A 144,179-nucleotide genomic window follows, 5' to 3' on the forward strand; every position below is an offset into this window, starting at 1 on the left:
CTTAATAGTCTACTCTTGACCAGAAGCTTTACTGATAATAGAAACAGCAGATTAACACACATTTTCATATTATGTGCATTATATAATGTATTTTTACAATAAAGTAACTAGAGAAAAGAAAATGTTAAGAAAATCATATGGAAGAGAAAATACATTTACCAAACTGGACTGTATTTATTGGAAAAAATCCAATAGAAGAGTACCTGCTCGGTTCAAACCCATATCGTCAAGGGTCAGCTGTACTTACATTTCTAATTACACCACACTCAAACCTACACATAAAGGGAAATTAAGGCCAAATAAATAAGTTTATTCCTTAAACTTCACTTCAGTCCAGCTTTTCTCAATCACTTCTATTCAGGGACCCAATGGCACAGAATTTTGATAAGATTTTAGAAAGAGGAAAAGGATTTCTGAGAACTACCAGAGGAGTAAATCTGTTGTGTATTGTAAAAAGGAGAAACTCAAAGATGGGAACTTTGGGAGTACACACATCGGTGAAAGAGAGAGACACCATGCAGTTGGAGCGATTAACTGCTTAGTTAGGATGCTATGGGACCTCAAAAGAGGCATGTACCTCTTACATAAGGCAGGCAGAGAAGCTCTATTTGAGTAGAATCTTGGAGGAAGAGTGAGTGTGGCAATATGGGGAATGCCAAACATTTTAAAGTTTATCCAGGGACGCCTGGGTGGCTCAGTTGGTTAAGGGTCTGCCTTCAGCTCAGGTCATGGTTCCAGGGTCCTGGGAGCAAGCCCCACATCAGGCTCCCTACTCAGTAGGAAGTCTGCTTGTCCCTCTGCCTCTGCCCTTCCCCCTGCTTGTGCTCTCTCTCTCTCTCTCAAATAAATAAATAAAATTTTATAAATAAATAAATAATGTTTATCCAAAGGCAACAAGGGGGAAACAAGGTTGGAAGATAATATTGGAAAGGTAGGGAGGGGTTAGATCATGAAAGACCTTAGATTGTATCCCAGATATGGAGAAGACAAGCAAGGTTTTTTAAGAAACTATACAACATAATTAGATCAACCTTCAGATAAGTTAATTACTCATTCTAAATGCTGTAGAGCAATGGAATTGGAATAGATTAAAAATAGAGGCAGGAAAACCAGCTAGGAGTCATTTGCAATAATACAGGCAAGAAAAGATTTCAATTAAAGCAGAGAAAACAAATTAAGCAACAGATTTGACAAAAATTTAGAAGAGAGTTTGATGAATGCATGAGAAGTGGAATAAACAGTGAATAAAGTCATAGAAGGTCAGAAAACTGAACAGCCAAATAGTTTCAGCAACACTATTATTAAAATTCGAAGCTGACACAAAATACCATAAGCTTCTCTAGCATAAGCCTGTTGAACTCTACTTCTCCACAGTAAACATAAGGAACACCACTTTGCTCTTTGCTGTTAGTAGAATTTCATTAAAAAGATATAATTATCAAACTATTAATCAAAATCATCCCTCAACATGTTTTATTTTCTATTATAAAGGTAATGCCTTCATCATAGACTATTTGCAAATACAGGAAAGTGGAAAAATGGAAAAATACATCCATATTTCTTCCACCCAAAGAAAACTGCCATTGTTTGACCTAGGTTAAATATATTGCTGAAGATAAATATATGTCTTAAGAGTGCATTGTAATCTCATTAAGAATATTGTATTAAGAGTAGTGCTTATAGGGGTGCCTAGGTGGCTCAGTTAAGTGCCCAGCTCTCGATTATGACTATGTCATGGTCTCCATCCAGGTCCTGGGATGGAGGCCCTTGTTGGGCTCTACACTCAATGGGGAGTCTGCCCAAGGATTCTTTCTCTCCCTTTCCCTCTGCCCCTGCCTGCTACACTCTCTCTTTCTGGGATAAATAAATAAATCTTAAAAAAAAAAAAAAAAAAAAAGTAATGCTTATATTTCTAAGAGTTTTACAGAGAAAATAAACATGGAGAGGACATATATATTGACTAAGTATTTTTGTAATTAATGTTTTGCAAAAATAAGTCAATAACAGTCATCAAAACCTTGTGATTCAAAAGTAAAGGACAGTGGACTCTACAGAGAGCTTTCACACTGAGGCTTTATATTAACTAATCAATATAAATAAATTTCTGCATTTATTAAAATCAGAAGTTAAACATGAGATCTTAAATTGAGTGTATAGTTTTCAAATAAGTCTTTTCCCAAGTACCGCACAATGAAAAACAAACAGCTCAAGAAAACCATTTTTTAATTTAATTTTATTTTAAAAGATTTTATTTATTTGAGAGAGAGAGCACAGAGGGAGAGTAAGAGGGAGAAGCAGACTTCCCGCTAAGCAGGGAGCCCGATGTGGGGCTTGATTCCAGGACCCTGGAGTCATGACCTGAGCCGAAGGCAGACACCTAACCAACTGAGCCACCCAGGCACCCTTATTTATTTAAGTTTTATTTATTTAAGTAATCTCTACATTCAACATGGGGCTTAAACTCATGACCCCAAGATCATGAGTTGCCATCTCTTCTGACTGAGCCAGCCATGAGCGTGGAAAACCATTATGTTAGAATCATAATAAGCCTATACACTACACTGAAAAAGAAAAAAAAAAAAAGTTCCAACCGTTCCCAAGTAGTATTTTTTCTCTCACCACAGCTCTAAAAAGCTTATGCTAAAAGTACATCCGTGACATTGATCTCTAAAAAATTTTGTTGCATGTTCTAAGGGTCCATCCTTAAGATCACCAAAGGATTTCAAAAAACCAAAGATGGATAACTAAAAACAAAATGAAGCTAAGTTGAAAAGCATCTCTTGCTTATTTCACAAGAAAATTAATAAAGCTTGATTCTTACAGTGGCTTGGATTTTGTCACTTTAAAACAGAATAGTAAGATATTCTGTGAATTTTCAAGAAGCAACATGTTTAGGCTTGTTTTTATAATCTTGGCTTCCTTAAATGTATGTAGCAGCTGAATCAACCCTTATTGCACTGAAGCTTATGCCGAGCTGTGATCGTATCATTGATCCAAAAGCTAAAAGCATAAGCAGCTAGGAACGTGGAGTACCATCCACCCTTAAAGAAAAGGCTCATAAATAGCCTTACCTATAAATTTTAAAGAACTCATATTTCAGCTGGTTTCATTACACTGCCACTTAATGACATAAAACATAAATAGAACTGCTTTTAAATGCAGAGAGGCACACACACAAAAAACAATTACATTGCAAGATTCCACAGCATGTCAATTTTTCTAATACCTATAGGGATCTTGACTAACTATAAAGGAGAAAGCTGGCAATTTAGACTAGATAACATTTTGTACTTTAACTTGGTGACTTCCTTGGCTGATTGTGATCTGTGAGGACTCTGCTCTTTTCTTCTACCTTCAATGGAGTAAGTGTATATTCTCGTCAAATTCTTTACTAAAACATTGCAAAACATCTCTGTGAAGGAGCTATAATGATACTTAAAATTTTCTGCATGCAAAAACAAGGTAAAATATCCAGTTAAGGATGGACATTAAAACCATATAATACACCTGGAATCTTTTAGTTTGTCTCCTCAAGGTATTTTACAGTTTGTAATTCCTAAAAGGCAAACATGTTTTTTTATCAAGACTCTCACCCTCACCAAGACTGAAATAAAAAGGCCAAACAACCTCCCCAAATGCTAAATACATGATGAAAAAGTTTTTTTTCCTCAGTTGAGTTTGTTTTATTATTGAAAGTTATATGTTGTTTTGCCACAGTGATAAAATATACTAATAACACTTTACCCCATACCAGATCTTGTCTTGAAGTCTTTACGAGTATTTCTTATTTAATCCCCACAACATCTCTATGCGTAAGTAATATAAGAATTTCTACAAAAGAGGAATCCTGGCTCAGTACTCACTCAGTACTTACTCAAGTAGGCAGCAGCGCTGGGATCAACAGGTCAGGGAAATGCCAGAAACCGAAAAGCTACTAAGAAACTGTCAGGCTCCTTGAAGTTAGCTTCTCCTAAACATTTTTTTAAATCCTTTTTGTTTAAAAGTTTTGGTGAAAGATAGTATTAGAAGTTTCATGTTAATTCCTTGTAATCTCAAGGGTGATTTTCAGAGAATACTAACAATAAAAAGGCTTATTTTCCTAGAGAAGTATAACTTCCTCTACAGAGGGAAAGGCAGACCAGAAAAAGAGAAAAGCAGGTAGGCAAAAATGTTCCACAACAGTGATTTTTAATTATAAGTCAACATGGATTCTATGCCAGCATTTTGCAACCTGAACACAAAGCTAATCTGCTAGGAAATACGGGGCAGGTTCACAGAATCCAGCGTAAGAAATAACGATAATAACTGGAAAATGTCTTTATTAAAGAAAGAAGTGTTTACTTACGGGAATTACTGGATCAGTAATCATTGATTCAAACATTCAAAATAATGCAACAGCGGCCAATTACTAGCGAGACACAAGCACAAGGAAAGTGAAAACTGTCGACCTATAATAGACGCTTGTCCTATAAATTCTAATCTGTTTAGCTTAAAATGCACTCATGCGCACCCAGAACACCAGAAAACCAGGGAGTTGAAGTCAAAGCAAAGACAAGATTTCTATACGGCGCACATGACAGGGAACAAAAGAGGTGGTAGAAGGAAGACACCCACCTCTAGTTTCTCACATAAAAAGCTCAGGAATCAAAACCGTGAATCAACCGTTAAAGTTCTTGTGTGTGAAAGGCAAATGGTACAGTTTAATACCCGGGGGGAGGGAGGTTCCTTTTTAAAATTAGCTTTCGCCTCTTCTCCCACCCAGATCTTTGTGCCTCCGTGCTACCGCTGAAGTTAGGCGGCAACACAGAAAAACGCCGCTAGCTATTTCGCCAGGTCTCCCACCTTTCAAGCCCCGGCGTCCAAACACACCTGACGGCTTAAGAGGGCCGGGCCGGGGGCGGGTAAGGACGCGGCACTGGGCGCCGTCTCCTCCCCTAGGGTCGGGAGGGAGGTCAACGCCGGCGGAGGGAAGCGGAAGGTGGGAAGTGGGAAGAGGAGGACGCCGCCCCCTAGGGGAGCCGCGCCGCTAGGCGGGGGCCGGGGCGGGAGGAGGCGGCCGGTAGGGAGACCGCGCCGTCGGGCGGGGCCGTCGCTCCAGCTGGCTCGGACCGCGGCGGGGCGGGCTGTAGACGGCGCGGCGGAGCCTAGACGCCGGCCCGCGGCCAAGGAGAAAGGTGGCGGCGGCGGCGCGGACGGGGACGAGGCGGCGGCTCGCCGCCGTGACCCTCCTCTCCCCTGCCCGACCCCGGGAGCGAGTCGAAGGCGGCGGCAGCGAAGGAAGGAGCGAGAATGGCTGAGACCTCGCCGCCACCCACCGCCAGCGCGGAAAGTTGCAGCGAGGAGCCGGCGAGGGGCGGGGAGCAGCTGCTGGAGGAGCCGCGCCGCGCTCCAGCCGGGGGCGCGGACCGAGAGGGCGAGGCGGGGCCGCCGCTGGCCTCCGCCGCCGGGCAGTCGGAGCCCGGCTCGCCAGTGGCCGCCCCCTTCTTCCTGCTCTACCCGGGCGATGGAGGCGCCGGCTTCACAGCGCGCCCGCCGCCGCAGCAGCAACAGCGCGCCTGGAGGACCCCGCCGTCGCCGGGCTCCCCGCTGCCCTTCCTGCTGCTGAGCTACCCGAGCGGCGGCGGCGGCGGCAAGCACCGTGAGTGGCGGCGGGAAGGGGGGACTCGGCCGGGAAGGGGGGGAGGGGGAACTGCCGCGGTCCGGGCGCCGGACTGTTTACCTCCGAGTCTCCCCAGGCCGCGGGCTCCCGCTCGGCCTCCCCTCCCCTCCTGGGCCGGGCGCTCGTCCTCGCCAGCCTCCCACGTGCTCCCCGGTCCCAGCCCCGGGTCCCAGGCTGGGAGCCTTCCCGAGAGAGGCCGAGGAGGGGGCGGCGCCCAGAGACCCGGCCGCGCGGTTGGCCCGCCTTCTGCGGGCTCCCGGCGCCGCGGCCGCGGAGTAGGTGTGGCTGCGGCGCCGCCGCCGCCCGGGCTGCCTCAGTTGTACCACTAAAATTTTTACCAGCATTCACGCCACACCCGTAGATATCACAGATGTGTCCCCCGATTGAGAAGAGAAATGAGGAACAGTGCCCGAGACGACGAGAAGGGGATGTGTGGCTTTGGAAGGGCCCCTCGCGAGATTGTAGCGTTTGGCAGGGAGAGGCCTCCACCTTTTAATAGCACGGATGGGGGAGCCCTCTGATTGCAGCGGACCCCACTTTGTGCTTTATCAGTCAACAGATGTTTATTGCTACTGGCCATGAGCGGGGCCCTAGAGTAGGGCAATGTGTATAAAAAGACTTGGAGAGTGTTAAATCTGGTTTAACAAGACAGGGTCTTACAGTATGAAAATGTGGCTGAAGATACAAGGCGTGCGGGGCGCCTGGGTGGCTCAGTCATTAAGCGACTGCCTTCGGCTCAGGTCATGGTCCCAGGGTCCTGGGGCTCTCTGCTCCACGGGAAGTCAGCTTCTTCCTCCCCCACTCCCCCGCTTGTGTTCCCTCTCTCACTGTGTCTCTCTCTGTCAAATAAATAAATAAAATCTTAAAAAAAAAAAAAAAAAAAGATACAAGGCGTGCTATAAATGTCAAATACTTCCCTGTATGAGTTCTGAAAAGGGGGAGAAACTTGCTTAGGGGGATGAGGGAATCTCTCTTTCCTAGAGATAGAGCTAGAGATTTCTTTGATCACTGCAACAAACCTTTTAACTGCTCTACACAAACAAGAAATCCCGACTTTGCCTTTTCTACCCCCCCCATCCATTCCCTATGAGAAGATTAACATTAGTCGAATATTTTCTGTGTGCATGTGCTGTGAATATCAGAGTTAATCCTCACGTCTCTGTGAGACAGATGATACCACGTTTTCAGATAAAGCTAAGTATCAGTATTATTGAGTGATCTGTCCCAAGTAACAGCCTTAGAGAAGGAATGAAGTTGACCCAGATTCCTTGCCTACCAAGCCTGTCCTCTTTAAGGAAACCAGACTTTGGAAACTGGTGGCATGGTTCTCCTAGCTTAGGGGCCATTGGATTCAGCTGGAGGTAGTAGTCCAGTGTCACCTTTTCTGTATTACCTAGAAAGAGGGCCAGCACTGACCACTGCCTAACAGTCTTAGTGAAACCATAGTTTGTGTGTTGGGGTGGTCTGTGCTAATCTCCAGATGGGAGTGTCTAATCAAGATAGAAATTAGTCCTTTGATAAGCAGAGGAGGTAGAGATAAGAATATTCACATTTCTTTCTGTTTTCTAAGGAATCTGCTTTCTCGTTTGTTCTTTAAGCACAGCCTCTTTTTTCTCAAAATTTTATTTCTATGTAATCTGCCTATTAACCGCATCACTATAGAGTGAAAACACTTCTATCAGTTCTTTATAACTCTTAACAGTTGTGGTACAAAGTTTGACAGAAGAAATTTCAGTTGTTGGCCAGTGTCATTTGTGGGGATTATCTGAACTTAGGTTAATTTATTTGATTCTTCCTCCTATTAAGGGTTGGCTTTGTTTTTTTTTAAGTATTGTTAGAAAATTAGGGCCTAAGCATGATCAAGATCAGGAATGGAAGACTTAAAGCTGAAGTTTCATACCTGTGATCTCTTAGTCTCTACCTTACAACAGTAGTAGGTATATTAAAGTAGTTCTTGTTTTGAGTTTTTATTTTTACCTTGTTATTTTATATGTACTTCAGAACACACGCATACTTGGAAAAAGGAATACTCTGTATATTAATTACAACATTTCTTTGTGGTCAGTGCAAAATTACTTTCTGTGATGTACTTGGATATCAGAACTCTGGATCTCCTGGCCGTTGACTTGAGCAACCTTAGACAAAACAGTTTTTAAAAAGATTTCTCATTTCAGTTACCAGGACAGTACTTGGATTCAGCGTCAACACCCAGTGAATATTTGCCTCCTCAACACCCAGTTTTTAACTCTTGCTAATGTATTTGCCAAAAGTGCATAATATATAATAATTTTGAGGTATTGTCATCTTTTTATTTTAGAAATCTTAACTGTATTCAGAGATTTTAAAAATTAACCTTTACATTTGAGTTCAGAAGCTTTGTTCTGAATGACACTGATAAAGAATAGCAAAAATGTGTGCAGGGGAAGTAGCCTAAACTTTTCAGGGTTCATGATGTATACTGTTTCAGTGTAAAAGCCTGCTAGATATAATGTCTATAAAATATTCAGCATGCTCAAAGCAATATGAAAGAAGGCTTCTGATGTGCCTTGTTGGATCATGTCACTTCCTGAGTCTTGGAGTGCTAATCTGCTAAATTTTTATGCTTCTAGCTTTTAAATCTCCATGTTTTTAAAAAAATACTTGATTTATAAAAATTACAAGTAACATATAAATCTTCTCATTGTTTAAATCTTTACCATGAAAGAGTACATTGAGTACAAAGTGCACTTTCCTCTTGGGGGGTCACCCCCCACCCATTTCTTTTCAGAGGATATCACTTTTGAGTTTGGTGAGTTTTCTTCCGTAACTTTTGCATGCATTCACAGACATGTGTGTATTCATATTTCATGAGGCCTTTTCCCCCTTGTGTAGGACCTTCCACACCAATTTCTCATAAACTATATATGAAGGAGCCACTTTCATGCCATGGTGCAATCCTTTAATGCCTTCCTTTTTCACCCTAACTTTTGAAGTCTTCTCGTGGATGGACAGGATAAGTCAGAGGTGGCTTCTTGGTTGGAGGGAAGAGGCACCCCTGCTGTGTACATAGTTATCAGCTTCTATTGACCATTACTCATTTCTTCTTCCAACTCCCGGAGCTATAGCAAACACTGATGTTTATGACAGTGACATGCAAATAACCTACATCTCTGCCCTTGTCTTTTCTAATTGCAGCAGTGTTCCAAAAAAAAAAAAAAAAGGTTCCACTCAACAAAGAAGCAGCTTTCTTTCTGTATTTGTATGTGCTGTTTTGAGATGGTGAAAGGGGCTAAGAGAAGAATAGAAAGAAGAAAAAAGGTGGGAAGGCCTGAGAGCATTACTCTGACCACCCACTTTGAAGTTGAGTATACCTAACAGTGAATACCTTGGTTGGGCCCAGGAAAGTGCAGAGAATGAGGCTTCTGGAAACATTCACAGATGCACTTTCTCACAGATGCACTTTCTCACAGATGCACTTTAAGAATCCATGATTTGGGGAAGGAACTTTCTCATTTGTGTATAAACGCAGGAATGAGTAAGGGAAGAAAAATAGTTGTATGTCTAGTTTATACACATACAATATAAAAATACATATAGATGTACATGCGCATGTATATATATTGTGTGTATGTATATATTTATTCACTGATCTTAATTTATCCTCCATTGACATTTCTGTTTTTGTGTCTTCTTTTTTCATCAATTAATAGTCTTCCAGAAGGCATTATGCTTTTTTTATTATTTTATTTATTTGACAGAGAGAGAACGTGAGAGAGGGAACACAGCAGGGGGAGTGGGAGAGGGAGAAGCAGGCTTCCCGCCGAGCAGGGAGCCCGATGCGGGCCTCCATCCCAGGATCCTGGGATCATGACCCGAGCCGAAGGCATACGCTTAACAACTGAGCCACCCAGGCGCCCCCAGAAAGCATTATGCTTTAACATGGGTTAAGAATCACTATCTGATCCATTAAATGCTATTTTGTCAAAGGACAGATATAATCACCCCTAAAAAAAAAAAAAAAGAAAGAAAAAGCCTTCAGAAATGTAGCATCTTCAGACAGTATTTAATTGTAGGTTAGTGCCTACCAGAACTGGAGTTTAGAACTCCAGAGCATCTAATATCTAAGTGCAGGTGGGTCCCTTCTGCACAAGGCTGCAGTGGCCCGAGCTGGGTCCGGCCCCCATTTCCGGTGTGCTGTGGCTGCAGTAACCTGGCTGCTGCAGTAACCTGGCTGCTGCAGTAACCTGGCTGCTGCAGTAACCTGGCTGCTGCAGTAACCTGGCTGCTGCAGTAACCTGGCTGCAGGTTACAAGACGTTTTACTATAGTTCTATAACCCAAACAATTATAAATGAAGTGAGTAGTAAGATAATTGTAGTACTTGGTGGCTGCCATTTATGGAATATTTTTTATGTGCCACACAGAGAGCTAAAAAGTTCACATGTATCAGTACTTACCGATTGTTTATTTCTTAAAATTTCCAATAGAAGTGCCAATACATAAAACTACTCTCTTAACAATGAAAACTGAAAAGAAAAAAAATGGGCAGGAGGATTAGTCCATATAGAATTCACATAAGTAGATGGCTACAACATATTTTTCATCAGAATATTTGATTCAGTATCTCTAATTAACTTACCTAATTTATTATGAAATACAAAAATTCTGATAGGGGAACCTTGGATTTAGAACTTTACATTCCAGAGACACAGGTCCTGTAGTTTTAGGATAGTTCTTATCTCAAATTTTAGTACCAATCGGAATCACCTGGATGTCTTATTAGCACAGATTTCTGGCCTTCTCTCCAGAGATGTTTTGTTTGTTTATTTTTTGTGAGGTATAATTGACATATAACATTATATCAGTTTTGTATGTACCACATAATGATTCAATTTTTGTATATAATGCAGTTTTTTAAGTGAAGTACAGAGAATGAATTCATATTCCTGCATAGTATGATACTACAGTTCATGTTCTTAATCACTGTCTGCTCCCTCAAATCAGTTTAGGTAGAAGGCAGTAAAATGTGCTGAGAGAGAGCAGAGGAAAGGTGGCAAAGAAAGCAACTTTTTGGACTAAAAGACTAGTATTGTCCTCAAAACATATTCACCTGACTGATTCTATCTTGTATCTTTCTCCTTTTTGTTTGGCTTTTACAGAAATCTATGTTAAAGAGGTAGAATCTTACAAAGAAGCTGAGAGAACATATTTTTCTAGTGTAGGTTATAGATAGTAAAAAGTCTGGGAGGGGGCGCCTGGGTGGCTCAGTTGGTTAAGCGACTACCTTCGGCTCAGGTCATGATCCTGGAGTCCCTGGATCGAGTCCTGCGTCGGGCTCCCTGCTCGGCGGGGAGTCTGCTTCTCCCTCTGACCCTCTCCCCTCTCATGTGCTCTCTCTCTCTCATTCTCTCTCTCTCAAATAAATAAATAAATCTTTAAAAAAAAAAAAGTCTGGGAGGATGATGGTGAGAGTGTAGCAGAATTAACTGGATGGTATCTCCTTGTTATCTAATATTTTTGGAAATTCCTTAAATAATTAAGAGAGTTGCCTAAAAGACATACTGCCGCTTTATCATTGTACAAAAGGTAACATGTAGCCATCATAAATAAAAGAATCCCATTTTATTTATTTATTTATTTATTTTTTAAGTAAGCCCTACACCCAATGTGGGGCTTGAACTCACAACCCCAAGATCAAGAATCACATGTTCCCCACTGAGCAGGCAGGCGCCCCAAGGAATCCCATTTTAATGAATTTTGCAGGATATCGCAACTGTTATATTTCCACCTAAACCTTATTAAAATGGAAACTTCTTCCTATAGTGTAAAGTGGCTCAACTATGAGCTTTAACATTTATTTTGAGAAGTCAGCAGCATATCATAAGCACAGCTTGAAATTATGAGAAAGAAAATGCTTTTAGAGTTTTAAAAGCAGTTATACTTGAGAGAGTATCAATATGGTGTCCCCCCCCCCCATAGCTACATCCGAATAATTATGAAAGGTTCATGGTCTTCCTAAAACATCAGGCGAGGGCTGCTGGCCAAGGTGGTATCCCTGTTTGCAGGGCCTGTCTCTGTGACTGGCTGGTTCTACAGTTGCCCCATACCAAATAGACTGGACAGCAACAAGTGTCAGAGGGGGAGGCATGGAAGGTGGGGCAGAGCTGGGAAAGTTTGAAACGCTGTGAAACAGAGAAAAGAGACTTTCAGACTGACAGCAAGAGGCATGCAGAAAGCAGAAGTTGTTTGAGCATGCTGCCTTTTAGAGTGTGGTTCCTCTAACTTTAAATGTCTTTAGGGACTCTTGAGAGACATACACATCTGTTTCCTCTGCCTTGATGAACTTAAGAAATCTGGTCATCTGATACGAATGGTTGGTAAAACTCTGACCCATCGCTTCTTCCCTCCTCAAGGCCTGGGAGATACCCCAGTGTACCCTTTGCTCACATTTCCTTTTCACTTTCCTCTGCCTCAGTCCCGTGAGCTTTCATCCTTCCTGACTTAAATTTCATGTGGTGATAGCATGGGGTTTTATCCCCCCCTCAATTCTCAAGCACTAACAGTGATGATAATGGCTGGTATTTACTGACTGCTTACTTTGTGCAAAGTGCTATGCTGAGCATTTTATTTACATTACTTCCTTTAACTCTGAAGTAGTTAATATTGTATCCCCATTTGTCATTGAAGAAGCAGGCACAGAAACAAGTAATTTGCCAAGGTTACTGAGCTTCTAAGTGGTGGATCTAGTGTTCACTGTGGGCATTCTGGCTCTGGAGTCCACATGCTCGCAGCTTCCTTCATCACCTCCACCACTGGAATCCCATCCTAAACTGAAGTCTCCTTTTCAGACAGCAGCAACCCTCTAGTTTCTCATTCTACTCAGCAAAGCCCTGCTTGCTAAATGAATAAATGAATGTGAAATTCACAAGTCACTGATTTGATGGAGAAAATAGTTATGGATGTAAACAACACTGAATAGCCATCTGTGTGACAAGGACTTAGGAATTTCTTAAACACCTGTAATTGCCTGTTTCTTGTTTATTACTTTGTTTTTCATGTCTCTAGTGACTAACATATAGTAGGTGCCCTGTGCATATTAAATTAATGAATGTTATGTACAAATGAATAAAGCCTGTTAGAATGACTTGTTTGTTGGGGCATAAATACAGCTTGATTTTGTAGAAGTTGGGGGTTTTCATGGTTAAGGTGAAATAGGAGGGTGAAAATATACAATTGCAAGATATAGAGTGCTTTGGAGTTATATATCTATACCAAGTGTCTATTAAGACTCTGATATTTGGGGGCGCCTGGGTGGCTCAGTTGGTTAAGCGACTGCCTTCGGCTCAGGTCATGATCCTGGAGTCCCTGGATCGAGTCCCGCATCGGGCTCCCTGCTCGGCAGGGAGCCTGCTTCTCCCTCTGACCCTCCCCCCTCTCGTGTGCTCTCTCTCTCTCATTCTCTCTGTCTCAAATAAATAAATAAAATCTTTAAAAAAAAAAAAAAAAAGACTCTGATATTTGGTAGGTACTGTTTTAAGCAGATGTATAAAGGTGTGCAAAACAGGCAACATTCTCAACAAGCCCATGACTTTTGTGAAGCTAGTTATTTAGTTTTATAGCTGAGTAAATTAGGACAAGAGCAGGATAAATTTCCCAAGATCATCTAATAAGTTGCTGGTAGTTTTATATCTGTAAATCATTGCCTATGGTACTTAGCCATGCAGTCGATTTTTGTTATTAAGGTAGGAGTTAGCTCTAGTCTTATGCTGGTTATTTTTAATAAGTGAAAAGATTATGCATTATAATACTCCTGGCAGTGTTTGTTTCTAAACAAAATAATGATAACTCAGCTTCTCAGGTATAATCATTTTATAGTACTAATTATCATCCTCAGTTAATATCTGCAAAGTAGTACTGAGTCTTTCAAATGTTATAAACCTAAAACTGTAGAAATCTCAGCATTAGAGGTGGACATAATAGATTTTTGTCTGAGAGAGGGAAGGAAGTGAGTGGGAGGGAGGACTGGAGCATGTGAAAAAATCATGATCGTTCAACTGAATAATCTTATAATTTAGGGGCACCTGTGTGGCTCAGTTGGTTAAGCCTTGGACTCTTGATCTCGGCTCTGGTCATGATCTCAGTGTCATGAGATGGAGCTCTGTGTCGTCAGGCTCACGCTGGGCGTGGAGTCTGATTAAGACTCTTTCTCCCTCTGCCCCCCCCCCTGCCCCCCCCCCCCCCCGTACTCTCTCTTCTCTCAGAAAAAAAAAAATCTTATAATTTAGCAGAAACATCTGGCCCTTTCACCAATGTCATCATGATGATGATTTATCAGAGAAACCCTTCTGTGCTAATAACAACTAGTAAAATGTTGGGGCTATAGGGGTGAGATTTTTCTTAAATTGTAAAACTGTGTTCCAGGAATCCTTGGGAAGTAGAACTTGTGAGCTTTAAAACTGATTTAGTTGTACAAGTTGATACATTTTTTAAAAACACCATTATGTGCAGAATAGAAACCAGGCAATAGTAGGAGGCAACTACCTGTAAAAGAAATAAATGAAATGGTCACTTACCTTCCAACCTGTTAAGAATAGGCATACCTGGGGAGCCTGCATGACTCAGTTGGTCAAGTGGCTGCCTTCCACTCAGGCCATGATCTCAAGGGTCCTCGGATGGATGGAGCCCCATGTCGGGCTCACTGCTCATTGGGCCGGGGCGGGGGGGGCTGCTTCTCCCTCTGCCCCTCCCCCCATTTGTGCTCTGTCTCTCTCTCTCAAATAAATAAATAAAATCTTAAAAAAAAAAGCATTGGCATAACTATAAGAAATCTGTTTCTGAAAATCTATCTATATCTAAATAACATCATTTGAAACAAAAAAAAATTAGAAATAACCCATATATGTTCACCAGCATGAAAATGGATCAGAAAATTCTTTACACATACAATGGAATATTACCTCATAATACAGCAGCCAAAAGGATAAACTATAGCTGCACACTACAATGTGGATGAATCTTTAAAAATGGAATGTTAAGTGAAAGGCTTTCATACAGCATGAAACCCTTTCTATAAAGTGAAAAGAAGATGAAGCTAAATATATTGTTTAGGTATCCATATATTCATAATAATATTTTTAAAGTAAGGTAATGATTTACACAAAATTCAGAAGTAATTGCCTCAAAAATGGAGGCAGGAATTCAGAAGAAAGAAGGAGCACAAAATTTTAAGTTGTTGGCTCATTTCATCAGTTGGGCGATGGTTTCATGGATATTGGTTCTATTTTTTAAGAATTAAAATTATACATTGAGGGGCGCCTGTTTGGCTCAATCGTTAAGTGTCTGCCTTTGGCTCAGGTCATGGTCCCAGGGTCCTGGGATCGAGCCCCGCATTGGGGTCCCCGCTCAGCGGGAAGCCTGCTTCTCCCTCTCCCACTCCCCCTGCTTGTGTTCCCTCTCTCGCTGTGTCCCTCTCTGTCAAATAAATAAAACCTTAAAAAAAAAAAATCATACATTGAAGTTAACTATTTGAAGAAGTTCTGGAATAAGTCATTTTAGAAATTAATTCCCACCTTCATTTATCTTTTCACACTACTGAATGTATCCAGTGTTCTTATATATGCCCAACTAAGTTAATGGATGAGGAGGAAACTTGTTAAGATGGTTATTTCCAGCTCTTTTCCTCAGAGTGGAGGTATAGTAAGTAGTATATCCTTCACGGTGATCAGGAAGAATCTGATTGCAGCACACAGCAGGAAAGATCCGTGCTCGGTTCTCAGTTTCTCAGAAAATACTTATAAACCTAACTAGAATGTATAAGAGTAAGTGGAATATATGGTTTGTGAAGTGTGAAAGTTAATAAAAATTTCCTCTTCCTCGAATCTTAAATTGAAATTCATATTTGGGAAACTTTATAGGGATGTTGCCTGTGTTCTTTTGGTTTTGCTTTTCGTTTTGTTTTTATTTTCCCTAATTAAAATTTAATCCTTGGGTTGGCATGCTGACATTTCAAGGTATGAAAGAAAATGTGGACTTTGGTTTGGGGACATTAAGACAGATCTTGGGGAGCGCCTGGGGGGCACAGTTGGGTAAGCATCTGACTCTTAATTTTGGCTCAGGTCATGATCTTAGGGTTGTGAGATTGAGCCCGACATGACAGGCTCAGTCCGGAACGTACAGCCTGCGTGGGAATCTCTCGTTCCGCCCTCTCTCTACCCCCGCCCCCCCAAAGGCAGATCTTGAAATCCCAGATACGCTTCTTGCTAGTTGTGTGATCTTGGGCCAGTGACTTGGCTCGACTTTGGTTTTTTTGTATGTAAAGCGGAGATACCAATATCTGCTTTGCAAGATTCTTGTGAGGATTTGATACAGTATTTATAAAGCACCTAAAGGAAAATAAGAGAGTTAATAAATGATAGGTACCTTAAGTCATAATTTTTCCACATTGTATAAAAGGGACATTGATCATGACAAATCATTCTTTTTCTTATAATAGTAGCTGAGTAAATATTCTTAAAAGGAATGTGACTTCTGACTTTGACGTGTGAATCTCATTTGCTTTGGATCAATTTTAATGTGGAAAATTTGAGCTGTGTAAGCAGCTAGAACATAGTATTATTCAGATCATCACCTTGGATTTGAATTTCACCTAAGCCTGTTAGTTCTGTTTTAGGGCCACAGACTATACCTCAGTCCTCCTCACAACTGCCTTATAAATATGTGCCTTTATTCACAGGTAGGATCGAATGAGAAAAAAGTTCCAAGGTTTGTCTCACTGATGACTTAATGTTACCTTTACATTCTAAGCTAATATTTACCTAGTAAAGACCCAAATGTAAAAACAGTGCTAAACGATGTTTAGAATTATTTTTATTAGTTTACAAATAGTGCCTGTTTTCATAGTAAATTCATTGCTTGTGAACAATGAGTAACTGTTCAAGCTGAAGATTCAAGGGTGTTTACCTGCAAGCAGGTTTGCCTTAGAGGGTGGAAATACAGGTTTTCCTGCTCACTCACGGTTCTTATTTCTGAAATGACTGCTAATACCTCCTCAAACTGACAGATAAGGGAAACTCAAGGCTAGCTCCTGCAGGAGGGTTTTTCCCTCCCTTTGGGCTTCCCTCCTGGTGTCTTCTACTTGGAGAGAAGAACCTTTGGAAGGAGTATTATTAACCAGGTTTCTCTGCTTATTGATCTAGGTGTTCTTGTTATGCTGGTGTGTTTTAATCAATCCCTATCTGTTCAGGGTTAGTAAATGCTTCTTGATTGATTGGTAAAAAGATTGTCATGGTTTGTGACAGGCTCAATTCAGGTATTGGTGGACCCAGGAAATCTCAAAGCATTCAGATTTCTTTTTTGTTTTCACCATTCTGTATTTTAAGAATGTATCAGTGACTTACAGTCTTGGTGCCGATGTACAAATAGGCAGGGCTCTTTGGCATTGTGATTCCAGGAACTATTCAGTGTAAGTTTCATTTAAAGGTTTTAATGACTGCTTATAAGGTTTTGAAGTATTGCATAGCTTAAGGTTTTAATGTATAAGATGGAAATGTATATGGCTAGAAAGGAATCAACCTGTAATTAAATGTGAATGTGTTAAATGAAGGCTTGTGTTCAGTATTTGGATACATAAATTCTGCCTCTCGAAGAGGTGATCTTGTCTTACTGCTGCATGTCCAGTGCCTGGATTGCTGCCTGGCATGTGGAATACTCTTAGTGAATATTTACTGAATGAATAAATGAATGAATGAATAGCTCTGGGTCCAGATGTAGGAGAATGGTGGAAGAGATTTAAATAGAAATGAATAAACCTGGGATATTTTGTTTTCCTTAATAACTTGCTAATTTTCTTCCTAATTGTAAATAATCATATATGTATATGCATTTTGACATTGTACCAGCTTGCTTTCCCTCTGCCAGTTTGAGAAATGCCTGTTTATCTAGAGTCTGGTTCTTAGCATTTTTTTCTTTGAGCTCAATCTCAAATTAGGATGAATCATTTATGAAATTTTAATATTATATTTAAATGTTACATATAAAATTATATAAAATATAATTATAATACGGAGAATTTTTTTTTTAGTTCTCAGAAATCAAGGTATCCTTCTAACTAGGAAATCCCTAGAATGAGAGACTTTTAAAAATAAACATAGTTTTATCTTCTGATTAGAAACATAATACATACTTTATGCAGAAACTTGGTAAATACAGCAACATCAAAAGGGGGGGTTGCCATTAATTGGAAAGGATTTTGCTTTTTTACCGTCAAGTTTTTTTCTTGCACTTCTGTCCAGTCTAGAAAGTCAGGTTTTTGTGCCTTGGGGAAGGAAATTATAAATGCCTAAGAGTATGATATTTAACTTGAAAATCTGTTTTTGCTTTTTCTTAAAACACCACCTTTAGCAGAGTAAAGAATTTTAATAGCTAGGTATATGAGGGTAAAGATTAGAGGTGAATTATGTGCTTGTTAAATTCATCTGTCTCTTTTATCATCTCTCCTGTGGAGTATTACCCAGTGTTAATTGTCTTCCTATTATCCAGCCCTTTTATCCCAGAGTGAGGGAATTGATGAGGATATGTGCGTTGTGTTATGTCTGATCACAGTTTGACTAGCACAGTCTGGAAGTGGGTTGTACAGGATGAGAGCAGCAGCCTAATTGCTCTCCCTGCATCAGCAGCATCTATAAAGCATCCTGGGAATTGCTCGCCCCACGTTCAGAGCAGCTGGTCACATGAGCCTGGATTTTCAGTTCAGTTCATTAGTCAGCCATTTTGGTCAACACCCTGCTTACTGCGCACAACCAATCCTATTAGAACTCAGCATCCCGGCTCATCTGAGCAGATCCTGGAAGTGATTTCTGCAGTTCAGGATTTTTTTAAGCTAAATTGAAAATATTGGTTTATTTTTCAGGGTTGTTTTTTTTTTGTTTTTTTGTTTTGTTTTGTTTTGTTTTTTTCCTGCACAAAGGAGGATTTTTCACTTATTCATGCAGAGGCCAGTTTTTTAAAGCCAGCTAAGGTGGCATCGGCTGTGCAGGATTTAAAGCCGATAGCTCAGCTGAAAAAGGAGGGGGTAGGGAAGAGAAGATAAAAGGAGAGAAGCTAGGAGAAGACCAGGCATCATCTTATTTTGCTATGTGGTAGGAACTATCTATGAGAAAAGATAGTATTGAATTGTTTATCTTGAGCAATTGCTTCTTAAACCGTAGGCATTTTTCCTTGTGATTTGTTTTCATCTCCCCCACCCCTTTTCTTGAGAGCTTTGTTCCAGAGCTTTGGATTTGGGGTTTTTTGGTGAGGAGGTTTTATTTATTTTTGTTGGGGTGAGTGTGTGTGTGAGTGTGTGTGTGAGTGTGTGTTGTGGTCCCAGCTGAGTCATCATGTCTGCTCTGACGCCTCCAACCGATATGCCAACCCCCACCACTGACAAGATCACACAGGCTGCCATGGAGACCATCTACCTTTGCAAATTCCGAGTGTCTATGGACGGAGAATGGCTCTGCCTGCGAGAGCTGGATGACATCTCACTTACACCTGACCCAGAGCCTACCCATGAAGGTATGGTCAGACCCTATCCACTAGTATCTCACCAGCATCCTCATTGTTACAGTAGGCTGGGAGGGTCAGGGAGAGGTAGGAAGAACCCATACTCTAACCTGTTAGCAACCATGAAAACCTTTCATCCTTACCTACTACCCAGTTGCCCTTCTGTACTTTCGGGGGAAAAAATATTTTTTCTCTGCCCCCTGAGGTATCCTTTCAAAAGATGCTGGTGCCTATTTAGAGCTCTTTGTCTTTATGCCTTCTAAAAAGAACATTTGAGGTCACTTACCACATTTGGCCCTAATCGATAATGAAGAAGCTATTAGTATTGATTATATACTAAAATATTATGGAAATTGCAGTAATTCTTAATAGAGTAAGTTAAGACAGCATGACTGTAGGATTGTATATGACATAGTTGAAACATTCGGTGTTTTACCAAGGGGCATCAGAGTATAATGTTAAACAGGCTATGATATCTAGAAAATATTTGGTCAGACATTATCTTTTTTTAATAATGTGGACTATAGATGAGAAAGCAGTTTTACATTCAGTGCTTATTGAATGAATATGGACGCTTAAAAAAGGATAATGCCTTAAAAGGTTAAACATGATTAATAAGGTAATCCCTTCCCATGGAATCTATTGGCCATTGCTTTTTATAAGTTATTTGTGGTAACTGTGATGACCCATTTGAAATTTCCACAGTCAATACCTTTGAGACTTTTGTGGTCGCTTACTTAACTTGTGACTTTCTCCTAGAACCTTTTCTAAATTATCAGAGGTTTTCAGTTTATACCCCTTAATTCTCCTAACTCAATGCCATAAGGAAGAGAATTAATTTGAGTCCTAGATGCAAATATTTTTGTTTTTATGGAGTGGCCTCTTAGCTAGTGTTTATTCTCTAGCTTTAAAATAATGACAGAAATGCTCACAAATGAGAAATTCTTTATCAACATCTGCCTGGATATTTAGGCATATCTGCAGAATAGAGACCGTAAGGTGAGTTGCACATAGCAGATTGGGTTTGGGAAAAGTGATTCCTTGCCCTTGACCTTATATTGCAATCTTATCATGACTCAGATCTCACCCTTTATTCTGAAAAGGATTTTATTTTCCCAGTTGGGCTTAGCCTTGAGAAAGTTTTAGAGCGGATTAATATCACAGAACACAAAGTATTCATTTTGGTGTGTCTTTAAGTCGTTTTTAAAACCCTTTGCATCCTTTAACAATTGGTTTGTCAGTTGGGCAGCTTCCTGTGGCTCTAAGTCTCAGAATCAGAGCATGCACAAGGATTGGAAGACATCAGCTGGAATTCCATAGAATGCCAGCATTGTTTAAAACAGCCTCCAAAGGTTTAAGAATCTTGAGGGAAGAAAAACACATTTTTAGAAGGCTACCAAGAAGTCTTTTAGCAAATGCCTCAATTTGCATACTTTGTTTTCAAAAATATTCTCATCCATATTGAAAGTAATGCAATATGAAATACACCTTTAATTATAAAACCTAGTATATCAGTGTCTCAAAAATAATTTTTAACAAGTTTAGTACTTTGACTATGTATTTGTTTCTAGAACAAGATTCCTTTGAGTAAGCAAAAGTGAGCTGTTCGGTTCATGTAAGCATTTGTAGTGGTGCTGTATGAATCCTTCAAGGGGCAATCTGTGATGGAAAATGTACGTGGCCTGCAACCTAAGCTCTAGGTGGCACATCCTTTGATTAAGGAAAATAGACAAATAGGGAATTCCCAACACCTTAGAACCAACTATAGAGGGTGTGGAGGAAAATAGGGAAATGCTGTCATTGAATTTTAGAATTTTGCCTTAAATTGGGCAAGAGAAACAACAATTTCAAATGATTAGAAATGGAAATAATAAAAGAAAGTCCAGGCCCAGGAAGGCATCTGTAGGTTTAGTGATCTAGAAAACAAGGTGGTGCTTTACAGGGCTTTTATTTCCTTGCTCTACTAGCTAACTCAGAATGTCTGAACAGTCATTTGGACTCAGGAAATGTCTGCTTTAATATTAATACCAGTGATAATTATTTAGGTATAATTTAGCTATCACCAGGCCAGTGATAATGTGAATCTCACCTTGTTGACAAAATGGAGCACCTGGTGCCTGGACACACAGGAGTATTCATACTGTACTTCCCAGCTGACTCATAGAGGGAAAGATATCTGACCGCACAACTCCTGCAATGAGGCATCCTGACTCCCACAAGAGAAAATGGGCAAAAAGCATCATATACCCTTGTAAGACGATAATATAGATTGTGTGTGCCCTCAGCAATAGAAGCTTTGCAGTTTCCAACTTTTGTTTTCTAAAAACAGAGCTCCCACCTCTCACTCTGCAGCCTAAAGTATAGGCCTAGACCTAGAGTTTCTGCCTAGCTTGACCCTTAAATACATGGGAATAGAAGCATTCATTTCATTATTCCAGTGCTTATTGGTAGTTAAGGAGGTGATCTCTCGGTACACTTTTTTAATTTTTTTTTTAAGATTTTATTTATTATTTGTCAGAGAGAGAGAGAACACAAGCAGCAGGCAGAGGGAGAAGCAGGCTCCCCACTGAGCAGGGAGCCCAATGTAGGGCTCAACCCCAGAACCCTGGGATCATGACCTGAGCCGAAGGCAGACGCTTAACCAACTGAACCACCCAGGCGTCCCTCAGTACACTTTTTTTCCCCCAGTACACTTTTTTTAAAACCAGGAGGAAATCTACAAATCTATGATTGTAAGTAGATTTCCCCTAAAGACAAGAGCCTAGGATTGATTCCACAGGAGAGGAGAGGGTTCCGAAAAGGGCTTCGTTCAATGAGTGAAACTGGGCTGGACACTGTACATAACTAGGCGATCATCAGGCAGACGTGGAGTGAAGGGGGGACATTCCCAGCAGTACCTGGTGAGCTGGCTGAGCTGGAGAATAGCAAGTAGTTAGGGGCGGTAACTATCTCATTGTAGGTTAGGAGGATTAAGTGAGATGATTAATGAAAGACACCCTATAAACGTTAGTTATGTGTGTAATAGTTATTCATGGAGCCACAGTTTGAGCCGCACCACATTCTTAAATACATTACCAATTTAATGTATATTTCTGTTTTTTATAGCTAACTTTTTGGAGCAGTCTAAACTAGTTGTTTACCAGACAGACTAAAGTAATAGTAAGTAAGCTTAAATTCACGTTTTAGCATTGTCCTTTCTTGGACCTCCATAACCAAAAAAATAATTGGTTAAGAATATAAGTCAGTTATCAAGCAATACTTATTTTCCTAGTAACCTTTTAAAGAATGGGAATCTCACGTTGAGAGACAATGCACACAGATGATCAATTTAATACAATAAAATATACCATCTGGTTACAAAGACAGCTATAGGCTTTGAAATTACTTTTTTGACTTGGGAAACTTCCTTTTCAAATACAGATAATAAGAGACAAACTGTGGAAGAAGAGATCTGTTGGGCAGACAGGGTGATTTCCAGGTTACTGTAGAGAACTGTATGTGATGGTGGACTTCATACGTGCCATTACTGCATAACTCTGCAGTGTCCCTGGTACTTGCAGTTTGCTTTAGTACTAGTTCATTACAAGAGCTGGCATTTTACTGTAATGTATAAAGAGAGAGCTTATCTGAAACATCTGCAAGTGTAGTAATGATGCTGCTTTATATGCAAGGATGTGTTTTGGTCAGTCTGTTGGTAGAAAGGACATCCCTCCATGCAAAGTCCAGTTCTGGGGACTAAGAAATTGATAGCCCTTCACATTTCCTAGAGGACAGTCTGGGTACAAATTATGGGTGCAGATTTGTGATCAGGTTTTTCCATTCAATAGGAAATACTTTACGCTTAAGATATAATGAGGAATACTCTACTGATAAGATAAAAATAAGCAAGGAAAAAATAGATGTAATGGAAAGTGTTATTCAGTGATTATGGGAAGTGTCTGGTGCTGAGATAACCCCATTGACATTTACTAATGTACTTTTACTCATTAATATTACTGCACCCTAGTATAACCCTGTCCTGCTTGGGGAACTTTGTATGTTTTCATGTAAAAAGTGCATGTCCCAATGGGCATTTTGGCAGGGGAAGCCAAATGGCTACTTACCAAGAAACTTCATAGCATGAATTCACTATACTCTAGTGCAGGGCTGGGCGCCTGGGTAGCTCAGTTGGTTTAAGCTACTGCCTTCGGCTCAGGTCATGATCCCGGAGTCCCAGGATCGAGTCCCACATCAGGCTCCCTGCTCAGTGGGGAGTCGGCTTCTCCCCTCTGAGTCTCTCCACTCTCATTCTCTCTCTCTCTTTCTCTCTCTCAAATAAATAAATAAAATCTTTAAAAAAAAAAAAAAAAAAAGCCTAGTGTAGGGCTTCTAAACCTGGGATCCTTGATCCTAAAAATCATACATAAAATTTTATATCTGTATATTTTTTTTCTGGAAGAAAAATCCTTAGTGTCCATTAGAACCCCCCAAAGGACAAAAATAATAAGAAACTCAGTTTTTATCATACAAACTCTTGGTCCTTCATTCAGCATACATTTAAGTATCCTACTTACAATTCATGCCCCATACTACAGTAGGTCGTAAGGTACAGCACAGTGAACAAGTCCAGTCCTCTGTATTTTCTGGACTTATTGGCAAGTGGGGGGTGCGGAGTGGGGTACTTCAAGTAAAATAATAGTCATTGCAGTACAGTGGTACAAAGTAAAAAATCTTATTCCAGGGAAGATTCCCAATTGAAGTAGTGTTTGAGGTAAGACCTAAAATGTATACAGGAGTTATCTGGGCATAAAGTGGAGGCAACAAATATTGGGGGAGTGGGGGTGGTGAGGAGACAGTACTTTCAGAGACCCAAATGCCAGAACTGAAAGATTATCAGTATATATTTTTAGCCACTTTCCAAATTTCCTTTCCATGTAATTTTCACCTCTTTAACCAGAAATATTAATAAAGCCACATGCTCTACTAGTAACAGAATGTTAGAGGTAGTGATGAAATAGATTTTTTTTCTTTTCTGATTGTGCACAATGTTAATTTTTTAACCATAAAATCTTAAGTGTCTTAACAGTGAATAAGTTGTATTATGTGTGTGCATTTACTCCTATACTTTAATAAAATGAGCATATACTAGATTATATATGAATTTTAATAGCCCTCCTACATAAGATTTAATAATAGTCATTTCTCCAAATTAATAGAAAAACCAAACAACTATTACTCTTTTATTTTATAAAAAAGTATCAAATTTATTTTGTAGCTGGTTACATTTTTAAATTAGAGCTGTTGAGCACTTCTTGTAACAAAATTCTTTATCAGAAGTAGGGAAAACAGTAGTAAGCTATTAAATCCTGACAGTGCACAAAATTGTGGGGTCATGCATTTATAAAAGCCATTCTTAATGGTAAAAAGTTTAAGACAGCTATTACTCTTAATATTGAGCACCAGTAACATGCAAATTTGTGAACAGACTTCCTATTTTCACTTATTTATATGTGACCATTCCCTTATCTTTTTGATGATAAGCATGTATTTACTGAGAAAATTAGAAGCATACAATGCTTGATGCTTCTTATGTGAAATTAATTGAAGCTGATGAAAAATCAAGGCTGCAATTATTTTCATAAGTGAACATGTTAATCATATCAAAAGTACCACTTGATTGAACTGTATAAATGAACTTTTCTGCACTTAACCAACACCTGTGTGCACACACGGCATCTGGCTCTTACAGTTTCCTGTTACGATTAAACACACAGTGCTGTGTGTGTTAGGGCATAAAGGAAGGGTATCTGTGCTGTGTTCCACAGCAAAGTCTTAATTTTGTTTTTCATTTTCATTTCTAAAACTACCAGGAACTAATTATGTCACATCTAGATTCCTACACCTACTTTCACCTTTTCTCTAAACCCATTTTTCTTCCTATACTGATTCATTCTTTATAAAATTGCCGAAGAAGTCTTTATGAAAGGAAACTTTTCATTCTTGTACAAGAGCCCTGTTTTAGGCAGCCTACTCTATTACATGTAGAGTACTCCTGAAAAGGGGGTGATGGGGTTGTCGTGGAGGGGATGTTATCATTTATTGAGCAGTGATTTTGGTGCCAGGAACTGTTTCCTCTAAGTAATAGGTATGTAGTATCTCATTTAATCGTTACAACAACCTTTGGAGCCTAGGTATTATTATTACCCCCCTTTTACTAATTGACACTTGGGAATGTAGTAAGTGGTAGAGCTGGAATTCAAACGCAGGCAGCCACCGTTCAGCCTGCTTGGGACACTCCAATACCAAAACTCTGAATGTAAGTCCAACAGCAGACCTGCATGTAACAGAGGACATCTGCTCTGGTTACATCTTTCCAGCAGTTTTGTACACAGTTGATCACAGCATTGGCCAGCTTAAGTCTAGTGAATGTCAGAATGAGGCCAAAGCATGTCATTTGGGGTGTGCTTGGTGATTGCAATCAATTAAATTGGAGATCTTAGCTTTTATCCACTTGTTTTCATTTTCTTCTTTCCACTCATTTTTATGAAGTACATGAAAATATTTACATGATTGCACAGATACCACCAAACAGCAAAAAGGGCACATTGCTGAAACTGACCTGGCTGGCAGGCAGCAAGCACCTTTATGTGCTAAATTTAAAATGTTTCTCAAGTAGATGTACAAAATGATGGGAAAAGAGAATAGTGGTAAGAGGAGTATCCGTGATTATGGATTGTTTGAAATAGTCACTACATTGAATCCTTAGTCTTGAAAGGCCAAGTATTTCCATGCCCTTCTTTGGGTAATTTTACTTATCTGATGTTTTTTTTTTTTCAAACTCCCATTCAGTACCTAACGATTTCAGCCAGCTGGTTGATTCTCGCTTCACCAGGACCCTGATTATTCTGCTATTACACTACTCCCTCTTGAGATTCTGTATGCTGACATCAAATCCGGAAATGGAAGGCCCCTTGACTTCCTTCATCCACAAGGCCTTCTCTAGCATGCGCAACACTCTTCATTTCCTGAATCATTGGGTACTGTCTGTGCCACTTGATTGAATGCACTTGGAATCATTCTCCAGTGATTAATTTTAATCTGTGTGATTCCTCATTTATGAAATTATGTAGAAGGTTCTTTGGGGCAAAACTTTTCTTTTGCATCCTTCAGAAGGCCTCATGGTACCGTGTACTGTTTATGGTAGCTATCCAACACACTTTGGGTGATCTCAGTAATACCTCCTAACCCCACCAAATAATCAGTGGTGAAAGGAAAGATTATTGAAATACCTTCCCTCCATTACACACAATTTATGTTTTTTGAGTTTTTTTAATTTTTTAGTCACTTATTTCCTATTCCAGACTCACTATATCTTACTTAGAAAATTGAAGTTTAGTATAATGTAATAATTTGTTATTGTTGTTTTCTAATATATCCATGAATAATATTCATTGCTGATGAGAGTGCAGGAAGACTTACGCGTGGGCTCTGCTGGTAGGCGTATACATTGGTGCAGTCTTGTTGGAAATCACTTTATCACTGTGAATCAAGAACCTCAAAAAATTAAGTTTCAGTGATTATACCAGACATCCATCTTCGGGAAATAATCAGAGATACTGATTCAAGGCACAGTTTTATGATTTATAGTAGCAAAACCTTAAAAAGCAACTCAAGTAGCCGAACAGGAAAATGACTCAATAAATTCTAGAACATCTATACAACAGGCACTAAAAAAGGTGTTGGGGAAGAATATTTAATGGCATAGGGTATTGTTTAGAATATAATTTTTAAAAAGCTGTCTCCCAAACTACATACACTGTGGTCACAATTTGTGTTAAAGGAAGGGGGGGGTACACATTCATCACAAGTAAAACAAAATATACCAAAAATGTAAAAAGTATTCCCTCTGGATAGTGGAATGACAGGTGATTATTATGGTATCTTTATGCTTTTTTATGTCTTCCAAATATTCTACAAGAGGATATATTACTATAATCAGAAAAAATGCTATTTTTTAAAAAGCGGAAAGCTTTTTGAAAACTACAGGTGTGCAGTCATCCATCTGACTCATATTTATTAAGTACTTCCCATAACAGTTTCACGTATCCATGAAAAGGAGCAATTGCCTAAAAGCAGAGCTACCGCTTCGGATTCTATCGTCAGTATAATTTTTTTATATGTCTGAGAGACGTTTTGAGTTTTTCCACGTCATAGGCCTGTGTTTATTTACTGGCATGCTTTGTTTTCAAAGCTGTCTGAAAGCTGCATGCTGTGCACAAGGGTGACCCACGGGGTCTAGACTCGGGTACATTCGGTACAGCATTTGATTTATCCCTTCCAGAAGTGTTCAGAAAATAAAACCTGAATTGTTAGGATTCTGGTTTTCACAGAATCCTGTTATTGTTCTATGCTTTTGATATGGCACATGTCCTTTTGTAATCTGCCCTTGGTTAGATTACGGGAACATTTGCTGCCACCAGCCCGGATAGCCTCTGATCTCCATTGTCAGGTTCTCCAAGTTGTGATTACGTGTGCACAAGGCAGTCTTTGTGAACTTTTCAAAGCGTGGAGGTGGTAGCTTTCAATACCATCTCACAAGCCTACTGGGCAAAGTTCTTTGGACAAAGTTCATCCCTTCTTGTTGCTCTGCTGTGAAATAGCCTGGCTAGTCACCCTTTCAAGGTAAGTTTTGCCCAAGTTTTATAAACTCCTGTCTGAGAGAGAAATATTAGCAGAGCTACATGATGCCTCTGAACTGACTGTAACGTGCTCTCCATAAAATCCCCTTTCTCCTTCCTGGCCAGTTCTTCCCACCTCCTTAATGCCCCTGCCCTGGTGTCCGCTTCAGGGCATTGTCCTTAATCACAGTGACTTACCATCTTTCCTCCATATTGGTGAGCCTTTCTGGACCTTTCTTAGAGCTTTTTCTTTAACCTTTAATTTGTGCCTTTCTTAACAGAGTTTACATTAACTCTTCTTTGGGTTATCAGCTTCCAGTGCCAGAAGGTCATTTCTCATAACCTGATCACGGACATATTTACCATTTTCCAGACATAAATCTGTAGCAGGTTAGATAACTCCTCAGTGACGGAGCTCAGATTGGAATTCAAGCTGTCGGGTTCCCAGCCTTGGGTACCCATGAGACCTGGCTGGAAAGGGCAAGTGATGTGATTTGAAAGTACCCACAATAGCCTCTGCTCTTCATTGTGCTGTATTTTGTTTTTTTGGCAGTGCCCCCTTTTTGGGGGGAAGTAGAAAGTATAATGAGGCACAGTTTTCCATTATGGCTTTTCCAGCCCCCCGCCAATCCACTATGACTGCTATGAAGTACTTTTTTTTTTTTTTTTTTTTTCTGACAGCAAGATAGAGAACAGGAAGGCAGGGGAGGGGCAGAGGGACAGGGAGAAGCAGACTCCCCCTGAGCAGGGAGCCTAATGTGGGGCTTGATCCCAGGACCCTGACCTGAGTCCAAGGCAGCCGCTTAACTGACTGAGCCACCCAGACGCCCCTGAGGTGCTTTTGAGTACAGAGGAGTAAATATGAAAAACTGTTCCTTACAATTTTTAATATTTGAACTTTGCTGGAGAACAAACAGAAAGATTTGATGAGGGGTGCCTGGGTGGCTCAGTCGTTAAGCGTCTGCCTTCGGCTCAGGTCATGATCCCAAGGTCCTGGGATCGAGCCCCGCATCGGGCTCCCTACTCAGCGGGAAGTCTGCTTCTCCCTCTCCCACTCCCCCTGCTTATGTTCCCTCTCTCGCTGTGTGTCTCTCTCTGTCAAATAAATAAATAAAATCTTTAAAAAAAAAAAAAAGGTTTGATGAGCTTAGAAGCACATGTGTAGAGGGAGAAAGAAATAGATTTATTGACAAATGGCCCCTAAGTAATTATTTATTTTTCATTATAACTAAATATTCCCAAATAAAATATATATGTCAGTGTGCTGAAAATAATGGAGGTTTTTTTTAAGAAAATGTCTATGTTATTGTTATGTACATAATGTATTTTATGAAAACTATTTTTCTAGTTATATAAATGATATATTCACACTGTAAGAGTTACAGAATACAGAAGAGTATAAAACACAAAATAGAATTCACCTGAAGTTCTAGCACCTATTGATAAACACAGATAAGATTTAGTAACCAGATTCTCTTTTTTATTAATATATACAGAGTTCACTTAAAAGTTCACACAGATTTTTACATGTAAAATCATACCATTCCTATGTTGTGTGACCTGCCTTTTTTCCTCTGCAGTATCTTTCCACATCGGTAAATAGAAATCTGTTATCACCTCATTTAATGTCTTCCGTTTTTTGGATATGCCATAATTTCTTCGACTTCTTTATTACAACCTTTAGGTTGTTTCTAAATTTGGCCACCACTGACAGTTTGGGTACATCATTATTTTTATAATTTGAACACTTTACCAGTTTTCCTTTTTAGACATGGAGTTTCTGAGTCAAATAGTAAGATATTTTCGTTTTTTAGACACATTTCCAAGCTGCCATAAACATTAAAAAAAATTTTTTAACAGCATGGTATCGTAAACTTTCATATTGGCTACTTCTTTGCAACTCGTTTTTGTCTTTCGCTACTGCAATTGGTTGTGGTTTCTCACAATACTAAGATCTGAACTTTCCAAAGGAAACAGTTGTGTGGGGGTTTTATTGTTTGTTTTTAGGACAGTTGATACAGCAGCTATAAACTGCATGATTGTATTTTATCTGTTTTTTTTTTTCTTTAAGCTAATGACAATATCCTAAGCAGAAGAGAATGAATTTTACTGTTAAAAGTACAATGAGAAATTTCATGATTTTCTGTGCTTGCTGGAGTTTGTTTTCTGGGGTGAAAGGCTGCTGGGATTTCTCTTTTCTTTCTCCTTAGAGCTATAAAACTCAGGCTGTGTACTACATTTCATCTGAGAATTCCATAACGTCTAGTCCTGTGGGCAGCAAGCTTCCCAGTTGAGGGTATCAGACACCTCATTATTATTTCTTGCCATTCAGGCAAGGCGGCGGAGGGTCTACTGATGTGGGGAGGCCCCCTTTGCCTCATCCCCTCAGTCCCCATCAGCCCATGTCCTCCCTAGCCTTCCAGCGTCACATAGCTGCTCACCTGACTTAGGAATCTATTTTATCTTATCTCTGTAATACCATTCCCTTTTACCTTATGTCACAGTTACTTCGTTCTCCTCAAGGGCAGTGTCTAGCGATATTTTCTATTGTGACTTCTGTCAAACTGCCTTAGTAAACTCCTTTGCTCAGCGTAGGTGCTAAGTATTAAATGGCTCAAGTGTTGATAGCTATACTGAGAAAGCCTATATTTCTCTTGTGTCTTTCTCCTTTCACACAGAACACTTCTAACACTTCTGGTCACCAAGTGTGTGTGTGTGTGTGTGTGTGTGTGTGTGTGTGTGTGTGTTGGTGTGGGAGGTTCTAACACCAAGCAATTCTGTGACACCAGCTGGGTGCCCTACAGTTTAACTCAGTTCTGGCTCTGTCTACCTGGAGTTAGTTTCAGATCCCACAGGTTAAGGGTTCAGTCCCACAAGACTGTCCCCCACTCCAGATACTAATCACAAGTAGTAGATCCCCAGGTTACCCACAACTTTTGTCCAACTTGGCGACAAATCAGAGGTTCCCATGACTTCTTTCCCCTTAGATTCAGTTACTTGCTAGAACAGTTCACAGAACTCAGGGAAACATGTATGTTTGCCGTTTATTAAAGGATATGATAAAAGGATACAGATGAACAGCCAGATGAAGAGATACATAGGGAGAGGTCTGGGAGGGTCCCAAATGCAGGAGCTTCTTCCCGGTGGATTTGGGGTGTGTCACCCTCCTGGTATGTAGATGTGTTCACCAACTGGAAAGCTTTCAAACCCCATACTACTGAGATTTTGTGAGGCTTCCCCACATAGGCGTGATCAGTAGACTCCCATTTCCAGCCCCTTTCCCCTCTCTAAAGAAGTGGGAAGTGGGACTGAAAGTTCCAAGCTTATAATCATGGCTTGGTCTTTCTGGGGACCAGCCCCCATCCAGGAGCCCACCCAGAGTCACCTCATTAGAACAGAAGATGCTCCTAGTGCTGTTATCACTTAGGAATTTACAAGGGTTTCAGGAGCCCTGTGTCAGGGACTGGGGAGGAAGACCAAGTAGAGATTTCATATTATAAATCACAGGATCATAGTCACTTAATGTTACTTTTTTCAGGACCATTTGTGATATTTTTGTTTTTACTGTGGGGAAAAGATCTTGCCTAAATTACTGATTTATTAGAACAGAACCTCTTAGCATTTTTAAAAATTAGTTTGATAGTTCCTATACTTTTATATTACCAAGCTAATTGTATTATTAGTTAGTGTAACAGCACTTCAGCTGTTAAACTTGTCATTTGGTCTGCTTGTGTTGACTTGTTTTTTCCACTGTGTTTAATATGTAGTTTAGGTTTTTTTTTTTAAATCCCACTCTCTGTTTTCTTTTTTAATTATGGCAAATATACTTAGAAGAATCCAGCTTGTTAGCCAAATGAGAATACAGGGCACATGTTGGTTTCTTGTAAAGGTAAAGTCGACATTGAATACCTAAGGTGTGCTAAGTACTTTAAATTAGTTAGCTTTTATTTTCACAACAGTCCTTTAAAGAGTTATTTATGATCAGTAGTTGGACCTTCAAGAAGACTTTCCCCCCAAGAAACTGTAATATACTTTTTAAATCAGAGCCACCTAGCCTCAAGGAGACAGTGTAACTTGGTTACATTTGTCTCTAAACTTGACTGTAACTTGGTTGTCTATAGTAATGACACTCCTGAAAAAAGAATATATCAAGAAGAAGAGAGATCTCACAGCCCTGGACGCGTAAATCATGAAGGGGCACTTTGAGCTCATTTAAGCATTTCTTTTTTTTTTTTTTTTTTAAAGATTTTATTTATTTATTTGACAGAGAGAGACCAGCGAGAGAGGGAACACAAGCAGGGGGAGAGGGAGAAGCAGGCTCCCCGCAGAGCAGCGAGCCCGATGCGGGGCTCAATCCCAGGACCCTGGGATCATGACCTGAGCCGGAGGCAGACGCTTAACGACTGAGCCACCCAGGCGCCCCTAAGCATTTCTTAAGAGAGAAGGAGCTTCAGCTAATTCCCTCATCCAGAGAAAAAAGATGGAAGTGCGCAGGGCCCAAGGCCTTGTGACAATAGTGGCCCCACCCCAAATCTGTATCAATGTCAAAGCCAGGGCACCTACCTGACTACACTGTCATCGCCAGTGAGCGAATGTTTTACAGTACTATCTGATTAGTCTGCTGACTTAGTCAGTCTTAGACCTGAAACAGGATGATAGCCAAGAAAATAGTTCACTGAACCTCATAAGCTATGCTTCCTAATTTGGGGCCCTTGTACAGTTCCAGCTTTGTCTCTTCCCTCTTGACTTTAAAAAATGTCTTTGTTCATGTGCATCTCAGGAGTCTGTTAGTGCAGCATTTTTAACCATTTAATCCAAGCATTTAAAGTGGGGTGGTGGTCCTGATATTTCATTACCAGACTTAGGGCACCACCTACAGTGACAATCCATTTGGCATTTCCAAGCTATGCAACTCTTTTCCTTGTCAATCAGTGTTTTGAGTGGGAACTGAGGCTGTGTGTTTAGCCAGGGTAACTTTGGAAGCTCCCTTTACTATTTAACTTTACAGTACACATTTGGCATAGTTCTGATTGGTACAGCTCTGAATTATGCACTATCTATAGAAAAATTCTAATGCAGGCCTGTCTTCTGTATCAACTAGCCTTTCGATTATTGCTCTCTGAAATTTGTGAATATGTATTACATGACACAAAGTTAATATATATTTTTAGATCAGGTAAAACATGCTCAAAAGCAACAAAGTATTATCCCTAAAAAAATGAAATGTTCTGGGGAAAAGACAAGAATTGTCCATGGTACTATCATCTTCGATTCATGTATTAGATACTTTCATTGTTGCTGTTTTAATAATTTGAACATATTCCAGGGGGCATAATTCTTAAAATATTTTATAAATCCTTCTTTGAGAAGATTATAAAAGAACATCACAGTATCCATTCTTTATTGCAATAAAATACTGAGCATACCATGGTAAGTGGAGAACAACTTTAGAAGAAGAAAACACACCTTTTTTATCCTTCAGGGAGGAGGGCTCTTTTAAATTGATTCCATCACTCTGATACTCATAACTTTTTAAAAGCATAACAGAAAATATATCTGATTGAAACAGACTGAGAAACTGCTGGAGATGGGACATGGCAGGGGGAAAGTCAGAGAGACCCCTTGTATTCACCACCCCTTCCTACCTAGAAATTCACTTTCCAGAACTCTTCTGTGCACAAGTCTCGGAGGGCCTTTATATTTTGCTTTAATGATTAGGTAGACTTTTATTTTATTAGGTGACAAATACAGTTTCTAGGCAAAGAAAATGTCGGATAAAATAGAAATATCCACCTTACTGACTTTCACAAGGTCAACATAGCAAGTCTTTAGAGTAAACTCATGTGGTGGTTAAGAGTACATTCCTACATAATAAAAATTTGTAGCATATTGTCAGGAGATTCTATCCGAAAATGATATATGGAAATAAATATATAATGTATTTTAACACTAATTTATTTTAAAATAATAGTAATTAACACTGATACTGTGCTTTTTCTATATGAAACACTATCTTAGTGCTTTACACATACATAACCACAATTGCAGAATCCAGAAAAGCTCTGAAAACCAAGAGCATTTTTCATAAATTTGCCTGGACTCATTTGGTGCTAAAACATGACCTGAATTTATTTGAGGCTATTTATAGTTTTTATTTCTCCTATTTAACTTGAATACTCATTTATTTCCCACAGGAATGTTAATGTGCTTGATTGTAAGATACTGCCCTAGGTCCTGCTAGTTCTGCATGTTTTTTGGCCTCCATATTTACCATTTTACCTTTCTAAAATTAAAAAAATAATCTGAATTTCAAAATATATTTGGCCAGAAAATAATAACATGAAGGATTGGGGCCTGTGCTTACCCTTTTATCCTCATAACAGTGCTGTAAGATAGGTACTGTTCTTTTCCCTTTTTTATAGAATGAGGAAACTGAGGAAAAAGAGATGAAGTAAGGGACAAGGTCATATGGCCATTAGGAGTGGAACTAGGATGTCAGCCCCAGGGATCCGGCTCCTGCGTCTGTTCTCTGAACCACCGTGACTTGCTTGGGATGTTGACGCAAGTTAGGGATTTAATCCTAGATTTCTGTGCCCTACTCCTGTGGTTTTCTAATTATTAATTTCTAGACTTTTTAATTGGGAGACAATACAAGTGTAAAAGTTATCGGTACTTGCATTCTTTTTATATTCCCTGTCCCCAGGTCTGGTCTAACCAACAGTCTACAACTTTAATCACATGTCACGTTATTAGATACTCATCTAATTTAAATTTTCTGAATTTAAATTTAAATTTTATTTGTATCACATTTTTATAACTATGTATTTATTTAACACTAGAATGTACCCTTATAGCCCACTTGAAAAATCACTATATCACCACTAAAAATTAACCAATTAAATTACAGTGATAATAAATAGTGAGAAAGCAGGACAAATGATAAGTTCTTTTCCAAGATCATGATTCTGTGTTATTGCCTCAGACCCTATCGTGGTTTCTGTGGTAAATTTTTCAAGAAGGAAGGCTTATGGTGGACAAAGTATTCTTTGCCCATTTTCTCGTTTTTGTTGTGCTTCATCCTCTGACAATTTCTCTTTATTTGCTGCATATTTATACATATGAAATTCACATGATTTTGTGGGTTTGCATATGAATATTGCAGTTGTGTACAATATAATAGCTTCAGAATTACTGAAGGATGAAGCTAGTATACTTTTTAAAAAATTTCCATAAGTTCTCAAAATTTATTTCCAAATAGTCATCTTACAGTTTTAAGACACAGAAGTATCTATTATATTTGTAATCTTCCTGTTCTTTCCTGTCCTTTTGCCTCACATGGAATATTCTGTGTATAAGAACACTGAATTTATATAGTAAAAGGAGGGACTACTTTTAACTGAATAAATATCTGTATTGTATTATAAGTGATTTATTTTGTCTTCAAAGCAGTGTCTTCTCCTTTCTTTTGGTTTGGGGAAGAACCGTGGGGGTGGAGGGCTTTGGGAAAGGTATTTAGATTTTTCTTTGGTTATTTTAAGAAGAGTCACTAGTTTGTATCATGATATTTGGCCTGAGTCTAAAATGCATTTCACATGTTTTCTGGCTTCACTGATGTGGTCAAAACAAATGTTGAATGAAGTCAGTGTTGTATGCACTTAAAAATATGAACAGCCTGGTCTTGATTTTCAATGGAAAAAAATCTTTGTTACTTTTTTATGGGATATGCATCTTTGTTTCCTTTTATTAGAAACTTTGAAATTATTTTAGCTTTGAAACATTTAATAGTCTTAGTTGATATCTCTGCTTAGTGTCCTACTCCTCCTTGGGTAGGTTCCCAGCCCTTTTCACTGTTAATCTCTGGGTTAAGTTGAAAGCATTCTAGGAAATCTCCCTTTCAGTTATCCCTTTTGAAACCTTGTTTTTAATAGCACTTTTCTTTCTTGGCTTGCATGACATTTTATCTTTCTTTTCCTTTCTTTTTGCCGTTTGCAAAGACTCTTGGGAGGATTTGACAGATTTGGTGGAGCAAATGCGCGATGATACAGAAGGTGCGTGCCACACCAACATCTTTCAGCTGTTTTTTTCTTTTCTTTCTTCCTGTCTTTTTTTTCTTTCTCTTCTTTTCTTTTCTTTTTTTAATTTCTAACCACCTTTTGATTGTTTTCCATAAGCCAGACTGTCAGCTCTAGGTTTTATTTCCCATGGCAATAACTGGAATAGTAAAAAATATTTGCCATATTTTCCATACAGGTACTTCATTCGTACAGGACTAGGGTTTTCAGAATCTTGCATTTAAAATCTTTCTCCTTGTGGTTCCAAGTACAGTGTCATAAGTATATGTTTATGCTGTTCCTTTAGGATGTTTGTCGGATAACATGTTTTGAGGGGACTTTATTTCAAGATATATCAAATTTTTCTATGGCTATTTTTTTTTTTCATTTACTTGTTGGGAAGATGTAAATCTTTTTATCATTCATGAAAACATATATTCCTGTTAATTCCACAGTAGTCAAAAAACAAACAGATCCCAGGAATCTGAAGTATCCAGTCTGGAATGTTGTTCAGATTTGTGGATTTCTGTAACATTCAGCATTTTCAGCTTGGTCCTGTAATAGCATTACTTCCTGGTGGAATTACTTTCAAAAGTAGCACATAAGTTCCAATATATGAAGGTTCCCCAAACCAAGAATAGTTTCTTTTTCTTTTTTTTTTTTTTAAGATTGTATTTATTTATTTGAGAGAGAGAGAAAGAGAGAGCACATGAGAGTGGGGAGGGTCAGAGGGAGAAGCAGACTCCCCGCCGAGTAGGGAGCCCGATACGGGACTCGATCCAGGGACTCCAGGATCCTGACCTGAGCCGAAGGCAGCCGCTTAACCAACTGAGCCACCCAGGCGCCCCCAAGAATAGTTTCTTCTGTAATCGGCACCTAACTTTAGGGACCTCAAGGTAATTTACACATTTTATAATAAAAATAGAAAAATTGAAGTTTGGCTCAATTACTCTATCATTTTACATTCTCCCACTTTGCCTGGGCATTAAAGGTCCCCCAGCTTCAGCACACACACATCCCCTGCCCTGCGTGCAGACTGGCCTTTTCATTGCCTGCACCTGAGTGTGTCAGCCTCCTCTCCTGCCTTGCTCCTGCAGCATTCCACCTGGAGCATTTACTGCCCTCCTCTCTCCCGCTTTGCCCTCCCCACCCCCACTACCACCCGACAAATCCAGATGGGAGCACCTCGAAGGAAGTGCTCCTTGACAGCCGTGGCCCATATTCATTTCTCCATTCACCCAAGCCCTGCAGGACTTGGAGCTTAAGGCTTTTTACTTGTTCTCTACTTCTTGTGTGTTTATCATCCTAGTTCAAGTGTAAAATCCTTATATGTCTTAAACTTCTCAGTGTCCATGTGAGACTTGGGGTGGTACTGTGCTCAGTCCCTTTGGTCACACCAGACAAGACTACTGATGCCCAGTAGCTTCTTCTTCAGCACTTTACTTTGAATGAGTAAATTATTCTAAGTTTCATCTCATTTCCTATAGTCAAACTGTGTCTTTATTCCATCTTTGATTCTGCTTTTATTGTAACTGGTTATGTATAATTCAGTGAAAAAATCAGTATTGCATAGTTGATTGATAGTTCATAGACAAAGGAAAACAAAGAGTAGGGTATTGATTCATTCAGTGAGTAGCGTTTACTATTATGTTAGCTGCTGTTGTTATTATTTACCAGACACCACGCAAGTGTAAGGTTTTGATTCCTTTAATAGACTAGGTACTAAAGAAAAGTGCTGCATAAAAGCCAACAAATCTATGCCCTTCTTGAAGACTTCTTCCCTAGGACTCAACCTGTCAAAATTCCATTTCTTTAATACATAGTACTACTTCAAGAATCAAGCCTACTGTGAAAGGCAGCCTCCTCTTTTTCATTTTGTTTTTGTGGGAATTTTTGTGAATGATTATCGTAGGTGAAATCAGAAAGGGAAATAAATGAATTGTACCAGTGTAACATATAAAAAAAAAAAAACTAGAAGATGTAAACTGTCTCAATATTTTGATGATCCTAGTAGATTACCGGTCACATAATATATGGTAATGTTGGTCAAGAATGTATTTACAGAAAAGTCTTTCTGGAATGTAGTTTTAAAAAAAAGAAAATCAGGGCGCCTGGGTGGCTCAGTTGGTTAAGCGACTGCCTTCGGCTCAGGTCATGATCCTGGAGTCCCGGGATCGAGTCCCACATCGGGCTCCCTGCTCAGCGGGGAGTCTGCTTCTCCCTCTGACCCTCCTCCCTCTCATGCTCTCTGTCTCTCATTCTCTCTCTCGCAAATAAATAAAATCTTTAAAAAAAAAAAAAAAAAAAAAAAGAAAATCAGAATGGGGGGAGGGAAATGGCTTTACTTATTAACTTTTGAGTCATTTCATCCCTTTTTTATTATCATTTTCTATTTCTCTTGCCTCATTTCAGTTATGTGAAATGCTAGTTTTACTGTACTATTACATAACTTAAGAGATTTTATAAATGCATACTTGTAACAAGAATAAACATGAGTTAAGGAGTGTTGCCCATACATAACACACTTAGCAGCTCAGGGTCTGGGATGGATCCCAGTTTCTTTCTCCCCTGAGAAAGCTGACGATGTATAGAGGCTTAGCTCTTTTCAGGAGACCTTCACTGTGAGCTGTTTCAGTTCTGTTTCTCATCTGTTATTATGGATGTACCCTAACAGTTGTCTTTTTTTTAGTAGATGAAGTGTTAACTCTGGTTTCCAGCCTCCTGAAAATTTGCTTTTTAAAATAACAAACTCTAGGAGGTTGCAGATTAGAACTGTTAGCTTTTGGGTTTTGTTTTGTTTAAATTTTGTCAAGATTGAAGTTTTTTCTGGTGAACTGATTTCTTACAGTGATGGTTGATTTTACATTCAATGTGTCTATAACTCCTATTTAATAGAATATGAAGTGTCTTCTTAGGGTGGAGAGGTATCATGCTTTCCACACTGATCAATTATCTGGCATCTCATCTCATTATATACTATTACTTTGTGTCTAAAAGTTTGGAAACTCATTAGAAAATTATGAAAATTAAATGAAATAATAAAAGCACAATGTTTACTATCTTTAGTTTCTCAATAAATATTAATTCCTTTCTGTACTCATTACTAGCCTCTTAAACAGACTGAATTTGCAGTTATCCATCTCTCTGAGCGTTGAAATGGTTGGGACGTTACTTGAATTAGGGAAATAATATACCTGTATGAAATATTACTTGGTCAAGATTGCTTACTGATTCCTTGACATATTTTCTTCTGGATTAAGACTTAACGTCTACCATCTTGAAAATGGAAAGAACATATCTAAGAGATATTCTTAGCATCTAGCACTGTGTCACATAGTCATTCAGTAAAGGTTTATTTTAAATAAAACTGTTAACACTTATTTATGGAGAACCATAATAATTTTAATAGCTAACAATGTTTTGTTCTTAGTGTGTCCTAAGCGTTTCTAAATACTTAACATGTACAAATTTGTTTAATCTTCAAAACCCTATTATCATTTCATAGATGAGGAAAGTGAGGCCTGCAGAGTTAAAAGAGGTTCCCAGTGGAATACTGCTCAGCAATAAAAAGGAATAAACTATTGATACACCCAACAACCTGGATGAATAGCCAAGGAATTTTGCTGAGTTGGGGGGGGGGGCAATTTAAAAAGTTACATACTGTGTGATTACATTTATATAATATTCTTGAAGTGATAAAACTTATATATAAAAATGGAAAATAGTAGTTGCCAAGGGTTAAGAGAGGGTAAGGGGCTAGAGGGAAGTGGGTTTGGCTTTAAAAGGGCAAGATGAGGGATCCTCGTGTTGATGGCAACATTGTGGGTCTTGACTGTAATTCAGTGTCAGTATCCTGGTTGTGATAATGTACTCTAGTTTTGCGTGATGTTACCTTTGGGGGAACTAGGTTAAGGGTACACGAAATTTCTATTATCTCTTACAACTGCATGTGAATCTACCAATTATCTCAAAATAAAAAGTGCAAGGAAGAAGCAAAGAGGTAAGAAACTTTCCCAGAGTCCCACAGGGAAGAGTTCGAGTCGAGTTCAAACTTCCACAGGCTTCCCCCAGAGCTTGTGCCCTTAACCACTACACCAAAGTTCAAACTTAATTTGACTCAAGACCCACTGTAAAAATATGTTTTCATCAAAACTCAGTACATACATCATTTATTTGTATGTATCCAGAACATACGTTTCGTAAAACAATACATGACCTTACTATAAGGGACATAGTAAATCGATTTTATACTTCACTGAGGGGTGTGACCTTTAGTTTGAAAAATGCTCTAGCTACTCAGATATAAGAAAAAGAGCTTTTCCTGAAATGACTCTATTTTAGATTCTGTTTCCAGCGTACAATTACTGGCATCCTCTAAAAACTGGGCCACTAACCCCGCATCCTTCTATTTCTCTTTAAACCATCTCCTCTGGTGAAAGCATCTAATAATTGTCACTATTATCCCTATGCTAGTGATTATCCAGCCTCAAACTTTAATTTGTATTTACAACCATTTGATGAAAAATATGTTGAGAATACTTCCACATAAATGTCCTTTACTGTATTCAAAACCAAGCTGATTTTACCCCTTACCCCCAAAACAGATACTCAGTTTTTTCATTTTCATTTCCGGTCTCACAGGGCAAAAATCTTGGATTATTCGTGACTCTTCTGTTTCCTTAACAGGTACAGTTCTGGCAGACAGTTTTGGTCCTCTTCCCCTAAATTCACTTTGCATTATCCTCTCAGACTCATCATCTTCAATTTCTGATTACTACTCTACTCAAATCCTACGGTGGTTCCCATTGCCTGTTCCAAGTCTAGTTTAGAGACCCTTCCTGTGCTTTCCACTTCTCCCCAGGAAGACCTCCCCATTCCATTCCTATTCCCTTCACCTCACTTAAACACCCATTCCCACCTTTTGGAATACGTTCTTCCATGTTTTCTGTGATTTCACACTGAGGGTCTGCCTCAAGTCCTATAGTATATGGTGGTGTGTCATTTGGAGCACAAGTGTACAGTATTCCAAGTGTTAAACTAAGGTTCAAGATTACTCCTATTTTTTGGTCAGGTCTGGGGTTTATCCTACTTAAAAGCTAAAAAATTAGGCTGATACTGTTTCTTGGATACTGGCAAAAGACACAAAACTCCTAGTCAGAGACGAAGGACTTTATTACTCATGATACCGCAAGCAACCTGAGCATTAGCACACTTGTGTCTTGCACAAGAGTCCCTTATGTGAGACACCATATGGCTCAGCAAGATGCTCCCCATGCGGTGGGTTTGTGTTGCATCTGAGGAACACTGAGTTTGGAGAATCCATTGCTTTTATAGAAAGCAGTAAGAAAGCAGTAAGTCATGACTATCAGCTGCATAAACAGTCCTGACGGATGACCCAGGTAAAAGAGTGGTCAGGGGCTTGCAGTCCTGATACAACCCAGTAAAGATGTGTAGTAGCACAAGGGGTCCAAGGAGGATTTTTCCTAACACTTTACACCTAAGATACAAAGAAATGAGAAATTTCCTCAGTATCAGTCAGGGAATGTGAGAAACAGATCTCACTCTTCCAGATCAGAGCTCTAGTCTAGTGGTGCTCTAGTCACAGTGGTGCCCCCCAACATTTAAATTCTTTCTGTGGAATAAGTTGAGCAAAGCAAGGAACTCGTGGATTTGTATTTATCTCCTAAATTTCTTATGTTGCATCAAAACAAAGACGACTGACTATTGTCCTAACTTCTGAATGTTCCCAGAATTCTAGGTATTCTGTGGTGTTGAGTTTGGGAACTTCCCAAAACAAAAATTGATTATATTATGATATGGGAACCCAATGAGGAAGAAACCAGTGTATTTTCATAGGGAACTCGGAAAATATTATAAATGGACATCTTAATGATTAGAGAAATGGATGCCTAAAAGAAAAACACTCTTTTCCTCTACTGCTCACAACACTTCAGACACCAGTTATGCGGGGGGGGGGGGGGGGGGGGGGGGGGGGGGGGGGTTCCCACACCAACCAATTCTGACACTATCTACCTGGAGTTAACGCAGGCTGTGTGTGCAGATTAAGAGCTCACTCCTACAAGGTGCCCCCTCATTTCAGATGCCAGTCGCAAGGCTAGCCTGTCACTTCTGCTTCTGACCAACCAGATATAAATCAGAGGTTTTTGTGACCCCCCCTCATAAGGTCTGATAATTTGCCAGAATGACTCACAGACCTCAGGAAGAGAGTTTACATGCTAGATTACAGAGCATTATAAAAGAACACAATTCACGAACAGCCGGGTGGAAGAGATACATAGGGCTAAGTAAGTAGGAAGGAGCACAGAGCTTCCATACCCTCTCTGGGTGCTTCACCCTCCTAGCACCTCAGTGCATTCACCAACCCAGAGGCCCTCTGAAACCTTTGGGTTAGGATTTTTATGGAAGTTTCATTTCATAGGAATGACTGATTAAATCATTGGTTGTTGATGATTGAACTCAAATCTTCAGACCCTCTCTCCTTCCTGGAGTTGGGGGGTGGGGTATAGCTGAATGTTCCAACCCTCTAATCACATGACTGGTTCTCCTGGTTAACCAGCCCACATCCTTAAGGGCTTTCCAAAAGATGCTCCTTTTACCTTTAACTCTGGAACTATTTCTGGAGCCAAGGACAAAAATCAAATATTACAACAAAATATGTTTCCATGGCTCTTATCACTTAGGAAAATTACAAGGGTTTTAGGAGCTCTTTGTTAGGAATCACGGGTAGAAACCAATATGTATTTATATAATGTGATAATATATATATTATTATTTCACAATGCCTAAGAATGAGTGATAGTATATAAAAGAATGGTTTGGAAACATTAAATCGCCAAATAAGCTCATTCTTTTCAATGCTAATGCCAATCGGAAGGGGTTTTTTGGTTATGTGCAGAGATGGGAGGACAATAAGGAGGTAGTTAAACTGTGATCTGAAGCAAGAAAAAATAGAACCTCTTTTTATTTTAATTACAGAATTGAGAATAATGAACCCTAAAGTTTCCATCAGCCAGCTTCAATCATTGTCAGTATTTGTTGATCTTATTTCATCTATTTCCACATTTTTGTTTCTGGAATACTTACAATCCCCAGCTTATGGTTTTTCGACTTTATGGTGGTGTGAAAGTGATACACATTCAGTAGAAACCATTCTTCAAATATTTTCATCTTTTCCCAAGCTGTACAATAGTCTCCCGTGATGCTGGGCAGCAGCAGAGAAATGTAGTTCCCAGTCAGTCCATGCAGTCACAAGGGTAAACAGTTGGTACACTGAAAACCATTCTGTGCCATACAACCATTCTGTTTTTCACTTTCAGTACAGTATTTAATAAATTACATGGGATATTCAGCACTTCATTATAAAATAGGTTTTTGTTAGATGATTTTGCCCAACTGTAAGCTAATGTGAATGTTCTGAGCACGTTTAAGGTAGGCTAGGCCAGACATAATGTTTGGTAGGTTAGGTGTATTAAATGCATTGTTAACATGATATTTTCAACTCACGGTGGGTTTATTGGGATGTAACCCCATCATATCTTAAAGAATATTTTTTATTTTAAAGGAAATTCCAAACACTATGCCTTTCCATTTGCAAAAACTTCAGTATCACACCTAACAAAATTAACAATAATTTCCTAATAGTACCTAATATTTATTCAGCCCATCTTCAAAGGCTGCTTGTCTCAAATATGTCTCTTTTCAGTTGGTTTATTTGAATCAGGATCCACACAAGATATACATTATTGTGTCTCTTAAGCCTCTAGTTTTTTTTTTAATTTTTTAATTTTAATTTTTTCATTATGTTCAATTAGTCAACATATAATACATCATTAGTTTTTGATGTAGTGTTCACTGATTCGTTAGCTGCGTATAACACCCAGTGCTCATCACCACACATGCCCTCCTTAATACCCATCACCCTGTTACCCCTTTCCCCAAACCCCTCCCTTCTGTAAACCTCAGTTTGTTTCCTGGAGTCCAGAGTCTTTCGTGGTTTGTCTCCCTTTCTGATTTCTTCCCATTCGGTTTTCCCTCCCTTCCCCTGTGGTCCTCCGCTCTATTCCTTATGTTCCACATATTAGTGAAACCATATGATAATTGTCTTTCTCTGATTGACTTATTTCACTTAGCATAATCCCCTCCAGTTCCATCCATGTTGATGTAAATGGTGGGTATTCAGCCTTTCTGATGGCTGAATAATATTCCGTTGTATATATGAACCACATCTTTATCCATTCATCTGTTGAAGGGTATCTCAGGTCCTTCCACAGTTTGGCTGTTGTGGCCATTTTTTAATTATTAATTTTTTATACCGCCGTTATCCTCATTTTATTTCCAACTTTTTATTTAAATTCCAGTTAATTAATATAGAGTGTAATACTAGTTTCAGATGAAGAATTTAGTGATTCATCACTTAGTACAACACCCAGTGCTCATCACAACAAGTGCACTTCTTAATAACCCATCACTAATTTAACCCATCCCCTGCCCTCCTCCCCTCCAGTAAGTCTCTAGTTTTTTTATACAACAGCTTTATTGAGATATAATTCACATACTATAAGAGTCACCACTTTACACTGTACAGTTCACTGGTTGTTAGTATTTACACAATTGTGCATGCATCACCACTACCTAATCCCAGAATATTTTCATCACTCTAAAGAAACCCATTGACTCCCTATTCCCTCTTCTCCCCAGGTTCTGGCAACTACTAATCTACTTTCTGTTTTTATAGATTTGCCTGTTCTGGACATTTCGTTTAAACAAAGTCATTAAATACGAGCCCTTTGTGCCTGGCTTCTTTCATTCGGCATAATGTTTTCAAGGTTCATGCATAATATGGCATGTATCAGTACTTCATTCCTTTTTATTGCTGAACAGTATTTCATCGTACATACCACATTTTATTTATCCACTCGTCAATTGATGGACATTTGGGCCATTTCCACTTTTAGGCTATTATGAGTGAAGTTGTTATGAACATTCATGTACAAATTTTATATGGACATGTGTTTTCACTTCTTTTGGGTATATACCTAATTGGCTATAATACCTAAGAGTGGAATTGGCTAGGTCATATTGGTGACTGTGATTTAACCTTTTGAGGAACTGCCAGGCTGTTTTCCAAAGCTGTTGCACCATTTTACATTCCTGCCAAAGATGCACAGGGTTCTCCACATTCTTGTCAACACTTGTTATTTTCCTTTTTAAAATTTTTTTAAAAATTATATCCATATTTATGAATGTGGAGTGGTATCTCATTTGCACTTCCCTAATGAGCATTTTTTCATGTACTTACTAGCCATTTGTATATCTTCTCTGAAGAAATGTCTATTCAAATCCTTTGCCCATTCTTTTTTACTAGGTTATTTTTCTTTTATTGAATTGTAAGAATTCTTTGTATATTCCAGATACTGGATGTGATCTGTAGATTTTTTTCTCCCATTCCATGGGCTGTCTTTTCATTTTCTTTTTTTAAAGATTTTATTTATTTATTTGACAGAGAGAGAGAGACAGTGAGAGAGGGAACACAGCAGTGGGAGTGGGAGAGGGAGAAGCAGGCTTCCCGCGGAGCAGGGAGCCCGATGCGGGGCTCCATCCCAGGATCCTGGGATCACGACCTGAGCCGAAGGCAGATGCTTAGCGACTGAGCCACCCAGGCGCCCCTGTCTTTTCATTTTCTTAATGATGTCCTTTGAAGTACAAATGTTTTTAATTTTGATAAAATCCAGTTTAATTTTTTTTATTGTTTTTTATTTTTTTAATCCAGTTTATTTTTTTCTGTTGCTTGTGCTTGTGGTGTCATCTGAAAAAACCATTTAGTCATGTTCTATAATCCTTCTTATATGTTGTTAGATTTAGTTTGCATCTGTATTCATAAGAGGTATTTATTGATCTATAGTTTTTTATATCTTTGTCTGATTTTGGTCTCAAGGTAATATTGGTCTCATAGAGTAAGTTGGGAAATGTTCCCTCTTCTATTTTTTGGAATTGTTTGGGAAGGATTGTTTTAATTCTTTTTTCTTATGTAGATTTCAATAGTAAAGCCATCTGGTCTGGCTTCTTCCTTGTGGGATGTTTTTTTTAATTACAAATTCAGTATCTTTACTTGTTAATAGATTTCTGTTTCTCAAGTTAGTTTTGGTAATTTGTATCTTTCTTAGAAATTGTTCATTTTAGGGGCGCCTGGGTGGCTCAGTCGTTAAGCGTCTGCCTTCAGCTCAGGTCATGATCCCAGGGTCCTGGGATCGAGCCCCGCATCAGGCTCCCTGCTCGGCGGGAAGCCTGCTTCTCCCTCTCCCACTCCCCCGCTTGTGTTCCTGCTCTCACTAACTCTCTCTCTGTGTCAAATAAATAAATAAAATCTTTAAAAAAAAAAAAAAGAAAGAAAGAAATTGTTCATTTTATCTAGGTTGTCTCATATTTGGGCATATAATTGCCAATTAAATAATAGTATTGCCTTATAATCCTTTTTGTTTCTGTAAGGTCAATAATGATGTCGTCTCTTCATTCCTGATCTTAGCTGTTTGAGTCTTCTTTTTCTATTGGTCACTCAAGCTAAAATGTTTGGCAATGTTGTTGATCTTTTCAAAGAACCAACTTTGGGTTTCATTGATTTTTCTCAGTACTTTAATGTGCTATTTATTTCTGTTCTTATCTTTATTACTCCTTCCTCCTGGGGCTTTCCACTGATGGATGTATGTATTGGTTGCCCTTGAGGAAGCTGTCTGTGAAATCATGGCATTCTGATACGCTGGAGCTAGAAGAGTCATCTAGGTCAGTGTTTCTCAAACTTTTAGTGCACATACAGATTACCCTGGGGTCTGGTTAAGGCGTGGAACCCTAATTCAGTGGTACCATTGGAGCCTAAGTTTTCCCATTTCCAAAAGCCTCCAGGTGATGCCTGTGCTGAGGCCAGGAACACATGTTCAGTGGCAAGGATCTAGTTCATTTGGTATCAGAGTCATTTGTGGGGTTTTCTAAACCATGTTGTCTCTCTATTCCAGGGATAATAATATGCGCGCCCCCACCCCTTGAGAATTGGTGCTGCAGTGAGTCATTGTGATTGATATGGGTGTGTGTTGTTTCCGTCAGCTAAAAGAATTACTGAACAGGCTTAACCTTCTCATTTGACAGATGAGGAAATTGAGGCCCCAGAGAAATAAGACTCCTTGCCTAGTGTCATATAAGTTAATTGGTGCAGATAGGTGACTAATATCAAAAAGATTAAGATTAGTGGGTGGATATAATCTTTCTGATGATAAAGCTTGATTTTAGCAAAGTACATCTTTGATTATGCTATCACCGAGGAAAGGTAGTAATGAGGATAAATGAATTTGTTGTTAAATTTTTGTGACTTCATTAAGATTTCAACCCAGAGAAAATGTTACTTAAGTGAATTTCCTCTTTGGTACTCTTGAGTAGACATTTATATGATATTTGGAATGGCATTAAGGAGAATAGATAGATATGGACATGGATATATAGATAATCTAAGGGTCCTAAGACTCTGTTGATTATTTTTATTTTTATTTTTGTAAAGATTTCATTTTTAAGTAATCTCTACATCCAGCATGGGGCTCGAGCTTACAACCCTGAGATCAAGTAGTCACATGTTCTACTGACTGAGGCAGGCTCCCCATCTATTGATTATTTTCAAATGAGAATTGAGTAAAAAGTCCATGATTCTCTTGCACAAATAAGTGTCATTAGTCTAGTTAAATGTTGTTTTATTACAAGATCTTTTTAGTGCTATCAGTAATTTCTTCCACTATCAAGGACAACTCATTTTACACCCAGTTTTATACTCTAAGAAATATTACAGAAAAAATTCAAAATAGATTTATTTAGGAATTATTGGTCTTCAGACATTCTTTCTGTTAATTTGTCATTTTTAATCTCATATTAATGTTCTTAGGTATCTTTAGAAGAACTCTATATGACAACTTTTGTTTCTCATATAGGATAAATTTTTCATGTGTCAGATAACCAGGAAGTTCTAAAGAGTAACTGCTTGTGCATACGAATTACTCCCACCTTAAGAAAAATTGGGCACAGTATAGCAATATTAACATATGTTAAGTATAACTTAACTTTTCTTCAATTATTCATAAAACATTTCAAGATTTCTCTGTATGAATTTTAGTCATTGCGCTAGAGAGATAAAATGGGGTCTTGGTCAGATGATGGGTTTGCAGAATGGTTTGACTCAGTGTCATTCTTAGCTATATGACTTTGGGTTCACTTTTGTCATCACGGTTAACTAAATGAGCCTCATTACTCTGTAAAGTTCATTAAGATTTCCTTATATGGAAATTAGCAGTCTTGAAGAGCTCTAATGAAGATCTACGTGTTCTTGAAAGCACTCTGGTTTGAAAATCAGTTCATACAGTTATTATTGTAACTGGAGTCATTTTCGTACAGTTTCTTCAGTCCACTGCTCCTGCTGCCTTCCCCACCAAGGTGCTTTGTGTCACCACCTGTCTGTTCACCAAAACTAGAAACATAGAAGTTACTCTCCCTCACCTCGAAGTGGGCATCAGGTCCTTAAATCCGGGCACTCTGCCCCTAGCACGTCCCCCAAAGCTAATCCCCGCCTCTCCACACAGCACCGACCGCTCTAGTTCCACCCCTTTCTGTTTCTCCCCCCAGCTCTTGCATTAGACCCTTCCTTGCTCCGCAGCTTCGAGTGCATGCACCCTTCCAATCCGCCTTCCACACGGCTGTGGGAACGGCTTCTCTAAAATTCAAATCTGTGACCTACGCGTCTCATTAAAATCTTTCCTGACTTTAAGGTAAAATCCATACTCCTTAACCAAGATCCTTAGCAGTCTCTCCTTGACCTGTTTCCCTCATCTCTTCTCACAGCATTTACTCATATGCACCATAAGCTTCTGACATGTTTTCCATTTTATTTTTCTTAGTGGGCCAAGTTCTTTCATACTTAGGTGCCTTTGCCCGAGCTATTCCTTTCATCCTGCTCCCTTCCCAGCTCTACGCCTACCCCTCCTTGTCTGATGTCTTTTTGTCCTTGGAGACCGAACTCAAAAGTCTCATCCTGTGTTACTGAAATATATGGCACCTAATGATTTCTTTTTTTTTTTTAAGATTTATTTTATTTATTTTAGAAAGCGTGCGAGCGGGAGATGGGGCAGAGGGAGTAGGGAGAATCCCCGCTTAGTGCAGTGCCCCTCTCGGGGCTCAATGCCAGCACCCTGAGATCATGACCTGAGTCAAAATCGAGAGTCGGCCACTTAACCGACTGAGCTTCCCAGGTGCCCCCCTAATGATATCTGTTATTAATTTTGTACTCTGCTACCTCTATGAATTACTGTATTTTTGTACAAATTTTGTTCGTTTGATTTTCTGGGTATAAAATCAGATCGTGTGAGAGCAGTAATATTTGATCCACGCTTTCACAGGTTATATGCTTCTAATTTCTTTATCTTCTTTATTTGCATTCCTCCACAACCCTCAGTACAATGTTAAGTAATAGTCATGTTAATGGATATTTCTTAATTGCCTTAAAATGCTGCAGAGTGAATAAACATACTTTATAAGCTAAAAAAAAAAAAAAAAAGCCTTATCCTCTGAGAAGTTATATCCACATACCTGCCCTTTAAATATGAAGGGAAAGGGGGTGGGTCAGATAGCTTTCTTCTGTACATGTTCCTGTAATGTCCTGTGTATACTTTTGTTAGTGTTCTTATTGCAGTACATTTGCACTACTTCTCAAACTTTTCCACATCCAGTGGCAGAGGAGATTGTATCAGACTTACATATAGCCTGCCTGAAATTTTACATTAATATCACATCTAGTATCTTAGCCTTAAAAAATATATAAAATTTACATCTGATTCCATAGAAAAGGTATAGTTAACCTAATATAAAAACATTTTATTTGTCCTGGAATAAAATTGATCTTTGTCAAAGATGATAATGTTTATTGTGAAATTTCAAGTTTTCTCTGTAAGCTGTCCTGTTTTGTTCTTCAGACATCTGTGTAACCCAAGTTTGATAAATAGTAAGCACTTTGATGTCAGGAACTAGGTCTTTTATCTCTGGAGTCCCAGCATTAAACATAGTATCTAATACCTAGTAGATGTTCACTATTTATTTAAAAAAAAAAAATGAATGAATGAACAAAAGTTCAGTTTGGGAATAATAGTGTTAAATGTTAGCATTGTTAAACATTTTAGATATTTTTCTCATAGAAAAAATATGACTAATGACACTGTGAAAGTCATGCATTTTTAAAAATCATTTTCTGGCCTATACAATGTAACAAAACTTTAAAAAGAAACCGTCTATAGGGGTGCCTGGGTGGCTCAGTCGGTTAAGCGTCTACCTTTGGCTCAGGTCATGATCCCAGGGTCCTGGAATCAAGCCCCACATCGGGCTCCCTGCTCAGTGGGGAGTCTGCTTCTTCCTCCCCACTTGCCCTGCTTGTGCTCTCTCTCTCTATCAAATAAATAAACAGAATCTTAAAAACAAGTTTTTATAGTTAAAAGTATAAAATATACAGGAAAGATCACATTGTAAGTGTTCAGTGCAATGAATTTTCACACACTCAACAGTTTCACATAACTAACACCCATATAAAAAAAACAGAACTTCACCTGCCCCTCAGAACTCCTTCCATGCTCTCATTGTGTCACTGAAACCCTTTTTATCAGCATATATTTGTTCTGCAAAATCATTTTATACTTGAGTGTGATTTAAGACAAGTAACAAACCGATTGAATAGAGTATTTGTTATTCCTATGACAAGTTAGTGATTTAGTGATCATTACTACTAGCCAACATTACAAAATGTAAAAAGTAATTAATTTTAAGTACTATTTTCAGTAGTTTGCTTTAGTACTAACTAGAAAAAATTAAAATTATTCGTAATGCCCATACACTTGTATACTATTCAACACAAAAATTTTGATAATAAGCATTAAGTAATAATCATTTTAGCTTTTGCATTAAATAATTAATGAGCAGTAAATTCTTTTGAGGTTTTTTTTTTTTTTTTAAGATTTTTTTTTAATTTATTTATTTGAGAGAGAGAGAATGAGAGAGAGCACATGAGAGGGGTTAGGGTCAGAGAGAGAAGCAGACTCCCCGCCGAGCAGGGAGCCCGATGCGGGACTCGATCCAGGGACTCCAGGATCATGACCTGAGCCGAAGGCAGTCGCTTAACCAACTGAGCCACCCAGGCGCCCTTCTTTTGAGGTTTTATGCCTAATTGTCAAATTACCCTGATTTTTGTTTGACCTTCTTTTATTTGTTTAGAGTAGTAATTCTCAATGGGGAGGGAGCCCGATTTTGTCTCCCAGGGGACAGGCATTTGGCAGTATCTGGAGACATTTTTGGTTGTCATAACTGGAGAGTGCTACTGACACCTAGTGGGTAAAGGTCTGGTTGCTGCTAAACTTAATTCACAGAACCGCCCCCCACAAAAAAGAATTATCTGGCCCAAAATGTCAATAGTACTGAAGTTGAGAGCAATATTTTCTAAAGAATGAGTGGGTTGTGTTTGATTTAGATCAAGTGGTCAACTTGTCAAGACCAGAACAAGCTCGCAAGATGACACTGAAATACACAAAAATCTACCTCCTAAGAAACAGCCACGAAAAACAACTTTATTAGATATTAATTTCCAACTTTGTTACTGGCATTTATGTTCACTCCAGTGTTTCTAAGACTTATTTATTTTAGAGAGAGAGAGAAAGTGCAAGTGAGCAGGGGGAGGGGCAGAGGGAGAGAGAGAATCTTAAGCAGACTCTGCGCTGAGCGTAGAGCTTGAGGCAGGGCTCAGTCTCACGACCCTGAGATCATGGTCTGAACAGAAATCAAGAGTTGGACACTTAACCGATTATGCCACTTGGGCACCCTGCACTCCAGTGTTTCTAACCTTCCATAATCACTGGAAGAAACGAATGGCACAGAGGTGTGTGAGTACGCATGAATGTTTGTGGAGAGCAACTAGATTCTCTATTTAACGCCTCCCAACAGATGGCAAGAAGATGTTATTAGAGAGCTGGATTTGAGACTTTTGCCAGAAGTGGTGATAGATTTATACTTCTACATTGTCTCATCTCATTCTTATAATCATTAGCAAATTGTTCATGACATCTGTTTGGGGTCTGGTGAATAAACTACACAGAAAGATGAACTAATGCCTAGGGAAATTAAAGTCCTAATACCTTGTACATTATTAGTATGGTGCTATAACCTGTTTGAACTAATCTAAAAATATAAAATATTGCTCTAAAAGTATTAGAGAACACAACAAACCAAGATTTATATAGTTGGAATTATAAATCTACAAGTCTGTAAACTTAATGAAAATTAGCTTAGAATTTGGCATTTGATTCTACTTATTTAACTGTGAAAGCAGATACAAATGAAAACATTACATGAAGAAAATTAAGGCCAATTTGAATAAAATAATCTCTGTTTTATGTTGTAGCTTTTTTATATTATGGGAGTATGGATTTTATTAGTATTTTTTTGTTATCCTAAGAAGAAGTAAAATAGTTCATAGATGTCTAGGCCTTTTCCAGTCTTTTTTTTTTTTTAAGATTTATTTGTCAGAGAGAGAGAGAGAGCACAAGCAGGGGGAGGGGCAGGCAGAGGGAGAAGCAGGCTCCCCACTGAGCAAGGAGCCTGATGCGGGACTCAATCCCAGGGTCCTGGGATCATGACCTGAGCTGAAGGCAGCCATTTAACCGATTGAGCCACCCAGGCGTCCCGCCTTTTCCAGTTTTTAAAGAATATGATATATTTGATGTTTGAGAGGATGCATTAGCTTTCATGTCAGATCTAGGTCCAAATTCTGCCATTTATGAACTCTTCGGCCTTGGATCTGAAAACTCTACTGGCCTGCTTTACCGCTGTAAAAGAAGGGACAATACTTAATGATAGAGTCACAAGAATTAAATAAGATAGTAAAAGATTGGCCAACAGGAGGGAAGGATAAATATTATTTGGAGTCATTGGTTCATTTGTGAGTGGATTATAGTGGTCAAGAGCATAGGTTTTGGAGTCAGTGAACCAGGGTTTAGACTCTGCCTTTGTTGTCTCTTCCTGCCGATAAGGAGGGATTGAAATCGTAACTGCCAGAAGCAGCCCACACAGTCCCTGGCACAGGGTAGGCACCAGCAAGTGGAAGTCGTGAGTGCCTGGAATGTTCTGAGTTCTGTCAGATAAAATGTGGTACTTAGTCCCTTAAGAAGTTTATCACACTGCATGCTGAGTCTTAAAAATTGGGGAGCTAATACTGTTAATTATTTTTAGTTTACTTAATAATGCTTAGTTTAAATAATGGTAATTAGCATAAGTAGTAATACTAATAATGTGAATAGTATATTTGGAACAAAGTTTAAGTACTTTTGTTTTCCTACCTTGGCTGTAATTTTCAGAGCGCTTCACAAAGTGTGGAGAATGAGGGGGCAGGGCCAGAGAGGAATCACGGAGACCAGTGTGAATGCTGTGCAGTAGTGGGCTATGATGAGCCCCAAGTTAGGGTGGTGGCAGGGGTGGTGGCGAGAACATTAAGACTGTACTCAAGGCTTGAAATTTGATAAAATAAGCAGCTTCACTGTTGCACCAAGAATATTCCTAAGGGAAATTGGCATCTTTTTTTTTTTTTTTTTTTAACAGCGAGTACTTGGCAGAGAATATAAAACCTAACAATATAGTTTGGTGCCACTGTCTTCATTCTTAGCAAGATACCAACAGCCCTACCAAGCATTGCTTTTGCACCTTCGATGCTAATGTCAACACAGTGATATGCTGAATTTGTAAATGTGCTGTTTCTGGTAACCATGGTCCGTCCTCTCCCTCTTTGACTGTAGATCCTAATTATCTCATGGCTAACGAACGCATGAACCTGATGAACATGGCCAAGCTGAGTATCAAGGGCTTGATTGAATCTGCTCTGAACCTGGGGAGAACTCTGGACTCAGACTACGCACCCCTCCAGCAGTTCTTCGTGGTGATGGAGCACTGCCTGAAACATGGCTTGAAGGGTAGGCCATGGCCTCAGGATGCAGATGTGCACGCAGCTGTATTCTGGCAATACATGCTCAAGAGGAAAAGCGGTCTTTATGGAGCCAAAGAATAAGAGGCTTGAATTAGTAATACTAACCTATTGGAATGCCCCCTATATGGACACAGGGATGTGGTTGAATTAAAGGGCATACAGGGCTTACAAAACACTGGTTACTAAATGCTAGAGCTGGAACAGACATTACTGTCTAATACGGCCCTTCTGTTTGACAGGTGGAAACAGGCCTAGAATGGGAGGTAGCTTGCCCAAGGTCACACAGTGGACTCTTGCTTTTGTGCTCTTCCACTTAACCATAAGCTTTTGAGGGCAGGACCTGGTCTTGTTCTCCTTGCTTCCTATCCTTCTCCCTCCCCAGTATCTAATAGCCTGTTTCTGGATTACGTATTCTTTTCCTTTGGACTATTTTCCTCACTAATGCCATGCAGCTTTAAGTACGGTATTCTTAAAATGTTTTATTATATCAAAAAGCTAGTTATAAGTTCTTCCTGAAAGAGGAAGGACTGAGTCTTGGGAGATTTTTGATTGTCACAAAATGTTACCTGTTCTGAAAGCATGAATAGTTTTAGAACTGTCTGATAATTTAGGTCTAGTTCCCTGAGAAAAAGGAATGAACAGATAAGAGAGAAGTGTGTATATGTGTTTATGTTTTGAGGGCATGTTTATGTTGTAAAGAATATTGAAATACTGTTTTGTTTTTATCACCTTAGCTAAGAAAACTTTCCTTGGACAAAACAAATCCTTCTGGGGGCCTCTAGAATTGGTAGAAAAGCTTGTTCCAGAAGCTGCAGAGATAACAGCAAGTGTTAAAGATCTTCCAGGACTTAAGTAAGTTTAAGGTTGAATTCTGTTAGGAAAACATTCTTACTAATTATCTCCTTGAAGACTAAAGATAATGATGACCATAATAATTTATTTCATAACAATCCAAAAAGAATACTCTATTTATGAATCGGCACTGTTGTGAGAGAACTGCTAATATAGAATATTAAGAGAAGCGTGCCTGTGAGGGATAATTGTTCTTAATTTTAAAGAGGTTATATTCATATTAAAAGACCAAACATTTTCTTATTTTTTAAAGCACTTGTGGGAATCAGTTCAAGTCTCAAAAAATTAGATCTAAGGAGGGACCGTGCTAGACATGACTGAGAAAAAGAATGTGTTCAATGCAGTTTGAGAGCCAAGATTAAAACAGTTGTCAAGTGAACCTCAGCAACAGACACCAGGAACCTGCCTCAGACCTGGAAAAAGCGTAGTAACCATCTTCCCAAATTAGACTCGTTTAACTTTAATCAGATAGAGGCCTAAATGGACTGTGTCCACATTATTAGTATTTGGGTGCTTACATGATCCACACTAAGTCTGAGGATTTACCAATGCTAATGTGATGGAACATTTTCAGTTGGGCCTCCCAGAGGTTTTGTCTTCAAATCGTAGTCTCATTCAGTAATTAATTCTTCACAAGAGCACTTGTTCCAAACCCACCCCTCCCAGACCCACGAGCCCCTTCATCCCACCAGCCCACACAGAATTCCTCACATAGGAATGAGGTGGAGGAGGTTGTAAGGAGCACCTCAGTGTGCATGTTATACTGGGGACTATTAGCAAGAGTAAGTGAATCTGTCCCACAGTGGCCCCCAGCTCTGCTACTTTGAGTTGTTTGGTTCCTGTGTTTCTGTAGGACACCAGTAGGCAGAGGAAGAGCCTGGCTTCGCTTGGCATTAATGCAAAAGAAACTCTCAGAATATATGAAAGCTTTGATCAATAAGAAGGAACTTCTCAGGTATGAACATCTTGTTAAACTTTGTTCTTTTCTTGCTATGTTCTACATTGTATGAGGTTGAATCAGAAATTTGCCATTTTCGCAGATGAAAAGCAGTTGATTCGTGGCAATTTCATGTAGTTCAACTTAATACCTTCTCCCACACCTCACACACACCTATTCAAGAATAGATGTTTATTTGTTACATATGTTTAGTCTGTCACTGTGGCATATACACAGGGCAGGCCAAAATGTAATACCCCCAAAAAACAGGAAAGGCTTTTGACACCTTAGCATGTATCCAGACCCAGTAAGACAGGAAGTTGACATGTAACATGAAATTTAAAAACAACATACACAAAAAACTTTCCAGGTGGATTATAGATACAAACGGGAAAGAGAAAACAGTCAAACTTTTAGAAAAAAATAAAAGGTAGACAAAAATTTCTTAAACAAGACATAAGAAGCTCTACCCCTAAAGGAAAAAATGGATACATTGGTCTACATTAAAATGAAGAACTTCATTCATCAAGAAACAAGGTTAAAAGGCAACCTGTAGAGTAAAAGGAGATATTTATAATATATATATTCAACAAATGATGCATATTCAGGGTATGTGAAGAACTCCTTCAGTCCAGTAAGAAAAAGACAAGTAAATGTAAAAATGAGTTAAGGATTTGAATAGGCATTTCACAAGAGAAAATCAAAATGGCTAGTAAACATAAAAAAGAGGGGCTCCTGGCTGGCTCAGTCAGTAGAGCATGAGACTCTTGATCTCCCAGTCCTGACTTCAGTCCCACATTGGATGTAGAGCTTACTTTATAAATATATATAGGGGTGCCTGGGTGCCTCAGTTGGTTAAGTTGTTGGTTTTGGCTCAGGTCATGATCTCAGGGTTGTGGGCTGGAGTCCCACCTCAGCTCCACGCTCAGCAGGGAGTCTGCTTGAGGATTTCCTCCCTCTGCCCCTCTCCTCACTCATAAGCATACATTTTCTCTCTCTCTCAAATAAGTAAATACATCTTTAAATTATATATATATATATACACACACATAAATATGTACGTAGATTCACTAGCTGCCATGTAAATATGAATTAGAATAACAGTGTGGTACCACTACACACCCACCTATAAATAAAGCAGATCTGAGGCAAATTTTGAAAAACAAACCAATTTTTTAAAGACGCTTTAAGATTGAAAAATTATCCCTTGCATCTCAGATACAAATATGTGGGAAAAGCATAAGTAATCACTTCAGTGAAAATACCATTCTGGTCACTTTTCTTTCAGCTGGACTATTATCTAGAGTCTATTCATGTACTTATTATCTAAAATAAACTATCCAAGCCATCCTTTTTTTTTTTTAACTTTTTTGCTATTATCATAGTACCCATATTCAACTATGAGGCCAGCATTTTCTGCTTGTCTCAAGATTACATCATTGGATTCTTGAGGTTTTATTATTGGCATTCCGTGAATTTCTCTTACAGCGAATTCTATGAACCCAATGCCCTCATGATGGAAGAAGAAGGAGCCATAATCGCTGGTCTCTTGGTGGGTCTGAATGTCATTGATGCCAATTTCTGTATGAAAGGAGAAGACTTGGACTCTCAGGTATGCAAAAGATGCTCAGTTACCAAGTGGGTCACTCTGAGTTCTATTATCTCAGAATTTGGATGGATCAGATTATACCAACCAAATTAAGGGAAATTCTGTGAGTCATAAATGGGATTTTTAAATTTTTGATGTGAATATAAACAATTTCTTTGTTTTTCCTTCTAACTTGACTCATTTATGTATTATGAATGTTTTTCAAATTCTTATCTTGACTGTAATCCCTGTTTAAAATATTTCGTACAGACTGGGGCGCCTGGGTGGCTCAGTCGGTTAAGCATCTACCTTCGGCTCAGGTCATGATCCCAGGGTCCTGGTCAAGCCCCACATCGGGCTCCCTGCTCAACAGGAAGCCTGCTTCTCCCTCTCCCACTCCCCCTGCTTGTGTTCCCTCTCTCGCTGTCTCTCTCTCTGTCAAATAAATAAATAAAATCTTTAAAAAATAATAAAATAAAAATAAAATATTTTGTACAGACTAAAATACACACACACAAGCTAAAATATATACACGGCCATGGTAGTTACAAATACAGACTGAAGCCAAACTGTTTAGGTTCAAATTCTGCTTCTTTATTTTTTAGCTGAATAAATTTTGTAGTTAGTTTCTTGATGCTTCACATTTCTTAGCTGTAATACAGGGACAAAAAAAGGATATCTCTATTTCATAGATTTATAGTGTGGAATAAAAGAGTTAGTACATGTGATGCACCTTGTGCAGAGCCTGGAACATAATTAATTGCTCAATAAATAAAGCTTTCACTTTCACACTGCTTCTTTCTCACCCGTTCTCTATGAAATTCTACAGCAAATTTCTGTTACTTTTTACTCTGAGAAAATGGGAAGGGAAGTAGGATATTTTGACCTGGATTTTAAAGAAGAAATAAGCTGAATAATAAAAGCAGTCCTGAAAAATTTAGACATAGTGCATCAATGAGAATTTGGAAGAATAAATACCAAAATGTTACAGTGGTGGTTGGGACTATAGGTATTTTGTATTACTTCCTTTTACTTATTTGTATTTTCTGAAACTTTTTAAGGAAATGTGCGTTCTTTTTGTAATTAGAATTTTTAAAACATTATTCCTAAAAGTGAATAGGGTTCAGTAGCAGAATACTTGAGAGAAACAAAAGAGAAAGAAACTTTAAGCCTTAAATTTATAGTAAGCGTTCTATTGACTTTCTTAGAGTCTTGTGTTGACTTGCATGACCTGGTCTTCTGGTCCTGTTGCCTTAATCTCGATTCTTTACTTACTTTCAACCCCTTTTCAAGTTCTTGATTACATTACGTTTTCATCAAAATTTCAAATAATGGCTATGACTTTATTTGTCATTTATTTGTTATTTAGAATGTTTAGAATGCCCAGAAAGAGACATAATATTATGCCTTGGAAAAAGTATCTAATTTTATATTAAATTCTGAAAATTCTCTCTGTAGGTTGGAGTTATAGATTTTTCAATGTATCTCAAGGATGGGAACAGCAGTAAAGGTAGTGAAGGGTATGTACAGAGAAAATCAAGTTTCTTTTTTCTTTAATGTTCTTTGATAGCATTTAAAGTTTACAACAGTAGTGCTTTAACAGACTTGCTGAAAGAATTTCTGGTGATAATAGTTTCAATAGAGTCTTGTCAAAAAGAGCTGACTCTTGTGCCTCCTAAACCCTAAAAGAGGTTGTAGTTAAGTGATTTTCCTACTGTGTGGTTCAGTGGCTAACAAAGTAAAGGGGCTTATAAAGGAATTCAGTGCTCCATCTCTTGAAGTAGTGTTTGAAAACATGGTCTTCTTGATCAGGAGGATTGCCCTCTCGGTTTTGTTAGAATGTGAAATATGAAACATGCATTATGGACTTATGCGAAATGTTGACATTAGGAGTAACAGAGTGAGGAGTATATGGGAACTCTGCATTACTGTTTTAAGTCTTGTAAATCTAAAATCATTTCAAAAAAGTTTTTAAAATATCCATATGGTCCTTAGAAATTAAATACCAGAAGAGTACTACCTAATACCCTTTATAAATTTAGCAGTTGAAAGCACAATTAATCTGAAGTTCTTAACTTTGGACATTGAGCCAAGACTATATCGTTTTTTCTTTAAGTGTAGTGCTAGAGGTATGTGGCCTTGATTTGACTTTAATTGAAAAGTCTGGCTTTTTAACTTGCCTGTTACAAATTAGCTGGTTCCAGAAGTGAACCTCCTGTTTCCCCTCTTTATTTTCTCACATAACAATAAACACTTGATCTTTATGAAAGCTTTTTATACCAATCACTTTGAAATAAAATTAACATTGAAAGGCAAAATTATAGCCTTTGGGAAGAACTATTATTATACCAAAATCAGTTTAATTCAATTCCTATGACAAATGGAAAATTGTTGTTAGAAGTAGTACCGGCAAAGCTAAAAAGGCTATCAATTGTGAGAAGAAAATTTTTATTTTTTTAAATGCCTCTGATAGAATGTAATGTTATACCTATAACCTAAGTTATTAAGGTATGTAAGCTATAATAAAGGCTTTTTAATGTGGGAATTTTTTGTTTTATTTTTAAGTATCTGAGTCTTTCTTCTTGGAGGCATTATACATCAGGTCTATCTTTTGATTCAGTGTATCTGTGCTACGGTTTTTCTTTCTATGTTATATGAAAAGATTGGGGAAGGGAGGATCTTGGTACTTCTAATGTTACTTATTTTATTTCTATTCCCCCCCCACCCCACCCCACCCCAGAGATGGCCAGATTACTGCAATTCTGGATCAGAAGAACTATGTAGAAGAACTCAACAGACATCTAAAGTAAAGAATGAATAAATACTTTTACTTTCCTGGGGATTTTGTTGTGAAGGAAAGGAAGAGTAAATTGATGAGCCATGAGGATAAATTCAGGCGATACTCAACAAAAATACATAGAATTCCTGCTTGCCAAGCACTGAGCTAGGCACTAAATTAAATGTCATTTAACTATTTAGGTGACCTTTAGTGAAAGGCAGTATAAGATTAGTAAGTAATTACAACTCTAGTGATTAAGTATATAAGAATTCTTAAACATGTGACATACGCAGTTGAAAGTGGCAGCCCTCTTGGTTCAGTAGATCCAACCACATATTTCAAGACCAGTTGTGGGCAAACCACTCATTGCCTTAGTACCTTTAGATTAGTTGTATCATGTTGGTCCGTTGCATTTTTCATTTATACATTGAATTGATAGTATTAACTTACCCTCTCTTCACCATCACTATCATTAATTTACCAAATACTCACTATTTTTCAGAACTGTCCAGAACATGAAACAGTCTATTGGTATTCTCAAGTACATTGATGTTCTTGTTATGCTAAAGACTGTCAAATAATTCTGAAAAATTAATACATCGATTATTATTTTTTTATAATTCTCTTATAAAGATAATTTAAGTAAGACCTATAATATGATTATACCAGTATCAGTATAAATTTTGAATAGTCTTGGGGCGCCTGGGTGGCTTAGTTGTTAAGCATCTGCCTTCAGCTCAGGTCATGATCCCAGAGTCCTGGGATCGAGCCCCATATCAGGCTCCTGCTCAGCGGGAAGCCTGCTTCTCCCTCTCCCACTCCCTCTACTCGTGTTCCCTGTCTCACTGTGTCTCTCTCTATCAAATAAATAAATAAAATCTTTAAATAAATAAATAAATAAATAAATACATTTTGAATAGCCTTGGTTTCAGCTAGAAAATTCAAGAACAATTGAAGTATATTTTCTCTGGGGACCAAGAACTAACAATGACTACAATGAATTATGGAGATGTTAGTCAAGCACATTTGATAGTGAAATAGAAACATGACAGTTACTGACTCTTTTCATGCCTCAGTTTCTTTATCTATATTTAGGGATACCTACTGCATAGGGTTGTTGAAAGGAGTAAATGAAATAATGCAAATAAAATAATTTAGAAAAGTGCTTGGTGTGTGGCAAGCACTTAATTCGGGTAGCTGATTATTACATATAAGTAAACTTTAAAGTTGACAGTGCAGTGGATCAGCTCTTTTATTTCATCCAACAAGTGCTTATTAAGTACAGAGTTCAGTGCCAAGGGTACAACAGGTAAGATCCACAGCCACTTGTGAACTGTCTTAGAGCCTGCAAGTCCACCATGAATTGTGGACATTAGACGATGGATGATACCTGTGATGGATGTTTACATGGGTAGTACAGGATGTTGTTCTGTTTTTCAAGAGAAACCATTATCTTTTTTCTTCTCGTTTTAGTGCTACAGTAAACAATCTTCAGGCAAAAGTGGATGCATTAGAAAAATCCAACACTAAACTGACAGAGGAGGTATGTGTTTTGGATATTCTTTGATTGACATACAGTTTAGTGTGCACTAGTGGAAGCAAATAGCTTGGTACTCATCACTTGTTCGTTCAACAGACATTTATTTCGGTACTGCTTATGTGCTAGAGCTGGACAAAGATTTCTGTGTGCAGTGGCTTATGTGTGCCAGACTGGCAAGCTCCCACCCTCACGGGCCTCATTTTCTCCTTGGGGAGGTAGGGTAGATGATTTAAAGAGCATTGTCGGGAGGCCAGCAATCCCTGACTGCATGTCATGCTGCTTACAAGTCATGTGCTTCTGAGTAAGTCACTTGACCACCAAGAGGCCCGGTGCCCTGCCTGGCAGTTGAGGGTGTTTATACTTCTCCTTTCAGCCTTATAGTTACTCTGAAGATCACAGAATATATATGTGAAAACCCTTAGGAAAGTCCCCAAAATAAGAATAAAAATTAACCTCGTGTTTTGCTTCTGTTTAGTAAAGAAATTTTTTAATTTGTCAGTGGCTAAGCCACATATTTTTTTTTTCAATAGCATTAGATGTTTCTATGAAAAATCTTAAGTAAAATTTTCCAGGTGGCAAAGACTTTGTTTATCTTATCTATATATATATATATTTTTTTTTTTCTAAGATTTTATTTATTTGACAGAGAGAGACACAGCGAGAGAGGGAACACAAGCAGGGGGAGTGGGAGAGGGAGAAGCAGGCTCCCCGCCAAGCAGGGAGCCCGATGCGGGGCTCGATCCCAGGATCCTGAGATCATGACCTGAGCCGAAGGCAGATGCTTAACGACTGAGCCACCCAGGCACCCCTATCTTATCTATATCTTAATCTATTTCTTATTATAACTATCCTCTTCTATACCATGGCATACATTTGGTTTAAATAAAACCAAGTTCAAGCACTAGTCAGGAAGATGCCTTTAAACAGTTTTCTTCAGAACATTTTCATTGCTATAACTTTAAAACACCTTCCTTACTACTAGCTCTGTGGGCTTCACTTTTGGATGTAGATTCTTAAATTATATTAAAACTTAATGGAAGGGCACCTGGGTGGCTCAGTTGGTGAAGCGTCTGCCTTCGGCTCAGGTCATGATCCCGGGGTCCTGGGATCGAGCCCCGCATTGGGCTCCCTGCTCGGCGGGGAGCCTGCTTCTCCCTCTCCCACTCCCCCTGCTTGTGCTCTCTCGCTCTCTTCTCTCTGTCAAATAAATAAATAAAATCTTTAAATTAAAAAAAAAAAGCTTAATGGAAATGATCCTTAGAATTTTACCCTACAAAGCTTTTGAAATACGCTGATTAGAAGTGTCGTAGTGTGAGTCGGCTGCTACTCTGTTGAGGCAACATGGCACCGCAGTGAAGCATGGGCTCTAGAGCTCGGCTCCCTGCCTTCATGTCCCAGCTCCGGCACTTGCTAACTTTCTCATCCTGGCCGATAACTTAAGCCTCTATTTGTTGGTTGTCTTCTCTGTAAACTGGGAATGATAAGAGTAACGTTTCTGCGGGAACTGAATGATAGTACGTAAGGACCTAGGCCCGTGCCTGACACACCATAAGCAGCCAGTAGATGTGGTCATTAGCTTTATTCCCTCCGTCACAGGACTTGTCCTCCTGATCTACATTTATTTTATTACCAATATTAATTTATTCATTCATGTACTTATTTTGCCAGTAACATTTATTTTCTTGAAACTTTGAATTTTTAGAGACAGGTAAGCCCTGTGTGTAGGCTTTATAAAGAACAGATAAGACAAATCAGATCTGTCTTTTCCCATTTCCATATATTTTGGATTTAAGAGGGCCAATAAAAAACAAAAATCAAAGCCCCTCTTTTCCTCTGCTGAATTCTGAACCAGTATGATAAAATGAGAAGAATTAAACAGATGAAGGTACATAAATGTCCACTTTATTACTGTAAAGCTGAATTAGAAGGCCCACTGGGATGGACAGCCATAGTTTCCTGATACTTTCTCTGATGTTAAGATCTTGGGAGAACCTGTTTGAGGATGTCTCTGGATCTAGAGGCCCACTTGTCCAAAGTTAACTTTTTTCTGCACTGTTAGGCCCGTGGAGCAGAGAGGGACATATGGACTCCAGACTTGCCTCTAGAAAGCATGCCTGAGCCCCGGCTCCTCTGTACTTAGGCACGAGAACAGGGACCAAGCAGAACCTGTGCCCAGTGCTCGTGAGGAGATCGTGTAAAGGGAGACTAGCCTGGCCGAGAGGAGCCTGCTGAGGGCCTTTCCTACGCTTACTCAGGCTCTTCCATGTTCTCTGTGGGAAATCAAGGTTAGCAGGTGCGGAAGAGGAAAAAGTATTTCCACTTTACTTTTCCCTCCTGTGGAATGCGGATATAAACATCGCCCCTGAGCAATATACTGCTAATAACATTACCTTACCTTTTCAGGCACTGAAATGACAAATCTCTTCAATACTTAATGGCATCTTTTAGAGTGAGAACTTTGAAGTTTCATTTCTTTACTCTTAAAAATCATCTATCAAAGGTCTTATGTAGGGTTTATGAGACCCAAGGCATGACATGACCTCTTCATTAAACATTTTAGAAATAGGTATTATAACTAAATATAAGTTACCCATGAGAACACCCTTGAGGTAAACAATCTTAAGTTAACATTTTGGTACTGAAAAAGAGTTTACACAAAAAGCAACAGTAGGAGATATTTTTTATTTTTATCCAATCTAGTTTAAAAATACTTTTCCTAATTTCTCATACAATAAGAACATTTTTATGTGGTTATAGATAACCTTCTTTCCTTCTAAGAATATTCAAGCCTGAAAATTATATCCTAGCAGATCATGAATTATCCTGCGCTAAAAAAAAGATTAAAAAATTTTTTTAATTTTTTTCAACAGCTTGCAGTTGCAAACAATAGGATTATTACCCTACAAGAAGAAATGGAACGAGTTAAAGAGGAAAGCTCCTACATATTGGAATCCAATCGGAAGGTTAACCTTACTGGATTTATAAAATATTCCTAGAGAGTGTGTTAACACATGAGCGGTGGGAGGGGGACCTCTACTCTAGAGGACTCTTTGGAAGCAGCAAACACTTGCACATATCAAGCACACTCCTTTTACTGAGACTCCATGCAGAATCGGGCAATGATGGAGGTTCTGTGGGTGTGAGGTTCCTCCCACAGATGCTCCTTGGCTTCACCGCCACCTCTATCTGTTGAGAAACTTCAAGAACCAGTCTAATTTAATGTCTTGTTATGTACTCATGATTTGTACAATATTTAAGTGTTATATTTATTATATTAAATATACCATCGTTTTGAGATCATGTTACTGCTTTGTAAGGAGTGTTTATTTGGTACCACTGGGAGTTACCACGTAAATGAGTTTTCTAAATAACTTAATCCCTTAAGTATCAAACTTCTGATATATGTCTACACGGATTTTTTGCAAACTTCTTATGTACTGCACAATCCTAAGCAGTCTTAAGTAAAGGACATAATTTAACACATTTAGCCGTTTATGATGACTAAAGATCCTAATTATTAGCATCGGCAATTCCATGCTAACTTAAAATGACGCTACTTTGGGGGCCTGTTGGAATTGATAGAGCTTCTAGCACCTATACTTAAATGTTTCCAGATTGCTCTGGGTGCTTTTTCTCTGCTTTTTTGATCTCACTGGCATCTCTTGCTTCTCACTGCTGTTGGTATTAGTGTCTCCCCACTCCCTTTTATCTGCATGCTTCTCTTCTTCTGTGACCTCGGAATCCAAATATCCATGGTTATTAAAATTGTTCTGAAAGAGTAAGCAGCTAGGCTCTGAGTGGGGACTAGAGTAGTTCTCTCTGAGTAATGGGTTTGACTTTAACATGTGGACGTTGTGAAAACAACTGTGACTGCTCAGAAGAATTTTCTGATGACCTACTTATTTTGAGCTATGATCTCTCTGGATGGTTGGAGACTCCAAATGTGAGGTCTCTGGAGAAGGAATATATTACCATTTGAACCTTTGGCCCAATTCACATTTTACAGTAAATGTCACTTTGTTTTTAGAGGCTTTTAAGACTTCTTGCACTTGATTTGGTAACCTATCTTAGGACTTTAAACTAAATGGCAAGAAAACCCAGTTCTGCTGAGAATTTTTTATTTTCTAAGCTGCTTCCATTTCTTTGTTGTCTTTATTCATTGTTATACCTGTTTAATTAAATATAAAATATAATCATTTTCCCTAGTGTCAGCTAACTCTATGTAGATTTTTCTAAATCCTTATATATATATATATATATATATATATATATATACTATTTTATTTATCTTTTCAAGGGTCCTAAGCAGGACAGAACTGCAGAAGGGCAAGCACTGAGTGAAGCCAGAAAGCATTTAAAGGAGGAGACACAATTGCGACTGGTAAACTTCACTTATGTTCTGGTAGTTCAGGAACCCATTAAACATAAAAGCCCACTTAGACGTTTGATCTTACAGACCAGGCTCAGGAACATTAGTACTGGGCCAAAAAATTTTTGTAGATCCTAAAAAACTGTTTCTCACTCTTTTTTTTTTTTTTAATTTTGAGTACATTATGAATATAATTAGACATAAAGGCAAATTTTCATATGGTTGATTTTTACCGTCACTGGACATTACTTACATAAAACACTCTCTTTTTTTTCTTTTTTTTTCTTTTAATTCAATTAGCCAACATAGAGTACGTCATTAGTTTCGGATGTAGTGCTCAACACTCTTTATCAAGGATATTACCTTCTTCCGTAGGAAAGGCTAGTTGCTTATTGATGAATACAGTGGATTTTGCATATTGGAAAACTGTAGAAAATTTTTAATTATCGGATTCAACTGAAATGACATTGAGGAAGCCCTCTTAGCTAAGTCTTAGGGTGGATTTTTCCATATCACACTATTTGCTGAAGAGAATGTTGTTCGTACAGAGGTCTTTTGTAACTCTTGCAATACTTCAGTTGCTTCTGTGACTTGTTTTTTAATTAATTTTTTTTTTGGTGTAGTTCACACAGTGTTACATTAGTTTCAGGTGTATGTTTCTCACTCTTTTTAACCCATATTCCCTATAATGCTTTCCCAGTCCATTTTCTGAGTATTCTCAACAGCCAACAGGATTTTTGCCAATCTTTTTTTTTTTTTTTTTTTTGCTTTTATAGTTTGTGTTATAAGAGCATTAGGTATATGGGGAACCTACTCTTCTAAACTTTGTGATTCCCCACTCCTACTTCAGTCCTCACTCCTGTAAAGATTCTGATAGGTCTCCTTGGAGGATGTATGTGTGTGTGTATAAATGTATAATAATGAATAATACTCCTGTAATAGATTTTATCCAAGTGTTAGTATATTGATACATCCCTGGTATTGGTAAATTAACTCCTCCTGCAATTTTGATGATATGACAAACAAAAGGATCTCCCCTCACCAATAGTGTCTCTGAAAACAGGAAGGAGCCTGAAAATAAAGGTGATCTGGTTTGTACTAAAATTATCACCACCTAACAGTGTATAGAATTTCAGATGTTCTGAGAAGATAGCAATATAATTTTAACATCCTTGAAATAATTATCATTTTCCTTCTACGTGTTTATGGATTAGATCTCAAAATACTTTCTATATGGAAGATCCTAAAATAATATATGTCAGCATTTTCAGAAGCAATCTGATTTAATCAAGCTAACCGCGCACAGAGGAGCACCTCAATTAAGTGGCACATGTGACTTTAAAATCTGACACAAAATTTTCCACATCCTTTTGTCACGAAAAGATACATGTTTGTTCAAAAAGGAAAGAAACCAAGCAAGTAGGTCCTAGAATGCCCCAGGGAACAGCATGGATGCAGAAGAACCTCAGGTCGTTGTATCTTTGATCCTCCAAGTCATGTTGCAGTAATAATGATTGAACCGAAAAAGGGGTTTCATGTTAAGTGAATATAAAAATTCAGTTAGTCATATCGATCATTCCCACTTATTGAGACGTTTACCCTGGGGACCCAAAATATCTTTTGGGTTCCCTGGGCTCTTGACTATGACGTCAACATTCAAAATGAAGAGAATTGCAAGTGCTTCATTTTATGCTGGCTGCGGTAGCACTTTATATACATTTCTGTAATAGGACATGACACCAGTTGTCTCACTGTAATGAAGGGCCGCAAGTATGTGTCTATTTTAGACATATTAAATAGCATTATCTCCGGCCCACCAAGTTTTTTGGATTTATAAATTATTGAGTAAATGTTTTTATAATTATCCTAGTTTTTATTTTAGTTGTTAATATCTCTGCATTGAATGATAGCTTGTAGCTATTTTGCCCAAATATTCAGACCTGAGAGTGTTGGAATTTACACCTTTTCCTGTGGAATTTCATAGTTTGTACTTCGTTGAGGAAAGAGAGAGTAAGCAATTTATTTACCTTTGGGGGCAGGATGTTGAAAAAGAACTGGAGATCCAGATCAGCATGAGACAGGAGATGGAATTAGCTATGAAGATGCTGGAGAAGGATGTCTGCGAGAAGCAGGACGCCCTGGTGTCACTACGACAGCAGCTGGATGACCTCAGGGCTCTCAAGCATGAACTTGCCTTTAAGCTGCAGGTAGGGCGAATAAGAGGGATATGCTCACTGGCTCTCTCAACTCCCAGGGTTCCCCCTGCCCCTCTTGTTCTCTAGAATCACACTTGACATACAGGAGGGAAGAGTCACATCTCATTTTGAGGCTGGCTGCCAATAAACCACTTTAGGAATCAGCCTGTCGTAGGATCCTGTGTTGCTGTTCTGGAAAGCCATGGCTACTTTTCAAATTGTAGTGGGGCAACAGGTCTTTTTTATCCTATAAGATAATTTCTACACTCCAGCCTAACCTGTCAACTGACTTATATATTCCATTAGCTCTTTTTTTTTTTGTCATTCTTTATTTAAATTCAATTTTTAACATGTGGTGTATTATTAGTTTCAGGGGTAGACTTTAGTGATTCTTCAGTTGCATAGAACACGCAGTGCTCATTCCATCATGTGCCCTCCTTAATGCCCATCACCCAATTACCCCCCTCTCCCCCCGCCCCCAGCAACCCTCAGTTTGTTTCCTGGAGTTAAGAGTCTCTTACGGTTTGTCTCCCTTTCTGATTTCGTCTTGTTTTATTTTTCCTTCCCTTCCCCTATGTTCATCTGTTTTGTTTCTTAAATTGCACATGAGTGAAATCATGTGGTATTTGTCGTTCTCTGACTGACTGATTTTGCTGAGCAATATGTCATTAGTTCTTATACTGAAATATGATTATTGATGAACCTTCTGATGTTCATTTCTGTGACAAAACTGCATATAGCAGTACTAATTTTAAACGTTGCTTTTTGTTTTTCTCCATTTGGGAATTAACTGATATACAAATATATGAGCATTTCTGTTTCTCTGTTTCACACTTACCATTAGGTTCAAAAGGCATGTGTGATTTATTTCAGGATTTTATATTCTATGTCCGTCACTCATACTTCTTTTCCATAACAGAGTTCAGACTTAGGAGTAAAACAGAAAAGTGAACTAAATAGTCGTTTGGAAGAGAAGACTAATCAGATGGCTGCTACTATCAAACAACTCGAACAAAGGTAAAAGTGCTATTTCTTGAGTGAAACATCTTGGGCTTTCAGTGCTGGAAGGGAAGAGAATGTGCTATGCATTTGGCAAGCAGAGTGTATGAAATTCTCCCAACTTAACACCAGACATGCTGGTAGAAAGCCAGTTAAATTTTGTGTTTCTCTAAGATGTCACTAAAAACATTTTTAAGAAACCTCAGCCTCTCCTGACTGTTTTGAACAGCAGAATGGTAACCCTCTTATATAATCCCATTTCAATGTCATGTTGGAGGAGGGAGACCTACAAGGATGAAAGCACTTTTTTTTTTATTTTTAAAGATTTTATTTATTTATTTATTTATTTTTTTATTTTTTTATTTATTTTGGCTTTAAAGATTTTATTTATTTATTTTTGCAAGAGAGTTCGAGCATGCATGCACAAGGGGGGAGGGGAGAGCCACGTGGGACTTGATTCCAGGGTCCTGGGATCATGACCTGAGCCAAAGGCAGATGCATGCTTAACGACTGAGCCACCCAGGCGCCCTGAAAGCACTTTTACATATGTTTGCAGTTGTTGTTTTCCTCTGCATTACCAAATTCTTGGAATGCACTGGTGCTAGTGATGCCAGGATACTGAAGGCCCTTCCAACACTTGAACTCCTTTCTCTCCTCCCTCCTATCTCCCTTTTCTCTCTTCTTTCTCTGTAGTGTCCACTGTCACCCCTGCCCACAATCTTAGGTCTGTCTCCAGCTCTGTCCCCCTCTAAAACCCAGTCTTGGGTTTTCATCCTCTGACCAGCTGTTTCCGTCTGGTACCTACATTTCAGTCGGCCCGAAACACATCCTCTCCCTGTGCTACTTTTGTTTCTGTTTGGCTGAAACCGCCATTTTCTTTGTGGTGACTTAGCTGCCAAGAGAAATGGCCGAGATTTCAAGATTGAAGGAACATTCTGCATGGCCAGTCATTCTGTGTTGCCACCTTGAACACCCACTGATCACCCTTCTTTCACTTGAGCCAGACTGCACGACTGCAGGCCCCTGCGCACGCTTGCACTTTTTCCATCTGTCCCTTGCCTAATAGCTCCACCAGCTAGGAAGGCCATTCCTCATCCGCTGCCTTGTTCTTCAGATCCGTTTTTTACATTCAGGCTCAAATGCCACCACCTCTCCTAAAGCTTCCGCTGATGCTGCTTCTCAGATAAAAATAATCTACCCATTGTCCTTCTTGGAATTCCCATAGCCTTACATCCATACTTGTCCATGCTGCTTACTTGTCACCTTCTGCCCCACGTTATAACCCTTTATATATGTATCTTCTGATGAGAGTGTGAGTTCCTCCAGGTTACTTAATGAATTTTTTAAGTTCTCTCATTGGATCTGTCTTAGTGCCATGAACATACAAGGCACATTCACTTAGCAGATGCATGAATGAACAAATGAATGGATGACTGGTTTTATTCAGATAATTCTTGACCAGGGAGCGTCCTGAATGGCACTGCATATTAATGGTAACTCACAAGTTATTGCAAATTAGTAAATACGTTTGAAACTTCTGATTTGGCTGATTTTAAATAAAAAGGTATCAGTCCATCTGGAAAGTTCCCTAAGTGCTTGCTCATAAGCAGTTATATGTTTATGATTTAACAAATTAATTTTGGTATTCATAAATTGGGTTTTTGAAATGTTGCATAGAATTATTTTTCAATAGTTTTTTGACTTGGCATTTGAAGTAGACAGAACTAAAATAATGACTTCTTCAAGTATTAAGCTGACTTATTCTCTTGCTATTTTTGTCTTTCCCATTTATTCATTTTCTCATTCGCCTTTCACTCCATTTTTATTTTTATTTTACTAATTTAGTGAAAAGGATTTGGTGAAACAGGCAAAGACCTTAAATAGTGCAGCAAATAAACTGATCCCAAAACATCATTAGGCATTTGCATTTGGTCACCTCGCAAGTCTGATGTACAACTTAATTGTAAAGAAAGAAATCTGAAAGTTATTACATTTAAGCTCTGATTCTACATAAAATGTCACCAAAAATTGACTCTGAATTTGTTGGACTTTAAAAAAAAAAAACAATTTGATATCTAGGCCATGGGTTTTTTCTTCTTTACTTTCTCCCCAGAGTTAGAACATTTAGTATAAGTTCTTAATTAATTGCCAAGTAAACTTTGAGAAATTACTTTGTTGACCAGTAAGTAAACACACCATTTAAATGTTGACCAATAAATAAACACACCATTTAAAAAAAAAAAAAAACAGCCTAGGGAATGGACGCTCTGTGCATATATTATAGATGCCTTTACAGCCCAGGCCCAGACAATATCAGATTCTAGGTGCGCTGTCCATGCCAGCGAGCCTGCTCTGCCTTGCAGTGAGTGTAATGAACCACAGGTGACAGCCGTATGGACTTGGACTCTTCTACAGTCGCTCTGTCTCCTAGGCCATGGTCCCTTTCCACTTTCCTTGTGTAGGTTTACTCCCCAAGCCACGGATAAGTACTTAGTATTTCACTACAGTTCTGTTCTCAGTAACCAAGATTGCTTGCAACTTTTTTGCCTTAGTGACTTTGGGGGGGGGGGGGACCCACATCCTTACATTTCTTTAAAGTACATAGAGATAAAGTTAGTGATTAGGTAACTTATGATAACATAATGTGGAAGCTTGGAAAACCCTCCTAATATTTGTCATCTTCTACCTCTGCCATTTTCCTGCAATTCCACTTCCTATTTAGGTAGCTCAGAGAGAATAATTTTAATGAAAAAACTCGTCTCCCATAAAAACAAAAACAAAAAACACGACATTACACAATTTTCAGATCTATTCTGCTTTTCCTTTTGGAGTAAAGACAACAAGGTATAGACATGAGTGATGGTTTCCCACCTGTCATTTCTTGCTAGAGACATTTACTTAAGAGTTTCTGTTACTTTCTGTTCAGATGGGGATTTGCTAATGTCTCTGGGAAACTAACAATCTAATTATTAGAAAACCATTTCAGCATAGGAAACAGATACATGATAAACTCTATTATTTAGTCTAAAAATAAAAATTCCCAGTAGGTATCCATACATAGTAATTAGCAGGGCTTCTTTTTCTAAGTGACGACAGTTCTACTCCCCTTTCTAGGCTTTACATTGTAAATAATCCTATAAATACTTGGATTTTTTTTTTTAATGACTTTTGATTTGGGGGAACAGGCTTTACATAAGCCTTCATTCCTTCAAAAAGTCTTGGCAAAAAAAAATATTTTTCCTCATTTTGTTATGATTTGCAGCATTTCAGCTGCTTAGGTGGGAACAAAGAGAACCCCCCTTTGCTTCCAGCTTTTGAAACTCTTTACCTTCTTCTTGGAAAAACCAGAATTAAGAGAGTAAAAGATTTCACGCGTGCTTCTATAGGTCCTTACAGACTTGAACCAAAGTCAAGTCAAAGAGCATATGACCAACCTCATGGAATAACCTGTGCTCTTGAACTTATTTTAGTTCTTATAATTTTGCACCTATTCTTATCTTCATCAACCTTTTGTGGTGATGAGTTGCCTTTTCTATGAGCATTTGGAGAGAGTGCTCAACCACTAAAATAAAACGTTTTAAAGACTACAGGTAGCATGCTTTCCAATTCTATTCTATAGAGCCCCAGATGTTTCACCCCTTAGAACATGGTTCTTTATAGGTGCAAAGTTATGGGATATATAGAAGAAAACATTCATTAGAATTTTTTAGAGCATATGATCAGGAATCATACATAGGCCCAGTGCTGAATTGTTTGTCCACTTGGTCACACACCACCTGGTAGGAATGGAAAAGGAAAGAGATGGCCAAACTCTGACAAGGCTTTTCCTTAGAGAAGAACTCAAAGCCTAGGTAAGGGTTAATGTACAATGTCAGTGATTTAACATAAGTTGTGGTGTAGGGAAAGGACCAGGAAAATGTTCTAATTTCACATATAAGAAAGTAGTTGCCCATTTGCAAGTTCCAGTTATGTGTGTAAAGCAGAAATATAAGGTACCAGACCTATTAGGAAATAAACACAAAAAAGTGGGTTTAACTTTAATGGACTGTGTTGGCTTTGGATATGGATTTTCTAAAAAGTGATGTTTTATTGTTTATCATCTAATGGCTGTAAACTGTAGTACTAGAATAAAAAAAAAAATGGAAAATCAACTTTTCCTCTGCCTGGTTCACCTTCATCTTGCTTTTCTTTAGAGTTTGTTTCTTCTCCATCTCCCCCCCCCCCCCCCGCATATAATTTCTTCCCCTGTGTCCTGCAAAGCTTTTTTTTTTTTTTCCCCTCTCCTCTGTCTCTCCACGCCTTCTTCGTTGGGTTGCTTTATTTTGTGTTGTAAGCTTGGTCTTCCTCCCCACCATGGCTTTTGTTTTTTATCACAAGTTCATATGGCTCACATCCAGATTGCGCCAGGCTGAGCGAGGCCGCCAGTCTGCCGAGTTGGACAACCGTCTCTTCAAGCAGGACTTCGGAGACAAGATCAACAGTCTGCAGCTGGAAGTAGAGGAGCTCACCAGGCAGCGGTGAAGAAAGGGTGCCAGGAGCTGCCCCGGGGGGAGGGGGATGCTGGGGGGGGGTAGTTCTAAGGCTAGCAGCAAGAGAAGGAGGAACCCTGAGCCAGCCCTCCGTTCTGTCCTTGCAACATCCTTTCTCTGGAATTAGCATTCAGGAAGCTTTGCATATATCAGCATTTCCAAAGTTTGTCAACATGCTTTGCCATGAAAGGAGAAAATTAGAACGCAAGGTCCCAGATAAATAGAAAGGAATGAGAGTTAATAGCCAACATAACACTGATAATAATAGTATTCCCTAAATTTTTACTGTGTGCTGCAAACTTTACAAAGTACTACACAGGCATTTGGTCCTAACATCTTCCCATCAACCCTGTTAGTAGGTAATTGTCTTACCCCCATTGTCAGATGAAATTAATTAAAGCTTAGATGGGTTCAGTTTGTCCAGATTGACACAGTTCAGCTAGTAAGTGGCAGCACTCTAAAAGTCTGTCTCTCTCTGACTCCGAGTCCTTAACCACTCTTCCATATTGTCTGTCAAATGAGACTCAATTCTTTGCTGAAGCCGCTGACTTCAAACAAAGAGAACTTTGTTGTTGGATATAAAAGCACATGGCTACTAAGGACACTAGTGGCTGGCAGTGGAACTGGGCATTGAACATTAAAGAGAGACCAGCTAATTAAGATGAAATGGGACGACAGTGTTGGTGATTTCTTACTGTTTCTTGCTGAAATTTTGTAAATACTGTCTTTTAATTATAGTAAATCCTACTAAATGTCATTCAGTTGACTACAACTGTTTATTAAGAGTTAATATTAAATACTGATACTCAGAGTGGTGACCCTTAGGCACTGGGAGATCTTAAAGCACATCCTTTTTTTTTAAGATTTTATTTATTTATTAGAGAGAGAGCATGAGCAGGGGGAGGGGCAGAGGGAGAAGCAGACTCCCTGCTGAGCTGGGAGCCCCATGTGGGGCTGGATCCCAGGACCCTGAGATCATGACCTGAGCCTAAGGCAGACACTTAAAACTGACTGAGCCACCCTTAAAGTACATTCTTAATTATCCAAGAAAGATTAAACATTATCTGTATTTTAGTGTTACTGGTTTTACTGTATTGTGTTTTAACACCTTAAAACCTGATTGTCCATATATATCTGGTAACTTTTTATTAATCAAGTATTAAAATTTAATTGCTGAGCTTTAAGAAAAGGGTTTGGCATTCTTTAGAGAATATGAGTGCAGAAATCCAAATTTTGATCCTTTTCCTCTCCCGCCCATCCCAGGCACCAGCTTGAGTTAGAACTAAAACTGGAAAGAGAAAGAAGGTTACAGAACAACAGGAGCATCCCAGGAAAGGTTTCTCAGAAGCCAGAACCCAAAACGGTAATATTGGATTATTCCCTTGGTCATTTACTTAATTTTTAGAGGCTACCTTGATGGGCCGGACAATTTTCTCTCTGGGAACACAAGCTTAATGCTGTGGCCTCGAGTATGTAGATTGCAGACAGAACCCAGAGTGAACACAAGGCCTTGATTCTCAGTCTACCTCTAGATACTCTCTCTAACTTGATTTCACATGGAAAAGAGGCCTCATAACCATGATTTCCAGTGACCCTCTTATCCCTTTCACTTTAAGTAAAATTATTTGGGTGTCTTAACAAACACTTGTGTTCCTTGGACTTCTGCTGGCTAGTATCTTTAATAATATGTTATAGTAATCCTTCCCAACTCTGAATTTCCCTTTAACAGAATTGTCTTAAATGTGGATTTGCTTCTGTGTGCCTTTTTCAGAATCATGAGGATTTTAGTTTTAGTATACTCAAGGTACTTTTCTCTTGGGAAAATTAGAATAAGAGGGAACTAGAGTTGCTTGGGGAAAAGAAAGTAATACAGAATGTTTAAAGAACAGCAGTAGAAGTTTCTACACAACAGTCTTAGGAGAGAGACCCCCAGCTCCTATAATGGTGAGGAAGCTAAAGTTGAATAAGACCACCTCTGGGACCCAGGAAACAGGAGCCAACCTCTTCAAACAGTAAAATCAGAAAAGTATGGAATACTTACTCAAAGACAAACACAGGAAAAAAATAGCTTCTTTGTTTATATTATATATAACAAAGCAGGACAAATGTATAAGCTTCTTATTTAACATATCTAGAGAGATGCCAATTTGCTGGAGAATAGTAAATAATGGTAAATAGAAATGTATTATATAGTACTCATTACTACTCATTTAAAGTGTGCAAAATACCACTGTTTTTGTAGCATGCCATCTTTATTAGTTTAGTTTAGCAACCGTGAAATCTACTTAGCAGGGCTTACAGAGATTTACTTACATTCTTGTCCGATCTTATCCTGCTTTTCCAGTGAGGCCCTACGTTCCTCAGTCTTGAACTGCCCTGCAGTAGAGGCTCCAGGAGTGTAAATACTGCGTTAACCTCCTTTCCCTGACACGAGGGGTCTAAGAACGTGCATTCTATTTTTGGAGGCTGACGGACAGCAGCTCAGGACAGACAGCAGTGTGTGTGTGCCACAGAAAGAATTTGTCACTAAAAACTGTCCAGGCCGGGCTTACAAGCTTCGGTAGAAATGCAGTTTGGAACTTGACATCGGTCCTTCAGAGTAGAAAACTCCTCAGGTTGTATAGGCTGCGTAAGTTGTCGTGACATCGTGGCAGCTACTTGACTGAGTGCCAGAGGATTACAGTCTGCTCGATACGGTGGTGCTTGGTTTCCCCAGTTTTCCAGAGCTCAGCTGGGAGTGGGGGGTGGAGACAGATGTAGATACACGGAAGTAACTAAGATACCCTAAGACGTAACTGATACTTTGAGCTCACTCTGTAAATAAATAGGATATATTCTGAATTTTATTTGAATTGCAAGAGTTAAGAAGGAAAATATCTACTCTGAAAATCATTTGTTGCAAACTCTATCAGAACAATTTGTTAAGAAACTACTTAGAGCAAAGAATGAGGGAAAATATCTTGAAAGTTAAATTCCTTCCCTAACAAAAAAGCTGCTTAGTTTTATACCTAAGCTAAGACAGTACAGAAGAAAATGTCTGCAACATCATCACTGTTGAGCCTTCTGAATAACTAATAAATTGGGCTGTTTTCTCTTGGCAGGATGGGAAGCACAAAATTCAAGAGGAAAATGTTAAACCAAAAAAGCCCCTGGACGAAAGCCACAGGTGTTTGTTAATAAAGTACTAAGGAAGACATAGCGCTGTTTGGGGTGGTGGGAAAGAGGGCGCTTTCGGTATAACTGGCAGTGGCACAGAGCAGACCCTGCCGTGTAATGTTAGGACTCCGGAAAGACATTTTGAAGGGGCAGTGACTAAATCAACCAGAGAACACATATTAAACCAAACCCACTCAGTCCATTTCAGAAGAAAGAAGGGTGATCAAGCTGCCCTCTGACTCTTCCCTGGTTAATCCCCAAACTCAAATTATCACTTCAAAGATTATTTCTCATCTTTACTGGATTGGTATCACAGAGGAACGGAGTACAAATCATAGCAATTCTTAGGTTCTTAAATGTACTCGAGTATGACTTGTTTCCACCTACATGCTACGTGAAAGGCAGCTATGTTTCACATAAATCCTCTTATTTTCTTTGTGTCCTTTCTCTTAAGGGTCTCAAACAGCTTAACTTGGTGCCTTTTTCTTAACTCTTCATCTGATCTGCTCACTATGAAAACCATAGGATTGTTTCAAGGAAATTGACTTTTAACAATTATTTTAGCAGGTAGAAATATAACAAAATATTACATGGTGCCACGGCATTAGAAAGCGAAGGAGGTCCAACTGTATAACATTCTGGAAGAGCCAAAACCATGGAAACAGTGCTTGCCAGGGGCTCGGGGGTATTCATGGGTGAGCACAGAGCATTTTTTAGGACGGTGAAAATACTTACATGGTACTGTAATGATAGATACATGTCCTCCATTTGTCCAAACCCCTAGAATGTACAACACCAAGAGTGAACCCTAATGCAAACTGCAGACTTTGAGTAGTTATGATGTGTAATGCAGGTTCATCGATTGTCACATCGTTTGCGCCCCCCCCCCCACCACCACCGCCGGTTGTGAAATGTTGATACTGGGGGAAGGGGGGAGGGCAGGCAAAGTGTATGGGAAACGTCAGTACTTTCTGTTCCGTTTTGCTATGAACCTAAAACTGCTCCCAGAATCAGTCTGTTACAACAGCAGCAGCAAAGGTTAGTAACAAGGAAGATAGCATAGAGGGGCTTGGAGAGCACTATACAGCATACATTTTTGGCAACTGTCCCTGTCCAGGCTTTGATGCCTCAAGAATGAGGTAGAGTGTTACCTGAGCAAAGTCGCTGCTGGAGAAGAAAAATCACACAGTCCCAACAAAAAACTCGTTATGCAGGTACTTGACCTCCAAGGCCAGAATGATTCCAAAGCCTTTAAGTTTACTCCCTAAGAGAGCACGGCCTGATCCAGGACTAACCTTAAACTACCCTACAGATCAGCATGGGCCACAGAAAGGAACTAGAAAGGCTGTAAAATTAACGAGGGCATAAAAGAGCCTTTCAGAATCAGCCCCATTCCAGACTAAAACCAAGCCATTTACAGACAATCAGGAGTACCTTACATGCCAGCCTCTGATTTCGGCCATGGGAATATAAGACAACACTACCTTCTATCTATATTGTGCTCTGCAGCTTAAATAGTGTGTTTCACATTCATTATCTCCTTAAAAATGTAATTCTCCAGATGAGAAAACTGAGGAGCACAGAGAGGCGAGGTGTCTCACCTATAAGTGGCCTCTGCTTACATTGTTTTCTTTGTTGATTCCTTTGCTCGCCGTAATAGCTGCTTCCAAAGCCTGTCCTGGCCGGAACAACAATCCTAAAACATAGCCGGTTTCTTGGGATTATGGTCCAAGGAACAGCTTGGAAACCTGGTCACACTGGTGGTCACACTGCCACTCCGTGGAGACTCAGAGCTACTGTGGATCTGTGGTGTATTATCCCCAGAACTGCTTCTCTTAAATTCTGTTCCAAATTGGGAAAATCAGGGTGAGCTCAGCTAGGTCTCGGGAAGAAATAGTTCAGCCTGAATGGGTACTCCCGTGACAGTCTCATTCATTCCCCTTACCCTGATTAATTTGCTGAAGAAGTTCACATTTTAAGGACATTTGGAAGAGGGGACAAATACATGACATATAATGGGTAGACTAATATAATAAAAGATATTAAAATGGATAGCACTGGCCATTGGAGTTCTACAGGCTGGGATACAAATGCTAAACTATTTTCTTGGTAGTAAAAACAAAGCATACAATATAACTCCAAATCTGTTTTTAAACAGGAACCATAATGTAGGTCAAGGATCAGATTCTGCTAATAGATTTAACAACCAAAATTTCCTCTCCTTGGAGGTCAAGATTGACAACTTGTGCCAACAACATAAAAGAACCATGTTGCTTTTTCTGTGCTTTTGAAATGATTCACATAGAAATATAATAAGTTGCTGTTTGTTCCTGTTTTTAATTTTCCATTGTAGGCTGCAGTCTCACCCTGTGGATGAGCAGGTAATGGATTCTCCCGTTCTCAGACATCTTGTATGAATTACGTGGTTGGCTGTACTATCCCTAGCTGTACACAGGCAGCCTGGAAAGTCAGTGAATGCACACAGGCCCCTGGGGCCTATCCTTCTAACAGCATCCTTAACAAACTTGCATTTGCCTGAGACTGTCACCGGAAGTAGCGGAGCTCTGAGCAATTTACTAAGTAAACAGCAGGTCTCACTTCTTACTTGAAATTCTCTTTGCCATACTGTGGGACCTAAGAGAACTCACTGTACCTCTTTTTCCCTTAGTTTTCCCTTCCATAAAACAGAAAAAATGCATCTTGATCACTTGGAAATAGACAAATATAAATGGTTGCAAGATACTTTGCAAGTATAATAGGATATGACAACTGCACGAGAAAGATGATAAATGTGTCTGTGACTGAGCCACCCTGTCATTTATCCAGTGAGATATAAAAAAAAGCCTACTGCTTTCCATCCTTGATGATATAGTAGGACAAGAGGGACGGGACTTTTTTTAACTTTCTACTTCACACTCGTATCCTAGACTTTTCTTTTTATAAATAAAGTCACGTTACTTTTTTATAAAAATAAAAAGAGCTCCAAGGATATTGATGGGATTACCAGAGCTGTATTAAGGTGTTAGAACCATATGTCATTTGTTTCTTTGGTTTCCAGATAGTCTGTAGTGCGGTTCTGTTAATTTTGTAACTAAGAAAATGAATATTCTGAAAGTATTAATATTTCTGGGGCTAAGAGAAACTAACTGGCTTAATATGTGGTTTAGGATCAGCCGCTGCTCTCTGAAAAGCCACAGACGTGTCAGCTGTGCCAGGAAGATGGCAGCCGAACCAAGATAACAGTGGTGAGACCCAAACAGATTCTTCATAGGGATGTCCCTTTCAATAATAGGGACTTTGCTGTGTAGAGTACAGAGTGGGGAGAAGAGCAAAAAGAAACAAGCATTTATAAAATACCTGTTTAAAAAATAGGTATTTTTTTTTCAGTCATAGTAAGTCATGTCAGTAAATCCCCATTAAAATAAATACAACTTTTAAAGATTAAATTTATAACTAAATGTTTATTGAGTGCCTATTGTGTGGAATGGGCTGGAGAAAGAGAAGTGAACAAGCATAGACCAAGTCCCTGTTGTAAAGCTTATCTCCTTTGTGCCATCATTTTATAGATGAAGAACCTTGAGCTCAGAGATTTTAAGTACACTTCTCAAAGTTGACTCAAGTCATAAGTGGCAAAGCCCACAGGCTGCAACCTGACTTTGGCCCCAAAATCTATACTCCTCTAATACTTCATCCTGCTTAGAACAAATCAAATAGTGGGGGGGGGGGATTCTTTGAATTATTTGGAGAATCAGCCTCTGCGAGGGAAATGAGCCCTCTCCACCAAAACCACTTGTTTTCCCCTCGGATCATCAGGGGTCTCTGGCAGAGCACTTCCCCAGTTTGTTAGAGTAGGCAGAGTGAAGGAAGTGTTCAGATACAGTGAGTGTTCTGATAGCCAGGTCTTTGACCCATTCACAGTAGTATCCCCCAGAATGTAATATGGTGCCCATTTCATTGTAGATGCTCAAGAAATGGACAAATGACTGTAAGAAACAGGTGCTTGGAAGAGATAAGGAAATGTGCCCAAATTCTGGATTGCAACCTGCATGCCGCCATTTGTGATCTTGCTGAATTTTAACAAGCAAAATTATAATGTGATCTAGTCTTAAATTAGCAGAATCCGAGAAAGATGAACTGCCTTTATAGAATTAGAATTGGAATTCTAGAAATAGGTCCCCAAATAAAGAAACTGCTAATCTAATTCTGGCTTTTCTAAGCCATGCAGAGTAACTGCAGTATGTCAGAGGAAAATTCCTCTCAGGCTTTCAAATAAAAGTGACCCCCTACCTCTACTGCACCGTCAGGAAGGTGAATTGTTTGGGAGGAAGTGGCATTATTAACGGGGGAAGTGACTCTTCACAGCCTTTGTATAGGGACCCTTGGAGCTATGTGTGCACCACCCTATCACAGCCTTACCAGTGACACTGCATAATAACCCACGTGCCGCCCCATTGCATGACCGCTAAAGACTCAGAATGCTTCATAAAGAGACTAATTTCCCTATAAAGAGGATGCAGGGAGCTGTGCTCCTGCTGCACCGATATCCCAAAGGATGTGCTTGTGGAGCATTCTAGGAGAGCGGTACGTACATCAGTGTATTGGGAATTATCCTTCCGGTTCATGCTCAGCAAAATTTGTAATCCTAGGCTGGCTACCCAGTCCATTGCTAGGTCACTCACTGCCTGCCTTATTTGGACTATTCTTAGGTACTTACAAACTGATTTTAGAATTAGCCCACCTAAAAGTGAATGTAATGAATGGAAGTACTCTAAAGATAAATTATTTGTATATTATCTGTTCTTTGGAATTCTGTGGCACTGCTTCTCTTCATTTAGACCTAAGAATTAGACGGTAAGCTTCTTTGTAGACAGAGATGGTGTTTGGTCAGATTCTGGCGCCTAGCAAACATTCAGTCAATACCTGATGAGGCATTGAGCATTTACTGTATTTGGCCTTTTATATCCCATGCATCCGTATGCTCTGCCCTTCTATTCCCTGCCTAACCTCCCTCTTTTCCTTGTAGAATGTGTGTAAGAACTGCAGAGGAACTTTCTGTAATGCCTGCTCGACAAACGAACTGCCTCTTCCTTCAAGTATCAAGCCTGAGCGAGTTTGCAATCCCTGCCACGAGCGTCTGATGAAACAGTATTCCACCAGCCCATCGTAAGACTGGAAGCCAAGACCTGGACCAGTGTCTCCACCCGTGTTAGATGTCAGGATCTCCTAGAGCCCAGAACTTAGAATCAACTCCCTTGTTGATAGGACTGATTTAAATAAGCCAGGTCCAGGGAGAAAAGGCAGTGGCTGGGGGCGCTGGAAGGTTTGCTCACTTTCCCTAATGACTGTATGAATAAAAGTTACTCACTTGAGCCTCTCTCTTCTAAATCTAAACAACCCCACCTTGAAGGCTTTATTTTATAACATGTCTTTGGAGGGGCTATTCATTTTTATGAATAGTGATAATACTGGCGTGGATATAATAGGAGAGAGGGTCCATACAGATAAGAAAAAAAAAAGGAAAATGATCATCTCCCTCTGTTACGTTTGCAGATTCAAAGGGGAAAGATAAATGTTAACTGAGATCAAAATGATGTTTAATATTATCCCCAGGTGCTGCTAGACATAAACCGTTTCCTCTTCACCCCCACTAACTACCTCTTTAAAGTATCTCTACCAAACTGTGAACCCAAACTCAGGGAAAAGAAATTAAAGAGTAATATAAATTTTGAATGTACTTAAAACAATGTAATTTATTATAGTTTCAGGACCAGAAAGGTCCTGGCCTTACAAGTTTTCAGTATCAGAATAAGAGGAACATTTGCCATTTCTCCACTTAATGACTTCAAAAGTAAATATCTGCCCTTTTCAGAATGTCCTCCTGCAAAATAAAAGCCAACTCCCTTCCTAGGCCTTCCCTGCTCTCCCAAGTCATAATGAAAATTGTTTTAAAGATAGGGTTTGACTTTGCAGATAGGTATTGAAAGCAAAGCTTAGTCAGGTGTAAAGTAAAACAATTTTAATTTGTCCAAGACGGAGATCAATTAGCTCAGAATATTTATTAAATTTTTTTGAATAAGGGCTACCTTCTTCTGAGCCAAGGATTAGAACTGGTAGGTTTGTCGGAAAGTATGATAATTAAACATCTCTTCATAACAAACCCTTTGGGGAAAAGAGGGGGAAGTGCATTCCACAAGGGAAGAAAAACAGTGGTATGTGCTATTTTGATTATGTTAAATGTGTCTAGATTGTTGATTCCAATTAAGACCTAAGAAGATATGATTCTGTAACTGGTTTAGAATTCTGGGGTGGAAACATCCTGGAACCATGATACTTGATAAATTCTCCTCAAAAGGGTTATAGCCTGGGAAAGAGTTGTTATTCCGGAAGTCTGGCCTGTTACATGGTGAAGCTGAGCTTTAAGAGTACTAGGGAAAAATAAAATCTAATAATTCTAGCCTAGGTTTTTGAGTGTTTTTTTCCCTTTAAGTAATATTGTGTGTGTGTGTGATTCTTCATCTTATTTTTGGCCACCTACAGGTTTTCAGCACTGTTCTAGGTGCTACAGGTAATGTGGAGAATTACCCTAAATTAGCAAAAGCTGTTTTATAATTAGTTTTGAATCAAATTGAAAAGAGGCAGCTCTACCTGGAATGTGAGGAAGAATATGTAATTAGCCACTTGAGATTTTATTGTGACTTACACATAAAGCTACTTAGCCTTTTTTTTTTCCCCAACAAAACTCCAAAGATCTCTATTAGTGAAGCTGTCCACAAAAGCAAGGGAACCAAGTCATGAATGCCTTGACTTCATGTTAGGTCTGTCTTCCTTAAAAATTGTGCTTTTCCACTATTCACAGGGTAGCATCAACAAGAATACCATTCTTAGGAATAAACAACCAAAGAGGCAGAAGATTTGTACACTAAAGACTACAGAACATTGCCTAAAGAAATTAAAGATCACAACAAATGGGAGGACACCCCATGTTTATGAATTGGAAGACTTAATATTGTTAAGATGCCAGTATTACCCAAAATCATCTACAGATTCCATGTAATCCTATCAAAAATCCCAGTATTTTTTGCAGAAATAGAACCATCCATCCTAAATTTATATGGAATCTCAGGGGACACCCAAATAGCCAAAACAATCTTGAAAAAGAACAAAGTTGGAGGTCTCACTTCTGACGTCAAAACTTAGTACAAAGCTACAGTGATCAAAACAGTATGGTAAAAAAAGAAATAGTACGGTACTGGCATAAAAACATAGACCAATGGAATAGGAGAGCTTAGAAATAAACCTTCACATATATGGTCTAATGATGTTTAGAAGGCTGCCAAGACCAGAAGGGGCTTGATGGACAGTCTTTTCAACAAATCCGTTGAGAAAATTGGATGCCCACGTGCTAGGGAAAAGAAGTGGGACCTCTACTACAACATATACAGAGATTAACTCAAAATTGTTCAAAGACCTAAACAAATGAGCTAGATCTAGAACTCGGGGAAAAAAAAAAAAAACAGGAAAAGGGTGTAACATTCGATTTGGCACTAGTTTATTGGATAAGACACCAAAAGCGCAGGCAACAACAACAACAAAAATAGCATGGGTCGGACTTTCATCCAAACCGTGGAGAAACTGGAACTCCTGTGTGTGGGTGGTGGTAGTGCAGCCGCTGCAGAACAGTAGGACGGGTCCTGAAGAAACCGCAATCCCCAGGTAGTAACAGCAATTCCCCTTCCGGGTATACTACACTCAAAAGTGAAAGCAGGGACTCAAACATATTTATACACCTATGTTCATGGCAGCATCTACAATCGCCAAAAGGGGAAGCAACCCAAGCGTCCACCAGTGAAAGAAGAAATAATGTGGTAGATACACACAATGGAATATTATTCCGCCTTAGAAAGGAAATTCTGACACATACTACTAGGCGGATGAACCTTGAGGACATTAGAAGTGAAACAAGCCAGTCATAGAAGGACAGATAGGACTCCACTTGTGTGAGGTCCCTAGAGCAGTCGAGTTCAGACACGGTAGAATGGCCGCTGCCAGGGCTTGAGGGAAGGGGGACGATCCATATGGGTTCGTACACAGCTCTGCTGAGAGGATCTAGAAGCCAAAACTCGGTAGCAGTGGGCACAACCCAGTATCGAATCTCTCATTAGAAACTAAAGCTTGGGTTTGTTTTTGTTTTTTAAGATTTTATTTATTTGACAGCACAGCAGGGAGAGTGGCAGGCAGATGGAGAGGGAGAAGCAGGCTCCCCACTGAGCAGGGAGCCCCATGCGGGGCTCAATCCCAGGACCCTGGGATCATGACCTGAGCCGAAGGCGGACGCTTAATGACTGAGCCAACCAGGCACTCGTAAAGCTTGGTTTCTAACACCGTTATCCACTAAAAGGGACCAGGGCTCTTTGAAGAAATGGCTGATGCTAGGTCTGGGACATCTTGTAATGCCAGAAAGTAAGGTGGTAGCATAAAAACCAAGGGATGGGAGACATTGAAGGGATACAGAAGCCAATAAAAAGCTCCCAGTGGCCAAAGCTGGAACAGTGTGAGCAATAAAATAATGTAGCATAGGATTATAAGCCAAAGTACAAAATATCTGAGCCCATATTGATATAAAAGATTATAAATGAGAAGTGGCACATCTACACAGAAAAATTCCAAATGATTTTGTAGCTACTATTTAACTTCCCACCTCTTGAACGTGGGCTGTGCTTAGTAACTTGCACAACATAGAAAATACAATTAAAAAAAAAAAGTACAATACAGAAAAAGAAAAAAAGAAAATTTATATATAGTCACCTAGCAAACACCATCTTGGCCAGGTGATCAAAATTGATGTCAGTGATAGTCATGCTGATATCATGAATCTTTCATAAGATGTAGTGAAAATGACACCCTTGTGTTCTTCCTCCCCAAATCCTATAACCCCACTGTAACCATGAGAAAAACCTCAGAAAACTCCAATTGAGGGACATTCTACAAAATACCTGACCAGTCAGTACTCCTTAAAATTGTCAAGGTCGTCAGAAACAAAAAAGTTGGAGATTAAAAGAGACATGATGACTAAATGTAATGTAGGCCCTTTTTAAAGAATTGTATTTCAGAAGTGTCCATGTTTTGATTTATAGCAAAACACCTTTCAAATAACTTGGCCTAATATATCCCCTTAAAGGTCCCTCAAGTCAAATCTTAAGGTTTCTTAGACATTTGTTGGCTTGGGGATTTGTCAATTATCAAGATCTTTTATTCCCCACATCCCTGAGGACAATTAATTTTGTTAACACATTACTTTTGTATAAGAGAATTTTGTAAGTATGTCTACCAAATCAGAAATCAAATATCTGACGTACAATTTCTACACCTAGAATAAAAGGCAAATTTTATTCAAAGACAGCATACTGAAATGTAAAATTAGTTAAAAAATAGAGCCAGTGACCAGTTGTAAGCATTGCTGAGGATGTCAGAGTCCTCTAAGAGTTAATAATCAAGCTTGGTAAAGGCAGAGCACTCCGGCCTCCAATAGGCAGATAGGACAGAAAAGCCAAAAAAGTCCCCAGGCAGCAACACTGCCTTACCATTTGGGGGTGCTGCTTTCTGACACAATAACATCATTCATATTCAATTATAAGGTCTATCAAAAATAATTTATTCTTGTAAGTTAAAGCAGGTTAAAAATTAGCCCAATATTAAAACTTGTATTCCCCCATTTGCTTTCTTGAAGAGACCAAGAAATGGATGATATTGCCAAGTGACAGAATGAAAGGTTGAGAGCCTCTTTAGTTCAGTTAGAACCAGGTTATGTTTTGGGATCACAGGTCTTTGAATATACTTGTGAAATTTCACCTGTGGACTTCAAATTCAGTCAGGATCATTTTAAAGACTTTTTCTTAAATATACCATGGTGATCCTTGTTTCGCTGAGTCCATTCATATTCTCGTCTACCTTGGTTTCCATGTCTTTTCACCAGGTACTTTCAAAATCATTTCACTATAATGACCTAATTCTGACACAAAGCCTAGCAGCCATAAAAGGGGAGATTTAAGAGTTGCACCACACAGGGGTACGTAGATGGCTCAGCTGTTTGAGCATTCGCCTCTTGATTTTGGCTCAGGTCATGATCTCAGAGTCATGAGATCAAGACCCATGTCGCACTCCATGCTCAGCAGGGAGTCGGCTTGGGATTCTCTCTCCCTCTCCTGCTGCCCCTCCCCCCACTCACATGCTCTCCAAAATAATAAGAATTACACCAGATAAAAATAATTTCTGCCATAATAAGCAAACAAAATGACAAAGCACTGAGGGGAAAGGTATTTAGTTAGCTCACTGCAAGAATAAAGGGTTCTTATTAAGAAAAAAAACCAAACACAATAGAAAAGTGGTCAATAAATATCACAGAAAGGCAATTGGCAAAATTCAGTTTGTGGAAACCTCTATAGGTTAATCTTATTTCTTCAAATAAGGGCAAAAGAAATGGAAGGGGAAACACACAGATTAAAAGAAATAAGAGGCACTTCATCTTCACTAAAGAAGATATTTGTATGGCCAATAAGCTTATGAAAAAATGTTCATTATCATCAATTGTCATGAACAGCAAATTAAAACCACAATGAGATACCACTACACACAGAATGGCTAAAATTACAAGCTGGAACCAAACGGTGAGGATGTGGACCTACTGGAACTCTCATATTGTTGGTTTTACAAAACAGGATGACTTTAGAAAAAAGTATGTCAATTTCTAGTAAAATTAAAAATATATCAATCTTACAACTCAGGATATTCAACTAAGTACTACCCAAAAGAAATTAAAACGTAGATCCACAAAAAGGCTTGCACAAGAATGTTCATAGCAACTTTATTGGTAAGAGCCAAAAACTAGAAACAGCCCATTGTCCATCAGTTGTTCATCTAAGTGAAAGGTTAAACTGTGGTATTTTCCTACAATGGAATACTACTCGGCAATGAAAAAGGAACAAAGAGCTGAAACATATAGATGAATCTCAAAACATGCTGAGTGAAAATTTACACAAGAATACATTTATATGAAGTTCTAGAATAGGTCAACCAATCTATGGTAAAAACAAAATCCTAACAGGGAAAAGGGACGGGAGAGGTGCAGGACTTGACTGGGTAAAGAAATTTTCTGATGTGATGGAAATGTTCCATAGCTGGCTAGAGGTTTGTGTTACACAGTTGTACATTAAAACTCATCACATGGTAGGTACACTTAACATTTGTTTACTGTAAATTTTACCTCAAGAAAAAAATTCTTAACAGTATGTATTTCAAAAAGCTCAAGAGTCAAGTATGTCTAACTTTGATATCTATAAAGAAAAAAAGACAGATTGATGGAAGGACAGATATAACACAATGCAGAAAATATGACAAAATATTACTTGTAGAATCTAGGTGTAGGTATACACGTTTATAATTTAACTATTCTGTATACTTGAAATTTTTAATTGAAAAATGTTGCAGGGGAGTCATAATAACCAAATGCAATGTGTGGATTGTTGTTTAGATCCTGATTCAAATAAACTTTTTAAAAAATTACTTTTCAGATATTTGTGATAAGAAATTAGTATTTTTAGCAATGGTGGGTTTTTTTTAAGTCCTTTTTAAAGAAGAGACGTATACTGAAATATATTCAGATAAAGTGATGCTATGCCTTGGATTTGCTTTAAGATTAATATGAGAAGTATAAGTAGAGGGGGATAATGGGGGGGGAATGGGGACAGGATATGAAGACAATTCACAGAAAGTCTTAAATATGAAATGCTACCTCAAAAGAGAACACCACCGCGGGTTTTCTTAAACCAGTCAGATTGGCAAATAGATTGCTAATATGCTGTGTTAGTGAGGCTATGGGAAAATGGGCACTTGCGTTGCTGGTATAAACTAAGAAAAAACAAATTATTGATATAAGTTTAATTTTAGATATAAATTACAAGTGCACAAACTCTGACCATTTATCCTAGAGAAATTTATGTATGTACAAAATGACATAAATTTATACAAGATAATTCATTTCAGCATACAATAGCAAAAGATTGGAAACAATTCACCTGTTCACTAGTAAGGGACAGGTTAAATTACGTACATCCATACTGTACACTTTAAAAAATGAGAGGATTTTATATATGGATATAAAATGATCTTTGGGATGTATTAAATGGGAAAAAAATGGCACAGAACAGCATGTATAGTATGCTATAATTTATATTTTAAAAAAATGAAAATGTCTATTAAATATTTTTTTATCTATACAGTAAATATCACTGCAAGTTTACACTGGAAACTAATGACAGGGTTGCCTAAGTAGGGGAACTAAGTGGCTAAAGTATAGGATGGGAGGGAGACTTCACTGTATATCCTTTCATATCTCTCGAATTTTATTTCGTTCAAAAAATAAAATATAAACAATTTACAAATTACCCCACCATTTATTTTCATATCATCAAGGTTTAAGAACCAAACTAAACCTTCCTATATCCCTGTCCTAAAATTTAATAAGAAAACCACCTAACTAAAAAGCTGGGCAAAAGATCTAAACACACATCTCACCAGAGACAATATGCAGATGCAAATAAATATATAAAAAAGATGCTCACCCTCTTAGGTCATTATGGAATTGCAAAATAAAACAAGATAACGAGTAAACACCTATTACAATAGCTCAAATTCAAAACACTGGCAACACTCAATGCTGACAAGAATGAACTGCTGCAGGAACTCTCATTCATTGCTAGTGGGAATGCAAAATGACACAGTTACCTTGGAAGTTTGGCAGTTTCTTACAAAACTAAACATAGTCTTACCATATGATCCAGCAATCTTACTCCTTGGTATTTACCCCAATGAGTTGAAATCTTATGTACACACAAAAACCTACACATGAATGTTTATAGCAGCTTTATTCCCTTCCTACAAACCTCAGAGATTCTTTTCTAATCTGAATTGAGGGAAAATGTATTCCTACTACATGACAGCACTTTTTTTCAAAGCCTCTGGCACTTAAGCCTGCTTCTACTTTACTGCTGAGATACACCATTCTACTCCGTAACACAGGTCCTGCCAGGTGAATGTGAACGCTTTCACATAATTTAGGGGAAACTCTTAAAACAATGGAATGTTTAAAATTATAAAATGAATAGGATATAACCCAGAGAAAAAACTCCAAACGAGAATCTGTTGAAGGACTGTTCGTGGCAGAAGATGCCGACAGGGAATGCTAATAATAAGCAAGGCCTTTGCCTCAAAATGGCACGTGGCTCTCAGTGGGCTTCTCCTGCTTCCTCCTCCCCACACCACAGCAGCAGTGAGGATTTAGAGCCTTCCATGCCACAGTGGACTCGGTCTCCCTTCCCACCTGGCAGAAGCCGCATTCACCCACTCTGGTTCTGCTTCGTTCTCGATGTGAGTGTATCAATCAGATCACAGTCTCCTCCTTGGTATCTATAAGCTACTTATCGGAGTTGCCCCCGCAATTCAAGTGGCTAGCCACAGCAAGATGGGTAACCTGTCTGTATCTAAACCTGCTTTTTTATAGCTTTATCACCAAAGAGATTATAAAGACACAAAGGACCCAAACACAAGAGCAAAACTCACCATCATAACTTCTTTCAATAGCTAATGATAGTACACAACCCAGTTTTGTCAAATTTTGGGAGACAGAAGTATGTCTTTTGACTGGATGGAAAGAAAAGATTACTTTTAATCTATTATGTGCTTTTCTTCTCCTTCCAGTAGCTACATTTGCCTTCTCAGCAATCATTCACTTACTAGCCTAAATCACGAGCTATCACCTACTAAAGGAGTAAAATACACGAAGTCCTAAGATGACTTCCCAAGAACGGCCAGCTCTGGTACTGAGCACTGAGCCGCTAGAGTAGCAAGACGCCCCTTGCCGCCTTCACGCTTACCCACCACATAACCTCTTAATGCTTTTGCTCTCATTCTCTTCCTAGAGATGTACAAATGAAATCCATTAGCTTTAAAATAAAGTAATTGCAAATGAATTAATTTCTCACCAACCCCAATCCCAACAGTCCCTATAGATTTTTTCCACAACAAATTAAATACCTACTGCTGAACAGAAAAAAGACCATATTCTAATAGATCACACAGCTACAGACGCCACTTCTGAGAGCCTGGTACACTCAGCCATCCGTGAAAACACATTTCTACTTAAGTACTAATACTGAATAGGTTAAGATGGTTAATGAAGTCATGTTTATATGGGATGATGAAAATACAAACGAAAATTGCCATTTCTTCTTATACTATACCAGGATTTGACATAACAAAAATATATTTGGTTGATACACACACTCCAAAATAAATACTCTTAGGTAATCTGCAGCCTGAAACAAGTCTTCATTTATTGACTACTTACAGTACAGTGATCTCGTATCTTAGCTGGTAATCAAAGATGGTTATGTATTAAGTGAGAGAAGACGTCATCTCTCTTCCAGATATCACCTCTCAGAAATCTGGGCTAATTCAATTTTAAGAACTAGAATTTTATCTCCTGGTAACTATGTGGCAGTCGTCACCCTGAGAACAGGAACAAGGCAAAGAAAGTATACAGGACTTTGATTCTCCTACACAGGTGCACATAAAGTTAGTTTATTAAGGACTACATTTTGAAGCCAGCCATTTTGATCCAATATTTAAATAACAAGCTGTTTAATATTAAAGCAGAAAGTACTGTCACAATGTGACAGAAGTACAGCTTTATCCATAAACCCTTCACACAGTTATACATTAAATGCTATTTTTATTTAAGCAAGGCACCCCTACTTGTTCTAAAATATGGGATGTGCTATCCCACTGAAAAAAGCAAATGAGGAGACAGTTTTTTTTTCCTCTCAGGAGCTGGTTTAAATTCAAGTGAAGCCATTAATGTCTTTACCAGTCAGGACTGTTCTGACATGTCACTTCACAGTTTTGAGACTAACAAACACCCTCAAGATTTACCCACAGTCAAAAAAAGTTGGGGGGGTGAGTGTTCAGAGAACTTTTGAGACAAGAATTCTCTCCTTAAGGATACAGGCACCAAAGTCAAATGCCTTTAGCACAAGGCTTAGAAAGGCAAAACATTTCCAAAGACGTAAAACTGCCAAATTGTTGTCACTTACACTCACTAACCTGTGGTACTTATTTTTTTTTTAAATTTCTACTCCTACCTAAGTAATCTAATACACCTAAAATTATAACTACTCTGCCAAACCTTAATAATTCAAAGGTCTGAAGCCTTTCCTTGCTTTGGTGAGTATTTGGTTAAAATAAATCAGTATTTCATTCCAGAGAAGTTTTATATCAGAGCCTTAATTCACAGGCAAAAGGACAAAACCTCCAACAGACCATTTGTAAAATGGGAGAAAAGATTTTCAAGGACAGTGCTAAATAAAAAGATGTAGTCTTTTCATTGGGTAACACATCTCCTATGAAAACAAACTGTTTAATCATATGTAATAAAAACCAGATTTTTAAATCAGATCTTGAACAGATTAAACGAAAATTTAAATTTGTGGTTTATTTCCTAATTCCAAACTGAATCTTTCCTTTTCCTTTGTAAACAGTCCACTACGTAATTTGTCTTATAAGCAATTAACCCAAAACCCCCAAATCCTTTCTCTAGCAGTTGCTGCTACAAAACTGGAACTTTATATTCCACGTCCAAGAAAGATGTGCAAATGAAATGCTTCTTGCTTCATCCTGAAAATAAAACGAAAAATGTTGCACATTTACTCAAAATGAAAAAGTAGTGCAAAATAAATAAATAAAAGAGAAAGTGTTACCATACCATACCCTTTCCCAGACCATTTAAAATTACAAATTTAATTTTTTTTTTTTAAGTAGGCTTCACGCCCAGCGTGGAGCCCAACAAGGGGCTTGAACTCACAACTGTGAGATTGGGATCAAGAGTCAGACACTTACCCGAATGAGCCACCCAAGTGCCCCAATACTTTTTCTTCTGATTTAGTGTAAATCCATTTAGTGACAAATCCATTAAGTTACAGTAAAGAAAATTAGTTAGGCATTAGTGTTTACAGCCTGCTATAAAGACAGATTTTCAGAGTTAAGCACAGAATATATTTTACACAGATTTTAGCTAATATTTAACATCACAAGATTGTGGGACTTTATATCCAAAAATAGCCTGTGACAACTACAGTAAAGAAATGCCTCCTGTATTTCCAAGAAATCATTACAGTTAACTATCTCAAATGTACCACTACAAACAGAAAAATGATTATAATACATTAAAAGATTTTATGGGGAAATAAAAGATACCACATAACATTTAGTCAAAGGAGGGGCACCAACACATTTAGTAGATTTGTCACACATTAAGTTAACTCTATGAAATCGTGTACTTCCTAGGACAGACAACTATTTTCATAACACTTTTTTAGGGAAGAGACAGTGGTACATTAAGTGTAGATAATAATGATACACCCTAATTTCAAATATATCATTTTAAACATTTTAATATCTTAGAACTGAGGAAATGTGTTTAAATTTTATAGGAAGAAAAGCTACTATAAGCACATTTTCAGTATATTATAATTTATAGCTATTAAAGGTAAAAAATTATTTTTAGGCACACAGCAGGATGAATATTGGGAATGATGCCAATAGATTCTATATGGGAAAAATACCCAAAACCACTATACAATCATAATGAATCCTACTTCCCAGGAAATTTTCATTCCTTATTTTGATGTTTCAGTTATCATGATTAAGTCTGATCATTATTAAGGGGCGCCTGGGTGGCTCAGTTGGCTGAGCGTCCAACTCTTGATGTGGGCTCAAGTCATGATCTCAGGGTCCTGGGATCGAGCTCTGCACCAAGCCCTGTGCTCAGCATAGAGTCTGCTTCTCCCTCTCCTTCTGCTCCTTGCCCTGCGCACACACACACACCTCCTCTCTCTAAAAAGTAAATAAAATCGTAAAAAAAAAAAAAGAAAAGAATGGTCTCCACCATATTACAAATTAGTGAGTTAATGCTTAATTTATCAATTGAAAATAATTCTCACAATTGTACCTCTTAAATTTACCTTATTATCTGGAGTCCCTGGAAGTCTTATTTTCCCTTTGGACATGAATTCAGGAACAATTCAATATATCTATGGTCTGAGAATGACAAAAAAAGATTCATTTTAAGAAGCTGAAAAGGGAGAAATAATACTATAGTCATTTTCTCATAGTTCAGACAGCAACTCAAACCCTTTGTCCATTACATTTCCTAATTAAAAACGAAAACAAAATTAAAAACAAGCAAAAAAATCCTACCTCTGCATAGAAATATGCAAGACAATTAGCAAACAAATGTTTTTCATTACAATATAGCATTTTGTCCTTTTTATATTTAATTTAGTAGTATTGACACCGCAGAGTTTTCCCAAGGAAAAGGTCTAGGCAAACTCCAAAACAGAGAAAAGCAAAGACAGATGTCAAAACTGACAATGAAAACCATGGGCAGCACTTACGAACATGGGACCGATCCTTGAGCATAGCTGCAACAGCATCCTCATGGGTATCGAAGTGCACGTCAGCTTCTCCAGTGGCCTTCCCATTAGAACTGTATTCCATGGTGATTCTAACAGGCTTCAGGGGAGCAAAGAACTAAACAACAAACAAAAGAAGCTAAAAGGAATATAATGGTAGTAGGCCCAATTTCTAGAAGTCTAAGGTTCTGCATTTTTCTTTCAGACTCTGATTCATACACCCAAGAAATTTGTTTTTAGAGAATCTCTTTAAGCAACAAAGTAGTTACACATCTACCACGTCGTCTGGCTTTTCTGATCCTGTTAGAACTCAAGGTTACATTTCAACTATCTAATCACAGAAAAAAAACTGTACAATACACAATACAGCAAGAGTGCTCCAACTTTCTTATGCCAGAAAGGACCGCTTCTATTACTCCTCCCACACACATCCTTCCCTGTTTCTAAAGAGTGTCCATCCTTCATTTCTTAATAAGTCATTTTTACATCAGCTATGTGCCTGCTCATCAGTTTTTACCAGCACTACATGAACAGAGCTACCACACTGAGTGGTTATCATTTCAAACCAAAGCAAAAGAATATAATGCTCCAATGAGACTGTGTGAACTTTGTCTAGTTAAAGATAGGATTCTTATCAGGCTTTTTGAAATAATGAAGACAACTCTGAGGACCCACTACTAACTGAAGATTCTAGGTTTGGATCTACCTTAAGTATATGTCCTCAAATTCATGAAGTCAGTATGGCTATTGTTGTTTCCCTTTCTTTTCATACATTGTTATAAAATAAAAATATTTTTAAAATTCCTTTCTCAAAAATTAGGGAATCCCGATGAAGGCTATAAGCTTCTAAGCATTTAGGAGCACTGGGATTCTTGTTCAGTATATAACCACCCTGTGACAAATTCCCTGAGTCTCAGCTTCCTAAACTCAAAAATGAGTAGGTTGAACCAATTTAGAGAAAAACCAAACTTTCTTACTTTGAATACTAACGCTACATCATTATTATTTTGTATCTATAAAATCCTCTTATCATAATACATTTGACCTTAAAATATAATAAAGCCCACACTTCTCAGCTGAAGAAAACAAGCTTCCACAACCAAGGAGATGCCACCTTACTGTCCAAAAATAGTTCAGAAATAGGATATTTTCTTCTCTATCTTTCCCAAGTTAATGTAAGTTCAGTTTTAGAATTTTTGTTCAAACCTATTGAGATTGGATATCTTACTGCCACACACGTTTATAATGTCTTGGGCATTAGCTTGGAAAGGCAATCCTCTCATGTGGACAAAATGTAGTGAAGATGTAGTTCCAAAATCAACAGCCTCTGGAAGCTTTTCTGACATCTCCTTAGGCAGTTCTGAGAAGTGGGACAGAAAGCACTGTCAGAAACATAAGAGCTTCAAGAGTTATTAACAGATTATAATTAGGTATGACCTTTCTGTCAAAACCCTCAATTCTTCCTGAACCAGTAAGGAAGAAGGGCTTTAATTTTTTTTTTTATTATGTTATGTTAATCACCATACTTTATTACATCATTAGTTTTTGATGTAGTGTTCCATGATTCATTATTTGCGTATAACATCCAGTGCTCCATGCAGAACGTGTCCCCTTTAATACCCATCACCAGGCTAACCCATCCTCCCACCCCCTTCCCCTCTAGAACCCTCAGTTTGTTTCTCAGAGTCCATAGTCTGTCATGGTTCGTCTCCCTCTCCGATTCCCCCCCTTTCTTTTACCCCTCCTACTATCTTCTTCTTTTTTTTAACATATAATGTATTACTTGTTTCAGAGGTACAGGTCTGTGATTCAACAGTCTTAAACAATACACAACGCTCACCATAGCACATATCCTCCCCAATGTCTATCACCCAGCCACCCCATCCCTCCCACCCCCCACCACTCCAGCAACCCTCAGTTTGTTTCCTGAGATTAAGAATTCCTCATATCAGTGAGGTCATATGATACATGTCTTTCTCTGATTGACTTATTTCGCTCAGCATAACACTCTCCAGTTCCATCCACGTCATTACAAATGGCAAGATTTCATTCCTTTTGATGGCTGCATAATATTCCACTGCGTATATATATACCACATCTTCTTTATCCATTCATCTGTCGATGGACATCTTGGCTCTATCCACAGTTTGGCTATTGTGGACACTGCTGCTATAAACATCGGGGTGCATGTACCCAAGAAGGGCTTTAATTTTAAAAGCAAAAATGTTCTGACATTTCTGCCACCTAACAAATATCACCTGAACACCCATGAGGATTTAGCGTAAAGATTTCGTGCCTCAAACCGCTACCAGATTACAAAAAAAAAAAAAAACAGGTATTTATATAAGAATAGAGAGAAGGATGGGGCGCCTGGGTGGCTCAGTCAGTTGAGAGTCTGCCTTCGGCTCAGGTCATGATCCCGGGGTCCTGGGATCGAGCCCCGCATCGGGCTCCGTGCTTGGTGGGAAGCCTGCTTCTCTCTCTCCCACTCCCCCTGCTTGTGTTCCCTCTCTTGCTATGTCTCTCTCTGTCAAATAAATAAATAAAATCTTTTAAAAAAATTAAAAAGAATAGTGAGAAGTAAAAATGATTATGAGTGGAAATAAAAGGCAACAGAAACTCTCTGGGTTACAGGCACTGAAAAAAAAAAAAGAAGAAATATGGTAATGGGATAATCCCATGGCGTGAGTTTAAAGATTTATTTATTCGAGAGAGTGAGAGAGTGGTGGGGAGGGGCAGAGGGAGAGAATCCTGAAGGAGACTCCCTGCTGAGCTCAGAGCCCAACCCAGGGTTCAATCCCAGGACCCCCAGGTCACGACCTGAGCAGAAATCAAGAGTCTGCCGCTCAACCAACTGAGCCACCCAGGCACCCCACCATGGCATGAGTTTAAAAGGAATTATCACACTTCAAAGATTCCCTTTACTTTGGGTTAGGAATCAGAGGAATAATTAAATACAGAGGCAAACAAAACTTCTTCAGTCAACATTCCAGGCCTCTACATCTTTTCTCACCTTAGTTTAAATGATGACATTTTATGTTCTTTTATTATATTTGTGCCACCCAGCTTTTTATATAAAATCCACAAGAATGATTATATAAAAACTTAACGAAATAATTAAGCCCTTCTGCACATATTCAAAGTACATACTACACTCAAAGACAGATAAATCTTCCAACTCAATTCCCTGGTCCTATAATCTAATAATCCCATACAACATGGTCATAAAAAATATTTTAAATATCAAAACATACAAAATAGATCCAGTAAGTCTCAATAAGATGCAGGTCCTTACCTATTTCCTTCTCACTTTCAAAAGCTGTCATGGGTCGAATATCCTCATTTACTTCGTGTTCTTCAAAGACCATTTCTGGCTCAGTTATATACTTAGCAGTAGGAGAAGATGCCATTTTCTTTCCCTTATGAGAACCAACATGTGTTCGGACTTCATTCCTTCTGCTTGGAAATATCTCTATATACCTATATCAAAACAATGCAAAGTCACTTTACACTGAAGTCATTTAAAATAAAACATGCATATATATTTCCAACGCTTATGAAACACAAGTGTCCAAAGATAACAGATGAGGGACAAGGTAAGACGAGATACAGATATTAGTCCATGAAAAGTATTCTCAACAGTACATGTCACTGATTTTATCTCCCCCACACCCCTGCCCAAGATAACAGCTTTCTTCATATACATTTTAACAGTATTTACTTACTTCGTGAGAACAACTATGCCAAGATTAATTGTGTGTATGAAAATATCTGGTAAGAAGGGTTTTTTTTTTTTTTTACGGTTGGTTAACAGTCTCTTAAAGCCTTACAAGTCAATTCTGTGAAAATTAATGATATCTGTGTAAGATATTAAAAGTCAGAGTATATGAGGAGCTAAAAACCCCCAGAACTTCAGTAAGACGCCAATGAGAATTCATGAACTAAATGTCAATTCTGATTTGCTACCTGCTTGGCAGTGGGATTATCTATTAAATCCAAGCTTCTGAAACCAGTCTTTTTTTCTCAATACTGCTTTTCCAATTAGGTTATTAAGCTTGAATTGCAAAAATCATTTGTATTTATAAATCTATAAAGATAGGCACCACTTCTTAATTTACTGAAGAGATTTATAGACTGCCATAATGTTCCCACATAAAAACATAGCACTGAGGGGCGCCTGGGTGGCTCAGTCGTAAAGCGTCTGCCTTCGGCTCAGGTCATGATCCCAGGGTCCTGGGACTGAGCCCCGCATCGGGCTCCCTGCTCTGCGGGAAGCCTGCTTCTCCCTCTCCCACTCCCCCTGCTTGTGTTCCCTCTCTCGCTGTGTCTCTGTCAAATAAATAAATAAAATCTTTAAAAAAAAAAAAAATAGCACTGGTTTGTTCTAAGACGTATTATAAGAAAATGTGAAGAGTACTAAAAAAAAAAAGGGAGAAGAGGGTGCTTTGCAAAACCATTTTTATTTTTAAAAAATTTAACAAAGACCTCTAAATCAATTCTATACATAGATCCTAAAATACATAGCTTTAAAATAGCTTTTCATTTTTTTAAAACTTCAAAGGAGCCAAGTAAAACAGCCAGAAAGTAGCAAAACAGCAATCTAAAGTCAGACACTTTTGAGTACTCCTCCAAATTTGACACAAATGAACCCATCCAACACTACATGCATCCAATGTGATGTGATATGCAGTATAAAACAATACCTATAGTGTATCTGTATCAAAATGTTAACCTGATTCAATTCAAGACTTTAGCTTGAACTTCCAGTTTTCAGGAAATAATAGATACAAAGGAACAAAGTGACACCATGAAGAAGCAATAAGATCAACATAAAACATGAGACATTGTACAGGGTGATTGACTCAACTTCCTCAAAACTTAATTGCATTTAAAAAGGGGAAGGGAATAAAAACATAAAGGAGAAGGAGACTTGCTCTAGTTTAAGAGAACTGTAGATATTAACTATCAAATGCCATGTGTGGACCATTATCTAGATTCTGGTACCAAAAGAAAAAAAAAAAATAACAACTCTGAGTGGTGCCTGGGTGGCTCAGTGAGTTGAGCATCTGCCTTCGGCCCAGGTCACGGTCCCAGGATCCTGGGATGGAGCCCCTCATTGGGCTCCTTGCTTGCAGGGAACCTACTTCTCCTTCTCCTCCCAGCTCAGTGCTCTCTCTTGCTATCTCTCAAAAAAAAACAAAACAAAAAAAACTCTGAAAAGACAATTTTGGTATAATTGGGAAAGTGTGACTATGGACTGGCATTAGACAATAAATTACTGCCAATTTTGTTAGACGTGATGATATTAGGACCACATGAGAAAATGTTTTTTAGGGGCGCCTGGGTGGCTCAGTCATTAAGCGGCTGCCTTCAGCTCAGGTCATGATCCCACGGTCCTGGGATCGAGCCCCGAGTCGGGCTCCCTGCTCGGCAGAGAGCCTTCTTCTCCCTCTCCCTGCCGCTCTGCCTACTTGTGCTCTCTATCTCTGTCAAATAAATAAAAACCTTAAAAAACATTTTTTTTAATTAAAAAAAATGTTTTTTAAAGATGCATACTGAAAAAACAGATGAAGCAAATATAACAAATGTTAATAATTTGTTAATTCTAAGTGATGGGCATTTGACAAGTCATCATATTATTCTACTTTTCTGTAGATAATTTTTACAGTTCTACTACAGTGCATTCATCAAAATGACCCAACATATAATACTTGAGCATTATTAGAATCTGCTTCACTCACCGGTTACCAATTTCTTCCCTATGTTTCAATAGAGCTTGGTTGGCCATTTCTGGTTCTTCAAACTGCACATAGGCTTCTCCTGTTTTTCTTCTCCCTCTGTAGTCCATGACAAAAGTGATGTCTACTATATTCAGTCCTAGGACACAAAATTATTACAAATTAGTGCTGCTAACAGGAGCCTTTTTTATCCTTAGGATTAATACATTTGTTCACATACTAGTAACTTTTTTTATTTTATTAGTAAAATGTTAGGCCTGTTTTGCTAGTCTCTAAGCTGGATACATGCCTAAAGGGGAGGAAAATCATTATGCAGCAAAGCTAGTAACACCTACACATCTGTATTTCCAGAATACTTAGGATTCATGCAGTCCATCTAAAACACACAATCTTTTTTTTTTTTGTGCCATTAATTATGTTAATAGGGGAAACAGGAATTTAGACTAACATCACTCTAATGTTAAATTTTTTACAGCTAAGAATTAGACAATAATGCTTTTAAATGATATAAATTGTTACTGTCTTAAACAAATATGGCCACTCTTGCAAAAGGTTATCTTCCTCAACAGTAAAATAAACCTGCATGAAATAATTCTGAAATGTGACATCCTCCAAAGGTTAGCATAATAGGTCAAAACACTTACATAATCTATAAACATTCGTAACACAAGTGAAGATTCTCCCCTAAAGAACCTAATACAACTGCATGCAGTTACCTAGGAAAAGGTTCATTTAAGATATAAAAGGAAACAATAAGGAAAAAAAATGAGGCCCCAAACATGATATAACTGAAAAGCACCTGCAAAGAAGTCTACAATGTCTTTCTCATTGCAACTATAAGGAAGTCCTCTCAAACGAACCACGCCATCATTTACCACGGGTGAAGATTTGACCTGCAGGCTCTTCATTAAGGCATCCACATCTTCATTGTTTATCTCATATACTGCAAAGAAAGAGCACAGAAAGCATGCAAATTTACATAGCAAAGGAAGAAGACATTAAAAAAAAAATAGTGGGTTATCCAAGAAGGTAAAAATCAGTATTTTTAATCTTTATGTGCTTCTCTGGAGAAAATAACAAATGACATTGACTGAATATTTACTGTGTGCCATCTGTGACTTATTTAAACAACTTGTGAGGTAAACCTGGTCAACATCCTCATTTTATAGATAAGAAACTGAGATTATCTCTTTGTTTCATTTTCATACCCGATAAGAGGGTGTATTCATAATATCGATCTCCTTCATTATTGCTAAGGCCCAAATGAAACTGCCTCAGAAAGTACAGGCTGGGGCGCCTGGGTGGCTCAGTCGTTAAGTGTCTGCCTTCAGCTCAGGTCATGATCCCAGGGTCCTGGGATCGAGCCCCACATCGGGCTCCCTGCTCTGCAGGAAGCCTGCTTCTCCCTCTCCCACTCCCCCGGCTTGTGTTCTCTCTCTCACTGTCTCTCTCTCTGTCAAATAAATAAATAAAATCTTTAAAAAATAAATAAATAAATAAATAAATAAAAGTTATTTAAAAAAAAAAAAAAAAAAGAAAGTACAGGCTAAAAAAAGAAAGTACAGTACTGATCACAAAAGCCAGGACATGACTTCACGTACCTTCCACATATCGTTGTCCCATGTACATGCGATGCTTTTCTAAGGCTTTTTGCACATCCTGCTCTGACTCCATTTCAATTAAGGCATCACCCCTTCGTTTCCCATCTCTGTTTAAGAGGAAGTGTATTCCATTCTCACCATTGCGGATTCTGCAGTCTGAAAGTATGGGAGTAAAATCAAAACCAGAAATCAAACTTTTAGCTCAATTATACAAGTCGCTAGAATGCAATCTTCCAATTCCAACAACAAAACAAAGCATGAACTAAAATGTCTATCATATTCTTTATAGAAACCCCCATCACTGAAGGCATCCAAATGCTAATGAGATGGTAGTCTATAAAATGTTCCACTTTCTTGAAAAAGAGAGCAAACCTTAGTACATAAGCTTATGATCTCCTGATCATTAAAAGAGCAAACAAGGGGCACCTGGGTGGCTCAGTTGATTAAGCGACTGCCTTCGGCTCAGGTCATGATCCTGGAGTCCCTGGATCGAGTCCCGCATCGGGCTCCCTGCTCGGCAGGGAGTCTGCTTCTCCCTCTGACCCTCCCCCCTCGCATGTGCTCTCTCTCATTCTCTCTCTCTCAAATAAATAAATAAAATCTTTAAAAAAAAAAGAGCAAACAAGCTCAACATAAAATATATCATGTCCTTCCCAATGCTTCTACAATCAGTTTCAAATCCAAAGTTTAAAATATGCTTAAGTTTATACGTGTCTTATTTTGTCATAATCATAACTATAGGAACTTTAAAATAAATCCTGTAAGAATAATTTTGTTACCATAACTGAACTTTGCCCCCTCTTCGTTACCAAGATCCCCATACTGCATACATATAATGGCAGCAGAGTTGAAGAGGTAAGTGGCTTCATAAAATACTTGACACACATAATGCTATGCACATCAAGGTACTCAATATATTATTACACCATTTTACAACATTTAAGATGGCATCCTCTAAAAAGCCTTTTTTGGGGGGGCACCTCGGTGGCTCAGTCGGTTAAGTGTCTGACTTCAGCTCAGGTCTTGATCTCGGGGTCCTGGGATTGAGCCCAGGGGCAGAGCTCTGTGCTCAGCAGGGAGTCTGCTTGTCCCTCTGCCCCTCCCCTGGCTACTGCTGGCTCACTCTGCTCTCTCTCAAATAAATGAATAAAATCTTTTTAAAAAATAAATAGGGCGCCTGGGTGGCTCAGTTGGCCTTCAGCTCAGGTCATGATACCAGGGTCCTAGAAGTGAGCCCCATATCGGGCTCCCTGCTCAGCAGGAAGCCTGCTTCTCCCTCTCCCATTGCCCCTGCTTGTGTTCCTGCTCTCGCTGTGTCTCTGTCAAATAAATAAATAAAAATCTTTTAAAAAAATTTTTTAATAAATAAATAAAGCCTTTTTTTTTTAAGATTTTATTTATTTATTTGAGAGAATGCGCAAGCTGGAGAAAGCAGAGGGAGAGATCCTCAGGCAGACTCCCCACTGAGCACGGAGTCAGACTCGGGGCTCAATCCCAGGATTGAGATCATGAGCTGAAATCATGTCCTGAGCTGAAATCAAGTCGAACGCTTAACCGACTGAGTTACGCAGGCGTCCCCTTTCTAAAAGCTTTTTAAGAGGAAAATTAAAAATCACAGTCAGATACAGAACTTAAAAACTACTCACAGATATGTAAACATTCCAAAAATGTCATTAAGGAAATTATATCACTTGACACTTAGCAATCTTGCATTCTAAATGTATGTATTACATAAAGAGCTATGCTTAACTGGTTTTGTTTTTTGGTAAGTACATACCAAAACTTCAGAGAAAACTGGTTTTTACCATGTTGTGAGACTACCTTGTACTCAAACAAAATTACATATTTCAAACATACATAAAATATACCTGAGAAAAAGTTAACCACATCTTCTATAGTGCATGACCACGGCAATCCTTGAGCTCGAATGAGATAAACATCATCCACTTCTTCTCCTAGCTTGGATGAAGCCAATTCATACTCAGGGAGAGGTGGAAGGTCTTCCAGGTAGGTAGTTTTGGACTCCTTCCAAGAGAAATGAAGAAATGTAAAAATACTTCTTTGACAACCTTACTTAGAAAATGTTTATTTCTGCAAACCAATGATCTGGATGTTATTCTTAGGAGACAGTTACTATTTCAGAGGCAAGAAATAAACTTCACAAATCTAACTCATCCTTTTTTGGCTTAAATTGTACATTCGAAAGCAACAAGCAGGCGTATCCCAATGATTAGGCAGGACATAAATTTTATTCAGGGCTTGTTTTTAAATTCATCGGTCCCAAATTACACCTAATAATAATGTTTTAGTTAAGGCAAGACAAGAGGGTCCCTTCAATTGGACAAATATGAGCGCCTCCTACTCATCGTGCGCCTTATTAGGCTCTCATCTCAAAGAGCTTACCATCTTAGACTAAGACAAGCACTACAAGACAGGATGCTTTATGTGCTACAATTAAGACACAAGGTTATTATAGAAATTCAAAACAGGGGCGCCTGGGTGGCTCAGTCGTTAAGCGTCTGCCTTCGGCTCAGGTCATGATCCCAGAGTCCTGGGATCGAGCCCCACATCGGGCTGCCTGCTCGGTGGGAAGCCTGCTTCTCCTTCTCCCACTCCCCCTGCTTGTGTTCCCTCTCTCGCTGTGTCTCTCTCTGTCAAATAAATAAATAAAATCTTTAAAAAAAAAAAAAAAAAAAAAGAAATTCAAAACAGAACACTAACAGAAGAATCAAGACATAATATAAGAGGGGCCTCAAAGGAAGCATAGAATTTTGACAGCAATACACAAAAGATTGGGCATTCCAGTTTGAGAGGTGAGGGGAAGAAGCAGTATGAATAAAAGCCCATTTGCAAAACAGCAATAATCCCATTTGGCTAAACTGCAGGGTACAATTAGGAGCCAAAGAAGATGAGCTGGCAAAAGGAACTTGGTACCATACAACAGAGGGACTTGAGTGTCAAGCTCAATGTGTCCTCTTCACCCAGCAGGCAAAAGAGAGTTAATAAAAGACACTTCGGAGTGGGTAAAATAACAAGAGAGCAGGGTGCTTGGAAAGAGTAACCTGTCAACTGTAAGTCAGACCAACTGAGTAAGGTAAAGATTGTAAAAGGTGACAGAGCCTGAGACATACCTAAAGAACTCTATTTTACAAGACTAAGCAAAAACTGGAATTTAACAAGATTCCATTAAGCACTACAACCATAACCAGAAATGACAACTGAAGTTTTAAGACTTGCACTCTACTTGGCTGAAGAAAAAGATTCTTTTGTACCATGCCACCGTTTACGTTAAGACTTAAGTCTACCTAAAAGGAGTCAATGATAAACGTAAACCTCTAGCAGATGTCTTTTACATACCTCATAAAAATGCAACAAGCACTACAATTACCAATGTGGAAAGACAACTCAGGCTTTAAGTCAAGTGACTTGCAATCTATCGTGCTAAGGAGATACTTCACTCCTTTGTACGTTCCCATCATTTTCATGAAGACGTACATAAAATTTTAAGTCAATGATAAATGTAAGCACAGTGTGTAACACTAGTAGAGGCTCAACAGATATCATTACAGTCAATTTCACAGAAAAAAAAATCAAGAGAGTAGCTAGCTCGCAAAGGCTTACTACAGATAGTTTGTGTTTTTTAAATAAAGGTAACATTCCCCATTTTCCCAGAATTCCACACGCACCACAAGCTTTTACCGAAAAGGGCAGCACAAAGTATTGGGCCAGGATTCAAATCAATTAGCTCAGCCACTGGCAGACAGAAGCCATGCTGATTAGCCTCCCAGTTTCCCTAAGTTCAAGGAGAAGCACAAATTGAATTAAGATAAATATGATCCAAGATATCAGGAGCTGGGTAGTCAAAACGTGAGCTGATATTTCCCAGATACCACGGAACAAGCAGAAAAGAAAGCTTCCTACAAGGCACAAAATATTTGCAATCTGAGTTCTTAAAGGACACAATGACTTTAAAAAGGAAAACACTGTAGATTCACTCCTGGGTCCCCAAGTCGTGGCCTTACCTCTAGGCGTCCCCTCTTCTAGCCACCCCCCCACCCCGATATCAGTCTCCACGCTGTCCTCCCCGTCGGCGGCGACCCATGGTCCTAAAGGTCCTTCTGCTAAAGGAGGTGGCAGTGCAGAGGTGACCTTCAGTAAATGGGGCAGCCCGCCTTTCCCCAGGGGCACGGGAGAGTGGGGAGCGCTGGCGACGAGCTTCCTTCCCCACCGACCCTGCCCACGTAACTCTGTGCGTGAACCTTCCCATCAGCAGGCTGCGAGGCGCGCCAGGGCCGCCTAGGCCTAGAGCTCTGGCTGCACGGAAACTCCCAACCCTCCGCGGGTCTGGCCTCCCAACTTCACAACCAGCGGGCGGAGAGCGACAGGGATGCGGGGTTGGGGCGTCAACAGCCTCACAAAACCTACCATGGGCCGGCGGGGAACAAGGCCTCAACATTCACCCCTAGCCACACTTACACTGCCCAACCGACCAGAGACTCGAGAGAACAAAACAAGGAGAAAACCCGAGGCCTGGGAAAGCGTCCCTTGTTCTGGGGCCCAATAGGAGGACTGGGAGGGCGGGGGGGGGGGGGGGGGGTGCGGCGCGTGCCGCGGATCCCCGGACGTGCACGCGAGGCGCACGCGGAGGGGCGCGGGCGCGCGCCCGCGCGCGCGACCGGGAAAGGGTCCTGAGCGCGGCCCCTCGCGGCGCCCACGTACCTGGCTGTAGCTCCGCGCCGGGCCCGCGGCCGCCGCCAGCGACTGCGGTAGCAGAGGGGCACGCAAGGCCGGGTAAGAAGCCGCGGCCGCGGCGGCGGCGGAGGCAGCCGCGGGGGGAGGCCCCGCCAGCCTCCCGGCGGACGCAGGCCCGGACTGGAGGCCCCGCGTGTTAGAGGCGGCGGCCGCAGCGGCCCCGAGCAGCAGCAGCAGGCGGCGACGGCCTGAGACGCCCGAGGGGAAGGAGCCGGCGGCCGAGTAGAAAGGCAGGCAGGCGGCGCCGGTGCGCCGGCAGCTGCTGCAGTTGCAGCCGCAGCCCCGGAGCAGCGCCCCGAGCACCCAGCGCGTCCCGGCCATGGACTCCGGAGGCGGCGCGGGGCCTGGAGGCGGCTGCGGCTGCAGCGCGAGCGGAGGGGGAGTGGAATCCAGGGCCGGGGAGGGGGCGCCAGGCACATGCGCCGCCAGCACCCGGGGCAGCAGCGAGTCGGGAGGAGGCGGAGGAGAGCGCGCTGCTCCGCCCGGTCTCCGCCCTCGGGGCGGGGCTGCTGGCAGGCCGGGAGGGGCCGCGGGGGCCCGGGTACTACCACCCCGCCGTTCTTTCCCGGGTTGGAAACTGAGGCCCGAGGAGGGCGAAGCGAAGCCTGTTGCTCTGGGGAGGGCCGAGACAAGGAATGCCGGTTTAGCGACGCCCCGCACTGTCACCGCGAAACGCGTGACGTGAGGGGCGAAAGGGCCGTTTCTGGAAAGAATTGTACTCTGGTTATAAAGAGATTGGGATAATATCGGAGGAGGTTTAGTACCCCCGAAACTTGAGATCTGTGTGGAAGGCCAACTTCCTTTGTTTTAAAATGAAATATAGAGCTACTTACATGCTGATAATGTATATAGCAAAAATAAAATCTCCTCTAATAAGTTAGTGTATTCACAAGTGGACAGGCAGAGGTTTGCAAAAGGACTGGTTGGTTGTACGGTTTTCCTCTTCCTGAGACCAGGACGCGTCTCAGATTAATAGGCAAAAGGAAGTACTGAGAGTTACAAAATAGAAAAATCTGAAAAATTTAAAACTTTTTATTCAGGAGAATCTCAAAGTACAATGAACTTCCAGAATTTCAGAAATTATTTTTTCTTTTTTCAATCTTGTTGTATCTGTCACCACCACCACCCTGTAAACATTTTTTCCTTTGCTGGAATATTTTAAAGCAGTCCCCAAAGATCATGTCAGACACCCTTTCAGTATCATCTTAAAGTGATCAGGACTTAAAAAAAAGAAGAAGAAACACGATGACTCTTGGATTAGCTGTTTTGAAGTATTCAAGAAAATTGTGTTTAAAATTTGAGTTGTTTACTCTGGCCTACTTTTAGGAAAAGGAAAGCTCATATTTCCCAGAAAACTCTTTCACCACCAAAACAAAGAACAGGAAAAAATCTGATTGGCTTGGCTCTATGGATTTGGAGTATCAAAGACGGGGCTTCCTCATCTGCAAGATTTAGGAATCCTAGAGATTTTTTTTTTCTTACATCTCCCTTTCAAGCAGGAAAATGGGTTAGCCTGTCATAACAGATTATCACTATAAATCATATCCGTGAACATGTTAGGGATTCTGCCTGTATTTACTCTTGCCTTCATTTTCTTAATAGCTGAAGCCATCATCCATAATATGCAAATCTGAATGGATTAGCAACCTAAATACATAGAATGAAATCTTTCAGATTATAATCAGGAGTAACACCAAAGTGTTAAAATAGAAAGTCTCAATTTTTACTTAGAGGAAGTTGGAAGAATATAAGGGAGAAAAGAAACTAATTTTGAACAATTACTCAATTATCTAACAAATATTTAGTAAGTGCTTTTTGTGTTCCAGGCATGATGCTATGCCCTGTGCAGTCAGGGGTATGATAATAGGCTTACAGACCAAAAATCAAAGTGATATTTAGATTTATATATGTCTAGATTACAGAAAGAGAGTAACAAGCTTTTTAAATTGAAACTAATGACTTACAGAACACCAGTTTTAAAAGTTGTATTAATTATTATTTTAACCCAAATAAATATAGCCCTCTTTAGTGCTAGTTAAACTTTTATTATGGAAATGAAAAGACTCTTGGACAAAAAATTTACATTAAGAGTCTGTTGAGGGTGGGGACAATGGAGGTGAAGAGGGAAGATTGAGATTTTCGGAAGTAAAATCAACAGGATTTGATGCTAGATTAGAGAGGGGGATAGTGTTTTCTGTAATTGTGTTATTATTTGGAGTTGGGAGAGGTGGGTGGGGACAACTTTTCATCCCTGGGCAAGTTTAGAAATCAATGTAGAGATATTGGAAGCAAATCAACCCCATTTCTGTTAAGCCAGAGAACACTGTCCTAGAAATACTCGTTTGAGAATTGTCAGTATAAATGAAGCTTCTGGTTTGGATGAGATTGCTAGGACCAAGTTAGAGTGTGAAGGCCTAGAAACAAGTGAGGTACTACCACAGTGAATGCCCTGTAGAGGAAAATGAACTTGCAAGAAGAGAGAGAAGGAGTAGCAAGAGAGTTAAGAGCAAATTAAGGAAAGCCAGCGGAGTGTTTCTCTGGAAGTAAGTAGGGAGCATCTAATAGTGTCAAGTCCTTACTAAGATCATTACTTACTTGTCAAGTGAGATGAGAACAAGAAAAAGTGTCTTGGATTTAGTGATATGGGAAGCCTGCAGTCATCCTGTCTACAGTTGTTTGGGGGCAGTGATAGCAGAGGCCAGAATAAAGCAGGGGTGAGGAAATGGAGATTGAAGTGCAAAATAAGTTTGATTTTGTAGGTGAGAAAGGGATAAGGCAGTAAAGGAAGTATAGGTCAAAAGTGGGTTTTGTTTTTCTTGTTTGAATTAAATTGGGTTAGATTAGAGCATGTTGAAATGATGTTGGGAAAGAATTCAATTGCTAAGGATTTAATTGAGTAATCAGGAGAAAATAGGCATAGTTGATATGTGGGTTCCTAGAAGGGTGGAAGAGGTTAGGCATCAAAGCTCAGGTGCAGAGATTACCTTTATATGGGAGAGAGCGCTGCAGTTTCTCTAATTAATCATAAAGCATATTGTTCTTCCGGTACGGTCATTAGCACTTACTACAGTACGATATACAGAGTAGCACTAACAAAAGTGTTAACCTACTTCTCTGACGACAATTTATGAGGTAGAGCTAGTCTAAATTGGTGGAAAGAAACACTCCAGATTTGGGAGAGTAAGGAGAAGGACTGAGAAAAACAATCACCTCCCATTGCTAAAAAGAAGTCCTCTTAGCTCTAAAGAGCACATTATTGTTAGCTGGGAAAAGACCTGGAAGGGAATGATTGTTCTTACTAAGAAATAAATGAAGGAACACATTTTATTGTCAGTGCCCCTCAATTCTTGGAGGTGAACATACTTTTCTTCTGATATGCAATGAAGTTGAGTTAATCTTAAAGGTCCCACCCCACAGCCTTCTTTGCATTTGAAAGGAACAAAAAAATCATGAACCATGGATGTCAATAAACCTAGGGTGGCAAAAGGAAAAGGAATGGAAGTGAAGTACCATAAAGAAATGGTGCCCATTTGTGTAACCTGTGTTTAAGGTGCTATTCATCATCCAAGATTAAAGGAAGAAATTTATTACATTGAGTAGATGCAAGAGAACTTCAAGAAAGTTACCTCCAAGGAAAGACAAAGAGGTGCATTTTATCACCACTACGACTGCTTTATTCTTTTATCTGACAAGGAAAATTAATCCACGGGAGCCACAAACTCAAAGATTTGTTTTTTGCTGCAGTGATGTGTTTCTTAGGTTAGCTTTGTCAATTGACCTATATTTACTAGTAACAAGTCCATGCTAACCAATTTTTATGTCTCTCCCATAGATTGCATTTGGAAAATCATTCTGTGAAGGAATATAATGTACCTATTTATGATTGACACATGACAGGCCAATAAACTTCTAAATACTGCAGCTTCTTCACTTGTTAAAATTAGCTTTTTGAAGTTAAGATAGGTCTCTAGGAAAGAGAGTAGCTGATTAGTTATTTAAATGAAATGTACTGTCAAGAAAAAGTAATATAAATATAAATAAAAATATTGTATTAATAATGGCCCATTTTTCCCATGGCAAATATGAACAAGACTGGAAATAGGAACTCTGTTCCCAAGGGAATTCTCAGAACACATTATCAAATACAGTTATTACAAGGAACTAATTTATCCAGATAGGGGAGGTGGGCACAAAACTGAATTCTCTGTGAATGCTGAGATGGTACTACTGTGTAAAGCTCATACTGAGGATATTTAGAAAGCGTAATGACAGGCTAGAGCATCCTCTGGCCATATTTACAAAAATAAGGTGGTTTTTACTAGTCAGCTAATAAAAAGTAATCACATCAACTCGCTTTTCGTAGGAGGGCAGAAGCCAGGGTGCAACCAGAGCCCGAGTCTGTAGACATCAATTGACACGCAAGATGCAAAATAACCAAGAAGCCTTTTTTAATAGGCATCATTCTAAATAATCATCTCCTTAAAATAGCTAATACATGGGGGCGCCTGAGTGGCTCAGTTAAGTGTCCCCCCTCTTGATTTCGGCTCAGGTCATGATCCTGTGGTCGTGAGATTGAGCCCCACTCAGGCTCCCCAGTCAGTGTGGAGTCCGCTTCAGATGCTTTCTCCCTCTCCCTGCCCCTCTACTCCTCCCCACTGGCGCTCTCGCTTTCTCAAAAAAATAAATAAATAAAATCTTTAAAAACAAAATAAAATAGGTAATACATGAACATAGTGTTAAAAAAAAAGTCAAGCCATGCAAGATTATACATACACACATGCACACACGCACACACAGAGTAAGGTTTGCCTTTACCCACTGTCCTCTAGTCATCCAGTTCTCCTCAAAGGTACTGTTCTTGTGTATCCTTTCAGAGATGGTCGGTGCAGTTTCCTCACTTCTAAATTTGGTAATTCTGCTGTACTTGGGATTTTGACAAGTTTTCGACCTGCTAAGAAAGGGTGTTCTGAAGCCAGTGTATTCCTAAATTGAGAGCTAAAGGACAAGGAAATGCAAGAGACAAATGAGATCCTGTCACAAGAAACAAAGGACACTGGGGAAAAAGGCATGAAAGGAAAAGATAAATCAGCTACGATATTTGGAAGAATAATGTTTCCCTCTTTAACAACACAGCTTAATTAGGAAAAACAAAACTTTAGAGTCACATTCTTAAAAAAATTCAGGCTAGGTCATTGTCAAGCTGTGTAACTGGTCATTACTCAATCTTCGAGCTTTCCTCTCCTAAATTATAAAGATAATACTAACTACCACAGAGAGCTGTGAGGTATCGAGCACTTAGGAAGAGCCTGCTAAGTGGTATGTTTTCATTTTCTTAGGTACTGTCTTTTGTTGTTGTTGTTACTTTTTAAAGACTTTATTTATTTGACAGAGAGAGCACAAGCAGGAGGAACAGCAGAGGGAGAGAGAAGCAGGCTCCCCGCTGAGTGGAGAACCCGATGCTGGGCTCCATCCCAGGACCCCTGGATCATGACCTGAACCTAAGGCAGACGCTTAATAGACTGAGCCACCCAGGAGCCCCTTAGGTACTGTTTAAAGGAAATGGTTATTGTATTTTAATTGTTTCTTCCCTCTGATTCTACCCCAGTATTTATTTGTTTTTAATTGAAATGTAATTGACATAAACCACTTTAATATTTATTGTTAATAATGTATCTAAGGATTTAAAATTTATTTATTTTTTAATTCCAGTATAATTAACATACACTGTTAGTTTGTTCATTTGTTTTGTTTCTTAAATTCCACATATGAGTGAAAGCATACGGTATTTGTTTTTCTCTGACTAACTTATTTCACTTAACATTATACCCTCTAGATCCAGCCACGTTGTTACAGATGGCAAGATTTCATTCTTTTTATGGCTGAGTAATATTCCATTGTATATATTCACCACATCTATCTATTCATCTATCGATGGTCACTTGGGCTATTTCCATATCTCAGCTATTGTATATAATGCTGCAATAAACATAGGGTGCTTGGTGCATATATCTTTTCAAATTAGTGTATTCATTTTCTTTGGGTAAATACCTAGTAGTGGAATTACTGGATCATATGGTATTCTATTTTTAATTTTTTGAGGAACCTCCATACTGTTTTGCACAGTGGCTGCACAACTTGTATCTAAGGGTTTAAGTCAGCTTCCTCCCTGGGAAAATAAATTTCCCTTGGAACAAACTGTATGGAATTAGAAAACACAAAGCCAAAGGTTAAACTCTAAGAGGGCTGTTCAAGTACATTTAGGGTCTAGGGAAAATGTATATACCCTACTGGTCTGAAGGACATCATGGGAATGAGAATCATCACTGTAAAAAGATCTTGGAAGTATATACCATATTTAATCTGTTTTCCCCACTACATTTACAATAAGGCTTTGTATCATAATAAAATCTTTATATCTACCTATCTATCTATATGATATATATCTGTGTGTGTACAAAACACATATAGGTGAATAACTTACCTACACAGTTTTTTGCTCATAATCAGTATTCAGTAAATGTTTATCAAATTAAAATCAGTAGACTATTTTTATTTATATCCACATACATATGTATACACATATGTGTATGGATTAAGGGATATAGTGCTGGTTTTATAAATAAGACTTCTGTTTGGCCAAAAAGTAACAAAAATGAAAGAAAAGCCAATGGTAAATTGGACATCAGATAGGACATTTTTCCAGTAAATAAAGGAGACTATTTTTTTTTCTTTTTAAAGATTTTATTTATTTATTTGACAGAGAGAGAGAGAGACAGCGAGAGAGGGAACACAAGCAGGGAGAGTGGGAGAGGGAGAAGCAGGCCTCCCGCCGAGCAGGGAGCCCGATGCGGGGCTCAATCCCAGGACCCTGGGATCACGACCTGAGCCGAAGGCAGATGCTTAACGACTGAGCCACCTAGGCACCCTGAGCCTATATTTTCTTTTTCTTTTTTTTTTTTAAGATTTTATTTATTTATTTGACAGAGAGAGATACAGTGAGAGAGGGAACACAAGCAGGGGGAGTGGGAGAGGGAGAAGCAGGCCTCCCGCGGAGCAGGGAGCAGGGAGCCCGATGCGGGGCTCGATCCCAGGACCCCGGGATCATGACCTGAGCCGAAGGCAGACGCCCAACGACTGAGCCACCCAGGCGCCCCGCCTATATTTTCTAATGGTCTTTATATGTATTTTTAATTTGACTGTTTGTAGACTCCATTTACTACAAGCATTTACCGGAGGCTACCAGAAGTATACATATGGTGCCGTGTTGAAGTCACTTAAGTAAATATAATACCATTATCATTTGTAGGGTGGCATGGGAAATATATATCGTATATAATTCCATTATGATTACTTGTTATACTTCATTTATACAAAATTAATTATTCCACCTACTACTGTAATCACAAATTATCCCTCAAGATTTCAAAAGATAAAAGGTTAACTGCAATCTGTGAGGCCTGCTTTCTAGGTTTTTTCCTTCAGATAAAAACATGGCATAGTAGGGAGTGTAAGCTATCACAAGAATTATCCCTAGAAAAACACAAAGTTGCATTTCCACATCCCCCCCAACTCCACTCCCATTCTGTGCTCCTTCTTGCAACTTCATGGACATCTCTGTGAGCTCCTAGGTTTCTTCTCCATTCAGAATTTGTATGATGGACTGTGTTTCAATAGTGTCCCCTCCCCCAATGTGGTCTGGCCCTTTGAGATATTACCCTACAGTTTTGGGTTTTTTTTTTTTTTCCCCCACTCATAACAATTTCTGTTGGTAACAGTTATCTTGAATGTTGACCATGAATCTGACCTTATGCTTTGATAAGATCATGGAATTTGGAGTCCTCTATTCTGAGAGTCATTATTTTTGGAAATATTTACTAATGCATTCTTTGTACTAGACACTGAGAAATATATAATGAAAATAATCCCTACTTTTAAGGCTCTTACATTTTAGTAAGGAAAATGGATAAGAAAATTAATAACAACATATTGCAATTACTACTATAATGAGGTATATCTGGATACCATTGGTCTTCAAAAGAGGGACTTCTCTCACTCTTTTTGAATCAAAGACTATTTCAAGAGAGTTGACACCAAAGTTGGATCTTGAAGGAATAATAAAGATTAGCAAAATGAAGAAGGGAATGCTGTCCTAGGCAGAGGGAACAGTTTTTACACAACCCCAGAGGCATAAGAGGACTTAGAGAATTCAAGGAATTACAAATGGTTTGTGGTAGCAATATTAACATAATGGGAATTTTGGAAAGACTAATAGAAATCAGGTCATTGAAAAGCCTTATACATACATCGTAAGGAACTTGAACTTTATATGGAAGATAATGGGGTGCCCATTGAATAGGAAAGTGATATAAGCACATTTACATTTAGAAATTGGACTCTGACCATAGTTTGGAGGAGAACAAGAGGTAGTTATGGAGCTAATGCAATAATTCACAGGATTAAAAAGGAGTGTCTAGACCATAAGAACAATTTCAAGAGCTATTTGGACTAATGATAGAAATCCTACTTTCCTGAAAGTGTCTTCTATCAGCCTCATGGGAGCCCTGGACACGGGCTGCCAGGTAAAGGTCAAACTAAAGGAGCTAACAGACATGTATCAAAATGTTACAAACTGGGGAAATATCAAACCAATAAAATAATTTTTGCTATATCAGAGAGCATGAAGTCTTTAGGAGAGGAAAAAATGTTAAGGTTATTGAGAGATTCTCATCCAATGTTTGAATCCCCTTTATAGCATATCTGTCAAGTGGGGATCCATCCCATGTTAAATAATTCCAGTGAGAACAATCCACCATTCCCTAAGAAAGGTCACAAACATTTGCTCTAATTTTAAAAAAGGAAAAGAGAAGAAAAGAAAAGAATAACAGAAAACAGCAAGCTTTGTAGGGACTTGCAGGTCAAAATTCTAGGTGCAATTCAGATTTTCTATTGACTTCATCTTCACTCTCTTCCTAAAATTTCAGATTTTCTATTGACTTCATCTTCACTCTCTTCCTAAAATTCATCCCTGTATAGTGATTTATATGTAGGACTGACTTTATGGGAAGGCTGCCTTTTTTTTTTTTTAAGTTTTTATTTATGGGAAGGTTGACTTTAAAGGAAGCTATTCCCTAAGTAATGTCATTTTGGGGGCCAGGAAGCAAAGCTTCTCCACCCTTAACCACCCCTCCCCAAACTATCATAGAGTCTCAAATCACACCATTAGCATTTCTAAAGAAATGGCACATTAAACTGAGTCGCACTAGGGTGTTAATGACATATCTGATGGATTTTATCCTGACATTGGGGACCCTGAAAGTAAAGAACCACTGGCAAAGGAAAGAGCACTAAAAGTGAAGAAAAAAGCAACACCAAGGCAAGATAAGCCAGTTTGCCAGTGGTCCACATACAGAGATGTTTAGTTGATTGCATACGAAGGACTGGGAATTTGTTCAAAATATTGTTTCTAGGGCTCCTCCTTGTATTATTTTGTCTCAACAGAACTGGGATGAATTCTTGAGCAATTCTGATATGCAGCTAAATTTAGGAACTGCTAGCTGTGAAGCCACATAAAAAAAAAACAAAAACACACAAAACAACATAACACCCCCCCCCTCACGTAAACACATAAAAGCAATGTCCCTATTCTGCCTAGGGCCATCTTGGTTTGTTTATACAAAGCTCTTGTTCTAAAGTCTCTAAGGTGAAGGTTATGGGGAGAATCAATGGCACATTAGGTACCTCATGAAATGTGCTATTGACTTTTTTAAAGTTTCTAAGTTTACTCAAACAACAGTAGGTTTTCAACAAGCAGAATATGTTGATGAGTACAAAATGATACATAGCACTTTGCCTTTAAAATTTCTTTTGGCAGTTGCAGCATATGTCTCTAAGGATCAGAGTTTTATGAATTTGTAACAAACACTAGGTCATTGGGCCTCATGATATCTTTGTGAATCCAGTGGCAAGTTTCAGCTCTGATTTTTCTTTAGGAAATGGACAAGGAGATAAAAATGCATTGTTATAGTAGTGCAATGACAGAAAAGTGTTCTCACAATTATGGTTGAAGGACTCAGGTCAAAGATATAAAAACAATAATTAGCATTTGTTTAACACTTTATAGTTTATAAAGCTCATTTGCATATTTGATTCTTCTAATAATTCTGTAATATTGGTAGGTGTTGAGATAGATGAAAATTTCTCAAAACCCCAAGTGTGAGGGAATTTCCCAAGGTTTATAAGAGTATTCTAAGTTTTTAAAACAATTCCAGCTATGAGACAGAATGTCATACACTGTTTTTTGTTTTCTAAATAATTCTAGTAAATTCAAAATACAAATTCAGAAATGTTAATAATGTATACAAAGAGTTGTTTTATTACTCCTGGACACATGTAGTAAATAATTACAGAATTATCTTTGGGGCGCCTGGATGGCTCCGTTGGTTAAGCATCTGCCTTAGGCTCAGGTCATGATCCCAGGGTCCTGGGATCAAGCAGGGATTCTCCTTCTCCCTCTACCCCTCCCCCTGCTCACACTTGTGTGCATGCACTCTCTCTCTCTCTCTCTGAAATTAAATAGATAAATAAATTTTAAATAAATAATAAATAAATAAATAGAACTATCTTTTATTGAGCACCTAGTCTGAGCTCAGCACTGTGTCAGGTGCATAAATTATCTCCAGTCCTCATAACAACGCTGTACTTATTTTGCGAAAGAGGAAATTGAGACTCAGAGAGACTAAGTGAGGTGCCCAGTAATTAATAATAATTAACAAATTGCAAAGACAGCATTCAAACTCCCATCTTTCTGATTCCAAAATTATTTTCATTACCCCTTTCTTCAATGATTACAAGGATGTTTCCCTTTAGTCATCAATTATGAGTCACTTTAGACTTACTCATTTATATACATATAATATCAGTTCATTTATATGACCACGCATACTGAAAACATTTTTCTCCCAGACAGATTATTTCTAGGGCCTGAACATTAGCTGCGTACTGAATATAAAATGGAGAAAAAAATATCCCTGTTATGGAGTTTGTAGTCTAGCCTGGGAACTCTATCAGTGAACAAATAACTAGAATATAAAGTGATGACTACTGCTTGGAAACATCTGCCTGTAGCAACTAACAGGAAGTCGTCACTGCCTCAGCTGTGCTTTGGGGTACTGATTTCGAATATGTAAAATACTAAAACCTTTAGTGAACAGCACTTAATTGATTTATTTAATATTATGTAATGTGCTTATAGGTAATGAAAAAAAGTAGATTTTTTTTTTAAATTTTATTTATTTGAGAGAGAGAATGAGAGATAGCACGAGAGGGAAGAGGGTCAGAGGGAAGAGGGTCAGAGGGAGAAACAGACCCCCCGCTGAGCAGGGAGCCCGATGCGGGACTCGATCCCGGGACTCCAGGATCATGACCTGAGCCGAAGGCAGTCGCTTAACCAACTGAGCCACCCAGGCGCCCCAAAAAAGAGTAGATTTTTAAGAAATTCTTTTCCAGGGGGCCACCTGGCTGACTCAGTTGGAAGAGCATGGGACCATCGATCTCAGGGTTGTGAGTTCGAGCCCCACATTGGGTGTAGAGATTATGTAAAAAAAAAAAAAAACCCAACCTTTAAAGAAATTCTTTTCCTTTTAGAAATGGAAATTTCACAATAAACTCAAATAGTAGGTAAATGCCTTAAGGCATTCAGAAGTTTATGTAATCACTGATGTGGCTAGGATAATTTTTTCAGTTTAATAGTTATGACTATTACAGTCCTCATTTTTACTCCTGGTCACATGGTTGTAGCTGGTATTTATAACAACTGTCAATTCCATAGTTCCTTTGCCCTCAGCAAATTCCTTATCTGGTTCCTTGCCTGGTAGGGTGACCTCACCTTCATCTCTGAAGGGTGTGGGCCATTAGTCCTGCCTGAACTGGGTTGCTGTAGTTTCTCTCTTGGCTTAAATCCAGGATGTGGGAGTGGTAAGAGCGCTTTGAGAGATCTTCCACAATCCAAACATGCTCTTCCTTATCCCCACTGTGCCATAGTAACCCAATTTCCCCTTGGTAGTCAGGATCAATCACCACACCAAGAACAGTAACCACCTGCTTTGCCTGTTGATTCGTCAGCATGAGGAGCCCAAAGTTCACCAGGGAGCAGTCTCAACTTCCAGCTTAATGGAACCATTATTGTGTCCTCTGGTGGAAGCACTCCTCCCTTTGGAACTGAGACCTGTATACTAACAGAACCAAAGTCACAAGGATAAGAAGCAAAAAGTTTGCTAGTGGATCACTAGGGATAATAATGAAAGGAGTCACTCCCTTTCCACCCCCTGTAATTCCCAGACCCATGAATTCTGTCTATAGGAGAAAGAGCACCACCTGTATTATTACCTGATTTAGAGCAAATACTGCCTCTTGGAGGATGTTGCCTCAGCTGCACAAGGTATGCCATAGGTCATTTAGCTGGTGCATAAATGAGTCTTCAAAAAGCCACTCCACCATTCTATCAAGTCAGTGGCTTTAGGATGAGGGGGGACAAGGTAAGATTTACAGAGTTGATGCTCTAAGAAATACCATGACAGTGGATAAGCCATTCCATAAATCTGTGGAGGGTGGTTTGGGCATAAACTTTACGCCAGAACGGAGAAGGAATCTCTATATATAGAGTAAGTGTCTATTCCAGTGAGAACAAAGTTCTGGTCTTCCCATAATGGAAGTAGTCCAACATAATAAACCTGCTCCCAGCTAGGTGACAGGTCCCTTTCTGGGAATGGTTCTGTATAAGGGGCTCAGTTTTGATTTGCTCTAAACAAAACCACATCTGGAATAGCAGCCATGATTGGAATTGCTATCTAATTGAATTTACAATAATCCACTGTCATTCTCCAAGATCCATCTGTCTTCTACAGGCTCTCCCTAACCCTTATTTTACTGGCCAATAGGTAATACATTACAGATGGAATTTTTTTCTTCTTAATGTTCATATAGGCATCTTTTTCAATGTGGACACTTAAAGAATTCTATCAAAACTAGAAGGAAAATTAGAGAGTATTTTTCTTTATTTTTATAAAAGATTTATTTATTTATTTGAGACAGAGAAAGATAATACATGTGTGTTGTGGGGGGAGGGGCAGAGGGAGGCAATCTTCAAGCAGACTCTCCACTGAGCAAGGAGCCCAACTCAGGGCTCATCTCACAATACTGAGATCATGACCTGAGCGGAAACCAAGAGTCAGATGCCTAACCGACTGAGCCACCCTGGCACCCCAAGAGAGTATTTTTTTTTAAAGCACTACTTTGGCAACCTCAGCCATAAAGGAAAAAATAAGCACTTCTTTCTCTTTATTTATAATAATAGCTACATTTATTGTGAATTTATCCTCATAACAACCTACAAATTAAATATTAACCCCATTAGTTAAATTGGAAAACTGAGATGCAGTGAAATTAAGTGAAATGGTCCAAGTTCCAAGCAGAGTAGAACAAGGTCTTAGCCAGATTTCTCACTCCAAAGCTCTTTCTCTTTATACTCCACAACATTCTAACACAAGAGATTATGTTATTCTCTTTCTAGCACATGTTCTCGTATTGCATGATACAATTTTATTCTTTTAAAAGGGATATAAGTAGGGCACCTGGGTGGCTCAGATGGTTAAGCGTCTGCCTTCAGCTCAGGTCATGATCTCAGGATCCTGGGATCGAGTCCCACATCGGGCTCCTTGCTTAGCCAGGAGCCTGCTTCTCCCTCTGCCTGCCACTCCCCCTGCTTGTACTCTCCCTCTCTCTCTCTCTGGCAAATAAATAAATAAAATCTTAAAAAAAAAAAGATATAAGTAGGAGGGTAATGAAAATAAAGTTATATGTTGTCAGGCACTTTTAAACTTTTTGTTTTAACATGCATTTTGAATTTCATAAATACTTCTGTAGCATTTACCTCTTCCGTGTTTTCTGTTCTTCAGAGTAAATAGAGGAGGGGCACCTGGGTGGCTCAGTCGTTAAGTGTCTGCCTTCAGCTCGGGTCATGGTCCTGGGGTCCTGGGATCGAGCCCTGCATCAGGTTCCCTGCTCGGCGGGAGGCCTGCTTCTCCCTCTCACACTCCCCCTGCTTGTGTTCCCTCTCTTGCTGTGTCTCTCCCTGTCAAATAAATAAATGGAGTCTTAAAAAACAAAAACAAAAACAAAGTAAATAGAGGAAAATAATGCTAACAATTTTTATGGAACTTAATCAGTTCTTACAAAAATAATACCTATGAAACAGGTTTGAAAATCTGCAGTTCCCTATATGGATGCTAGCAATTATTATTTATTGACTCTTCAAACTTTGTAATATAGAAAAGTTAAATCATATGCAAAAGGTTCAACAATTAATAACTCATGATCAATCTTGCTTCATTTTTTTACATACGCTTATTTCTTCCTTCACCCACCCATTCCCAGATCATCTTAAAGCAAATTCCTAGATAATTTCATTAGTTGTAAGAGTGTATATCTTCCCCAAATTAAAGAATCAGCAAGAATGTCCTGATGGATATCATTGATCATCAAATAACACATTGTATGAGGTGGGGTCACCCAAGGTTTCATCTTCAAGATGTTTATAATCCTTTCCTGAAGTGTATTTTCTCAAAGTCTGGAGGCGTAGCTCCTGAGGAATGTCTTTCTTTGAGCTACTAAAACAAGATAACTCTGACTTTTCTGACCATACCTACATAGAGCAGAGACTGATGATGGTCCTTTCGTAACAACACTGAAGTTTTTGCCAGGCCATCAAGCTAGACTATTACAGCTAATTGCAATCATTTTTCTAAATCTGATCAATGGAATATGAGAAGTGATTTCTGCCACTACCAGGTCTTTTCCTCAAAGAAATTGGCATGCTTTCAACTTGTTTTTTCCTCTAACCTTCTGGTCTGGATGCAAAAGTGATGGTGGAGGCAAGAACAGCCAGAGACAAAAGCCACATGTTGAGAATGGCAGAGCCTCTTTACCAGCCCAGAACCACCTATTTCTTAGGTAAAGGAGATAAAATGACACCTTTCTTTAGGCTACTGTATTTTTAGATCTCTTTGTTTCAAAAAGCTTAGACTATACCGTAATTAATGTATCTATAAAATGCTGAAACTGAAACCAAATGATTAGATTTTTTGTTTGCTTTTTTTTTTTATAAGCACCTTTTGTTTATATAAGACCCATGGGGTGCCTGGCTGGCTCAGTCAATAGAGCCTGTGACTCTTGATCTCAGGGTTGTGAGTTCAAGCCCCAAGTTGGGCCTGGAGACTACTTAAAAAAAAAAAATATGAAGAAGACCCATATTTCTAAGATCTTCCAAGGACAGAGATTATGCTTATCATTTTTGTATCACCAGGACACTATCATTTTTGTATCCCTAGAGATATATAGAAATAGTTTAATAAATATATCCCAGGATTTATTTATAGATATTTATATAATATATTTGTATATATTACATAGTATTATATATTATTTATGTTATATATTTATGTTTATATATAATAAATATATCCTTGGATATATATATCCAGGGAGCTTTAGGCCTTCCTCAAATTTCTCTACCAACATCTTAAGTATTATAACGTGGATTAATCCTATGCTTATATCATTTCTTTCAAAAGAGAAACTATAGAAGCCACAGATGGCAGCACTGACTTGCCTAAAATCATGTGGCAAAAGGACAAGCCTGCTGTTACTCCTTTACTACTGTTCTATAAGAAATCTTTGGAAATAAAAACAAAAATCACTATCATGACAAAGAAATAGAAAAGATACATCTCTACTCAATTTCAATGCCTGACTTTGTTGCCTGGTCCTTTTTTGTCATCTGACTGCTATGAATTGATGTTTTTAGAAATGTGAAATTTCCTATTTGAAATTTGGTTCCATTCGCCTAGATGTGAATAAAAGGTAGAGTTTGAGTTGTAGTGATGTTGATGTAATCCATTGATACAATATGTTATTTTGTGAAAGCAGTCTTTTTTTTTTTTTAAGATATTATTTATTTATTTATTTATTTATTTGACAGAGAGATAGAGAGCACAAGTAGGCAGAGTGGCAGGCAGAGGGAAAGGGAGAAGCAGGCTCTCTGCTGAGCAGGGAGCCCGATGCGGGCCTCGATCCCAGGACCCTGGGATCATGACCTGAGCCAAAGGCAGCTGCTTAACCAACTGAGCCACCCAGGTGCCCCAAAAGCAGTCTTTTTTTTTAAGATTTATTTATTTATATGAGAGAGAGAGAGCATGCACACATGCATGCAAGCGAGTAGGGGGAGGGGCAGAGGGAAAGGAAGAAGGAGAGAAGCAGACTCCTCACTGAGGCAGGGCCTGATGTGGGGTTCCATCCCACAACCCTGAGATCATGACCTGAGCCAAAATCGAGAGTCGACCGCTTAACCAACTGAGCCACCAGGTGCCCCTTGTGAAAGCAATCTTGATATTAACTAATAATAATGCCATTTCATTAAAAAAAAATTAAAGTGGTGTTTCTTTCATGCAGCTAAACAGGAACTTGAAGATAGTTTCATATTTAACACTAGCTGTGGGCCTGATTTTCATTGACTGACTAGGCTATTTTAGGAAAGTAAAATTGAGTCCAGTTATTAGGAGGGTTAATCCTAAGTAGAACTCAGTTAATTATTACTTGACAGTCACTGGTCAGTTTTTTAAAAAGTAAAACATACTGAGTAGGTTTTATTACAAGATACACTCTTCAGCAAGATAATAGAATTTTATTAATATATTGAAAAGTAATTAAGCTGCTTTTCTCCTTTCAGTATACCATTTGATAAGAAGAGGACTACTTTTGTCAGAAAAGAGAAATAAGTCCAGTTTTTTTTATTTTAATTTTTTTTTTTTTTATTCATGAGAGTCAGAGAGAGAGAGAGGCAGAGGCAGAGGGAGAAGCAGGCTCCCCGCCCATCAGGGAGCCCGATACAGGACTCGATTCCAGGACCCCGGGATCATGACCTAAGCCAAAGGCAGACGCCCAACCATCTGACCCACCCAGGCGCCCCAGTCCAGTTTTTGTTTTGCTTGTACTTGGCTACTGACATTCAAGAAAGTATATTGGGTAATTTTAAAGCTAGCAATTATAAACCATATAGTTTGTTCAAAGCAACTGTAATAATTCATGTTTGCTGGCCCAGGTCATGAGAGCAAACTGCTTTCAGTAGAAGTAAGTCAATTATATGAAACAGTATTTTTCTAGATAATTAGGGTAATAATTACAAAGGTATCTAATATTTAGTCACTGATTTCCCTTAGTGACTAAATATTTGAAATAGCTGCCGTGCCCTTGGAATGAACTTTAAATTCTTATCCTCCTACCAAGCTGGACGCATTATGAGACAAAGAGGATGGTATGTATGTAGAGGTCTGAGGAAGGTGTAAAACCATAGCTAGAGGGCACCTGGGTGTCTCAGTCATTAAGCGTCTGCCTTTGACTCTGGTCAGGGGATCAAGCCCCGCATCAGGCTCCCTGCTATGCAGGAAGCTTGCTTCTCCCTCTCCCACTCCCCCTGCTTGTGTTCCCTCTTTCGCTCTGTCTCTCTCTGTCAAATAAATAAAATAAAAAATCTTAAAAAAAAAAAAAAAAAGAAACAGCTAGAGAAGCATTTTACCCATTATTTCAAAATAAGCTGAGAACCCATAGCTTCTAATGTCACCCTTCAAAATGGGCTAGTATAGCATTTTCCAAGATTTTCAAACCTAAGTTTTTTCTTTCAAATTATTCTCACACAAAACCTAATACATACTATAGAATAGATACGTAAGGAGTTTCCCTTTGTGGTCCATATGTCTAGGGATAGGGAGGGAAGCAGAGATCCCACACAATGAGTTCCTGCCCCAACAGCTTCTGCTGATCCCTACAGTGTTTCTGAAAATCTGCTCCCCAGATCCTATTGATCAGAATCAAACCTACTGAATCAGCACTACTATTTTCCCTCTGGCCAAAGGTCAAGAAGATACTGTATCATATGATGGAGTATTGGGGCTAATGAATAATAAAAGTTTGCTGACTGATAAAAGTTTGTCTATTGAGAAAATTTGGTTCACTTGAAATAGTCATGTTTGAATACCAATCAGATGCCCTTTGTCATTTGTGTTTTGTTTTTCCATAAGTGTACAAAGTAAATACTTCATCTTCATAGCATAGAAAAGTGAATTAAAAATGGAATGATTATCTGCAAAGCTGTAGTAATCAAAACTGTGTGATAGTGGGACCAAAACAGATACATCGATCAATGGAACAGAACAGAGAGCCCAGAAATAAACCCATGCTTATATGGTCAATTAATCTATGACAAAGGAGGCAAGAAGATACAATGAGGAAAGGACAGCCTCTTCAATAAATGGTGCTGGGTAAACTGTTGAGCTACATGCAAAAGAATGAAGCTGGACCACTTTCTTACACCAAACACAAAAAGAAACTCAAAATGAATTAAAGACCTAAATATGAGACCTGAAACCATAAAACTCCTAGAAGAAAACATAGGCAGTAATTTCTTTGACATTGGTCATAGAAACATTTTTCTAGATATATCTTCTAAAGCAAGGGAAACAAAAGCAAAAATACACTATTGGGACTATACCACATAAAAAGCTTTTGCACAGTGAAGGAAACCATCAACAAAACTAAAAGGCAACCTACTGAATGGGAGAAGATATTTGCAAATGAGTTATCCAATAAAGGGTTAGTATCCAAAATATATAAAGAACTTATACAGGGGCGCCTGGGTGGCTCAGTCATTAAGTGTCTGCCTTCGGCTCAGGTCATGATCGCAGGGTCCTGGGATTGAGCCCCACATCGGGCTCCCTGCTCAGCGGGAAGCCTGATTCTCCCTCTCCCACTCCCCCTGCTTGTGTTCCTGCTCTCACTATCTCTCTCTCTGTCAAATAAATAAATAAAATCTTAAAAAAAAAAAAAACTGCTTTCATTAAAAAAAAAAAAGAACTTATACAAGTCAACACCCCAAAACAAATAATCTAATTAAAATGGGTAGAGGACCTGAATAGACATTTTTCCAAAGAAGACATACAAATGGCAAACATACACATGAAAAGATGCTCAACATCATTCATCATCAGGGAAATGCAAATCAAAACCACAGTGAGATATCACTTTATACTTTTCACAATGGCTAGAATAAAAAAAGACGACTGTTGGCAAGGATGTGGAGAAAAAGGAACCCTTGTGCAACTGGTGGTGGGAATGTAAATTGCTGCAGCAACTATGGAAAACAGTATGAAGATTCCTCAAAAAATTAAAAATAGAACTACCACATGATCCAGTAATTCCACTAATGGATATTTACCCAGAGAAAACAGAAACATTAATTTGAAAACATATATGCACCTCTATGTTTGTTGCAGCATTATATCTAATAGCCAAGATATGGAAACAACCCAAGTATCCATCAATATATGGATGCATAAAGTAAATGTGGTATGTGTGTGTGTATATGTATATATATACATATATATATGATGGAATATTACTTAGCAATAAAAAAGAAGGAGATTTTTGCCATTTGTGACAAATGGATGGACCTGGAGGGTGTTATGCTGAGTGAAATAAGTCAGACAGAGATAGGCAAATACTATATGATTTCACTTATATGTGAAATCTAAAAAACAAAAACAAATAAATAACTGATGGTTGCTGAAGGGTACAGGGGTGGGAGGATGGGCAAAATGGGTCAAGGGGAGTGGGAGATACGGGCTTCCATTATGGAATGAATAAGTCATGGGAATAAAAAGTACAGCATAGGGAATATAGTCAATGGTGTTGTGATAGTGTTGCATGATGACAGATGGTAGATGCACTTGTGGTGAGCTTGTCAAATCACGAGGTGTACACCTGAAACTAATGGAACATTGTGTGTCAACTGTACTTCAATTGAAAAGTTTTAAATTATTCGCCCTGATGGTATGAAGAAACAGGCTAAGTCAGCAATAGAGACAACTAAATTATGCTTTGTGAATTTAAATGGGGGAATTACAAAATAGTAGTAAAGTTTATCTTATTTTAATAAAATCTATCATTACAGCTTCTTTTTACTTTTTTAAAGATTTTATTTATTTATTTGAGAGAGTGAGTGCGAGAGAGCACGAGCTGGGGAGAGGGTCAGAGGGAGAGGGAGAAGCAGACTCCCCACTGAGCAGGGAACCCGATGCGGGTCTCGATCTTGGGATTCTGGGATCATGACCCGATGCTTAACTGACTGAGCCACCCAGGCACCCCATTACAGCTTCTTCTTAAATTACAAATCTGATTGGCAATTGTCTGCTTAAAAATCCCCCATGGTTCCCCACTGCTCATTAGATCAAGCTCAGATCATTACCCAGGCCACAAAATTGGACTTGGTCTGGTTCCAACCAGATGTCGGAATCCCCCCAATTTCTACCTGATCTGTTTGTTCCCTGCACTTATGCTCCAGCCGCACAGAACCTTAAACTGTTTTCCGAACAGACCCTGTTATGAATTTTCTTTTTTTTGTATTATAAAAGGAAAACATGATCCATCAGAAAATGCTGAAAAGAAAAAAACCTGAAGTCATTTCCATAATCTCAGCACAGTTTACAAAGTGGTGTTGTACTCTGAAAATGAAGAAATGGATGGAGCACCTGGGTGGCTCAGTCATTAAGTGTCTGCCTTTGGCTGAGGTCGTGGTCCCAGGGTCCTGGGATTGAGCCCCGCATAGGGCTCCCTGCTCGGCAGGAGGCCTGCTTCTCCCTCCCTACTCCCCCCTGCTTGTGTTCCCTCTCTCGCTGTGTCTCTCTCTGTCAAATAAATAAAATCTTAAAAAAAAAAGAAAATGCAGAAATGGAGACACAAGCCAAGGAATGTAGGCAGCTTCTAGACTCTCTGCAGGGGCTCCAGAAGGAACAGTCCTGCTGATACCTCGATTATAGCCCTAGTGAAACCCATTCTGACCTCTAGACTGTCATACAATAAAGCTGTGTTTTCTTAAGTCGTGAAGTTCGTTACAGCAGCAACAGGAAACTAATATCATACCTTATAAAATTTAAGACAGTAGAAGAGCATAGTATATGCCTATTTTAAAATGTATTTTGGCACTAAAGTCCAATGGTTTTATTCGGCCCCATAGTTTTTGAGAAAGTGTATTTGGGAAGTTTCCCAATGCTATAGAAATTTTACAGATAGTATTTTATGATAACCTTGGGTTATAAGTTAAAAATAAAAGTTGATTATATAATGAAGCTGCACAATAAGAGCTGTGCTATCAATGAGGGTAGGAACCATATTGATTTTGTTCACTACTGATATTTAATATTTATAGAGTGCTGGGCATATGGCAAGTACTCAGTAAATGTGCATGGAATGAACTGAATGAGTGAAATCAGATTCTTAAACATTCTTCTGAGAGAAGCTACATGAATACTCATGCATAGGTAATTATCACGCTATTTTGATTAGTACGTGTACTAAAAGCGGGCTTTTCTCTATTGCCAATAATGTAGGCAAATTCAAGCTCTGGACTTTTTTTTGTGATACATGCATATGAAAGAATACATAATGAAAAGAAGTGGTAGTAAAGAAATATTCATTGGTGAAAGAATAAACCCTTCAAAAGGGCATTTACTAACAAGAGTTCTAGAGCTCAGCAGTTTTTCTGAAGCTGTGAGCTCTGCTTCTTTGGCAAGGTATATCCATTTATCATTTCAGCCATTTACCACCGTTGAAGCAGTTTACAGCAGAAACATTCTGTGGTAGGTTCACTGAGTGGGCCAGTGTCTCTTCTTTTCAGGTGGATGAGCTCAAGAGCTAAAAAAAAGATTATGTCTTCCAGATAATTGCCACTCCAACACCCCATTGACTACTTACAGAACCTTGTTTTCAGGTCAATAGCATGAGTGATCTCAAATAAAGCTGTTTGAGAAGGGGCACTTTTCTGAGACTTTTATTAAATAGAATATAATGGAGAATCAATAAGTAAACAAACAAACAAAAAGAGGTTTACCCATAAAAGATGTTACAAAATCCACAGATAGTCATCCATTTCCTCCTAATTTTAGACCTAACACCGAATTTACTTACCTGGTTTCCAGCACAGATAAGAAGTAGTGAATCAGCAGCAGCAAAACGGCACTGCATGGGCTAACAAGAAAATAGCACAAAAAGAAGTTGTATGAAGCCGTAAAGTATCACCATCAGGAGCCCCCAGGAGATTATAGTAAAATTACCAGTGTAGAGGCCTCTGGGAGGCGCAGCCCGTTAAGCGTCGGACTCTTGGTTTCAGCTCAGATGGTGGTCTTGGGGTCTTGGGGTCGTGGAATCGAGTCCCATGTTAGCTGTGAGCTCAGTGAGGAGCCCGCTTGTCCCTCCCCCTCCCCCTCTAGTCCCCCCCTTATTTATCTCAAATAAATAAATAAATAAGTCTTAAAAAAAATTACCAGTGTAGCATAATGATTTGGGAAACTGATTCCATTTCAGCAGATTTGGTTCAAATATCAGCTTTACTACTTACTAACTGGTGACCTCAGTTTCCCCATCCATACAACAGAGACTGTAATAGTAGTTACCACATAGTGAAAAGGATCAAACTACACACAACAAGTAAAAAAAAATGTGTTTGGATATGGTAAGTGTTAAGTAAATTTTATGTTTTTCTTTTATTAATTTTATTATCATTATTGCCACTTATAAATCATGTAATCTTAGGGAAGTTACTCAGTCTCCCTGGAACTTAGTACCCTGCCTTACCGCACATGGTTGTAACAAAAATCTATGTATAGGGGCGCCTGGCTGGCTCAGTCAGTAGAGCCTGTGAACCTCCATCTTGGGGTCATAAATTCAAGTTCCACACTGGGCATAGAGATTACTAAAAAAAAAAAAATTAAAATTAAAAAATTTTTTAAAAAGGAAATGTACATGGAAGCCATTTTTAAGCTGTCAAATAATAAATATGTGTATTTTAAGATTTTATTTACTTATTTATTTATTTGAGAGAAAGGGAGACAGAGAGCACATGTGTGCTGGGGGTGGTGGTGGGGAGGAACAGAGTGGGAGGGAGAGGGACAAGCAGACTCGGATCCTGACAGGGGGCGAGATCCCAGGACCCAGAGACCACAACCCTGAGACCACCACCACCACCACCACTGGAGCCGAAATCAAGAATTGGCCCGTTCAACCGACTGAGCCACCTAGGCGCCCCAAATATTAAATATATTCTTAAAGGAACAAATCATCCTATAACCTTTCGTGGTGTAACCAAAGAGCTACAGTGAAATAGACCAGAAAAGGGTGGTGTGGTCATAATGATCTTGAATCATCAAAAATGCATTTAACTAATTTCATTCATTTAGCCAACTAATATTTATTTGATTTTTTAAAAAAAATTTTCATTGTTATTATTATTTTTTTAATTTGAATTCAATTAGCCAACATATAGTACATCGTTAGTTTCTGATGTAGTGCTCAGTGATTCATCAGTTGCGTATAACACCCAGTGCTCATCACATCACTTGACCTCCTTAATGCCCATCACCCAGTTACCCCATCCTCCCACCCAGCTAACGAATATTTATTAAGGAACCCCAGAATGCTATGTGCTGTACCAGGCCCTATCGGGTGGATCCTCCCTAGGACTTCCTAGCCTGATACAAAGTTCGAATACTTCAAATGTGATATGATACATATTGTAATAGATCATAGAAGTAGGAGAAAAAGTACCTTGAAGGGATACTTAAGAGAAATTATAGTTGAATTAAGTGGGTATTAAAAGCTCAGAAAGAGGGGCGCCTGGGTGGCTCAGTCGTTAAGTGTCTGCCTTCGGCCCAGGTCATGGTCCCAGGGTCCTGGGATCGAGCCCCGCATCAAGCCCCGCATCGGGCTCCTGGCTCTGCGGGAAGCCTGCTTCTCCCTCTCCCAGTCCCCCAGCTTGTGTTCCCTCTCTCGCTGTCTCTCTCTCTGTCAAATAAATAATTAAAATCTTAAAAAATAAATAAAAAAAAATAAAAGCTCAGAAAGTACTTGCCTCTCTGGGGAAGAAAGCATTCTCAGTAGTTATGGAGGGGTAAAAAGGCATAGCATGTTTGGGAAATTATGGAAAATCCAAGTATGTCCTGGGGATGAGGTGGATGAGAGAGAAGCCTACCAAAAAAAAAAAAAAAGTGGGGCCTTGTAGGATTTGCTAAGAGATGTGTGTTTGTTGAGGTTTTACTGTTATCTGGAGTTGGAATTTTTGTTACAAGAAATTGGAAAAAAGAACATTATTACACAAGCTGAGGGACTCACAAAATCAGCAGGAGGCCGAAGATAAGATTTGGAAAACAGAAGAAAACTAAGGAGCTCCCACAGGTCAAAAACCAGTACAATAGCTGTTTTTTAGTTAGCCTGGCAGGAGCCCACCTCCACCAGTACAGGCAGGGTGGTTCTGCAGGTTCCCTGAATAGATCTGAGTGTCCCAGGGTTTCAGTGTAACCACCTCCAGAGTCAATGCCCTGGTTAGGAGGATGCAATCTCTTTCCCCTTCAGTTTCCATAGTAAAAGAGGGGGCACTGAGTCCTATCAAAACCACACACAATAGCAGATTCTCCCAAAATAGGAAAAGGAAGCTTGATAATTGACAACAAAAACAAAAAGCAACCCACAAAAACAATTCCAATAGTCAGCAATACCACCAATAACAAAAAAACTAATACAAGATTTTAAATAGGCAGTGACAAGATCAGACTCATTTGTTCAGCAGCAGATGACTATAAAATGACTTAAATGATGTAAAAGCGGACACATTGAAAAATAATTCTCTTTCCTTCTTCTGATGCCCAGGTTGATATTTGCTCTCCCTAATGACATTTTACCATTTTCTTGCATAATCAAGAACATATGCATATACTTCTATGTTTTTTATCATTTTGGTTGCTAGGTGGATGGGATATTGCTTTTTATATATTAATTTTATAGTCAGCTACTCTAATGAATTGTTTTATTGCTTATAATAGTTTCTCAGTTGATTCTCTTTGGCTGATCAATTTTCCTGGTGTGGCAGGCAAAATAATGACCCGCCCAAAAGGTGTTCATATCCTAATCCCTGGAACCTAAGACTCTTTTTTTTAATTTATTTTTTTATTTAAAGTCAATTAATTAACATATCATGTATTATTAGTTTCAGAGGTAGAGTTCAGTGATTCATCAGTCTTCTACAACACCCAGTCCTCATTACATCATCTACCCTCCTTAATGTCCATCACCAGTTACCCTATCCCTCCACTCCCCTCCCCTCCAGCAACCCTCAGTTTGTTTCCTATGATTAAGAGTCTCTTATGGTTTGTCTCCTAAGACTTTTTTTTTTTTTTTTAGTAAAGTGATAGAAGTTTATTACGCAAGGATACAGAAGAAGCTCTTCAGAGTGAGAGGGGTCCCAACAGGACTGCCACTGAGGGCTTTTAGGGTTGGTCTTTTATAGAAAGCTAACCAGGGAACTTAAGTCCTTTTAACATCTCTTGATATCACCATTGAGCAAGGACTAGTGATAACACCTTCAATGGCTTACTTCCTTTTTAGGGTCTGGTTATTTTTTGGTCACAGGTGATTATCATAAAAAGACACCCACCCCACACGCCTAGGGCTGGGTGGTCCAGTTTGTTTCCTTATCTCTGGTTTCCCCACACTTCCACATTTTGGGATTTCTATGAGCCTGATCACATAGCCCCCTCCCTATCTGTCTCTCCCTACCAGTCCCTTACTCATCCTCCCCCCACCCCCCATATAACCCTAACTGCCATTACGGAATAGGATGATGACCACTCTGGCTGCTTCAGGCTGAGAAGGGACGGCGTGAGGGTATGGCAGTCAGAGTACACTCAGGGGTTGGTCAAGAGGTCCATGGTGTGGCTCCAGAGAGATGTTGGAAGGCATGAGGCGACACAGGCATCGGGCAAAGACAGAGAGAAAACAAAGACCAACGATTATTCCCACCAGCAAAATGGCATCTCTGAAATATTAACCCCAGTCTCCGAGCCAATCGAACAATCCAGGAGAGACCCTGATTTTGTCCACTTGGGCTCAAATGTCATTTATTAATTGTGAAACCTTATAAGAATTGTCAGTTATATTGAAACAGCACCTGTGTGGGGGCGCCTGAGTGGCTCAGTCGTTAAGCGTCTGCCTTTGGCTCAGGTCATGATCCCAGGGTCCTGGGATCGAGCCCCACATCAGGCTCCAAGCTCTGCGGGAAGCCTGCTTCTCCCTCTCCCTCTTCCCCTGCTTGTGTTCCCTCTCTCGCTGTGTCTCTCTCTCTCTGTCAAATAAATAAATAAAATCTTAAAAAAATAAAATAAAATAAAAGCATTTAAAAAAACAATACAGCACCTGTGTGGAAACTCTTTACAACCTAAGTGATGCTCTGAAGTAGTAGTCAATGGTTGCCCGATTTTCTAGAAATCCTGCCCTAACTTCGCTTAGTTCTTGATTTAGAGCATCTAATGCTTGGGACGTGTCATTTAAGGTTCTGCTGAGCAGGCAGACAGTTTGTTTTATCTCATGATGTAAGATTTTTCCAAGTGCTGGGAGTCAATTTTTAGACTATACCCTTTACCCAGGCCACATCAGAGGCCACTGGCTACCTTGTGGGAAGAATGCTCTTGGTTTCCATGATTAATAATGTCTTTCAAAGCCTAAATGAATGTCATTTCACACTACACAATGTTACTCACACAAATCAATTTAAATCAATTTAAAATTTGGTTTAAATAAATGAAAAGATAGCACTATTATATGAAGACATCAATGCTCTAATTAAACTATAAATTTAACCCAACAAATATACCATTAGGATGGAGATTTCAAAAAAGATAAGATTTTCCAGAAAACCTGAAATGTGCAAGGTTAGCCAGGGGAATTCTAAAAAATAAGGATAGTGGGGTGGGGGAGCAGTTTGTCTGATGTTAAAACATTATAAAGATACAATGTTTTAAAGCTTGAAAAGTAAGCTAGATCAATAGAAGAGGATAGAAAGAAAAGATATAGATAAAAAATATATAAAGTCAATGCAAGAAAAATAGATTATTCAGTAAATGATAATGGGACAACTGGATAGCCATCAGAAAAATCTTGGATCTCTACCTTAATTTTTTATACCACATTAAATTTCAAGTGGCTCAAACATTTAAACATAAAATTGAATCCATAAAAATGCTAGAAAAGACATTAAAGATTTTTTTAAGATTTTATTCATTCATTTACTCATTCATTTCATTCATTCATTCATTCATTTCATTCATTATTCAAAAATCTTACATCGTGAGATAAATTGCCTGCTCAGCAGAACCTTAAATGACACGTCCCAAGCATTAGTTCTAAATCAAGAACTAAGCGAAGTTAGGGCAGGATTTCTAGAAAATCGGGCAACCATTGACTACTACTTCAGCATCACTTAGGTTGTAAAGAGTTTCCACACAGATGCTGTTTTAATATAACTGACAATTCTTATAAGGTTTCACAATTAATAAATGACATTTGAGCCCAAGTGGACAAAACCAGGGTCTCTCCTGGATTGTTCGAGAGAGGCAGAGAGAGCACACAAGCAGGGGGAGAGGCAGAGGGAGAAGCAGGCTCCCAGCTGAGCAGGGAGCCCAATGCGGGGCTCGATCCCAGGACCTGGAGATCATGACCTGAGCCGAAGGCAGATGCCCAACCATATGAGCCACCCAGGCGCCCCTAAATATTTTTTTAAATACTCTCATCAGGGAGAAAGCCTTTCTTCCAAGCTTGACATAACTCCAGAATCCAAAGCCACAGATATTCACAGCAGATACTGATAAATTTGATACATGAAAAAAATTTCCAATAATGAAAAATGTTGATAACAAAATGTTTAAATTGACAAATCAGAGTGAATATTTACAACATATTTCAGATGTAGTGCTTGTTTCTTTGCTTTATAAACAGCTCTTGTAATTCAGTAAGAAAAAGATCATAACACAATTTTTTTAAAAAATAGGGGAAAATAAACAGAGAATACTTGGCAACTGCTGGATAAATGTGGCAGATCTATCTGAACTGATTTTAAATGATCTTTCAGGGTTTCAGGGGCACCTGCCTGGCTCAGTCAGTAGAGCATGGGACCCTTGATCTCAGGGTCATGAGTTCATGCCCTATGTTGGGCATAGAGATTACTTTAAAGAAAAAAAAAGTTTAAAAAAAAAAGTAATACATAAGTGATCTTCCAGATATATTACTAAGGGGAAAAAAAAGCAAAGGTACAGAAAAAAAATGTCGTAGTTTATCATTTGTTTTTAAAAAAAAGAGGAGGGGAGGTATTTAAAAGACCACGTTATCAATTTTATTGTTGCTAAAACAAATTACCACAAATTTAGTGGATTAAAACAACACAGATTTATTATTTTACATTTCTGGAGGTCAGAAGTCCAAAAGGGGTTTCCCTGGGCTAAAACCAAGGCATCACCAGGGCTACATTCCTTTTGGTGGATCTAGGTGAGAATCCATTTCCTGGCCTTTTCCAGCTTCTAGAGTGTGCTCACAGTCCTTGACTCATGGCCTTTTATCATTCTAGTAGTTGTTTCTTCATCACCTCTCATTCTCTGACTCTTCTGTCTCTCTCTTCCATCTTTTAAGGATCCTTGTGATTATATTGGACCCACCCAGATAATCCAGGATGATCTCCCCATCTCAGGACTCCTAATTTACTATGATCTGAATATCCTTTTTGCCATATAAGGTAACAACATAGTGTCAAAGAAACACCAGAACCATGTTAAAGTGGTAAAATCAGATTTTATTCAGGACTATTGCAATAGAGGAAAATAATAGGGTATAGAAGTGAATACTACACGGACAAGTGGGGATTTACAGCCAGGGAGGAGGGTGTGGGTCAGTGGATAGAAAATTACTAAGAGGAAACATCAAGGGTAAAAGGGGATTTCTGGCTAAACCGACTTGACAGGATTATTACTCAAGGCAGGCCAGGGCGATTAGGTATCGCCTGGGGAATGGTGGAGGATGAGGAATTTACTCAGGTATCTAGAATGATTAGATATCAAGAGTGGGTTCCTAGCTAAATTGACCTAACAGGGTACTTGCTAAAACTGGGCAATGCAAAGACAAACACGGAAGCCCAAAGGTCAAGACCTGGTTGAGAAGATGGCTCAGGGGAGCCTTTTATTAAAGTTCGATCAAGGAGAAAATCTTTATCAGGAGTCTTAGGAGGTCTCCAGCTCTCAGGCTGGTTACAGACTGATCTAGGACAACTACTATTACCTGGCTCACAAAGTTGGAAGGACATTAAATCACTACATCAGGCTTTTCATCTGGGTAGAGATAAATCTTATCAATTGGTCAAAAATATTTACTGGAAAAATTTGTCAAAAATAGTTCAGCAAGTAACTTCTGCCTGTGAGGTTTTTCTCAGAAACAATCCTCTTGGCAGAAGACTTGCACCTCCGGGCAGTCAAAGGACTGGAGGCTATCCTGGAGAACACTGGCAATTAGACTTTACCCATATGCCAAAATCAAGGTTTCCAGTATCTGCTAGTATGGGTTGATACCTTTACCAACTGGGTAGAGGCCTTTCCATGCAGGACTGAAAAAGCACAGGAAGTAATAAGGGTTTTGTTTCATGAAATAATACCTAGCTTTGGCTTGCCTAAGAGTTTGCAAAGTAATAATGGTCCCTCCTTCAAGGCTACTATCATCCAGGGGATATGGAAGGCCCTGGGAATAGACTATCACATACATTGTGCTTGGAGACCTCAACCCTCAGGAAAGGTAGAAAAAAATAAATGATATCCTAAAGAGACACCTATGGAAGTTATCTCAGGAGACCCAGCTGTCTTGGACTTCAACCCTCCCTATAGCATTAATCAGAATAAGAAATACTCCAAAAATTCAAGGAGTTAGTCCATATGAATTGGTATATGGACATGTCTTCCTAACCAATGATTTTCTGTCTGACCCAGGGACAGATGCCCAAATTAAACATATAATATCTTTAGCTCAGTTGCAGCAACAACTATAACAACTATCCAATAAACAGCCATAGGAAAAAGGAACTCCTATATATCAGCCGGGGGATCTAGTGTGGGTTAAAACATTACCCACTAATTCCCCTTTGATGGAAGAAATATGGGAAGGACTATATCCTGTCATTCTCTCTACTCCCACTGCTGTTAAAGTTTCAGGTCTCAAGTCCTGGATTCATCATTCCTGTATTAAGAAGTGGACATCAGACCTCGACAATCCTGCAAGTGATCCTCCCACCTATTCCTGTGAGCCTATAGAAGACCTTCATTTACTATTCAAAAAACAAGGCAAGTGACCCTAAGAACCATGATTTTGGGGTTACTTTTACTATGGAAGGTTTTTTTTTTTTTTTTACTATGGGAGGTTAGTTTTACTATTTGAGGTTTCTTTGACATTCATTCTCCATTGCTGTTCTATGAGATTGTATAATAAATTCTACTATAAATGATCTAGTTGAGTAGATTTATTATTCTTTAAAAAAAAAAAGATCCAAGAGGAGATACCTTATAATTACATACCAGTTTACAAAGTGCTTTCACTTATATTATCTCATTTACTCTATCAAAAATCCAGTAAACTAATGAACTTTGGAGGTAGAGAATTTTTCAGCCATTTAATCCTTAAAAGCAAATAACTTCCAAGGCTGAAAAATCTGAGGTTGACTTTCAATAATCTGAGGCTGTCTCTGGATAATTTCCAGAGACACATTTTTTTCCAATGTCTTCTAAACATGGCTAGGTGTGAATGTGAGGTCCCAAAATGCAGTAGTCAATTTACCACCATGTTGAGGATGAAGCTGGCACACAGAGAAAGGCAGACTACTCAAGTGAACCATAGAAAAATGGAGCTGGATCCATAGAATTAAGGCCACCCTGAAACCTTCCCAATTTCGGAACTTTATTACTTTTTTTTTAAAGATTTTTATTTATTTATTTGAGAGAGACATAGAGAGGGAGAACCAGAGAGAGAGTGGGAGAGAGAGAAGCAGACTCCCCACCGAGCGGGAAGCCTGATGCAGGGCTCGATCCCAGGACCCTGGGATCATGACCTGAGCCGAAGGCAGAGGCTTAACCGACTGAGCCACCCAGGAGCCCCCGAAACTTCATTTCTGTGAACCAATAAATTTCCTCATTGTTTCAACCAGAAATAGTTTGTATTCTGCTGTGTGTAACTGAAAGCATACTGTCTGATATGGCATCAATTACACTTTTACATGTATTCAAAAAGCTGAGAATAGGGCCTTGGAGGAGGAGAAGAGTGCCTTGGAGGAAGAGAAGAGCACCCTTGATTGGGGAGGGAGGGGTCTAAGAAGTCTGGACAGTCTGTGTCAGTTCATGGGTATGTGTGTAGAAGGGGGTGAGGGCAGCAGACTGATTGGAAGAGGAGGCAAGAGAAGAGGAAGGAGGTCAATGAAAAATAAAGATAAATTTCATACACTTATTAGCCCAGCTCCTTCTAAGTTGTTTGGACACTTTTAACTTTGAAAGGAAACTCAGAGCATAGTCATTAACCTGTAAATAAAAATAGTAATTGCTGCTTTTTATAATTAAATTTCAGATAGCACTGTAGTAGAGCAGTGTTTCTCAAACTCCAGGTTTTCTCATAACATGTTTAGGTATTTGTCATGTCCAAGTCATGTCATGTCTAAGTCCTATTTTTACCTGGTATTTTCTTTTAAATCAGTAATAACCGAGGGTTATTTTGCCCCTGTGAGGGCATTTGGCAATGTCTGAAGATATTTTGTTTGTCATAACTAGGTGCTACTGGCATCTAGTAGATAGAGGGCAGGGATGCTACTAAAAGTCCTATAATCCACAGCGTGGCCTCCCACAACAAAGAATGGTCTGGTCCACAATGTCAGCAGTGCGAAAGATGAGAAATCCTGATTTAAATCAGCTCATTTTCGGGGCACCTAGGTGGCTCAGTCAGTTACGTGTCTGCCTGTGGCTCAGGTTGTGATCCCAAGGTTCTGGGATCAACCAGGATCCCTGTGTCTGTTGGGCCTCCCTGCTCAGTGGGGAGTCTGTGTCTCCTTCTCCCTCTGCCCCTCCCCCTGCTCATGCTCTGTCTCTCTCTCTCAAATAAATAAAATCTTTAAAAAAAAATCAGCTCATTTTCTCCTAAACTTCATAATAACTAACATTTATTGAGCAACAGTGTGTTTTGAATATTGTTCTAAGTGCTTAATATGCAATATCTCATTGAATCCACACATTAACCTATGTAAATATTACCATTAAACCTATTTTACAAGTGAGAAAACTGAGGGTTACTTAATGCCCAAGGTCTAATAGCTAGTAAGTACATGAACCTGAATAGTATGATGCTAGAGATCCTGAGCTTAACCAATGAGATCTAATTTCTATCACTACTATAAATGAAAACCAGTATCACATGCTTCAAACAGTAGAAGCAAATATAAATAAATTCAATAGGAGCACAGTGTTATTAAGCTCTAGCTGAATATTGTCGCCTGGTGGAGTCTCTGTATCTACAGCCTGTGGCTCTCTCTTAAAACCAGAGACTTAAGTGTTAAAGAGGTGTTAAAGACATGCTAGTTACTAGTATCCAACCAAAACTTCCTCCTCCATATAATCAAAAGAAATGAAGACAAATTTAAAGGGGAATAACTTTCCTAATATGTGACTCAATATTATATAATACTGTGTGTTTGTGTGTTTGTGTACCACTTAAAATCCCAACTCTTCAATAATATAAAGCCCTGGGATGTTCTGATTCCCCGTGAATTCGATAGTACCTGGGTTCAAATTCTGAATCTGCTACTTACTACTGGTGTTATATTAGGTGTGATTTAATACCCTCATTCATAGAACTAGGACAGTAGCCTCTGCCTCAGAGGGGTGTGGTGAGAATTAAATGAGATACAGACTCTTGCAAGATTCCTGGCAGAAAATGACACAGCATAAAATAAATATTCGTTCCCCTCATTTCCTGAGGATTCTGTGGTCTCTTTCCAGTACTGGCTTAGATTTTCATATGCTCGCACGATTATACAAGCTCTCTAAGAGCCATGGCAGGACAGGCAGCCACAGTTGGCTCCAGACTATTACAGCAAACAAAGAGCTGCTTTCAGTCCTATCCCGAGGAGCTATTAAGGCCTCTTGGGAGGCACTGGCCTTTTGAGCTGTGCTGTGTGGCCACCAACCATCCCTTCCCACCCCCCAGCCTCCTGTGAGAGTTGCTGATGATCCAGGGAAGATTTATGGAAATTGTAAGCATGTAGACCCCGTGACAGTAATTCTAATAGATGGCGCAAGTCCCTGGAGATTGCTGGAGGGAGGAAAGAGGCCACGGAGAAGGAGGAGCCTTTGTCCCTCGGAACAGAGTTGTGGCTCCATCTTAATTTCTTTACACACACACACACACACACACACACACACACACACACACCTGCTCCAATTTTAGACCTGCCATTTGACCATGCAGTCATTGAGTTATGGCTAAAGGCTATACTTTAAATATTCCCAGCACTTCCTATAGATTTAATTTGCAATTCTGTGATATCAAGTAAAGCAGAGTTCAACAGAACATTGGTATTATTTTCTGCTTGGTGGTCAGAAGACCCTTTTTGTCTTTATGCTGTGACTCTAGAATTTCTTCACTACTTGATTCCTGATAACTTTACTCTTCTAAAATATTGCTTTAATAAGGCTTGAGATTTCATGCCATAATTAGGGATGATGAAAATGCAGATACAACTAGAGTTAATGCACTGCCAAATTCAAAGTATCTCCTCCCCACTAGAATATAAACTTCTTGGGGTCAGGGAATTTGTTTTGTACCCTATTATATCCCCCTAAGTGCTAACATAAGTAACTAGCATATGGTTAGTACTAATAAATACTGTTGAATGAATAAATGAGAGTTCATACTACGGTAGTTGGTTGTAGCAGTCAACATTTCCTTTGTTTACATATGTATTTTTTTTCATGCTTCTGGGCTTTCCACATGTGGCATCATCTTTCTGTAATGCCTTCTCTCTTCCTTTTACTCCTCTATCACCCCTTCCTGATTTGGAGAAAGTCCATTAACTCTTTAAGCCTTGTTTCTTTGGTAAAAGTCTCTGTGACCCTTATCTTCCTTCTCAAATTAACTCTTTCCCCAGCTGAACTCCTGTAGCCCTTTGCACATAATCCTGTTAGATTTTGTGCTGTAATTATTTGTTTATAGGTCAGTCTCTGGCACTAGAAATGAACTCCTTGAGGGTTGTAATGTATTTCTTTTGTATCCTCATCCTTGGCATGGTGACTAGTTTATGGTCGATCTTTAATAAACGTTACTGACTGAATGAATGAATCTTGCAAGGGGTCCTCTATCCTGCAGGGCTCCAGAAAGGTCTCAGATCCCTTATAAGGAGTGCATTACAAGATCACTTCCTTTAAATGCTTTATTTTGGATAGGAAATCTTCTTGCTCACCATGGTTTCATTCTATAAAGCCCTTCCCCTGTACTCAAATGGAATGAATGGTGTGGAAACACAGAATAAAGCCTATAAATAAGGGATTTGGAAATGGTCAAATTTCAAGGTGGGACTGATTATCCTGGGCTGCTTCTCTGTAGATGTGTCCTGATTACCCTGATGCCATACAAACCTTAAAGGTAGTGATATTTTGGGAGGGTTGAAATATTTCTCCCAAGGAAAAACAAATGGTTGGACTATCTGGGACCAGATTCCTGTTGGTGTAGTACAGGGGAATTATATTGTGTAAAGCAGTATCTCACGTCTCCAGCTATAAGAGGATTGTGGCCTGTTCAGGTTGCTATGGTTGTGACCATGACAACTGCGAAAAACATGACAGAATGCCAAGAAGAGGGTGTGGTAATGACCATAAGCAAGAGAGAACAAATGGCCAGGACTAGGGACTGCCTAGGGTCCCCAGAGTCCAGCGGTTGTAATAGGCAAGGATTCAAGACTATATTGGAAGATCTGACTTCCACGTTTCATTATTTACATTGATGCAAACCCTGAACAGCTCGTAACTAATCTCTATTATTCATCCATTCTGCTTTAAGTAACTCTGAGGAGGGGAATGGAGATGGGGGAAGCAGCCTAAGAACATAGGGCACAATTCAAAGGCCTTCAGCTCTTGAGAATAGGCACTATTTAATTAAACCAACTGTGAATTTGTGTGGGTGAAAGTAATAGCTGCTGATTCTTAGGGTATTTTTAAGTTGCAGCCAGTTGGGATACTCTCCATGCCTATATATGGTCCTTCATGCTAAAGGACCTCATGGAGATGGGTGGGCTGAAAACACAGACTCCTTGAAACTGTATCATCATCTCTTGGTCTCTGACAGCACATAAGCAGCTTGCCCTCAGGGAAACTTCAGCAAGGTTAAAAGTTAAGCTGCACATCTGACATACTCAGTAGTGACTCTTCCATCCCCCAGCCCCCACATTGTTGCTAGGCCTCTTTGAGATTAAAAGAGACTTATTTGTTTAGTCCCTATACACTTTCAAGCTGCTTAGCTACCACATCTTATGCACAACATGCACTCCAGGCAAACGAATTTTCAGGGCACAGCAGACTGATGCGGCAAGCAAGCCTACCAGATTGAACCCCCTGAGCCCATATGCTATATGAAGCAAACCAAAACACAGCTGGTAGAGTTAATTTTAGGCTTTCTGACCTTGGCAATGTCCTATCAATTTGGGAAAAGCAGCTTTGATAGGTTCAAAAAGGACCCTTCCTCCTCCTTCTCCCAACACAGCTGCCTGGGAAAGTGGCTACATGGTTTAAGTTTAGTGGGAAAAACAATTAATTATGGCCAATAATAAACTTGACAGATCGAGAAATTCAGTATTTATTGAGCAAGTGCAGAGTCCATGCAAGAAATCTTTTATGATTTTTGTCTTATGAACTAAGATTCTAACAATTGTACTGAAAGTAACACCTTCTAAAAAGTTCTAAGACTGGCTTCTCGAAAACAAAAATCAATTTCGAAGTCATGGTGCTTCAAAACAGCAAAACTGGGCTGACAATGATAAGAGGGTTAGTAGTTTTATTAAACTATGCTGTTTATAAATATAACAGGAATTTAAATATAAGGAGTAAATATGTACTATTCATTTCTGAATGCACAGGATCCAATTTTCTGAGAACCAAAAATAGGTAAGGTCCCTGTAATATACGCTCACATATAACATGGACTTTTCCTTCCTGAAACTTATACAATTTTTAATTTTGTTTTTATTTATTTTATTGCCTGTATTTCCCAATGACCTACAGGATTCATAATTTTTTTGCTCCCAGAGGCCATAGTAGACGATAAATACTTGTTCAGTGGATAAATGACTTGCATCCCATCATTGTCTTAAATTTAATATTCTGCTGCACAAACCTCACCTTCAAAAGAATGAACAGTTTGGGAGGGTATTGGGAAGATTTCTTCTTCAGCTATAACACATTAAATAAGCTTTGTGTTTTGATACTTTATGGCTTTTAGTGATAAATGAATGCACTGAGACACACCAAGTTTCATGAACCAATCTTTTATACTTCCATTCTTTTCTATTATATCAGAATAATATGTCCTTGAGAAGCATTTATAACCATACACTGGTTTGTGAATAAGCATACATGGTTGTTTTTAATGAAGCAAGGTACAGAATTAAAATCTGAAGAGCATTAATAAGGGTTAGGTTGAATTGCTAGGTATGTTAAGTGGGATTTTGTAGCATGCCAAAATTCATTTAGGATATATCCATTCTAATTTAGGTCATCCTGGGAATGGGGAGAGGGAAATGGGCTTTACTGAATTCAAACTGTACTTATTAGCTATGTGATTTTGAGCAAGTTAAATACATAACCTCTTAGCATTAGTTTCCTTACCTATAAATGGGGGAAGTAATACCTAACACCAACTGTATGAGGCAGTGTAAGGAATAAATTACATAAGGATAAAATATATGAAAAGCTTAGCAGAGTGACTAGACCATCAGAAATATTCAATATATGGGGGCGCCTGGGTGGCTCAGTTGTTAAGTGTCTGCCTTCCGCTCAGGTCATGATCTCAGGGTCCTGGGATCAAGCCCCACATCGGGCTCCCTGATCGGCAGGAGGCCTGCTTCTCCCTCTCCCACTCTTCCTGCTTGTGTTCCCTCTCTCGCTGTGTCTCTCTCTGTCAAATAAATAAATAAAATCTCTAAAAAAAAAAAAAAAAGAAATTCAATATATGGTAGCTATAAAAACAATCTTATGAAATAAACTAATTAGACGGAATAATTACCACATCAGTCTAGATGTTATGTAACCAAAATACTGCTGCACAACAGAGTGCATTTTATCAGGTTACTAAAGATTTGTTGCCCAGGTATACCTTTTCTAGTATTTGCTGTTCAGGTATCTATTCTTTCACAATTAGATCACATTTCTGAATCAGAAGGGATCAGCTACTTAAGAAATATGGAGGCCCAGATTTAGCCACAGGGTTTGAATTTAGTGTTTCTTCTCTCTGGCATTAACAGCATTTGCTTTTACTTTTATATGTAAAAGAATATCTTAATATATAGGCAGAAAAACCTGGCTAATATGAGGGCAAGGAAAGAATGCTCTAGTCCAAAGAATTATTGTCTATAACAGCAAATTTTAAGTTCCCATCATTAATAATACCTTTCTAGTCCTCTTCAAAAGGAGACCTGCTATT

At 38.9% G+C, this 144,179-nt stretch overlaps 2 protein-coding genes across 8 annotated transcripts; one reads left to right on the top strand and one right to left on the bottom strand.

The window, feature by feature from the left end:
* The first annotated feature begins 5,078 nt into the window (after window positions 1–5,078).
* RUFY3 (RUN and FYVE domain containing 3) lies at window positions 5,079–83,340 on the top strand. Of its 6 annotated transcripts, XM_032400503.1 has the most exons (19): window positions 18,102–19,191; window positions 35,831–35,884; window positions 53,755–53,928; window positions 54,677–54,794; window positions 55,648–55,749; window positions 57,220–57,343; window positions 58,778–58,839; window positions 60,060–60,125; window positions 61,572–61,641; window positions 64,509–64,601; window positions 65,936–66,019; window positions 68,047–68,214; window positions 69,122–69,219; window positions 73,599–73,718; window positions 74,994–75,093; window positions 76,832–76,896; window positions 79,240–79,267; window positions 80,054–80,131; window positions 81,910–83,340. In XM_032400503.1, exons 1-19 carry the CDS (start codon window positions 19,014–19,016, stop codon window positions 82,051–82,053), a joined length of 1,926 nt encoding a protein of 641 aa, XP_032256394.1. In that variant the 5' UTR covers window positions 18,102–19,013; the 3' UTR covers window positions 82,054–83,340. The 6 variants fall into 6 exon arrangements, with proteins under 6 accessions (XP_032256393.1, XP_032256396.1, XP_032256394.1 ...); XM_032400502.1 differs by lacking the exons at window positions 18,102–19,191; window positions 35,831–35,884 and adding an exon at window positions 5,079–5,638; XM_032400504.1 differs by lacking the exon at window positions 35,831–35,884.
* A 4,566-nt stretch (window positions 83,341–87,906) lies between these two features.
* GRSF1 (G-rich RNA sequence binding factor 1) lies at window positions 87,907–107,248 on the bottom strand. 2 transcript variants are annotated; one of them, XM_032400511.1, is made up of 10 exons: window positions 106,467–107,248; window positions 103,616–103,772; window positions 101,748–101,903; window positions 100,946–101,089; window positions 100,150–100,285; window positions 97,704–97,888; window positions 95,647–95,768; window positions 94,391–94,526; window positions 93,959–94,034; window positions 87,907–92,612 (listed from the first exon to the last, which is right to left on the bottom strand). In XM_032400511.1, exons 1-9 carry the CDS (start codon window positions 106,818–106,820, stop codon window positions 93,985–93,987), a joined length of 1,440 nt encoding a protein of 479 aa, XP_032256402.1. In that variant the 5' UTR covers window positions 106,821–107,248; the 3' UTR covers window positions 87,907–92,612; window positions 93,959–93,984. The 2 variants fall into 2 exon arrangements, with proteins under 2 accessions (XP_032256402.1, XP_032256403.1); XM_032400512.1 differs by lacking the exon at window positions 106,467–107,248 and adding an exon at window positions 106,173–106,290.
* Between the last annotated feature and the right edge of the window lie 36,931 nt (window positions 107,249–144,179).

The sequence above is a fragment of the Phoca vitulina genome, unplaced genomic scaffold, assembly GCF_004348235.1.
Source record: "Phoca vitulina isolate PV1807 unplaced genomic scaffold, GSC_HSeal_1.0 scaffold3, whole genome shotgun sequence".
NCBI classification, from domain to species: Eukaryota; Metazoa; Chordata; class Mammalia; order Carnivora; family Phocidae; genus Phoca; species Phoca vitulina.

Excerpts from the sequence above, each read along its gene's own strand:
- RUFY3 (XM_032400502.1), top strand. The coding sequence starts at position 5,290 with ATGGCTGAGACCTCGCCGCCACCCACCGCCAGCGCGGAAAGTTGCAGC. Across the intron at positions 64,602-65,935 it reads TATTGGAATCCAATCGGAAG|GGTCCTAAGCAGGACAGAAC; the intron begins GTTAACCTTACT and ends TATCTTTTCAAG. Across the intron at positions 69,220-73,598 it reads ATCAAACAACTCGAACAAAG|ATTGCGCCAGGCTGAGCGAG; the intron begins GTAAAAGTGCTA and ends GCTCACATCCAG.
- GRSF1 (XM_032400511.1), bottom strand. The coding sequence starts at position 106,820 with ATGGCCGGGACGCGCTGGGTGCTCGGGGCGCTGCTCCGGGGCTGCGGC. Across the intron at positions 101,090-101,747 it reads GGGACAACGATATGTGGAAG|TATATGAGATAAACAATGAA; the intron begins GTACGTGAAGTC and ends CTTTCTTTGCAG. Across the intron at positions 95,769-97,703 it reads TGAAAGTGAGAAGGAAATAG|AACTGCCTAAGGAGATGTCA; the intron begins GTAAGGACCTGC and ends CCCACTTCTCAG.